At 41.5% G+C, this 138,053-nt stretch overlaps 15 protein-coding genes and 1 non-coding gene across 20 annotated transcripts; 13 read left to right on the forward strand and 3 right to left on the reverse strand.

Moving 5' to 3' along the window:
• The first annotated feature begins 6,787 nt into the window (after positions 1–6,787).
• On the forward strand, positions 6,788–15,219 carry LOC120952138 (uncharacterized). The gene is made up of 4 exons (XM_040371307.2): positions 6,788–7,035; positions 10,273–10,366; positions 14,351–14,643; positions 14,738–15,219. The coding sequence occupies exons 2-4, from the start codon at positions 10,294–10,296 to the stop codon at positions 14,855–14,857; spliced, it is 486 nt and encodes a 161-aa protein (XP_040227241.1). The 5' UTR covers positions 6,788–7,035; positions 10,273–10,293; the 3' UTR covers positions 14,858–15,219.
• A 5,646-nt stretch (positions 15,220–20,865) lies between these two features.
• LOC120961143 (uncharacterized) lies at positions 20,866–41,975 on the forward strand. The gene is made up of 13 exons (XM_049605105.1): positions 20,866–21,753; positions 27,066–28,080; positions 28,332–28,674; positions 28,804–28,927; positions 29,106–29,184; positions 30,568–30,707; positions 30,802–30,893; positions 30,987–31,100; positions 33,515–33,843; positions 38,239–38,374; positions 38,461–38,669; positions 38,872–40,037; positions 40,114–41,975. Exons 2-13 carry the CDS (start codon positions 27,071–27,073, stop codon positions 40,332–40,334), a joined length of 3,963 nt encoding a protein of 1,320 aa, XP_049461062.1. The 5' UTR covers positions 20,866–21,753; positions 27,066–27,070; the 3' UTR covers positions 40,335–41,975.
• Positions 41,976–43,722: 1,747 nt separating this feature from the next.
• LOC120953858 (protein Peter pan) lies at positions 43,723–45,399 on the forward strand. Its single transcript, XM_040374173.2, has 2 exons — positions 43,723–44,512; positions 44,575–45,399. Exons 1-2 carry the CDS (start codon positions 43,806–43,808, stop codon positions 45,353–45,355), a joined length of 1,488 nt encoding a protein of 495 aa, XP_040230107.2. The 5' UTR covers positions 43,723–43,805; the 3' UTR covers positions 45,356–45,399.
• Positions 45,364–48,445, reverse strand: LOC120953856 (WD repeat-containing protein 36). The gene is made up of 2 exons (XM_040374170.2): positions 47,163–48,445; positions 45,364–47,082 (listed from the first exon to the last, which is right to left on the reverse strand). Exons 1-2 carry the CDS (start codon positions 48,265–48,267, stop codon positions 45,413–45,415), a joined length of 2,775 nt encoding a protein of 924 aa, XP_040230104.2. The 5' UTR covers positions 48,268–48,445; the 3' UTR covers positions 45,364–45,412.
• Positions 48,446–48,947: 502 nt separating this feature from the next.
• On the forward strand, positions 48,948–51,332 carry LOC120953857 (nucleoporin Ndc1). The gene is made up of 2 exons (XM_040374172.2): positions 48,948–49,181; positions 49,261–51,332. Exon 2 carries the CDS (start codon positions 49,283–49,285, stop codon positions 51,023–51,025), a length of 1,743 nt encoding a protein of 580 aa, XP_040230106.2. The 5' UTR covers positions 48,948–49,181; positions 49,261–49,282; the 3' UTR covers positions 51,026–51,332.
• Positions 51,333–51,789: 457 nt separating this feature from the next.
• LOC120953859 (ras-related protein Rab-11A) lies at positions 51,790–56,293 on the forward strand. 5 transcript variants are annotated; one of them, XM_040374174.2, is made up of 5 exons: positions 51,790–51,916; positions 53,298–53,472; positions 54,527–54,648; positions 54,715–55,063; positions 55,151–56,293. In XM_040374174.2, the coding sequence occupies exons 2-5, from the start codon at positions 53,433–53,435 to the stop codon at positions 55,285–55,287; spliced, it is 648 nt and encodes a 215-aa protein (XP_040230108.1). In that variant the 5' UTR covers positions 51,790–51,916; positions 53,298–53,432; the 3' UTR covers positions 55,288–56,293. The 5 variants fall into 5 exon arrangements, with proteins under 5 accessions (XP_040230108.1, XP_049461026.1, XP_040230110.1 ...); XM_049605069.1 differs by lacking the exon at positions 51,790–51,916 and adding an exon at positions 51,932–52,007; XM_040374176.2 differs by lacking the exon at positions 51,790–51,916 and adding an exon at positions 52,074–52,190.
• A 1,548-nt stretch (positions 56,294–57,841) lies between these two features.
• Positions 57,842–64,764, forward strand: LOC120953579 (double-strand-break repair protein rad21 homolog). The gene is made up of 6 exons (XM_040373652.2): positions 57,842–58,970; positions 59,035–59,322; positions 60,999–61,152; positions 61,232–62,655; positions 62,747–62,911; positions 63,001–64,764. The coding sequence occupies exons 1-6, from the start codon at positions 58,713–58,715 to the stop codon at positions 63,124–63,126; spliced, it is 2,415 nt and encodes an 804-aa protein (XP_040229586.2). The 5' UTR covers positions 57,842–58,712; the 3' UTR covers positions 63,127–64,764.
• A 2,664-nt stretch (positions 64,765–67,428) lies between these two features.
• Positions 67,429–67,499, forward strand: Trnag-gcc (transfer RNA glycine (anticodon GCC)). The gene has a single exon. It is a non-coding gene; the product is annotated as a tRNA-Gly (tRNA).
• Positions 67,500–69,472: 1,973 nt separating this feature from the next.
• Positions 69,473–73,111, forward strand: LOC120953580 (solute carrier family 46 member 3-like). The gene is made up of 6 exons (XM_049607575.1): positions 69,473–69,781; positions 69,874–70,275; positions 70,340–70,608; positions 70,901–71,140; positions 71,597–71,837; positions 71,923–73,111. Exons 1-6 carry the CDS (start codon positions 69,507–69,509, stop codon positions 72,167–72,169), a joined length of 1,674 nt encoding a protein of 557 aa, XP_049463532.1. The 5' UTR covers positions 69,473–69,506; the 3' UTR covers positions 72,170–73,111.
• On the forward strand, positions 73,048–78,123 carry LOC120953578 (angiotensin-converting enzyme-like). Its single transcript, XM_040373651.2, has 4 exons — positions 73,048–73,159; positions 73,873–74,088; positions 74,150–76,066; positions 76,132–78,123. The coding sequence occupies exons 1-4, from the start codon at positions 73,154–73,156 to the stop codon at positions 77,668–77,670; spliced, it is 3,678 nt and encodes a 1,225-aa protein (XP_040229585.2). The 5' UTR covers positions 73,048–73,153; the 3' UTR covers positions 77,671–78,123.
• A 1,435-nt stretch (positions 78,124–79,558) lies between these two features.
• LOC120961144 (transmembrane protease serine 9-like) lies at positions 79,559–108,763 on the forward strand. Its single transcript, XM_049610982.1, has 19 exons — positions 79,559–79,834; positions 84,367–84,532; positions 86,343–86,420; positions 86,500–86,982; positions 87,060–87,317; positions 87,402–87,661; positions 87,738–88,509; positions 88,573–88,626; positions 99,087–99,197; positions 99,280–99,487; positions 99,557–100,113; positions 100,181–100,362; positions 101,804–101,847; positions 101,942–102,336; positions 102,416–102,771; positions 106,519–106,694; positions 107,637–107,821; positions 107,898–108,075; positions 108,150–108,763. The coding sequence occupies exons 2-19, from the start codon at positions 84,491–84,493 to the stop codon at positions 108,554–108,556; spliced, it is 4,746 nt and encodes a 1,581-aa protein (XP_049466939.1). The 5' UTR covers positions 79,559–79,834; positions 84,367–84,490; the 3' UTR covers positions 108,557–108,763.
• On the reverse strand, positions 92,040–94,610 carry LOC120948534 (proclotting enzyme-like). Its single transcript, XM_040364972.2, has 3 exons — positions 93,668–94,610; positions 93,006–93,604; positions 92,040–92,936 (listed from the first exon to the last, which is right to left on the reverse strand). Exons 1-3 carry the CDS (start codon positions 94,359–94,361, stop codon positions 92,748–92,750), a joined length of 1,482 nt encoding a protein of 493 aa, XP_040220906.2. The 5' UTR covers positions 94,362–94,610; the 3' UTR covers positions 92,040–92,747.
• LOC120948537 (trypsin-1-like) lies at positions 94,715–97,275 on the reverse strand. The gene is made up of 4 exons (XM_040364975.2): positions 96,622–97,275; positions 95,744–95,894; positions 95,261–95,655; positions 94,715–95,179 (listed from the first exon to the last, which is right to left on the reverse strand). The coding sequence occupies exons 1-4, from the start codon at positions 96,685–96,687 to the stop codon at positions 94,808–94,810; spliced, it is 984 nt and encodes a 327-aa protein (XP_040220909.2). The 5' UTR covers positions 96,688–97,275; the 3' UTR covers positions 94,715–94,807.
• On the forward strand, positions 101,271–103,476 carry LOC120948535 (trypsin-1-like). Its single transcript, XM_040364973.2, has 3 exons — positions 101,271–101,847; positions 101,942–102,336; positions 102,416–103,476. The coding sequence occupies exons 1-3, from the start codon at positions 101,547–101,549 to the stop codon at positions 102,773–102,775; spliced, it is 1,056 nt and encodes a 351-aa protein (XP_040220907.2). The 5' UTR covers positions 101,271–101,546; the 3' UTR covers positions 102,776–103,476.
• A 1,127-nt stretch (positions 108,764–109,890) lies between the features above and the next one.
• On the forward strand, positions 109,891–121,334 carry LOC120961145 (uncharacterized). The gene is made up of 9 exons (XM_049610983.1): positions 109,891–110,031; positions 112,045–112,871; positions 113,457–113,619; positions 113,693–114,062; positions 114,148–114,357; positions 116,672–117,113; positions 119,157–119,319; positions 119,423–119,628; positions 119,896–121,334. The coding sequence occupies exons 2-9, from the start codon at positions 112,631–112,633 to the stop codon at positions 120,282–120,284; spliced, it is 2,184 nt and encodes a 727-aa protein (XP_049466940.1). The 5' UTR covers positions 109,891–110,031; positions 112,045–112,630; the 3' UTR covers positions 120,285–121,334.
• Positions 121,335–122,857: 1,523 nt separating this feature from the next.
• Positions 122,858–124,140, forward strand: LOC120948536 (uncharacterized). The gene is made up of 2 exons (XM_040364974.2): positions 122,858–122,993; positions 123,071–124,140. The coding sequence occupies exons 1-2, from the start codon at positions 122,968–122,970 to the stop codon at positions 124,014–124,016; spliced, it is 972 nt and encodes a 323-aa protein (XP_040220908.2). The 5' UTR covers positions 122,858–122,967; the 3' UTR covers positions 124,017–124,140.
• Positions 124,141–138,053: the final 13,913 nt, after the last annotated feature.

Consider the following 138,053-nt stretch of genomic DNA (forward strand, 5'->3'; position numbering starts at 1 on the left):
GGACTGTGCAAATCAACATAATCTGGTCAGCTACTGTTGTTGAACAGCTACAAAGAAACCTTGTTTTATGCAGTATGGTCGTTTGGTTTAAGATCTAAGATGTCTTTATTTGTTAGTAATATTGATTCCTTTATCCGAACAGATGTGTTCGAATATTGTTTGTTATTATATTATGCCTGAGATTGAATGCTCTTTTGCATGGTTGGATTTTTAATTTTGCTAACGTTTGTTTATGTTGATTAGGGTTTGATCGTGAATTTTGCGCTGCGCTATTTATGCTACTTAGTTTCAACTATCTATACTTACCCTTTATCGCGTTGATACTGCCGCGTTGTCAGTAATTATGCTGAAAAATCGAGAAATGCTACTTAGTTTCAGATATTTACTTGTATCATGCTTGATCTTCGCGCTACATCGGGTGATATATAGTTATGGATAAAGCGATAGCAAATTTTATTATTTGTTTGATCTGAACACAAGCACCTCTTATTTGAAACTGACCCACCGTCAGCTTTTTTTTGTTTATTTTTATAGAGACTTTGAGCCAATTTGTCTCATTCGCCACTTTAAATTGGTTGATTAATTCTAAGCTTAAAATCTAACATTCTTCTTTGCAAGTCATTTGTCATTTGTCAGCTTGCAGTTACATTATACCGGGTAGTCTCGGTTTACTTAAAGCTATTATCTGTTGATTTTATTAAAAAGTGTCTGTTACAAATGTGGTTTTGGTGAGAGTTCTTTATAAAGGTTAGTAAAACGAAGGAATTTTAACAGTTTACGTTAGCAATCGCTGTCTGGTGAGAGGATGGTGTCGATGCTATGGTCCAATTTGCAGGTGATGCCTTTTCGCAGTATATCCATGGCATTTGGTTAAGACGGACGGTGATGTCGACGTTATTACGTCCTGCGTTGGCTAGTCGGTCTGCTATTTCGTTTCCCTGGATACATGTGTGACCAGGAATCCAGCAGAATGTGACTCGAGGTGAATTAGATATATTGCAGAGTTGTTGGATGTTCGGGTCGCGGGTGATTCCAGATTCAAGTGCTTGAAGGACACGTGCACTGTCTGTAAAGATCACGTTGGGTTTGTCTCTACAGAGGCCTACATCAGCAGCAATATCCAGGGCTATTGCTTCTGCAGTGAAGATTGAGGTATGGTCTGCTAGCCGGATGGCGCTATTGTCGATGCTGGAGTAGATTCCACAGCCAGTGGAATCGTTTTGTACTGATCCGTCAGTGAAGATCAGATGGTGGATATGATATTTGAAGTTCATCAAAATGACGGTTTGCAATGAGACTATTGAAACCAGCTTGTAGCTGATTTTTATGGTCCAGTCTATTTGTGGTGGGCAGTCTATTTGTGGTGGGGATTTGGATGAGTTTGGTGACTGAGGGGAGTGTTTGTCCTGTTGTGGAGTGTGGTGATTTCGGAGTGAATTCGCCCTTTGAATAAGCGCATCGGCCTTGATGTTTTTCTCCATCATTCGTCCAGCAGTTGCTACTGTCTTTCGGTGATGATGTGGTCCAAGGAATGAAGTTCGCTTTCACACAGAAGTGATGCTATGGGGCTCGTGACGAAAGCCCCAGTAGCACAGCTGATGGCGATATGGTAGAGTGGTGCGATTTGTTTTTGGAAATTTTCCCGTTGCCAGGTGACTATTTCGATGCCGTAGAGTAGTTTTGGTAGAAGCCAGCTATTGATGATTTAAAGTTGTGTTTGGCGGGCGGCGCGATGTTGACCGGTACCAAGCATTCTGAAAAGATTAATACGGATTTTCGATCAAAAGACGCTCGCCGTCTGCGTAGTAGGAACAGCCTAGAAGGCATCTAATGATGTCCACATCCACTATCACATTCCTGACGTGTCGCTCGACGAGGATGGCAACTGTACACGCATACATGTATGTTTGAATGCTACAGTGCACCGTCGTGATGAACATAGGCAATTCCCCAGCCAAGGACAGGAGTGCCTCATGTACATATCTATATATGTTTATGGTTCGCATCGGATGGAAGTAAACATATATTATTTCATAATTTTCCTTGTGCTGCGATATAGTGGCCACGCACGTGCTCGCTAGCTCAAATTAGCAATGAAACAATAAAAAATAAAAAGACGTTTTTAATCCAAAACAAAAAAATTGCCTTAAAAACGTGAGTTTTATATCACTGCTCATTTCATTCAAACTTCAATTTTAATGTTACAAGAGAGTAATGTTGTTATTAAACCATGCTAGTAACGTTTACAGTTTAACCTTCGTTTTTAAACCATTTGCTACTTAAAATGCGGTCTCATAAAATAATTAAATCATAAGATACTAGTTGTGGTAAAGCATTCAAAATCTCTAATGTACCGAACCCTATATAGACAAATTTTACTATCCTGTAATAAGTGAAATAGTCATGTCACACACAGCCAATTCAATAGTGGCAAAAGGTGACCCAAACTAATAATGGTTTGAACAATATTGTCTCAATATAAATCATTGATTCGCTTTTTACACAGAAACTCCTCCTTCAGCAAAGATTGTTTTCGAATATTTGAAATGTTACATGTGTTCGAAGTTAAAATGATGATTGTTACAATACAGCATTTGTTTATTGTTTCTTTAGAAAACAAAAAGTTTGTTGGCAATTGAGCTATAGGAATCTATTATTTATTTTGTACCGTAATAAGTTTAAATTATAAATAATAAATATTTGTAATGCTTCATACACATCATATACAAATCATGTACATGGGTATATGGTGATCTGATTTTTGCGAGCGTGTCACTCTGTTTTGTTCTTTTCTTTCTAAAATATATATTTTTTTAATTTATTGTTTAAAGATATTCGTATGAAATGAAATGGTACAAACTAAACGCATGATTAAGGTACAGGGGTCTCTTATGTATCTTATTGTAAAACAATTTATCCTCTATAGTTTGTATTTTGTTATAAAACAATCACTTCACAAACATTCACAAGTAAACGTGTTAATTGCATTGTTAGTGTTAGAATGTGTATTTTAGAAACTTAACATGTTTTAAACTTTAAACATCATTTATATTGCTGTAGATGAATCATTTTCATGTGCAAAATTGTTTTGAAAAGGCTTGAAAACTAGTTGGTTACGATAATTTATGCAAAAAAGCGTAGAAAAGGCAGATTGGACAAAAACAATAATCAATTATTTATTTTGCCTCCAAAACAAAAGAAGATTATGATTCTAAAACAGAATTGAATGGTGAATTGATAAGAAAATAATTTTATCATTATCAAATTAATATAAAATAATAGTAACTACTACTTAAAGGAAAGCAAAAAAAAACATAATTGTTGTTGTGGGTGCAAAGCTTCCTTTTAAAAAAGCTCTTTACAAAGGACAAAAGTTCTGCACAGGGAAATTGAGTGGGTGTTTATTGATTGTACCACACATTCCATTGAATGTGTTTTCCCTTCCTTCAAGCTGAAATTTAATTGAATTGTTTTAAATGTGTTTTTTTTCTCTTTTGAGAAGATATGCTTACGGGGCGGGCATTAACAGTTCGTTATGAATAGGTTCATTGTGTACCAGTTTCTAAGAAAATACTGGGAACGTCTTATGCATCTTTCGCTGTACATATGGAGCTATTGAGAATCATAACCGCGGAACAGACAATTCACTTGCTGTGCAATGGCAAGGAGTTTAGAAATGCGAGTATAATGTTTTACTATACCGCAGCGGTACAGAGCAATCATTTGAACCGAGACCAATCTCAGGCAATTCGTTTTACTCGGTGCGTTTCGTTGCACACAATCAGTAGCGCCAAGCTGTGCCTACACTTTCGTTTAGAGTTTCCGCTAAAACTCGCGGTATACAATATTGTCAATTTGCAACCCATCCTTAACCTGTGGAGGAAACTATAAGGACTTTCCCTATTTCTTCTGATTTTGTGGAGCTTGCTTGCAAGGATCAGTGTGTGCCATTCGTCAATTCAATTCCGTATCATGTGTATGTTGGGGCTAAAAACACCGTGGATGGTGGTTCGGTTCGTTTATCTAACCAATCAAAACCATCGATCATACGTCGGCGCTATCTATAGTTTACGTTTCCTAGCAACTACAACCACGCTAACGCACGCGGCTCTTGACTACACCGGTCGAACATCACGTTCCACAGTTTAATAATGCTTGACCACGTGCAGCGCGTCGATTATGCGCTACAACCAAAAAACCCGAGCTGCCGAAATAATAATGTAGGAAAAAAGTTAATCAAAAAGCTGGCCCCAAAAACATATCAAAACCCCATAAGTCATCGCACTGCTACCGTCTCTCATCCTCGTACTATTGCGTGCTATTGTCGCAATATGCGATGGCACCTACACCGAGACACCTTCCGAGATGCTTCACAATTAAGTGATTCTATGCGCGAACGATTTTCGCTCACACTCGAACAATCTGTTAGCAACAGGGTGGTGCTGTTGTATGCTGGACGGCTGACGTAGACCATTTTCGGGAGAAACGACAACACAAACGAGTAGGGCAGTTCAAGTGGTTTGTTGTTTTGTTGCTGTTGGGTGGGCGATGAAGGGGACTTTTCTATTCCGGAAGTTAAATAGCTTGCTGAGGAGGAGTGTGATAACAAATTACGAACGAGTACAACGCTATATTTATTATTATGCGTTCTGTATAGGTGGGGTAGGTGCAATCAGCTGCAATACAAGTATATTTTTTAATATAATTTATACATTTTTTTAATAATTTGCTGTTTAAATATTTAAACGCTGATACTTGCAATCGCTATCCTTTAATGTAAAATTTGGCTCTGCATGTTAATGTAACTATCCAGTAAAATTTTAACCACCACACATGCTTTAGTCCTTGAATGAGTTCGTTTCACGCCCGTGAAACTTTATCTTCAGAGTTAACCATAGTTTCATAAAGCGCTTGGTTTGTTGTGTATACATGCAAAGAAACTTCAAAATTACATGACGCATGCTTGCAGTTTAGTGTTTATCTTCATTATTAACACAGCCTAATAATACGCGTGGTAGAAAGCTCCCATTTTTCTTTTGTTCTTCTTTGCCAGCCAAGATCATGAAGCTTTTGCATGCAGCCTATCCAGTAAGTTAATGCACAGTTTAAACCAGTGCAGAAAGTGTTGAGGTTTTTAGAGCAGCTTTAATTTGCTCTAGAAATTGTCTATTTCGTGGCAATGATTTTTACCTTATAAAAGCTTTGGAATGTTTGTATTTTTAACAGCTAATTACTATTATTTTCTATCGCCGTCTTGCTATCAACTACCTATAAAGTAAAAATACGATAAATGATATCGCAGATCAGTGTGATGCTGAGTAGTTCTGGCTGCATGGATCGTTTACTAGACACAACCAAGTATTACGGGAGGCAGGAAGTAATCACGGCTATCGACTCACGGACTCGCTGCTGTTGGTTTCAATGGTTGCGAAAAATGGTTATAAATTTATCATAATTGCCCTGCGAACGTTTTATCGCTGGGGCGATTTAACGGTTCTGATGGTCTATTTGCACTTCCCGATTTTAAACGTGCGAGGCAAGTTGCAACCAAAGTGCAGAACTGTGTGTACTGCAACAGTCATAAACGTATGAGGATGTGATGCAGTGAAGGCTATCGTTCTCGTATAGCACCATCCCAACCAAGCTGAGTCATTGAAGAATGACAATTGATTCGAGCCATCGATGGATACTTTATCCAAGATATAACTTTTCAAATAAAAGCTTAAATCAACACAATATATGTGAATTCGTTTTTATTATTTCTAATAATAATTCAATTATGGAAAATAAAAGATATTTTAGGTATGGTAAGTATTTTTATTAAACAACATCTACTGTATTTGTTTTATAGTAATCATAATTATGTTACAGAACGAACGTAGAATTTTCTTATCAAAACCGGCTACGACTGGAAAGATATCCAGTTTTTTTTAATGAAAAATGTTCAAAAATGATGCAAAAAATGCAAACGTTAATAAAGTACAAATTGAAAAGAAGAATCAACTTTAAATAAATTCAAAAAGTACTTTAAATTATCCACAAAATAAGCAAATCATTGGTAGGAGGTGAATTATGAAAGAATGAATGAAATTTTTCATGAATTACAGTATGCAGCAAAACATCAAAATTTATAAAATAATTAGAACAAATCGTTAAGGTAACAATTGTTTAAACCATAGTGAATTTTAGCATTTTTGATCACTAAAACTTCTAAACCCATTCCGACAGTCATTTGTAATTCATATAGAAATGACTGCAAAATTGTTCTGCAGATTCATTGCTCTCATGATATTTGTTTATCACTGTCTCTTGATACTTCTTTGCTCACTTTTTAAGCTATTTAATGTGCCAAAGGGACTATTTTTACACTCTTATGCATCACCTTACACACCTTTTCAAGCTTTCACGGCGTACTATCGCACCAGCAGAGCAATGACGAGCATCAGCTACAACCAACTCATTACAACGAAGCGTGGTGTTGTACAGTGCACTATTTGTTGCTCCCGATCCGACGGTTGGCTCCCATTTGGATTTACTCTGCAGGTCGCACTGATAAGGAAGCCAGCAAGCGCACTACCATCCCGGCCAGTGGATCCTTCTGTCGCGGTCTGATGTCGTCTCATTCTAGTCCACGAACGGAAGCTGACGGTGAGGAAGCGAAACCGCCAGCACCATCGCCACCATCATCACCACCTCCAAGAGATGAATGGTACAACGTCGTGGCAGACTGGTGGAGCTAGAAGGGTTGCCGGTATTTTCGGCCGTATAAAAGGTAACCCGTTGTCTTTGGCATCAACCATTTGTTGCTCTAGCGTGCTCGTGTGCAGTGTGCAAGAAGAACCGATCTCCGATCCCGTGGTGAATGTCCTCGTGTACAAAGTGCTGTTTGGCAAAAGGTGCCGAAAGGGCAAGTGTGTACTAAAATAAGTCTGCCGTTAAGTTTGGTTCCGTGCTGCAGTGTGGTGACCGTCGGGGGGTATTCGTTGACTTGGTGTAAACACCGCCACCGCACGCCAGTAGGACCAGAAATATTCAGTGAGTAAAAGCACACAGGAAAGATTCCAAAATCGTTTCCATCGAAAGCAGAAACGGTGGCAATTAAATTATGTATGTAAGTTCGATTATGATCCGATGATGAGCATCCGGATGTGTTAAGCTGCTTGCTTTCTTCTTGGATTGGGTTCTGTTCGTTCGCATCTACGATGATGCAGTGCCATTAACTGTGTAGTATCCTTCCTGTCCTTTGATGAAGACGAGTTGCATCTTTTATACCAGATTCGTCAAATATTTAAATTGACTCTCGAAAATGGCTCCCCATTGAGCGACCCATTGGTGAAACGTGTATGGCGTATGGCGTAACGGACAGGACGGGCGACTGTTATCTAGAACGGCACTTGGCGTGTAAACTTTTGAGTGCAACAAAATAAAAAACGACTAGCCAGGCTTCTTGTCCAGGCAAGCACTGGGGGCTGTTCCTGCTCAACGAGAACACCGTTGGGTTTGCGGTGGTCAAAATTAAGTTAGCCCTCCTCATCTCATGCTCATAATTGGAATAGCACGCTTTTGGATACAATTTGCAAACCCCAGGTCAGGACCGATCGTGCTAAGGTGCTTCAGAGGGATTGCGGTAGCCGTACACATGTGCCAGAAGCGTCCTATTTGGTTTGGTGAATTCAGGGGACAGTTTGCATATTTGATAGTTTCGTAATTTTAGACTGCGCTTGAAGCCCAATATTTGCCCAGCAGGCGTCACACTGCACAGGTTAGTTAATGTAAACTAGCACGTTGCTCTTTACCGTTTATCGTACGGAGCCCTGCTAGTTAAACGTTGGTCAAAGGTCAAAGGGAGCAGTAAAAGCCAAGCAAAAATGCTCGGCCCATGTTGGTATTTTACTGTCCAAATCAAAGTTGTGTAAATGCTCATCAAACTAAAAACCACCGTCGGTCACCGGGTTAGTGTTTTGGAATCTTAAGGCCTTTTGCTAACACCTTTCTAGGTGCCGCAAACACCACCAAGGATCATGCACCTAAATATGACCAAAACCTTTTTGGATTTTAAATGGAAACGGATGATTAGGACTGGCTACCGTGCAAGATACGCATGCAGCGCGATTCTCTTGTTTTTTTTTATCATCCATCCTTAAAACGAAACTTTGGACTAGCGCTGGGAAGTGTGTATCAAATAATGTTGTCATTAATAATTAAACAGGCTTTTAGCACATTCATCTCAAAGGTGCGTGGTAATGTGTGATGAGAGCAACAGGCAGCAGCTCGTATTATATCCTGCTCGCAGTGAATGGTTTCGGTTTCGGGTGTGTGTGTGTGTGTGTGTTCCTTTGCTTGAGTTTGATTTCTAGGCTCTAACCAACCGTGCGGCAGTGAGTGTTACGTTTTATCAAGCACTTTGACAAACTCACTAAATCTGTTATTCTTGCTAGAGAGGATGAATATCAGTATGTCTCGGATCCTATGTGAAAGCAGAAAATAATTACCATTAATGCTTTGACGCACTACGACTTAGCCGTTTCCCTTGAAATGAAAAAGAAATCGAAATAAACGATGCACATGATATACATATAACTTTTCTTAATCCGTTCTTTTTAACTGCAAAAAGCTTACTAAGAAAATGTAAATGTGTTAGTTAATCATTAATTTGTAGCCCATCAATTCCTTCCATTAATACCAAACAGATACATAACATTAATTATAAAAAGAGTTTGTGCAGCTGTATGTTTCTTTTATGTAAATGAGTCATATAAATAAGAACTGTTTAGACAGTTGGCAAAATTAAACAAATTTCCCACTGTAACCAACAATGTAATATAAGTAAGCTAGGGCATTGAATTTATATTCGTTAAAAGACATGATTATCTCAACATTATTTGTACAGCAAGAATGATCTAACATATTGTATTTTAATCATAATTTCTCATAGAGTCCTTAGCATAGCATAACAATATACTTACATTTCATCCATTTTTCCATCTTGAAGCGACCATGTCGTTGTTTATAAAACAATAAACTGCACGAACCTGGAGTGAAGAGAGTAGATGTCCTTCATTTACATAAACATAAAATGTAAACCAGTAATGTATACAAAAGATTGCTGAAAAGGTTTAATTTATAAAAATGAAGACAAAATTTTGATTGACTTTGGGGATTTATCAAGCACACATCATTGCTATAAATGTAGACATTTATTTTAATCAGAAAACTGACGCCGAAAGCTATTTTGTGTATCTTCTTCTTGTATTTGACGTAACGTCCTTAAGGCTTTCAAGACTTAATTCATTGCCACGCAGACGGATAGTCAGTCATTGCTACAAGGGGACGATCCATTGTAGGATTGAACCCATGACGGGCATGTTATTGAGTTGTTCAAGTTGACGACTGTACCAGAGGAACGCTTTTTTGTATATTTTTGTTTAATTAAAACTGGAAATGAATAACCTTTCCGTATTTTCACATGATCTGTCTGTGGCGCTGAGAAGAAGTTCTTTTTTCATAGATTCTCAATTTCTAGTTACGGGAGATTTTGACGTTTATTTTGGCTAATAGTACTGAAACTTACATCCAAACCAAAGCTAAAAACAAAAAAAAACCTTACTGTACAAATTCATCTAAAACATGTTTCGTCTTTATCTGACTAATGTCGAATTACTTTCTGCTTGGTCAGTATTTAGGAAACAATCTCTTACGCTTGTTGTTATTTTGCTTTTCAGGGGTGAGGGTCAAGTTGGTTTAATTTGAAGCAAGCATTTCCTTTGTTAGTTTTATATTCTTCACAGAAGCATCTGGTCTTGCTATTGTGTCTAATGCTTCTCAAGGGGACAATGGTAAGGAGAATAACGTGAGCATTCCGCTCAATTTTCATCGTTTGACTTATGGTTTTCGTTAGTAAGGAGCACGTTTCCGTGTTTAATGTTGCAACCACTGAATTTAATTTACGTACCCACTGGTAGTGTTGAATGTTAACTTTTGACAGAAACAGAATGGATTATCTCATACCGTAGATAAACCCAACGTTCAATTCCCAATGGCAGGGAAACCGATTCCCTTCGCACAGCTAGGGTGTTGTTGATTAGCCTGTGATTATTTATTGGCTTGCGTTCGCTGATATTAATTATTCTTGCGAGAAGTGGCAATGAATGTGAAGTGGCGATATTGAAATAATTTTGAGTACCGTGTCCTACATAAAATGGTCGACACCAACGTGTTTAAAGATAATAAAACCCCATTCTAATAATTGTAAATCGTTATCTATCATTGCAGAGTTTAAATAACCACTCAAAGATGCATCAGCTATCCACAATCTGTTTCACCCTGGTCATAGTTTCTGTACTGGTACAGAGTACAAACGGAAAAAGTAAGTTATCTGTATACCATTCATTGATACTTAATACAAGATTATTGATTTTCGAAATGGTACTGTTGGCGTGGGGCATAACAAATCAACAAATTGTAGATTTAGTCCAAGCCGCTCATGCATGTTTGACCGAAAGGAAATTGAACTGTCCACTAGTCCCAACAGAGCACCATATCCTTTATTTTTGTAGTCTGAAGTGAAATTTGGAGCCGTCGTACGTTCCAAAGTTCTCTTTGAATGACTGCAAACGATAGAAACAGGTCACGAGCAACGAAGGTACAAATGAACTGTTTTCATACATCCACATCGCTCCATGGATGGCGGAGTGAAGAAGCCAAGACGGAAACGAACAGTCAACATTGGCTCTCATTACTATCTATAATATTATTATCATATTCTTCTCGATGTGCCATTGTGCGTTCAGCCACCAAGCTGCGACATGATGCAACATTCGTCTTGTGCACTATTTCTTTGCGCAGTTTTGTAACGCGGAAGCGTTTGTAGGACACTAAATTGTGTAGCAGTGGTGAGTGTGCACCATCACATGCACTGTTTTCATCTTGAAAACGTCGGTACCTGCTTAGGTACCGTCTGCTTCATTCAACCTGATGGCAGGAATCGCGCACAATTTTCCACTTAATAATGCTATCAACCTCGTTCGTTTGGTAACCCAACATAAATAAACGACACACACTTTGTCTTGGGCGAGCTTCCCTGCGCTACACCTCAGCGTACTGTGTACATCGGTTGAAAGAAGTGCTGTGGACGCTAGTAAGGTGACCCGTGACAAATATGTATTTTTACTTTCTTTAATTCTGCTCAACTCTACCTTTGGAGAATGAATACATTAGCTTACCTAGTACGTGTTGAGGAACCTTTGATGAAAGCTATGAGTTATTTGCTACTCAAGAAGTAATGTGTGGCAATGTCTAAAATGTTTACTCTGATTAAATATTTGTTTGAAATTGGTAATTTATTTTGACTCTGTTAAATATTGCATGAGAAGCCTAAATTACAGTTTAAATATTATTGTATTCAGGATGAACGCCTTAGGAGACGAAGGTCAAAACAATAAAGATTAACGCATATAGCGTTTACAGAATTTAAATATATTCATTTTAATTCAGAAATATATTTATTTTAGATACTCATGCGAAATTCTTATTTATTTACGAATAATAAACAACCATGCGCCTCCATGAAGTAAATTCTGAACAATTTTAGACAAGAAGAGAAAACATCCTAATGGATTCCATTCCAAACCGCTTTCACATATGGTTCACATTCAGAATATATTATACTACTATTGCAGACATTATCAACTGAGTAAATACCAGGTTTTTTATTAAATTTACGCAAAACCTCATTTTTGTGATATTTTACTATTAATTAAATGAATGATTCAACTGTTATCATGGTTTATTTATTTTTATTTCTTTAATTTAATCACGTTTTTATTTCTTTAGTCATTAATTAATGAATTAATGAAATTATTTATTTATTTTTTTATATTGTTATTTATTTATTTATTTTGTTATTCATTTAGGGGAAACTTACCTATAGTGGTGGTAGTACCAATAGTGGTGGTATTGCACTAAACTGCGGTGCCTACGATAAATTAAAAGTAATTAAGTTATTTATGTTAGTGTGAAATGTTTTCTGGCCTTTATCAAAGGGCGTAAAGGTTAAATGGGGCCATTCCGTTACTTAATGACCTAAAAATCCATTATTTTGTGGAATGTGTCAACATTTTTCTAAAATCCTTAGGATTTCATAACGAAACTCATATATCTGTTAACGTTCTAAATGACCACATAACCACGGAATTACTAGTTTTTCGACATAATTGTTATGAAATGTTATTGTTTTACTAGAATTATTTGCCTTTTGACCATATTTATGCATTTTTAAGTGTTTTTAACGATAGTGGCATTATAGGTACACCAAACAGGCATGTTCCTATAGTGGTCTAAGTTCTAAAATCAATAAAAGCAGGTAATTTTACATTTTTTCGACGACATTTTTGACATTTCGTACTGTTTTCATTAAAATGAGCAACATAAATGAGTTTTCTGTAAGTAATTTACCAAACTAAGGTCAAAATTCGCTTATCTAGTTGAGTGAAAAATCGACCTCTAATCAAGCTTTCTCTTCCGGGTGTGGTAGGTTGACGACAGGTGTGATGCTTTAGTCAATATTTTCATCAACCAAATTCATACATTTTTTACGATCAAATTATGTAAGAATTATGGCAGTAATCCTTGCTATTCACACGAAAACAGCTTCAAAACTAAGTTCCATATATATTATACACAGTTTTTGAGGCATCTTTGTTTACCACCACTATAGTAACACAATACGACGACTACAGGAACCATACCACCATTATAGGTACAACGAAGCAGTCACAAAAATATGCATTTTTTCGTAAATTTGATATGTTTTGCGGTAAAAATGGTTGTGATTACGAAGATAAAACATATTCCAATTGCTATGTGTTCAAATATTCATGAATTTACCTTCCTGACACTTTAAATCCATTAAAACACATTTGTACCACTACAAATTGCACCACTATTGATACATTTACCCTATGTATTCTTATTTATATGTTTTTTATTTATTTTTTTAGGTTTATTTATTTATTCATTTATTTTATTTATACTTAACATTAGTAGTGAGACATTTAAAGTTCATAAAATGCGAAGACGATGACTTAAAGATGGATTTTTCCTAGTCACATTCCAATAAAATATGTCTGCTCTAAGATTGTTGATCTTTCAGTCGGCGACATTGGGGCCCTTCACGATTCTAGTCAGTTTTTTGTAAGGAGTTTGACAGTTGGAGGCTGAAATCATGTAAACACTCCATACAAAACCACACATAAAACTAGCCTGTGATTTTCAGTCTAGATTATTGTAGCCTCAAAGCTAGAATTAGTTTCGAGTACCTGCTCGAAAACACGGTGTTGTTTACATTTACCCCAATGTGCATTAAAGAGCTCACGTGGTGGAATCTAGAATCAAAGTGTATGTAGTTCAGGTGGTCTCATAGTATGTTTTTTAAAACCAAATTTGAATATCACTTTTTGACAGGATGGGTGAAAACTTTTGTTCAAACAAGCTTTCTGGAGGCTTGACGAATACTCAAAACACTCTTAAAATCTTCATTCAGAAACAAAAGCGATAAAAATCAGTCTTCTAAATTCATACACCTTGGGATAAACCCACCTGTATATTATACCGACTTAGATAGCTGCTGCTATACAATCCAAACAGCTGACAGGCTGAAATTTCAGCCTACGAACTTAAAACGGAATGGGCCCCATTATTTGATTTAGTTTATTTTTTATTTATGAAAGTTAACTTTTCTATTTCATTGGAAAGTATATGAAAGAATTTCATCATTTACTTCTTCTTGGCATAATGACCTACGCGATCATACTTCTTCTTTGGCACAACAAACGTATCTTATGGGGTTCGTATCAATAGGCATCTTATGGGGTCCAATTAAGTCATCCCAACAAAATGTAATTGTTTTTCTATTGTTTCATTTAAACAAACTCTTTGGTTTATGTTTTGTCTTGTTTTTTTTATCATATTTTAATTGGTTTGAAATATTGATATGAAATTCGTTCCGAGCCAACTAGGTACGTTCTGTTCCTTCGATCTACCGTTTGAATAAAACAGTATCTTTCGAAACGTACGGTAAGCATAGTTTGCAATGTGAAAATCGTTTTCTCGTTGACGATTGAGCACAAATAATACAAATAGTGAGTTAAAAACCTAAGTTTATTATTCAATGAGTTATCATAATTATTTATTAAACACATTATGCACTACACTTATATGAAAGAAGATTCAATAAACTTATATTATTTATTCCATTCCTTTCCAGTAAGAAACTTATATCTTACTTCTTTTAGTTAGTTGAATCTCTTAACATTTCTTATCATTAACAATTCTACCTCTTGATATTCTCCAGGAGGATGCGCCGCTTTTGGCCATGCATGTTACGGAGGACATGGCAAACGATCAGGATCGTCCGCATCAACCCTTTATCCGGATGGTCTTGATCCCTCCATGGTTGGGCTGGAAGTTCTACCAATCCCATACTCGAAGCTGGCCTTGGACAAATCTAGATCGATGGATTCTGCACCAGAAGGCATGCGTTTGACAAATGTATATGGATTTGATGTGCCTGCTGCTTCAACCCACCGCACAGAAACGCGACCAGGAGAACTAAAATATGCAATCTACGCAATGCTAAGACAGCTGGTAAGCTGACTATAAAGTCAGATTTGGGAGTCCGACGATTGTATTTTTTACAGCAAGAAATTAACACATTTCAATCTTTCGCTTTCCTATTCAGATGGATGAAGCAGCAATCAATCGACAGGAACAATCGCATCAACAACAACAGGCACAAACCCTGAATCAACCTCCATTTCCACACGAGGCTGCGAGTGTAAGCGATATTGAGCGCAAGTAAAACTATGTCGAGTCAAATTTTTTTGACCAAATGGATCTACTGCTCATCTTGTCAAGAAATTGTATCCTGAATTTAATGAGTTTATATTTGCGTGAAGAAAGAAATAAAAAGCACACACGCAATTTAGTTAATTATCGGCACCAATTTAGAGACTAAAAAATAATATGCTCCAGCAGTTAACCTTTAGCGTTGAGCAATGTAAATATAACCAGAAAAAAATACGCAGCATGGTGAAAAAATGTGTTAAATAGTTACATAAGCAATGATTGCCAAACGCAAATGAGGATGTAATAAAACAAATAGTTAGACGGAACTCGTCATGGCTGGGACAGTTTCGTTTAATTATTCCCCAAAAAAAATCATATTCGTTTAGTTGTGTATCTTTTTTTATATGTTTAAAGCTACGATACAAGGAAAGATGATTCTACATTATACCTAAAGCGCTTAACAGATATCCGACATGCTTTATCACCGTTTATTATAAGATCACTGGACTTATTCTTCTTCTTATTTTATTTTATGTAATTCATACGCGAACATGTTGGCCTATACAGGCTTTCGAAAGTTGTTCAGTACCACAGCATCCGGGTAATCAGTCCTTGCTTCGGGAGGACCATTCCAGGCCCACGACGGGCATGTTGTTAAGTCGTGCGAGTTGACGACTGTACCATGGGATTCTTATAAGGCGCCACAACCTAATCATTCTAGGCCAGTCCGCCACTAACTGGCTTGACTATTAATTGGTAAAACCATAACTTGTTGGATTAATCAGAGCAGTCCATCGTTTGGAGAGCTCGCCACATTTAAGATTTGATACCATCGCGGGCATATTGTTAAGTCGTATGGCTTGTAACATGAAACCATTTTTGAAAGATGATGTAAATTAGCGCGTGGCCACCAAGGTGGATTTAAAAATATCAGGTGGTGGACTCTAGTGCATTTTGACAATTCGTCATTTGACGTAAGGTCCCCAGGATTCAAACTTTGTTTACATTAATTAAATTTGTTCATTTAATTTATCTACCCCATTTTTTCGATCAAATATTCTTTAAAAATATATTTTGGACTTTGCGAGTTCTTATTTAACATTAAATCATGGATGAAAGTGTGTTATTTTGTGTTATTTCGTGAATTTATTCTATAATTCTTTGTGTTTTCGACATTTTTGATGATAAAAATTAAGAAACCCTTAATTTTTTTTTTTCAATTTTTACATTAATTCCTCATTATCTACGAGCCACATGGACAATTTACTCATGCTAGCATGATTTTAAATTTCGTGCATAAACAAGTCATCAAATCTTTTGTTAATATATTACATTTTTTCGATAAAATCAATAGACACACTAAAATGCACATAATAACAAAGAAATCTGTTATATTTGCTAAGCTTTGTGTGCAGAAACCAATGGTTAACGGTTCTAAAATGACGTGAAGTCCCTCAACTATGGCGACCCCCCAAAGGCCCTAATCCACCACCTGATATTTTTAATCCTCCTTGGTGGCCACGAAGGTGACAAAATGTTGAACAAAATTTCAACTTTGTCAAAATTGCTTGTCAACTGCAAAAATGAGCTTTTCTCGTGGCTACACCAAAAATATACACAAGAAGGACAAAAAGCTCCAATATCTGAGTATCATCGATATTTTGTATAAGGCTACTAAGTAGAAGACTACTGGTTAGAATCGTACCTTGTCAATCGATCGTATGCTGTATCTTTCTCACGGTGCCATTCAAGGTCTTTCATTGCATCATCTGGTGTGCCACAAGGTTGCAACCTGGGTTCTGCAACTACTGTTCGTACTGTTCATCAACGACCTATCGTATGTAGTACCTGTTGTGGGCAGCCGTGCCGACCCCTGGACTTGCCGTGGTAGTTGTGCTACCACTGGTCAATGTCCAGGGGACGACAGTGTGTCACGCACACTGTCGTACGCACACTAAGCGCGGGCCGCTTAGTGTGTGTTGTGCGCCGGGACAAGCAAGTGTTGCGAGCAGCCGGTCGAGCAGGGCTCCCGGCAGGGCACGGTACGGCTGGCGCGCGGCCGAGTATTTTATTGTGTATTGTGCTTGTTGTTATTATTTATATTGTGTACTGTTATATTAGTGTTTAATAAAGTACCTGAGTTCAAGCCAAAGACACAACAGTACCAGCAGCGAATCATTTAATGTATGCAGATGACATTAAAATCTACATGACGATAAAAAATGACACAGACCACTCCGAGCTACAACAATACCTTCTCGATTTTCACCAATGGTGCAATCGAAACCGCCTGAGCCTCTGCATTGAAAAATGCCGAGTCATTTCATTCACACGAGCACGAGAAATTAAGAACACCAGCTACACAGTTAACGGTTTACCAATAGAACGCACTAATGCTATGAAGGATCTCGGAGTCATACTTGATTCAAAGCTGTCATTTGACCAGCAAACAGAGGAGGTGATTACCCGAGGTAATCAATTGCTTGGCATGTTGTTTCGGATAACAAGAGATTTCAAAGACCCAGTCTGCATCAAAGCGTTATACTGTGGTATTATCCGCCCGGTACTCGAATACGCCTGTGTCGTCTGGAAGCCCTCAACCCAAAGACTTTCTGAGAGAATGGAATCGATACAGCGTCGCTTATCCCGATACGCAACACGCTTGTTACCTTGGCCACCTGGCAGTCAGTTACCACCTTATGAAACGCGACTTCTGCTCCTCGGACTGCAACCGCTCCACATCCGACGCCGTACCGCACAATAACTATTTGTGGCTGGTTTACTGCAAAGTAACATCGACTGTCCTTCCCTACTCCAGCAGTTAAACTTTTACGCGCCTGCTGTTCAGCTTCGCTCTCGTCCGTTACTTGCCCTGAACCGTAGTCGAACTGGATATGGATCTAGAGACCCCCTCAACTCCATGATTAGGGTGTTTAACGAAGTTCGTCATTTGTTTGATTTTGGAACCTCAGTGCAATCCTTTAAAAACAGCCTTAGAAGCGAATTATTAAGATGATCTTACTACTTATTTTAAACTAATATTAGTCTTAAGAACATTCACACGGATCCATTGTTATCCATTGAACGAGTAATAAACAATTAAACAATTAAACAATTAAATAGGTACATAAATCAATAAGAAACATGCATTTTAGCACTATTATCATAGCAATGGGCCACAACTGCGCCAAATAGCTGTTTGTTTACGCTTTTTCGCGAACGTTAAACATGGTCACTTTTTGTCAACTTTTGTCAACTTCATTTCTAGGATACAAAATTTTGACAAAAGCTCAAAAAAGTGACAAAAGCTCACGTTTTGAAATTTTTTTAGGCATTTTGTCATCCCATCGCCTTTCGCCTTATGATACCAAACAAGGTAAAATTTATATGTCAAGCTTTTCTAAATGTACTCAGAATTTTAGTAACATATACTATTAATCCATTACATAAGAATCTATATAACTGATTCATATGATATAAATATCATAATAGTTTCTAATGCAAGAAATGTCCATTTAATTGTATTTGTTTTCCTTTCTTCACCTTTCTGATTTTCCTGTACAGATGGCGCTGTGTAGACTTTGTGCTGCGGAGCTTTTCCAAAAGCTTTAGGTTCAGTACTGTGCCTGGTCTCAGCTAAAGTCTATCAAAACAATCAACCCGAAGCTTTACTACAGTCTTTCAGTGCACCGCAAATATTTGTTGGTGTGCACGAGCATCTACTTCCTGGGCGTGCAGCCGTGCCCGGTTATGGATTCCTAGAATTGTTTTAATAGGGAAACGGAGTGTCCATTGCTACGGTAGGTCAATTTGGTTGAGAATTAATCGCATCCGATGTAGTCCTGCGCGTATATCGAATTGACCACCAATTGCTCAAGCTCGTGAGTAAACATTTCAAATTGCAATAAAAACAGCTATACCCATGCTACGAGAATGGCTGTGGGCTTTTAGCAAGTGCAATCAAACATGAGCTAACGCTCTCGCTTTCTGGTTGTTCTATTGCGGATGATTCCACTTGTTGATCGCGTAAATAATGCTCTTGCGAAGGGCCTCCTTGCTCATCTTCCCGCGTGCACGCTGCGCTAGCATTAGCGGAAGATACACGTGGGCTTACGAAAAGTGTCATCAATCAAAACTGTTTATGCGTGTCCTGCTTCGCGTTTCCCGTTCACCCATCCACTGATCACCCGTTAATGAATGACAGTTAGGCGTGCCAGGACACAGCGATTGAGATAACAAGTTTTGCGAACTGTGAAATATTCGTCCTGATGGGACTGGTGGACACTTTAGCGAGCACAAGCATCGGACAGGATTCGTTCGTCCTCTCCTAACACACTGACAATTGGATGCTTCATTCAATCTGTTTGATGAGGAACAAGATAAATGAGCTTAATATAACTTGTTTAGTTTTAAAATAGCCTGTCTCATTTCGCTCATATTTTTATTCACAGTCAGAAGCAATACGACCAAATTCCACTTGACCAATATAAGGAAAGTATAATTCCACCTGTTGAATGTATAGTTGTAGTCTGAGTCACACGAAAAAATATCAAATAATCCAAACAAGTACAATCAGTCCTTGCGTGAATTCAACCACATGTATCAACGAGGGATCTAGTGGTAAATAACGCTACAAGTATTGACGAAAAAACCGACATAAACAACGGTTACCACACTCGAACCAATTGTAGTGTATGGCTATGAGTTGAATATACAAATAAAAACATCTTCGTTTCACCCACCACATCAACCAGACAAGCGGCACGCATTTTTTAACCAAGAACCCCGTTTAGTGATTTGCATTGGCAAGGATTCTCGCCAGCGTTTCACTCCGTAACGCAATCGCTTGGACGAGTCTTTCCTTTGGCGGAAACGGAGAAGAGCGATGGACGATAAATCATCACCCGGGGGCCAAACGGATTACCGAAGGGTATGGTAATACGCGTGGTGTCATGATTTATGGTTTTCTTCTCGAATGATATGAGTAGTGATCTGTTTCCGCGATTTTTCCACGGAGTGTTTTTGTGTGCATGCCTTTACCGCCGGCACCGAAATAGGTGACGTAATACAAAAACCACAAATACATGGGCAAAAACACATACGGCCGCCTGGGCAACATGTTCACCGATGAAATGGTATGCTCGGTTGGGTCAATTATTTCCTTTCTTGCAGCAGGGCGTGCAATATTACCAGACACACAGCAGCGTGTGTCAATTATGGATGTATGGTTTCACCGCACAGCCAAGCATGCACGAAGACACATCAGCTCAAATTTATTTACATCGACAGCTACACTTTAGTGAAGCAAGTGAACCGTAAACCGTATACGATAAATTGCCGGACGACCAGGGCGCTATTTTAGTTTTTTCTCCATGTAGCAAATAGTTTGCAGGCAAACCAAACAACACAATAGCTCTATTGTTTATCATTTCATGCACAGAGCAATTGAAGTATCATTGTGTCATTTATTAAATGTAAAATTACAACTACGACAACGATCCTTTACGCACTTTTATCACAGTTAATCTGTGATTTGCGAATCGGCCTGATGAAAGATGCCCACACTTTTCCCATCCCGCAAAATTGGCCTTTTACAGACAAAAGAATAAATTGTCCCAAGAAGAAGTGTAGTGGCGTTTCGTGCAAACATACAAACATAACCGCTTCCATGCTGTTTCCCAAAGCTTTTCAGTAAGGCGATAAAAATAGCTTTACTGCGATAGCAGAATCGCTGAATGGTTACACCACCACCTCATACCAGTACCAGTATCGACCCCTCTCCACAGACATGTGGACAGTATACCGCAAGGAGGAAGCCCAAAACGCATTGCGAAAGGCTCCAGCAGCGGTGATGAAATAGCAAGATAAAATAAAAATATTCCAACTACTGCTTCACACCAGAACAACCACTCACTGCTGCCGAATGCAGTCGTTGTCCTCTGGCTCGTTGATGAATTTGTTTTTCCGTATTCGTAACCGCGTCCCTGTCATCTCCCTACCGTGCGTCGGACAACACACACACACACACACACACACACACACACACACACACACACACACACAATGGCTCCTCAAATAACGAAAAGTACCGTGGGGTGGTAGTACATCGATGGTCCTATCCGCGACAGTGTCTACACTAGTCGCCGTCGTCGGCGTGTTCGTTATCCTGTCGTCCTAGGTCGGGAGAAACGCGCGCGCCGCACGCTGTCACACAGTCTAACGGACGATTTGTGCCGACCAATGTGGGTGTTTGTGTGTGAGTATTTATGTATTTGTGTGTTTGTGTGTGTGTGTTAGTCCGCGTAGTCCTATGAACCGCCTATACCGGTTCGAACGGTGGTACTGTGATCAACTGGTGGCGCACTCTGTAGTGTTTCGGTGGGCACATTTACTATCCTCGTCACCTCGGTTTGAGATGAAGATGTCTTTACTACGCAACGAGTCCGCTGGCATAGTCAGTCGTCCGCACGCGTCCAGTGAGTTCGGATCGGTTGGTCCTAACGCTATGGTTAGCCAGCGGGATCGCTTCCATATCAGTTGCTATCTCATCTCAAGGCAGCCGGCACCAGTGTCGTTTCATCTAATCTAATTTCATAGTCATTCAAATTCTATATTCAAGCAAGTGCACGAACGCAAACGGGACGGTGAGTGATCAGTGTGACGGTACGATAGGTACACGTCGACGTGCTACCTAGATGCCGGTGCCGTTGTGCTTTACCGCGTGGCGTGAAATATGTAATACGTTTCAACAAAACTGTCCCCGGAGAATACGGTGGTGAGAAGCGGCAGGCGAAGGATTACAGTTTGGTTTCTACACGTTCCAACCACATTCGGCACGCAAGACACGGTCTCAAAATAGGAAACCGTTATCGTTACCATAACGGTGATTCTTCGGTAAATCTACTTTAGGTGGGTGGTAGGATGCATTTGTGTCTTTTACATTTTTTTCTTCTTCTCGAGATAATTTTGTTCATGAATTCTTCGTTTGATAGAAGAACTATTTCGACATTTATTGTTCAATGTGCAACAAAAAACTACGTAACATCGTTTCTTGAACTTTGTACAAAAACTAAAACTGAAAGTGTTACAATAGACAAGATTAACTGAAAACTGAAAATTAATCAAAGGGCGGGACCAGCTTCAAGTGTAAATATCGCATGGCTTGATTGTTGTAGACAATTTCGGCAATATATACGATAAAGTGTATATAGAGAAGAGTGTTTACAGAATGTTGAACATTTCTACAAAGTAATTTATGATTCATTCACAAGTCTCTGATAAGAAGTTATGTTGAATATAATAATTGGAAGACATGGCTTTGGCCAAATGATTGTTCAGTGTTATTTAATCTGTACCAAAACGGCTATCAAGCTATCAAAACGGAAGAAGTTTTTTAAAAGAAGAGATCTTCTAATATCATTCTGATTACAGTACTATTTTTTTCTTCAAGAATGGATGAAATGTTCAATACGTTCGTAAAATTGCGCATTTGAAACACTTTTTTGAAAGAATATATTAAAAATTCAGATATGTGGTACCGATTGACGTTTACAATCCAAACATCTTAGTCATCAAAATCAAAACCAAAACTATCATCTACATCAATCAGTTGGCATGCAACACTAAATATGTCAGTAGAATTGAAATATGTGGTATTATTTTCGCTGGAAACAAAAACAAACAAATAAAAATACTTTATGCTTATGTTATGTGTTACAAAGAAATTTTGATGCATATTTTAAATTAATCCGTTTTCTATATTGATTTGAATAAAAATTTGGATAAAAACTCGATAAATATTTATAGCATAAATTGGTGTGTAAAATAAAAATTCTATTGTTACATTAGGTGCATTGCTTTGATTTTTTTATCAGAAAAAAAATCGTTTCAATAGTTCCTTCGATATCTCGGATCCACTTCGATCAGCAATCCAGCGATAAATAGGATCATCCTATTCTGAGATGAACCCTCCATCCCCTAATTTTTTAGATTTTACGTTTATTCGTGGAATTCAATATCAATACTGACTGACACAGAGATTGACATCAATCAACTATTCTTAAATGCAAACACGAGAATATGTTTTGGCTATTGACCATAGGTTTTCTACGTTATTGCGTATTTCAATAAAGCTTCTTGCAAACGTTATATTTATTTATATTCCAGTAAATTTTGATACTTTAAATATTCAACAAATTCCTCACACGAATTAGTTACAACAATCCACACCATTTTTATATTGGACGTTGGATGAAACTGTAGCCCAAAGTTTTATTTTTTTAATTACTTCGATAATTATCGCACTCGGTCACTTTAAAAGCAGCTATTTACAACCTGTTGCTCTTTAGCTTACTAAAAAAATATCGAACACGTACCGGACACTATCTATGGGCTCCTGGGTACGCTAATACGATAGGATAATTTATCGCGTGTTTGCAATGTTTTATGCACCAATCTATCCAGCAGTGTCCGTGCTTCATAGTGGACTCTTCCCCAACCATGCATCATCCATTCATTTCTTTTTCATCAAACTGTCGATGATGATTATTTGCGCCTTGGCAAATATTACACTATTGCTATCCGCTTCACTATTTTCCACGATTAGTGCTGCAAATGTGCATTGAACCAGTAGGCACGTCTTGGCCAACGCAACAGTTTACATCTACCACTGCACCACTGACGGAGCAATATTACTCATCATCATGGACGTTTGAACGGGGACCGAGTGAATGTTGGGCTAGTCGTTGGTGTGGTGTACTTTCTTTACGCGGTCCATCAATGTTTATTACCTGTGGAGCATAAAATGAATCGAGTCTCGCCCAGTATACCATCTTCGACGTCGGAATAACGACCACCACCTTGGTTTAGATCGGAAAGCGTGTTAGCTTAGAAGACAAAACTCGTGCCTGCTCTGTGTGCTCTGTGGATATGGGCGCAACACTGGGCAAATCCCACAAAGTGGTAACGGAGATAAAGAAGAATCAGCTAGACAACGAATTAATTAAATTTATCTCTTCCTCCGGCTTTCTTTACGGTGACACTTTGCGATTAGCTTTCCGACCCTTGCGATCTTTTCTTTGCAATTCTCCATCGGGATGCTTCCATGGGATGGTTTAATTCTGGTGAAGGCTGATTTTTTTTGCATGCTACACATAAACGCATTGAGAGGAGAGGTTAGGCATGGTTCTGAGTTGTTCTTTCAGCTCATGTTTTGAAATGCTAGGGATTACGATTTTCAAGTGAGATTGATGGAGGTCTTAGACATAACTGTGGAAGGTGGTTGTTGCCAAGGTTTTTTTTACTCATAGATGACCCGAGATAGTACGATCTTTGACCTTTGGTCAAATAGGCTCGAATGTACGTTAATGTTAGGGATGTAGAACAGCTTGATGTGCAACTTAGGGATATAATTGTTCGACAAAATTTCCACTGTATCTGTATTGTTAAATGCAATATAACCCAAGCTAGGTATATATAATTTGCCTTTTCCTGCAATAACCCTGCCATGAACAAATGAAGGAGTTTGCGGGAAGCACTACAACTGTAATATAAATTAATCGAACAACACGCCCTAGATTGCGGAAGCTTATTCATGCGAATGTTCGTGATTTTCTAGACTTTTGCGGACAGCGCTTGTAATTAGATTTTGCCATCCCAGTCGTGGCATTGAACAAACAGCATCGTGTTGACATCTTTGGAAACTGAAAATACATTTTATGTTGTTGACATTTTCCATGACAAGAGAATCCTTTATGAACGAGCACGCCAAAGCGCGCCTTCCTACAAGCAACGAGCGATAAACATCCATCATGAACCAATTCATGCTGACCAATCGTTTTCGAAGGCTACCACCCTTTGTACGGAATGGATACGCCGCGTATAGGGTAGATCATGGAAAGGTGATAAACTTTTTTTCCATGGGCCTACGTTGTGGTGCCGTATGTTTTTGAACCACATGTGTCGTAGGAAGGAAAGGAGTAAAATTTGGCGGTATTAACGTTTTTTTCATACTGCGTTATTTTATGACTAGACAAAGCGGCGCTGTTTGTAGGATAATACTGTTTTCCTCTTAAAAGAACCTCATATCAGAACCAGCTAAGATATGATGCAAAGAGCCAACAAAAGTCATTTAAAACAAAGTACTTTTTCTTATATAAACGCTGTAAATAATGCATATTTCGTGTCAATTGTAGCACACATGTTTAATAGTTAGTATCCTAACAGATTTAGTAAGTATATCACTATAGTAAGTTAACACTTTGAACAGTATATCAAAGATTTCATTAGATTACATGGCGAAGTATCTTGCAGTATAAACCTTTCTTAATCCATAAATAACCTGAAAATTGAGCACAGGATTGAAGCAATAGCATCAATTTAACAAAAAACACAATTCGGGAATCTGATACCGTTTGATATCAGTAGATAAAACTCCAGAAGATCTTTCTACCAATCTCACTTGCTGCGCTGCGCTCAGCTGGGCGTATGGAATATATTTTGGGCATTGTTGTGCCGCGAGAAAATTGAAACCAAATCGCTTCATTAACCCTGGAAAAAAGTCACGGAATGGTAGGGGGATGGTACACGATAAAATTTCCACATTGGCATCACAGGCTTTTTTGACACCGACCTCGAGGCCTATGCTCATCCTTGCGTTCCCGCGCTGGCCCTCGATTATCTCTTGCGGACGGTAGCTTCTGTCATATTGTGTAGCTCAACTAACGCAGCGACTCTTATGTATATATACTATGGTGAGGAGATTTTTTTAAATCCTATATCCTGCGAACATGCATTCATTTTTTCCCCCTATTTCAAGGACGTGATGTGTTTACTGATGGAGAACGAAAAAAAAAAATACGAAAATTAAAGCATTTCATATCCGTGGTGCGAATCAGGATAACAATAAACAAATGGTGCATTTTTAAAAGTTCTACATTTAACATAGAACACATATTTTTAAATGCTAATGTTATAAAACGTGTTTACATTTTAGTTAAACACATTTCAATGGATTAGATGGTCATAAAAAAATATTAAACTCAACTTATATAATTTACACTAAAGGAACCATTATTTTTTTTTCATTTTTTCATTATTCATTTATCATTCATCATTTTCATCATTTTTTATAAATAATAATAATATCCTTATGTAATCTTTTTTTTTTTCATTTGATTCATTTTTATTTTTCATTACATCTTTATATTTCTATGCGGTGAATAAAATTAGAATGTTTTTTATTCCAAGTAATAAAAATGGCTAATTGTGTAGTCATTCAAAAAAAGTTCTTAAAAATATAACTTAATTATAACTAATAATAACTCATCACACGCAATTTTAAATCATCTTAAAAACTAAAAACATTTAGTGATAACATATAACACTTTAATTAATAAATTAAATACATTTCCTTGTGATTCTCCGTCTTGTTCACGGTGAAAAAATCCAGCGAGGAGTCGCAAGGAAATGTATTTAATTCTATATTTCAATATAATTAACGAGCCTAATAGTTGGAGAATTGAATATCCTTTCTTTTGGTGTAGATAAGCCATATTATGATACATATTTAATGAAGTATTGCAAAAAAAAACAAAATTTCACGTTCACTTTCACACAAGATATAAAACCTTTAAGTGTAAAACAATTGACAAAGTACCCTAGTTACTAAAGATGATAAACAGTAAATCCTGTGCTTGTGCTTGTACTTTCGTTACATAGGCACATCTTGAGAGTTTAGAAGTAATATTTAGAGTAATATTACCATTTGTCAAATGTATGATGATCCAAATGATAGTTATCTAATATTTAAAGTTTGGGGCAATAATACTTGTTGAAAAAAAAGATACATTTTCTGGTATCTTATCTGAAATCAAGATCACGATCGGTTGAAATAAGTGTGTGATATATTTATGAGCGTTTCTTGCGTTTCATTACTAACATTTGATAGACGCATGTTCTACCAGTTGCTGGTATTCTAAAGACATTTTTCAGTATTCAGATGCATACATACATTTTTACCAGAATTGTTTGTGTCTTGGAACCGATTATCTCACTTTTTAAACAAATTATCTGGAAAAAATTATCCTCCAGCATAACATAGTTTTTCGCTTAACCAGTGAGTCACTGGAACGGTATAAACTCATTGTGCGGGATTCCAATGTGCTTATTTGGAAACAACATTAAAAACAATGTTACTCATAAAAACTATCTTTCTATTTCAGAAAAAATGAAACCTCGAGCACATCACACCGACAGCTCTTCGATCAAATCGATCAGCTCTGAAGACGTCAGCACACAGCAGCACTATCATGGAAACATGTGCTGCAGTGCGGAAGCGAAGAATCCGGCCTTCAAACGGGGTCGCCAACTGCAGCAAATGCAGATGATCATTCTTCCATTTATACCAATCCTAGCACTGATTGTGCAAACTTCCTACGAGATGATCGAGATCGTTAGCTACCGCATGGAGGTGACAGAGATCGAAAACCAGGTTACCATGGCGACGGACCTGGGAAAGGTCGTGACGCGCTTGCAGCAAGAACGTTCCGACGTGGCATTTTACATCTATACCAACGGGATGACATTGCGAAGGAATCTGAACGACACGTTTCTCGAAACAGATCTGGCACTGGACAACATGTCGTCCTGGCCTGACATTTCGATACGCACTATTCAACCAAACAACGGTGAGGTAACGTGGCTTAACATGAGCGAATTCCGCGAGACACTGCAGGAGTTTCGCGCCAACATCAGCACCGAGGACAGTACAGTACCGCAGATTTTGCGATGGTACACGACCGCTAACGCAGCACTGTTGGAGCATCTTACCAACCAGATAAAGGATGCGAACAAAAGCGGGGTGTGGCGGTTTCTGTTGAGCTTCAAGAATTTGCTTCGTAGCATCGAAAGCTTGGACATATCTTCGGTGTACGGTATCAATTACTATGGTCGTGGATATCTCAAGCCCGATTCATACATCAAGTACGTGCAGCATGATATCCTCGGGCGGGACCTGTTGAATGGATCGCTTCATTTTGTTCCATCGCTGAAAGTGATCTATCGGAACATCACACTCACGATGCGAAGCTACGGCAACATAACCCAGTGGAGCAAAACCATCCAGAAGAATTTGCGACGAGAAGGAAACGTGGCTGATGCACGTTCGTACTACGAGTCTATGGCGTATTACATTGACGAACTGCGGAAGCTGCAGAGAGCGTTGCGGTCGATCATACGGTTCGTGGTGGAGGTCGTTTCGTATCGTTGTATTGGTGTTTGTATGTTTCTTTTTTTTCCGTCACTACTGTAGGCATGATACAAATCTTTAAGTTGATTTTTAAAATTGCATACTGTTTTTAAACATTGCGGGAGATTCGTCGCAAGTTCCGCTCTTCTTTGTGGCTTATACATGCAGTCAGTGATTTCCCTCGGTACTACTAACATGTTTTGCTTTGCTCTGTCTTTTGATGCCGGTCGGCGATCTCTAGCAATGAGGTTCAGAAAGTACTCCAGTCGGCAGACAACATGGAAACCTTCGGCATTGCCATCCTGGTGGTCGTTCTTATTGTTTCTCCAATCATCATCATACTGGTGCGAAATGCGGCCGCAACCATACAACTGTACGCTATTAATCTGGCTCACAAAGCGAAAGAACTGAAACGAGAGAAGCGTAAATCCGATTCACTGCTGTTCCAGATGCTACCACCAACGGTGGCCACACAACTGAAGCAGGCCCAAACTGTCCCCGCGGAGTACTACTCGGCAGTGACGATATTTTTCAGCGACATCGTTGGCTTCACCGAAATTGCTGCGGAATGCACGCCATTGGAGGTACGCAACCGCAGTGACAGGATAGCTTGGATGCCCTTCTCGTGTGGCCATTGCGGCGTCCCTGATATTAACCCAAAAATTTCTCTTGCTGTTTTTCTCGGACAATCTTTTTTTTTTTGTTGACGACAGGTGGTCTCCTTCCTGAATGCCATCTACCGGATGTTCGACGAGCGCATTGAGTGTTACGATGTGTACAAAATCGAAACCATTGGCGACTCGTACATGGTGGCTTCCGGATTGCCGGTGAAAAACGGTGGTAGTACCCAACACTTCATTGCTAGCTTTGCTTTCCGAAACAGATACTCAAATTGTGATTCGTTAACGAAAATGTGTCCTGTTTTGTACCTGTATTTTTTCTTACTTGATTGTTATTTTCTCTTTATCGCCTCACATCCGCCTTCTTGCTGGCAACGTTTAATGGAATACGGCAGGCAACAAACATGTGGCGGAAATAGCAACAATGGCTCTGGATCTATTGGATGCTTCCGGCTACTTCAGCATACCGCATAAGTAAGAGCATTTCACACACACACACGCGCACACACACACACACACACCTGGGAATAGCAGGATCAGGAAGGGGCACTTAACGAACGGCGGTATAAACTGCTTTTTCTTGTTTGGCATTACGCTAACGTGGGCTCTAGCATTCGATGGACTATCTATCTGTGCCGTAATGATTGACCTATAGCTAATGATTGTTAATTGTGAACAGGCTGATTGGTTCCAATTTTGAATATGGGGGCTATATGCTATTGTTAAGCCTTGTATTAGATATATATGTAAAATGGTTAATCTTTTTGAAACTGTTTCCAACTGTGTACTGAAATGTTCAAGTACTCTTGAACGTACTAACGAAAAAATAATATAATTAACTTCTGCTTAGTTTTTTGTGCAGCTCGGATATCAATCTGTACAGGTATTCCCCAATATACGCCATACTCGATATACGCGATTTCGCTACACGCTACATTCTAAATTTGACAGTTCTTTGAGCAAATTGTACTAATTTGACACATTAAAAATCAAATTCAAAATAAATTCCCTTTTTGTCGAATGTTTTAAACCCATTTTAAAAGGAACAAAATTGTAATCTTCAGTTGAAATCCAATTGAATAACTAATTTAGTGGCTAAAAACTTACCATTTCAAGCTAAATTAAACGAAAATTAGTCATAATTTGACTGAAAGCCTTGAAATTCGACTTACGCTAATATACGAAATACGCTATTGATTTCGGTCCGCATTAATAGCGTATATCGGGGAATACCTGTAGTTGAAAAAACATCCAAAAAGTCTTCTAATGCCGAACCGGCATTGCTGTAGCGAGTCTGTAAAAAGTAAATGATTGTAAGGCAGTGTAACGTTCTCACCGCAAAGTACATCGTTTTGTTTTTTTTTTTTTACAACGCAGGAGGAGTGACTACAATTTTGCACTTTAAGTATTGATTATATATTTGCTGGTATTACAAAACTCTTGATTTTGCTGACAACAAATGCATTATAAATTGTCTTAAAAATAAATTGTCATTTGTCTTAATTTCATTCGACAACCGTGTATTCTAACAGGAGACTGCCGGATTGCCATGGTTCAATAGCCATCCGTCTTGCATCGTCTTGCAGTAGCTAAAAGCTAAAAGACACATTAAAGGCTTTACATATTACTTATTTTGTATTTTTATCCTCTCTACACTACCCTACCCCTGAAAAGGTAGTCATTAAAAAAAAAAGATAGATATTACGACACATTTGCCAAAGATATGGATTGAATTTATTTTTGAACATTAGTGCAAAGCTCTCATAATTTAACGATGGAGGCGCCTGGCACCTCACAAAGTAGCAACACTACTAGTTACAAAACAAAAACAAAGTACTCTCGCTCTTATTCTTGCAGGGCCAATGAACCGGTACAAATACGCTGCGGCATACATACAGGACCTGTGGTAGCTGGTATTGTTGGTACAAAAATGCCAAGATATTGCCTTTTTGGCGATACGGTTAATACTGCATCCCGCATGGAGTCTACGGGCGAAGGTTGGGATTGTCGCTACGCTTCTTTTACAATATCTACCTCCCACGTTATTCCAACCTTTTGTGTGTCCAATTTGTTCTTTGTTTCTTTTCACAGCTCTAAAAATTCACATTTCTGCCGAAATGAACGAAGCGCTGGTTAAGGTGGGAGGATTCAAAACGGAACACCGTGGATTGATCGATGTAAAGGTAAGCGAATGGTGCGACTAACGAACGGAAAAGAAAACTCGATATTATCAACCATTGATACATATCTACCATTTGCGTCTCTTTGCTTTCCAGGGCAAGGGCCTGATGGACACATACTGGCTAACGTGCAAGGAGGGTGCAACCCCGAACAATAGTCATGGAGAGGTAGCTTGGTTTGCGGATATGAAGCCGGTGTATTTAAAAATAGTTTAATGAAACACCAAACGACTGGCGACTGGCCTATATGAATCAAGAGAACTAGCAGCAGCAGCAGCAGCAGCAGCAGCAACAGCTGCTCTTGATATGATGAAATTACCGACTGCAGCAAAGCTTCGGAAGCATGGTTTATTTTATGAGTTGTGTAATAGCCAATAGAGAAAGGTTTAGAACGAGCATGCAAAGCACATGGATCAGCTTGAAAGGGTAGAAGTTTTGTTTATTAACAACGATACAAAATGGTGCAGTTAATGTATTGGTGTAACTTTTGTAACAATTGGTGTACGAAATCAAATATTGCGTTTGCTATTTGGCTTGCTATAAACAATTCGGTACATGCCTCGTATTTAAGCAAATAACATTACTAACCGATCAATTTTAACCGCCAGAGAGTGTCCCACATGTTCAATGTAAGGTTTCAAAAACCCATACAAAAATAAAGAAAAATAGAACTACATTGTAAAAACAAATGCAGTCATATAAGCTTTATCTCTTTCTAAATAGGCTTTCGGTGTTGTATTTCGTCCCACAAGTGTCCTTGCCCAACTACTACTTCAACTATTGCTACTTCCAGTATCGCCTATACTGGAGAGTACAAAATAGCCTGATCGCACGAAACAACGTTGGCGATACGTGCTTTCATGTCAAAACAGTGTGACGATAAACGATCTGATAAATGTTGCTGGGATGCAGCTAATCGACCATTAATGCAACCCTCTACCGAAGTGTCAGGGTCGTGCCGAAGAGGGGTGCAACGTGTAAAGCCCACTTTAGTAGCCAGGTGACAGAGGTGATGAGAACAATTATGTTCGTGGCCGACCACCATCCAAGCACCGACCTGCGTTGCGTTGAATCAGGCGGGCGTATAACTGTCCGAGAAGGGAAGGTATGCGTATGTTAATATTATTATCTTTTCACGACAAAACACTTCATTAACCAAATGACAATGTTATGGTTTATGGTTTGGCGGGTTTACCTATTTTTGGTGCCTGCAGCTGATACATGACCGGCACGGATTTGTTTTCCACCGGTAGCGCAATAATGAAAGCGCAAGAACGAATGCGTTTGCGGTTTGTCGTTTCCCGTTCTTATCAAACAGCATCCGGCTCAGGCATCCGGCTCTTTCTCCTTCACCTCCTGCCTCCCCCTTGTGACCCATACTGCTGACCGTTAATTGCGCGTAAAGGACCAATTATGTGGCTGTATTCAGTTACCTGTTTGCTAATGTAGCCAATTTATTCTGTACCGGTTCGGGTTGGGTTCGGCGAAAACAATAGAACAGCGACAAGCTTACCCCGTGTCCGTGCCGGTTGGTATGATTCACGTGCACAAAACCATCAGCCCTTCCCTTCCATTTCCCCAGCTCAGTAATCCGATATTCGGTTGTGCCATTCTGTCTCTTAAGGCGGGAAAAATCATCGTTGGGGATGATGCCGTTTTACAGGCACCAAAGAGCGGAAACGCCGCAGAGACAGGGGGCAGGGCAGCACGGCTGACGGTGACTCTGCACGAGCTCAAATGATAACATTATCTACTCCGCTACCGACTGCGATCGGCATCGGTAGTGCATCCTGTCGTGCCTGCCGGTTCCCGGTTTGGCAGTCTAATTAGTGACATCGGGTATCAAGCCGCGGCATGCCGGCACTGAAACCATTGCTCTCGGGCCTCTATCGGCTCCATCGGCGACGACGACGACGACGATGACGAACGGAACGAGAGCAAAGCTCCATGGCTCACGAATATGTATAAAAGCACGCGGTCGTGTCCTGCAGTGGTGTAGTTTCCATTCGTACGCCGCATAGTGAACGCCGCACGCTCGGATTCGTTGGCAGCATCCGGCCGACCGGCACTAGGAATTGATTATTTTCCGCCGGTTAATCTAACAGTGTGCAGCATTGTTTGTGTACGGATGTGATTGTGTGCGTCAGTGTTGGTGTGTGGGCACGGAGGGGTTGTCAGGCTTGTTTGTGACTGATCATTTATACATGTGTATGTAGAGAGTGGTACGGCCTTTATTTGTCTCTATTATTCTTCTCCAGTTCCGGTGAGTGGATTTCGTTTGCCCACGTGGATGCATCGCAATTTCTGAACAATTTATAGATGCTAACAATCAAACAGAAGGCAAACCCCACGTGTCTAGTGTTGTTAAAGCACACACAAAAGCTTTGGGAACACAGCAAAGCTAATGTTGTTTCTAGCGAATCGACCGAACGGTAAAACAAATGTTCACCAAGGACTCCACCATGGAAACAGTTGCCGGTTAGGCTAGCTGCTTTTAAATTCGCCCCGCGCCTGCCCCGGTACGCTGAGGCTGTGAAAATCGATTGATCCAGAATCAACCCCGGGCGGTGGTGGTATTACAATCATCTAGCACCACAAATCTCATACCATACCGCTGCACGAAGCTGGAGAGAACACAGGTGACCGTCCATCCCCCACCGGACGAACCGGTCCTGACCGAGAAGCCAATTGTTGGCCTCTACCCAACCGGCGGCGGTGGCGTTGCGGCAGGGCTCAAATCGAAAAGCCCGAGATGTCCCTTCGAGCTGGATCGTCTTGTCACTGGGACGGTGGGCGGTGCTCCCGGCGAGCTGTCCCGGGCCCGGGACTTATCGCTAAAATCTTCTCCCTCCGTCGCGACCTCCACTTCGCGCCAGTCGACGTCCTGCTCGGACGTGGCCCTCGAACGGGAGGTGACGATGTACGGGTGCTTCAAATTCAACCCCAGTTCAAGGTGAGCCAGCATATTACGATTGGTAAACGTGTCACCACGCGTAAAATTCGGGTTAAATCGTGCTGGATAGAATACCGCCGACAAGTTATGCAGGCCCATGAGGTGGGTGGAGACACCACTCTTCCACCCAACAACGCACGTTTGACGTTGAATGCAATTTTCCCGCGTTTTTTTTTTTCATCTTCATGGGAACTTGCACTACATATTGCACATATGCTCTCTTACACTCATATCTAATTATGTGTTCGAATTGGCGTTTGCGTCACGCACACACACTCATACCGAGCAAAGCATCGCCAAATTCAGAACAAATCAATTTTGTGATGCCTTGTTTCGGACAGAATATTTAATGAAGATAGCGAAAATCACAAAGCGATTTAATTGCAGAATTTGTACACGTGTTTTTTAAATATGAATAAAGATGAAATATTGCATTTCGTGGTTCCGTATGCTCAATATTGTACAAGTTTAACAGCTTTTGTACGTTATCATAAGTGATTACTACAATAAAAAATACACAATTATTTTGCTTAATAACCTACGAGGTCATGCCAAGTCTGTACTGGCTAATAGGGAATGGTTCGAATAAGAATTCGACCTCGAGCACATCTATAGAATGATGTTGTTACGACGGCGAACGGATCTGTGGGCCACGCGAAGGATGCGGCCTTGTAAGTCAAACCCGCTCGGGTAACAGCGATCTTCTCAACCGTTCGACACCAATAATTAACCTTCCCGCTAGTTGCTCTCTCAAGTAATTTGAGGAGCCTATGCCGCAGAAGGGGGTGAAGAGGGATGAGAGATTTCTTTCTTGATCCGAATATGCAAAATTAAAAAAGACGAGGTTTCTTAGAGTTGCAAAATCCGAATGGTTTGTTTATTAAAAGTTCGGTCCCTTTTATACCCCCGGAAGCCCATACATTTTTAGGGTGTTAGTGTATCTTTTCCGAGGATAATTAGCACATAAGTGTACGTACGCGTGAGTGCCGCATGTTAGTCTTTGTGACGCATTTTTATTCCGCTTTTACACGTAGCGTACCCGGTTTCTAGATTAAGGTGATCGCGCACCACGCGAATTTACAATTTGACACGTCCGTTACGAATTTAATAATCGCGAACGTAACATCCTTCCCCTCGTAATTCATTCTCGTGAATTACGAAAATAAAAAAAGTGAGCGATTATTTCACTGGCTGCCTGCGTTGCTCGCTAGCCCAATCGCAGGCCGCAGCAAAGCCCTCCGTCGGTGGGGCCTCCCCCTGTGTCGAAGAGTCTTTGTAGTCAGGGAGCCAATTCCTCGTCTCGACAGGATCTCGTCCTCCTCGTTGGTAAGCGGTGGATGTACATATGGTTGTGGGTTGATCCTCATCTCCATCAGAACCGCTGCCGATTCGCCTGGGCAGGGTTGTCGCACTTCCCTCTCGACAATTCGTTGCGTGGTGATGTCAGGGGGCTCAAGATGATCTACACCGGTGTGTAGTGGTGAGGGGTTGTGGGGATGTGTTCCACACAATGGCAAGGGTGCCATAGAAGAATCTGGAACCACAGCTTCATGATGGTGAAGTACGGGGATCGATATACCGCGATCTTCTTCATCTGGTTCCGCGATACGCTGGTCCTCGGACCAAGCTCGATTCGGTACCGTTTCCACGAACGGTTTCTGGATTATTTCCTTTCCACGATCGATCTCTTTTGATATCATCGTACTATCTGCATCATAGTGGATCATCGGCTGATTATGAGGCGCTTCGTGTCCTTTCACGTTCATCCCGAAGACAGTCCAACCCAGCTTGGTCTTGATTGCCATTGGCTCGTCGCTTCGGCCCATTTTGCGCCCTAGTGGTATTAGTAGATGGCTATGATCGAGACCAATTAGTATAGTTGGCCTTGCGCTCTCGTAATCGCTGATGTCAATTCCTCTCAGATGAGGACATTTCTCTCTGAGAACGTTGCAATTGATTGATTGCCTCGGGAGCTGGAGATTCTTCACGGTTCTCATTTTTTCCAAGACCCGTTCCTTTTTCTCCTTCTCTCCTTTCACTAGGCAACTTACTCTCCTACTTTCTTTCTCTCGTATGGACAAATTCTGCGTCCACGTCATCGTAATCGGCTCAGTCGGCCCTTCTAACTGAAGCTGATTAGCTGTTTCTTCCTCGATCAACGTAAATGATGACCCTGAATCTAACAATGCAAATGTTTTCAGCGTTTTATCTTCGTTGCGTAACACGACCGGAACAATTTGGTAAAGTATTTTTTGTTCTTGATGACAATTCTCCTCCGCATCGGCTGTGAAGTGCAAATGGTGATGCGTTTCTTCGCATGGATGTGGGCCGCGTTCTCGTGCGGCTGTGCAATTCTGTGTGGTGTAATCTATTGCATTTCTTGCGTATGTGTTAGTGGCCGGTGAATTGTTTTGTGCGTTACCAAAGTGGTTGTGATTGAACGGTCTTTTTGTGTTGTGCGCTGAAGACTGGTGAACGTTCATCGAGTGTTTTGGCCTTTCTGGCCGTTTTGGCAATTCTTTAAGTACCTTTGCTTGAGGCAGCAACCATTTGCCAAAATCTTCCAGCGATGGAAGAACACCCGGTTTGATATTGGTGGATTTATATTCGATCCATTTTAGATGCCTATCAGTAGGCAGTTTACAAGCCAACTCATTTACGAGGCGATGGTCTTGTAAATACATAGGCATATTTATTGCCTTTATGTTAGTGATCATGTCCTGAATCGCGTCGGACAAATCAGGTATTTTGTGCTGATTTTCAACACGTATGTTTTGCACGTCTTTAAGCAGCTCGTCGTACACGAGTTCTGCTCTGCCGAATTGCTCTTCGAGCTTCGTAATTATTTCCGGCGCGTTATCTGGCTCGAGAAATAGACGGTGCACGCATTTATACGCCTCTCCCTTAAGGGCTTGTTGAAGCCGGGTCATGTTTTCAACATTTGTATATTTAGCCTGCTTAGTCGTTTCCTCATACGCACGCTTGAATTTCAACCATTCTTTGGCCTTGCCATCGAAATCAGGTAGCTGATCAAAGGTCAAGCGTTTGAGATATGTGTTTGTATCTAAGCTGCTACCTTTAAGCGCTTCGATTAGGGCTGCGATGGCCGTTTCTTGGCCAGAGCCGGTCGGCGCTGGAGCCTTAATCTTTGCATAATCTTTTGTGCATTTAATACACAAGAATGGTTCGTCCGCTTTAGGCAGCCGGCTCAGTTTGGCGCATGCCATGTGGAACCAGCGATCGCATTCGTCGCATTGGACCATATTGGGATCATCAATCCGGCTGCATAAGCGGCAGCTACCATTGTCGTTATCGACGAACGGGGTAAGGTTTCTTTTCGTAGTCATGACGTAGCTAATGTGTCGATGAGTTCGTGTGCGTGTATAGTGCACAGATTTTTATCAGTGGTGTGGGTGTGCGATGTCGCACAGGTTCAACGGTGCGCAAAGGGCTCTCCCTTGGAGCTCTCTCGTAGTGCTCTCTCACGTATCGCATACGCAGCTCGCTGGAGCTGCACACGTGTTAGTGGAGTCGTATGCGTGAGTGCGTAGGTGGAGAGCGGAAGCAATCCTATCGGAAGCGATACTGTCTTCCTCCTAGTGTGAGTGCTTCCTCTGGAGCGAGGATAGGTTCGTCTAGGAGCGAAGAAATTTCTCTTCGGTGAGAATGTGGAGGGCTAGAGAATTTGCGGAAGCTTTCATACCACGGGCAAATCTCTCTACCATACAAATATGAGGAAGATTCCTCTCTGGAGCCACCAAATGTTACGACGGCGAACGGATCTGTGGGCCACGCGAAGGATGCGGCCTTGTAAGTCAAACCCGCTCGGGTAACAGCGATCTTCTCAACCGTTCGACACCAATAATTAACCTTCCCGCTAGTTGCTCTCTCAAGTAATTTGAGGAGCCTATGCCGCAGAAGGGGGTGAAGAGGGATGAGAGATTTCTTTCTTGATCCGAATATGCAAAATTAAAAAAGACGAGGTTTCTTAGAGTTGCAAAATCCGAATGGTTTGTTTATTAAAAGTTCGGTCCCTTTTATACCCCCGGAAGCCCATACATTTTTAGGGTGTTAGTGTATCTTTTCCGAGGATAATTAGCACATAAGTGTACGTACGCGTGAGTGCCGCATGTTAGTCTTTGTGACGCATTTTTATTCCGCTTTTACACGTAGCGTACCCGGTTTCTAGATTAAGGTGATCGCGCACCACGCGAATTTACAATTTGACACGTCCGTTACGAATTTAATAATCGCGAACGTAACAGATGTAGTAAAGGTTACAAAGATGAAAACACAAAAACAACCCAACTTATGACATTAGAAACAGTACAAAACTCCTTACATGTTACAATCCTCCGTAATATTAACACACTAATTAACGTTCTCGTTGCACAGAAATGCGCGGAAGCTGTTCATGACACACATGTTAATTGTGCTGCTCATACCGATAGCATCGGTCGTAATGCAGAATATGCTGCTGCTACAGCAACACGTGAAATCCTACAGCGAAACAATATCGGCCAACGAAGAGGTACGTGATTAATCTATCAGCATAGTAACGTGGCCCCACGAACTCTGACCGACACCGCGCACCATTGTTTCGTAACCGTTTCACAGATGGCACTAACGATTAACATTACGCGCCTGCTGAACGTTATCCAGAACGAACGGATGAGTTTGGTGTTTTACATGCTGACAGGCAAGAATCGAACCCAGGTCGAACTTTCCATCGAGCACACGAACGATGCGCTGAACCATCTTGGCGAAGATCTTAATTATCTGCTACCGGCGGGCACTGCAAACCACACGCTGATAGCCGACATGAGGTGAATATGCTGCAATTGGCACGCGCCACACTCAATTCGCTTCAGGACCGTTTCACTAAAATTGTGTTTCGAAAAATTTTCAAGCAAAGCAAGGAATGTTATGCTTGGGTAATTTTTTGGCATAATTTTTGCGCTCACTCGAGCCATACCAAAGCTTGATGTTACTGTCCGTTTGTTTTGTTTATTTGTTCCTCTGTTTTAGAATCAAAACGCCCGAAAATGAAACCTTTACCGGGCTGGAATACTTCGAGCCGTACAATGCGCTTAACCGGTACGTAATCAATCAGATCGTACGCAGTACCGGTACCTCGATTAGCTCAACCGTCTGGCGCCAGTTTGTGGTGTACAAAAATCTGATTGAAGCCATCGAAAGCATCAACATTGCTGCGATCTTAGTGCTGCAGTTCATTTGCAACGGTTATCTGGGATTGTCCGATTACGCTCAATTCATACGCCGCGATGCGGCCGCACTGGACTACATCGCTTCAGCGCAGAATTTCATGACCTCGCTCAGCATCATATCGGAGGCCGAGTTTAGTGTGATGCAGTACTGGCGCACGCAGGTGCTGATCAACATTTCCACCGGCTATCGCCGGGATGCGCTCGTAGAGTACTATCATTCGGTAACAACCGTGCTGAAGAATCTGCAAATGGTGCAGGACCAGATTCAGACCGACGTGAAGGAAACGATCCTGGAGGAGATCCAAAGTGCGCGAAGGCATCAGTCGATCTCGATCGGACTGGTGGTGGTTATCCTTATTATAAGTCCGATACTGGTGCTTATGATACAAGCAGCCACCAGCACGATACAGAACTATTCGACGAAGCTGATGGCCCGCACGATGGAGCTGCGCATGGAGAAGGGCAAGTCGGACCGTCTGCTCTACCAGATGTTGCCACCGGCCGTAGTGAAGCAGCTGAAGCAACAGCGCCAAGTGCCGGCAGAAACGTTCGATGCAGTGACTATATTTTTCAGCGATATCGTAGGCTTCACCGACATCTCGGCTAGCAGCAGCGCGATGGAGGTGGTTATCATGCTCAATACACTGTACCGTTTGTTTGACTCGATCATACTGAAGTACGATGTGTACAAGGTGGAAACCATCGGAGACGCGTACATGGTTGTATCGGGACTGCCACAACGGAATGGGAATAGGCATGCCGGCGAAATTGCCATGATGTCGTTGGATTTGGTTTGTGGCATTTCGGGATTCACCATACCACATATGAAGAACAGAACCTTGGAAATTCGCGTCGGTATTAACACGGGACCGTGTGTGGCAGGGGTAGTCGGAACTACGATGCCAAGATATTGCCTGTTTGGGGACACCATAAACACTGCGTCCAGAATGGAGTCGACAGGGGAGCGTAAGTGTGCTAGCGTCGTTATACACTTTAATTCTACAAAAAAATGCAATTCATCCTCTTAATTCTCTTCCTTCAGCTATGAAGATTCATATCTCAGAGAGCACCAAAGAGGTTTTAGACAAACTCGGAGGATTCAAGATCAAACTGCGAGGAACAGTTGACGTCAAGGGCAAGGGCACAATGCAGACTTTCTGGCTGACTGGCCACTCGATGTACGAACATCTTACGCCGGAAATGCTTATACCAATGTATAAGCAAAACGTAGTCACAGAACCTGATTTTCTTCAGATAATCTAGAATTTGATGGACAAACTGCACACTACTAAGCAATCCAGTTCGTTAATGTGATTAGCGAAACGATAGTTTAATAATTCATGATAAATTATTGTTCAATTCGAGCAAAATATGTTTGCATAGAAGTGCGAGCACCTAATATAGATCAAATCAATAAAGCGTATAAGAATAAATTTTGGCTAGTAGGATAAAATGGTAGAAAATGAGTGTTATAAAGAAAACATCATTTTATTCGTTGTTTTTTGAATAACATGTCAGCACTCTTTATTTAAGTCGAAACCACTAACACAACGCTCTGTGTAGAAATGCAAAACGCTACTTACTGTAAAAATAAATTCAACGAAAAATGTAAGATTGTTATTCCTCGTAGATTCATGTAGATATCAAAGCAGATTTTGACATTAGGCCGTTAAATGATTTAAAAAACTTTGTCGCACACAAAAATACACACCATCATACAACAAACATTCAAACACACTTTGACAATTTTTTGTTATATGTTGAAAAGCATGTGTAAAAACTGAAATTTTATTTTGAAGCAAATACACTATTTGACAACTGTAGAAAAATATCTTGGATGCGGTGAATAATGATGTACACATTCGAGAGAGACTTGGAAAACCCTGTATGTTGCCAACATGCGTACTTATCCGCAACATCTGAAACCCCTGGGGAAGTATTCCCCAAAGAGTTAATGAACTAAAGCTCTAATTGGCAAGCCGATTGATCATCCAGATCAAAGATGGCGAATTCATTTGATCATATGGAACAATGTGCTACGTAAAACTTCTTCTTCTTCTACTTGGTGTAACGTTCTACACGGACATGCCGGCCTTTACAGGCTTTCGAGACTTATTCAGTATCACAGCATCCCGGTAGTCAGTTCTTGCTATGGGGGTATGGTCCATTCTAGACTTAAACCCATTTACACGCACACGTGTCATCCACACTGTCGCACATACTAAGGCGGAGTGTGTTAGCGCGCCGATCGAGCAAGAGCTCTCGGCAGGGGCGCTCGGTGCGGCTGGTGTGCGTAACGGGAGTACGGGCCTTGTAATGTTTTAAAGTGTATTGTTAGTTGTGTCTTTTTAGTTATTATCGTGTAATGTTATTATCAGTGTGAATAAAGAAGTATCGCCAAAGACAAGTACAGGCGGTCCCCGAGATACACGGTACCTCTTATACGCGGATTCGGAGATACGCGGTTTTCTAAATTTGACAATTCTTTGAGCAAATTGTACTGATTTGACACATCAATTGCAAATTGCCAAATAATTTCCGTTTTGATCGAATGTTCAAAACTATTTCAAAAGGTTTAAAACAGTTATATTCAGTCAGAATCATATCAAATAATTCATACAGTGACTAAAACCGCCCCCTACTTGCAAAATTACACGAAAATTTATGATATTTTAGCTGGAAATCACGAGATTCGACTTACGCGGAAATTCGAGATACGCGGTATTTTGGGGCCGTTTTCGGTCCCCATTAACCGTGTATCTCGGGGACCGCCTGTACAGTAGAGCGTCGATTATCCGGGCAGCTCGGGACCGGACGGTTGCCGGTTAATCGATTTGCACGGATAATGGTCTAAGAAATGTCAAACGCATATAAAAAATATGAAATTCACTAGTTTTATCATTAATTCACCTAGAATCAATCGATTAATCGTTAGAAGAATATTATTTTAATCAATAACAGTAAGTTTAACAACTGTTCATGAACAAAAATGAATTTCGAAAATACCCATAGACACTACAGAGCTGCACAAGAAACTGGTTACCCAATTGATTATCGCTGCAAACTTTCGCCGTACGTATGAACAGCTGTCAGATTTATGCGCACGGTTAAGCCGCCCGCCGGTTAATCCGTCCCCGGATAATCGACGTTCTACTGTAGCTCTGTTTGCAAAATTTAGCTACTTTTCCTCGCGCGAGACATTGGCGCTCTATGTGCATTTGAACGATAAGTCAATAACTGCGTAAGTCGGAAGCAAGCTGTAATACATTTAATCGAAAAGCTGCATTACCGAGGACAACAACCGTACTCTTCGAATGCTTAATTGAACAATGCTTGTTTGGCTCAAACAACCAAAACACATTTTCCGTTCATCTTCAAAAGGTCATCTTCAACGCTAATATTTAAATTGACTTTCATTCTCATTCATGCAAATTATTAGTTTTTAATTGGAATTACAAAGCATTTATTGCAGCAAACAAAAAATCAGTAGGGTAACTGTACCAGTTTTCGGCAGTGTACCTATTTTCGACAGGGTAGCTAAAAACGTGAAATTCTGCACAAATGCGGTAAAAAATTTCACAAAATACAATTTTGCAGTGAAAGTGTACTTATTTGATATTCATATACGAAGTTTCACACCATTTCATTACGTATTTTCCAAAATATCAAATAAATTGTGCTTTTTTTCGGCAGCTTTGCTGTCAGCCAATCGTTCGGCAGGTTTTGTGATTAAGAGAATCAGAACAGTAAAACAATGAAAAAGTGGTGTATATCAAAGATTTTATGCTATTTAGAATAAATTAAATATTCTAACTTGTTCGGAATTTTAAAATCACGATAAACAAGTTATTTTTCACTTTAAATGCTGCCGAAAATAGGTACACAGTAAATGTTCATTTTTGACAGCTCAATGTTGTGGGCTCCTGCCGAAACTCGGAACAATAACATACTTTGAATTTGGCTGAATATTCCTTTTAAAATTGATCAGAACACTACATTGCGTATGTCGACACATAATATGACCTTTCTTGTACCAAATATCACCAATTTTACGACAAACAATGCACTAACTTAAGAGAAAAATAAATATTTGTAAGATAGTTCGCACCGTACGCTATAACCATCAAACTGCCAATGGCTGCTCTGTTTAAACGTCGCATCAAAATGGCTGTCAAAACGGGCCAAAATAAGCAACATAAAATTAATAATTAAAGTGCTTTTTAACACCAATCTTAGGAAAGTAAGAGTGTTAAATTGCTTTAAACATTTTTTTGTACATATTCACATTGACACAAACATTTTCTGACCCGTATTCGCGCTGCCGAAAATAGGAACACAGCCTGCCGAAAATAGGAACAAACTGCCGAAAATAGGAGCAAAATCAATGTTTGCATTTTCACGAATATTTATGAAAAGGGGATTTGAACCGGCAAATAAAAAATATTGTAACATACTATGATAGTTTATCAACCAGAATAACAACACTTTCAAGAAAAATTATGAAAAATATTGATGTGTGAGCAATTTTTGTGAAACTGCTACACTAGCCTGCCGAAAACTGGTACAGCTACCCTAAAATGTTTTTTTTTCCTAACAAAACTGTCATCCTTCTGTCAATTGTCTTGCCCTTGAGGCGTCCGTAGTGTGCGATGTCAAATGAGCGTAGAAAACAATTCACACGTGTTTTGCCGGTAGAAGAGTTGTGTCGGAAAAGTTGTTAGTGAAAGCCCACTCATGAAAAAGAAAAGCCGAAAGCCTCAACACAAACGGAACCGCGCAAAGTTGGAAGCACCGGTTGAAGATGAACCTGCTGCGATTAAAAATGCCCCACACTCGTTCGTCATACGACGCGGAGAACGATGCTCATCGATTAGCAGACTGTCTCGTGATTTCCGCCGCATGATGGAACCGTTCACAGCATCGAACCTTCGTGAGAGACGCATCAACAAGGTGAAAGATTTTGTTCATTTGTCCGGATTCTTCCACGTTTCGCACATGTGCGTATTTTCGCTATCGTCGCAAACACTGTCGCTCAAGATAATACGCATGCCGAAGGGCCCCACCCTGACGTTCAAGGTGTACCAGTACACTTTGGCAAAGGATGTTATTAGCAACTCGCGCAAGCAGTTTGTAGATGAAGAGTGCTTCAAAACGGCCCCACTGGTCATATTGAACAGCTTCAGTGGAGAAGGGAAACATTTGAAGCTAATGGCTAGCACGTTTCAAAACATGTTCCCTCCGATTAATCTCTCCACGATAAAACTCTCGTCTCTGAAACGATGCGTACTGCTATCATACAACCCGGTAAGCAAATTGATCGATCTTCGACACTACTCTGTCACAGTAGTTCCGGTAAATTTGAATCGAGGAGTGAAGAAGCTTGTAACGCGCAACATACCAAACTTGGGAAAGTTTGAGGATATAGCTGATTTTGTCGAGAAGTAAGTTCAAAGAGTGCAGTTTGCGAATAAGCAAGTTAAACAATTTTTTTTATACTTCACAGAGGACATCTTCTTTCGGAATCCGAAGCCGATGACGAAGAAGCACACGTTGTGCTAGCGCAGAATCTAAAGTGTGGAAATTTGGCCGAAAATCAATCATCTTTACGATTGCACGAGATTGGTCCTCGTATTACGATGCGGTTAATGAAGATAGAGGACGATCTTATGACGGGCGAAGTACTCTATCACGACTATATCGAAAAGGACGCGATCGAAGTGGAAGCTCTCCGCAAGAAGCGTGCTCAGCAGCGCCGACTAAAGGAGCAGCGCAAGCACAAGCAGGAAGAAAATTTGAAAAAGAAAGAAAACGACAAAAAGGAGCACCGTGCTAAAACGTCCAAGCAAGGCAAGAGCGGCGAAATAACGGAACAGGACAAGTTGCTGTTGAAAGATGCGGAGGAAGCTGTGGGCGATATATCGGATGAGGATGACCGCGAATACTATCGCAAGGAAATTGGCGACAATCCGGATGAAGAGTTGTTCGAATCGGCTGGAAGTGGCAACCGTAAACGACCGTTCATTCCGAAGGGATCAAACTATTCGCTTAAACCGAAAAAGCCTCGTATGGATAAGCGTAAACAGTACGAAGAAGACGACCGACTTGCCCGTCAGGACGGCAAGCGAAGAGGAAACGAAGGGAAGGATAAGAAAGGCAAGGCAGGGAAGTTTGCTAAAAAAGGGATGGGTGATGATTTTAGAGGGAAATCAAAGTATAATGGTGGCAAGAAAAACAATACTGGAGGAAAAAAGTCTGGTGGTAAGAAATCTTCGAAAAGAAAGTGAGACCTAAATAAAGCTATATACCTTATGACACGGGGTAATCTAGAGTTGGTTTATTGTTCATCCGCTGAAATTTCGCAAATTACTTACAACACCCAACCCGTAAAGAAGTTTATCTTCCAATGCGGACCATTCCGCTTTCTGTGCATCCTCAATAGCGGGAAGCAGTTTGCTGAGCTGCTCGTTCTCGACAATCGTTCGGCCGTGCAATTTAAGGAAGAGGCTAAGGTAGCTTTGCGCCAGCTCAAACTCCTTTCTCTGCCCTAACATGTAGACGATCATATGCATGAAAGCGCCCATCACCGGAAGGCTGCCACTCCCACTATTGAACGGTGTCAGATTGCGTATCTCATAGTCAATCATGGACGGGCCAAGCTTCATTAGATGGTCTATCGCTTTACCGTACTCCTCCGTAGTGAGTGCCGCGTTTAGCAGCCTTCCGAACGGGGTCAAATGATCTACCTGGTTAGATTCGATGATGCGCGATCCTCCTTCCGCGATTTTGCCACCAGCTGTCGTCGTGTTATCGCCGATTGTCGCTTGTAGATCGAATTCGAAATCCAGACCAGCCACGGTCGGCAGGAAGAATGGGGCTGATTTAGGTTTTTTCAGAGCTTGTCTTGGGCGGTTGCGCTTTTTAATGATATCCAAATTCAACAAATTCTGCCACCGAGATGCTGCCACATTGGACATGGTTATCAACTCACTAGATAGCTGGGGCGGTGAATTGTACTCGAGATTAATCTCTTCAAACACATCCTCCAGTTCATCAACTTCCATCTGCTTCGTGTTATACAGTGGGAAGCCAATTCCATCCTGCTGCTCATCGCATAAGGCGGTTGGCAAATCCAGCAATGGAGCATCGGACTCGGGCTTCAGTCCGCGCAGCGTGACATTCGTGAAAAGACTCTTGTTCGCCCAAAGGTTAATGCCTCGGTAGTCTACATGTGCTGTTGCCAGAAAATCGCCTGTCGGTGACATTGTGAGCGATGTGCACATGTGTGATACTCGGAAGTGATCGATCAGATAAGAAGAAGGAATATCCCACACTTTTACGACACAATCCTGAGCGGTTGTAATTAGCCAGCGGCTGTCGGGTGAAAAACAGGCGTCCGTTATGGTGCCACGATGTCCGTCGAACCGACGCACAATTACGCGAGTATCCAGATCCACTAGACGCAACGTGAAATCATCCAGTGCGACACAAAGGATAGCACTTTCCCGGTGCGTGCGAATAAGTGTTATGGGATCGCCCAAGTCCAACGTTTCGATCGGGGTTTTTACAACCGTCGTGTACGGTTGTTTGAAGCTCCAGAACTTTAACAGCCCGTCGGCTGCACCCGAAACAACCAACTGATTCAGATTGTCGCTCGACAAGCCCCGAATGTAGTCGTTATGAGCTGTTGGTGCACCATAACTAGCGCGATGAATGCCACTCTGTATATTGAAACGTTCCACGTGGCCGCTGGAGTAGCCGATGACGACAAAATTGCCACAATGACTCAAGCACAAACAGGTGGCCATTACACTGAAGTCCTTTTTGTGCTGTTTGTTTTGGAAAGCCTCCGGTACGAGATGAAGGTCGCCCATACGTCGTTTATCATATGACCATGTAGTCACTTGAACTAGACCTTGATGAAGAGCGGCGATGCTATCCCACTCTTTATCCCGCGTCACTTCCGATGTAAAGTAGCTGATGGGTGGCATACGGAAGGGATCTTCGGATTTCTCTGCAATCAGATAACGATAGCAACTTAATACTAGGCTGTTTTTCTCCTTTTCCATTCAATGGGCAACAAACAATACTTACTCTTTTGCTTTTTAGAAGCTTTTCTGTTATAGCTAGCCTTCCCTAAGCTGCAGTTTAACGTTTCAGCTACAGTGCTGAAAATTCTCAACGAAGAATCTTCACCCGCTGATACTATATTCCGACCGGATGCACCATGATATCGGATGCACGTGGGCGGTGCGGCATGACCTTCGCGGAAACGCAACAAACGTGCCCCACCATCGGACAGATCAAAAATCCACATTTTCAAAGAGTTGTCTGGCGAGCTCGTTACCAACAACGGTTCGTTAGGTAGAAAGTGAAGCCCGGTCACCGAATCATCGTGTGCCATCAGTGTCGATACGATGGTTTTTTCTTCCAAATCCCAAAACACAACCTGCCCGTTTGAACTGGCACTGGCCATGATGGCGGTACCATCGGTACGGAAGCTTATCGCTGTCACTGGTCCCCAGTCCTGGTGAACTTCCATCACCGGTTGATCGTACTGGATGTTGAGCAACACGATCCTTCCACTATGCAATCCTACGGCGATAACGTCCAGAGCGGGGGCTTGCTCCAGCTGCATTACTTTGCTATCGAAATCCGTAAATTTGTGCACCAATTTGCACGACTTCAAATTCCACAACTGCAGTCCCCCCTGGGCGCTACCAAGCAAAATTTTGTTTTTATACGACGCTGGATGCACGATGGCCGATATTTCAAACGTGTACGCCGCAAATGGGATCTCCAAGTACAGCTCCTGCGTGGACACGATCCATATCTTCAGCAGACTACTCTCATCCACTGATATGAGATGTTTGGCGAACGGCAACAGCAGACGTACCGGCTTCTCATGCCCGCGATACACTTTGCGCAGTTCCACGCTCGATCGCCATCCGTAGATGAGGTTGCCGGCGGCAACATACGTTAAGAACCCATCCGCGGCGATGGCAGTGATGTTGGCCGGATGAATTCGGCCAGTACGAATCAGACGAAAGCTGTTGCAGCCGTAAACGTGGAACGAACGTCCAACACAAGTGATCACAACATTCTCGCGCCTCTGGTCAATGTAGCGTACGTTGGGAGGTATATGATTGCTAACGTAGCCAAGGGCTCGGTTTGGTTGAAATAGATGGCTGCTATTCATGGTTCTATCTTACTTTTTTCGAAACAAATCGCACGCACGCCGATTCAATACATTCCGCAGCACAATAGCACGTGCACGACTGATTACAAAAACATTGTTGTCAGCTGTCAATTCAACGTGCCTAAGCAACAGTGGGACTTCTACGATCACGGAAAAATGAACGTTATTGTTTGGCAAACGTAACCATTATCAAAAGCGCTAGTAAGGCAGCGGTCTAATCTTGTTGCGCGCAACATTGTTGCTCGGCAACATATCGCTGAGGTGGTCTATAAATGTTGCTGGCAACATTTCGCTTTGACATTGTTTAGCGTAAAAAAATTGCCAATTAACAGCTCAGAGTTTATTTTTTATCATTCACTTGTTGAATGAAGTGTTGAAAATTTTGTTTTTACACCAAAAAATGTGTTATAAATGCTTAAAATCCAAATTTAGCGGATGTCAACAAAACGCAGACTGCTGCTGTGTCATTTCATACACCCGATTACCATGGCCAAGGTAAATAGAAAATGTTGCCAGACAAAAATCAAATTGGTTTGATTTTGGCCGGCAACAAAGTTGCGCTAGCTGTCAAAATCCATACATTTTGCCAGCAACAATGTTGCGCGCAACAAGATTAGACCAGTGCCTAATTAGAATAAAACTGAATAAAAACAATCCCTAAATCTGGAATGAGTCAAGCCAAACTCATAAAATTTCAAGTATTTCTCCCGATAGGATGTCAATTCCGGAAAAATTAGAAACGTTTCATGTGTCTAAAATGTCATGTGTTCACAATCATGACCAGATAGTCGACCTTTGTTCCTTCCAAGCTAGCTTTCAATTCCTCGCGCCCTTTGTTGTTTTGCCCGGCGAAAAAGTATTCGAGTTTGGTTCTGGTATTTTTGTGCATTTACCCTAGAAATTAGGAAATAAAGGTAAATTAACAGTGAACGAAATGGTTACGGTTAACCAGAAGCTTGAAGTAATGTGCTCACACTCTTATTTGCTTCGTAGGTTAGATCGTTGCTGTCCGGAAATGGATCCGGTCGGTTCGAAGGACTTGGCATTTCGTAAGATATGCACAGAACGCTTCGTAACATCGATATACTACTGCTTGTTGCAGCAGTATTTGCTGGTGACGATCTTTCTGCTGTTCATCAACTTTAGTATCCTGCATCCGATAAACTGGATCGTCGGAACCGTGCGACTGCTGGTATCGTTTTACCCATGGATCGCATCGGTTCCTTTGGCGATTGCGGTCGTCGTTCATGGAATAGTGCTTGCCAAGTCGTGTCTACTAGAGACTCGGTATCATTCAACGTACTGCCAGCAATTGTACCGGAATCTCATACAACGTTCGATACTTTTGCTTACCAATGGAACAATCGGTTGCTTGACGGCATGGCTATACACACGATTTCTGCGAGACGAGTACCGGCTTCTGTTCCTGCCCAGCGTACAAGACGATACTGTGTTCCTCAATGACCGTTTCGTATATCTGGTAATGAGTGGCGTGTTTGGTGGCTGTTACTTCTTCCTGCGGGAACAGCAAAACCCGGATGCCGTAGACTTCCCGATCATTCTGCTACCAAAAGTTGCTCAATACTGGAACAACCTTAGCAGTGTGTTAACCAAATCGATGCGAAAATCAGTGATTGGCATGTTTATCTACTTTAGCTTCTACTACACCTTTTCTTGTCTTTTCCGGCATAAGCTAGCTTCTGTTTTGGGAGGCGCGCGACTGCAGGAAGAATCGACGCTGTACAGCTTCTGCAGTATCGTGATGGATATTCGCTTGTTGGTGTATACTTGGTTGTTTTCGGCGCTCATATTAAGCAACATAAATTTGATGCACGTGTTGTTCGGTATTTTTCTTGCCGAGCCTCAAAACTTCCGCATTGAAACAAGCGCATTTCAGGCGAATGATGAGCCATTGCTTGCGGACGCACTAGCATATAAGCAAATTCCGATAGTACAGCAACTAGCGGTCGAGGATTTGTTTGCCATCGCCGAGGCACAGTGTTTGAATCGCCGAAAACAGCTGTTCTCATTAACAGTACCTGGTGGTCACCCAAACAACTGGCGAAAATTGTACGATGTGTGCATGAAATTGATCGGCGATTTTACCCAGGAGCTAGACCAATCAATCGGCGGTATTGAACTGAAGCCTGCACCACCAATGGTCCTAATGGGAGGCGTTTTGCGACCAACGGCATCGATGGATAAGGATCGGTTTCTAAAGAAACAATACAATCAAAACTTTGGCATCCGGAGCTTATCAACGCCAACGTTACCTGGCACGCCGTCCAGCGAAAGTAATAAACAGGAAGCGAAATCTGAAGGAAAGCGTGAGAGTAAGGCCATGCTTTTTGCATCGATGTTAAAGCGTATACCAGGCTACGATTTCTTGTTTACGGAGTCAAAATCAGCCAAAAGCCATTATCTGCTCTCTGTTCAATCGCAGCTGATAGTGAAAGTCGTTCAAAGTTTGGTAGCCATTGCAAGCCGTTCTCTCTACGAGGACTCGTACGGTGTCTTACAAAACGACTTGCCATGCATCGTTCATGCTTTACTGGAGCTGAAAAAGGTTGTCGATAAGATCGGTTCCATTAATCTGGATGTGAAGAAAGTCGATCGGAACTATATTGCTTTAAAAGGGGCCGTTAAGAAGAGCTTATATCGGTTTACCACGGCATTCGGACCGTATATCAAGCATCTTGTAATAGAACCAGAGGACATAAAAGCCCTGCAGGGGTTTGTAAACTTCCGTGAAGTTTGATTTAGCATAGGAATCTTCTTTCAGATGTATAACAAAATGTCCCTGCTTGATCGAAGAATATGTCAAATGAAGTGTTGAACATAAAATGTATCATTTGTATGAAAAACTACAACATTGCATTGTATTTCTAAGCGTTTTAGAGAATTAGCACGGTGTGTAATGTGTATTGCATACTCGTAAAGATGGTTCATTACTTCGGCAGCAACTGAAAATTTATGATGTTATTATAATTGACAGTAAGAATTTGAACTTTTGCACATTTAAAATTAATAAAATTATATCCATCTTCGTAAAAGATGGAAATCAATACGTAGAAGTCTTTAAAACAAACATTATACTGAAATTTACGTTAAAACCATTAACATTGTTTAATATATACTATGAGTGAAAAGTTTGGAAATGCATATGATTATAAATAAAATTAAAAAAGAAATCTATGTTATTTCACTGCTTCGGTGATGTAGAGATGTTTTTGTATGTCGTTTGCGACCGATATACGGATAATCTTTCAAATTTGAATCATAATAAAAGTTTCCTGTCCTACCCCTATTGACAGTGCATCGTAGTTTTTTCTGTAATTTTTACAATCGTCAGATTAGAAATTAATAGATTTTTTTGCAGTTACTTCGTATTATTGAATGGTTGAAATTATATTCAGTACTTGTAGTGCGAATATAATCTGATGATTATAAATAAAAAAAACTCCTTTTTAGTCGTGAAAACCTATTGTTTTCCTGTGCTGTGTTGTAGGAAGCATACGTCAATGCAAACATGTCAAAAATGCGTATATTATGCGACCCGGTTTCCTCTGAACTTAAACGTACGAGCAAGAGTGCCCAACACTACAAAAATTTGCGGGAGGAGAAAACGATACGTCGTTCATAAAAATCGGTAATATACAGAGCAAATTTGTGATAAATTATTTGACTGACCCATATCGTGCAATGAAAAAAGTTCATCTAGAACTGTGACAAGCAGTTAGGTTGTGTATTTTGAGTAACCTGCGTTGTACAGTATATCTCGTAATTGCTTTCTCTTCTCTGTGCGAAGTGGCTGCTTAAATGGGCAGACATTTTGTTTTTCGATGACCGTATTCTTTCCATCAGTGCGGTGAATGATGTTTCCTACGATGTCGTGAAATTTCCCCTAGAAGAACTAACCCACGGTAGAAAAATCTGTACGGGACAATCTCGTTGAACTTGTAATCGTCCCATACGAATGGAAAACTACGATCTAAGCGTGTAAATTGATGGGCGTAGGGTTCATCGTCATAGGTTTGATTCGATCTTTGTCCCCTTTGCAGCAGATTGATGGCGTCAAATGGGCAGAAATGAGCTTATTATCAATGGCCGGAGGAAGTGCGTTCTCTGTAGTGTGTGATTCAAGATTAGATCATTTGTATGAATTATTCCTAGCCCTCATCGCCTTGACTGTGGTGAACTATATGCAAGTCAGTGGCGAAAGTTTACTTGACGTCCACGAATTCGAACACGTCCACTGCTGCTGCTACTGCTGCTGCAGTTGCCACGGCAAATTTTTTGCGACATCAAAAACTACTTGTACCAGAGTGTACCCCACGTCGCAGCCAAAACGAGAGTAAAGAGTGGAAGAAATTTCGTCTGCGTGAAACTCGCGGCTAATGGAAATCTATGTGTAAAAAGAGGAAATGGTTCACCACTAGGAGAAACAAGATATAATATTTTTTGTAGTTTCGATGTGAGTAAGGAATTTTGTCGAGAGCCACCATTGAAAAGGAACGAAATCGTCGGCAAATTGTATTTATATTTAATGTGCCTATGATGAACTTGAATTGAAGCAAATAATTAAATGTGGCAGAGTCGCTGTGCACTTACCCGTGATTAGCAGTTCGTACGGAAAGAAACAAAATCGTAACTTTTTAGGCCCTTTTGTGGAAACGCAGATGCACAAAAACAAAGTACCAGAAGGAGGAAGTGTTTCTTTGTGGTAGTGTAGGATAGCAATGATTCGGTATGTGTAGTGGTGGTGTTCATGTGCAAGGAGATGCAGTTCCTTTTCGGTTGTGTCCGTAGGGCTTTGTTATTAATTTTTGCTTCGTATATTCTCTTCAGTTCTGCTTTCCACTCGAGATTAACCTTCTGGAAGGTGCAACAGAATTTGGGGAGGTTTTCTTGTGTAGTAGTTTTGTTCAAAGGCAGAATGGATGCGTGTTTTCTGTTCTGGTTTCATTTGCGAATGGTTCTTCAAAGTGCGTTCAAGTTCCTTCTTCTAATATCTACATTCTCCTTGATAGGAAGAAGCAATTAAAGCAATAAAGAGGCAGACCGGTTAAAGCGCAGCTTGCTACGAGAGCTCTGTGTGAAAACAGTGCTTATACAAAGAAGATATCTAATATAGTGAAGAAAACATAAACCACAGCGGCGGCAGGATGGGCAATCGTGATGATGAATATGATTATTTATTCAAAGGTAAGCATGACTTCAGTCGTTTGTACATTTAGAATGTAAACCATTTCCATATTATTGTGAGTGATGATGATGATGATAATGATTACAAATCTAAAGGGCTAGTTTGTTTTGAATCCTTAAATTGTATGGTGTTCATGTATTCATTGTCTTTGGGTGCGCACAGTGACCTTATTATACATTGCGAGTAAAATCGGAGCAAGTTGAGCAATGAAAGTGTCCATTTGAAGCTAGAGGTTTTTGGAATCGGTCGTTATGGGCGAGACAAAGGCCTGAACGGTTTGCAGCGATGTAGCGTAAAGCAGGATGGAAGAATGAAGTGGATGATTTTTTTCTTCGTGTGCGCTTATCAACTGCTAATACATATGTGTGTATGAAAGAATGTTGAAACATGACATTTGACCAGCCAATGAACAATTATATCAAGGTCATTAGGGTCTCAGGCTTGTTAAATTTGGTCAACTTTGTTCGGGTTTCTTTAAAACGCTACTCACAACAAAGATGAGAGTAGTCAGTATGGTGGTAGAGCAATGGTTTCTATTTCACTATCGACTGTGTCATTCGGTAAACGTGGATGAATCATGATGATTCACCCAGCTCGGTTCGATAACAGGCCAGACACTGTAATGGCAAGTGTAACCAGTGGAATTGTAAAGGGGCGTCTACGTGGAATGACGCAAAGTGTAAAAAGGCCACACACCCGTAAAAATTTAGCCAAACGTGTGATAGCATTTGAAGTACAAATGAAAATTATGGTTGGTTTCGACAAAAGGTATTAGAAACATTTTCATGATCAAGTATATTGTATCTAAAACTTGTGAAAACAATTGAATATTATACAAAGAATCTTCTTATTCATGTGGAGCCATGTTGAAGGACAATTTAATAAGTTAGAAGGTATTAGACAGTGTTTTAATGCCTATTTTTTTAATATTAAGTAATTTTTTTTAGATGTGGCTATTAGGAATAAATGTGGAATCGATGTAATATTTTTGTTCATGAATATTACACTTACTTTTTGAATAATAATTTATTGCTCTTTTTCGTCACTTACTAGTTGTACTGATCGGAGACTCGGGAGTCGGAAAAAGTAACCTGCTATCGAGATTTACTAGGAATGAGTTTAATCTTGAATCTAAATCAACCATAGGTGTGGAATTTGCTACTAGAAGTATAGAGGTATGTTAAACGTAAAGGTAAAATGTTAAACTATGTTGCTAATATGCTTTTTGTGATGTCTCGCAGGTCGATGGTAAAACTATTAAGGCCCAGATCTGGGATACTGCTGGACAGGAGCGCTATCGTGCGATAACTTCAGCGTACTATCGTGGTGCTGTGGGGGCTTTGCTCGTGTACGACATTGCGAAGCATTTGACCTACGAGAACGTCGAACGATGGCTTCGGGAGCTGCGTGATCATGCTGATCAAAATATTGTCATCATGCTTGTTGGAAACAAGAGTGATTTACGGCATCTGCGTGCCGTACCTACGGATGAGGCGAAGGGTTTCGCAGAACGCAACGGGCTCAGCTTCATTGAAACGTCAGCGTTGGACTCGACTAATGTCGAAACAGCATTCCAAAACATACTCACAGGTATGTGCAGTCAGTTCAACACTTTAGCCAGGTTGTTGTGATGGTATTGGGTAGGGATTAACGTAATTATGTCTTTTGCTTCTTCAGAGATCTACCGAATTGTGTCGCAAAAGCAAATCCGAGATCCGCCAGAAGGCAGCGTAATTAGACCGAACTTGGAAAACATCGACGTGAAGCCGACCAATCCGACGACTGATTCCGTGCGAAAACAATGCTGCCAGTGACCGCCGCAATCCGAAGAGACGTCCGTTCATGATGCTGTGTATTCAGTAATAACATCATCCAGCACTACTATTTCTACTACAACTACAGATAGTACTGCAAGCACTACTACTGCTACCGCCACCACGGTTACTACTGCATCTAATATTACAGAAAAAGCTAAAATTAATTACAATATTGCTCCAAATGAACCTATTACTACTACCACTACTACTACAACTACCACCACCGCCACGGCAAAGAAGGCATCAAACATCGGCACCATCCACAATGGCGTTAATTCTAATATAGGTGATTGCTTCAACATTGAGATTTCCAGCTTCCATAGAAAGAAGCCACCGACAGTTGATGGTAACAATTACGCTGGAATGCTTTTAATTTGAAGCATAATTGTGCGTGTGTGCCAATATGCTGGAGCATTCCTTTCCTTTTTGGCTACATCATTACCCGGTGCATGATGGAAGTGTGTCACACTGTAGTGCATTTTTATAGAGACAAAATTAAGCAACAGTAAAGAAGAAGAGTTGATTATGTGTGCTTGTTTTTTCTACTTATTCCATTGTTTTTTTTATTAATGCAACGTTTGATTGTCTTAGAGCATGGAGATTCTGGAAATAAAAAAAATATATAGCGCTTTTTATTCCATAGATGCGACAAAGTGAACTGTAAAGCTATGCCAAAACACTGTGGACACTTTGTTTACTGTTACACACATGAGTGTGTTTCACACATTTCAGAATGCATGAATGATAAAAATCTGCCTACGACATTAGAGCGGTGTTGTAAGAACAAACAAGAATATGCATAACATAAAAAATATGTGATGAGTTTTAATCTCTCTTTTGCAAACGGAGAGGAGAGTTATGAAAGTGAACAACAATTAACAATAGAACAATGTTTTCTCTAAAATATTGATGAAGTGTATCAAACCATGTATATGACATATAAGGGAATCAAATACATGTTTCAACAGAATACCAGAAAAATATATAATATTATATAATTCTAGTGATGAGTGTCAGTCCCTTCGTGCTGCGAGCAAATCCATCTCGTAGTTGGTAGAGAGGTGAACAAATGCGCGCTACTTTCTTGGAGGGCCGAATCTCTTCTCACATGCTGCTGAGGAAGGATCTGTGTTCCATTGTAATAATAGCGCGCGTGCATTTGGTAGCAACCGTAACCGAGAATATCGTTTCGATGCGTTGATCATTGCTGATGTTATGAACATTGGATTACACCCATCTTGGCTTCGCAAGCGGTTAGTCGTGCAACGTACATCTTTATGCTTTTGTGTTATTTAACAAGCACATTTGATAGAGAAGATCCAGTTCAATAAAAAAATGAAACACCCAGCGGTAAATATGCGGACGATAGTTGATGTCAAAACAGGAAGCTTTGTTGTGTGATGGCTTAAAAAATCAAAACAGAAAAGGAACAGAAGTGTTTTAATATAAGAGAAATATCACTAGATAATGTTTTGTTTTCATTCAAAGTTCAAAATAAAGATGACGGATTAAGGATGAAAATGAAAAAAAAAACTTTGGTATTATTACACTTTCTGAATGTGGGCTGGTAATGGGCTATGTTCTGAAATATATAAGCGATGGCGTGTACTGCAGCGGCCGTCGATTTTTTTGTTCGAGATGTAGTAAGTAGTAAATATCCATCTCTATCAGTACAAATATAGAAAGAAAGAAGGGGATGGAAGGGCTGATGATGATGTTAAGGGCGGGTGAAGAAATGAATAGAGTTACATAGGTACCGTAATTTTCCAAATTCTAATATTGTATATTCATATGAAATAGATCAGAACCAAAAATACCAACTTCCGAAAAAGGATGATTACGGGGCCCTTCTAACTGTAGTATTATACAATTTTTTTGCTAAAGTTTTAGGAAAATCAGTCAATTCTTGAAAAAAGATACTACACGGGGTTTAATGCAATGAACTATATTAGAAATATTAGAAATGTTGAATGAGATCTTCTTCATCAGACCAGGTAGAGAGTAAACAGGAAGGAATTGACGGTTCAACATTCTGATATATGCCGGCTTAAGATATCTATTCCGGGATTTTATTTTATTTGAAACGAAATTTGTAGACTTTGCCTTCTATTTTGGCGTGTCCTATGTCTCACCAAATCATATGTAAAAAGAATATTCATTAAAGTTGTAAGATATCACAAAGCTTTCCATTTAAAAGGACAACAGCATGGTAACATATTCACTCACATTACTTATATGAACTTAAATTTTAGGACTGATTAATTTTGTTTTCTGCTCTCAGCTAATTTTGATGTAACACAAATATGTCCCAAACAACCGCGACAGATATTCAAATAATTTCTTGCCGTTTGTTTTGTTTAGATTCATGGCAGTTTTCATTTAATAAACTGTAAAATAATTAACAAATTAATAATTTTGCTGAAATCAATTAAGCCAGGCAGTTCATCCAATCGAGAGTCTCGATCTATAACGACAATGCTTAGCATAAAACAGAACGGATTTGAAAAGTGAGAATGTGTGAGTGACGTTAATTTTCTCCACCGCGGCGCTACTATCGCCACAGAGGAGTGTGTCGATGGCTTGCTGACGAAGAATTGTTTGCTGTGGGTGTTGTGTGTTGAAAAAATCGAAAAAGGCTCTGTAATATCTACACAATATTGGAGAAATACGATTATTACGGTGCGTGAATGCGAAAAGTTTATCGGGAAAGTGTTGGTTGTCGAATGCAATTCTAGATTGTCGCGGAATAATACGTGCAAAGTCTGGCGCCTTGCATGGAGGCGCCAATTGGCCTAATTAAGGTGTATTTGCGGGAAAGTGAACCATAACGCATCGCGATTGCCGATTCTAACCAGAACGAGTGGTTTTTGTAGAATATGTGCTGAATGCGGTGTGTTGTGATCGTTATTGCGCCAAAAGAAGTGATATGAAGCAGGCGTCATCACCGCTCAAGAAAGTTGCTGGATGCTCAAAGGCTGCGGTTTTTTGAGCGATAGATCGAAGTGCAGTAGTGTGCGTGTGATGTTTGATGCGTAACGGCTTCGTGTCGTAGATGAAAGTGCAAAAGTGTGCGTGACGAAAAAGTCCCTGTGTCTGGCGAGATACCGTTGTGTATGCGCATCGTGCACGACATTGTTAAATGTCATTTTATTATTAAGGCAGAAACGAAAACAACTTTCTCAAGTCGATAGCGGGGTCTAAGCTGGTGCTAAGTTGCTACTAGAACGGTAGTTTGTTTACTTACCTTCCTGGAGGAGCTTCCCGCCCGACAGGACCGATGTGGTCGGCGACGATTGCAATTCTCTCTGTTTTATACGATCTCTTGTACAACACTGGAGGACGATTACGATTGGTAGTGACAGTGGACCATTAATCCAACGGTGATATATTAGTGGCGGAACGGCAATTATCAAAGCTGCATCATGTTTTATGCACACATCGTGCTGGCCAAGAAGGGCCCTTTGGCCCGAATCTGGCTGGCAGCTCATTGGGATAAAAAGATCACGAAGGCCCACGTTTTTGAAACGAACATCGAGCAGAGTGTTGACGGTATCATGCAACCAAAAGTAAAGTTGGCTCTACGTACCTCCGGACATCTGCTGCTGGGAGTCGTGCGCATCTACGCGCGGAAAGCCAAATATCTGCTGGCGGATTGTAACGAAGCATTCGTCAAAATCAAGGTAAGGGAGTGGCGTTCATACTCATGAAAATGATATTGAATTAACACTATGTTCCCTTTTTTAGATGGCTTTTCGACCGGGCATGGTAGATCTGCCCGAAGAGCATCGAGAGGCAGCAGTGAACGCGATTACGCTTCCGGAGGTGTTCCATGACTTCGATACACCGCTGCCGGAATTGAACGATGTCGATATCGAGGCACATTTCTCTATAAATCAATCTCGGGCAGATGAGATTACCATGCGCGAAGATTATGGCACCCTGCCCCTAAACATACACGATGATGGTTTTGGTGATATGGGCTTCGATGATGCTCCGGATATGGTTCGTGATCGTATGGACGATCAGATGGAGGTAGTTATCATTTTTTTTTAGATTACTTATAAGCAAATGCTACATACTAGGCCATATTATAGAAATAGCCCTAGACATGGAAAATATTTTATGTTTTCCCAGTGAGTGTAAATTTATTTGATTTTCTAAATTATACCGATTATTAGGAAATGATGAAGTTGTACTTTTTGTTTGATATTATAATTTTTGTATTTTCCGATATATGTATGGATTAAGGCAATAGCTATAACATGCATATGGTGAGGTATTTCAAAACTATCAGTCTACTATGCACTATGAATGTAACTCTGAATGTGTATGAAAGTTTTGGACTCCTTCAACACTGTTGGAATTGTTTGGTACAACTCAGCTCTATGAAAGGGATATGTTATTCTGCATAGAAATGGTAAGGGGCTCTACATCTACATTAATAGGGTCTGCTTCTTCGTTCGTTCATCAGAAACATGAATCGTTCATTATTTGAACGTAATTTTATGAGACAGCTTTAAATTTGGCGAGATTTTTGTGTGAAAAACTTTAACGCCCTAGACATAAACTGTGGAAGTTAGTGTAACGGCATAGGCATATAAATTATTGTATGATTTGCTAAGTACTTCTTAGTTTATCGGTACATTTCGGCATATTCTATTAATTTAGCTTTGTTATCTCATCCTGAGTTGTCCAAATACTCTTTTTTTTCTTTTTCAACAATCAACAATTGATTGATGTTTGCCGTTCGTCCAAAATACGCGTTATTTGCCTTGATATACAGATATTTATTTTGCGCAAACAAAATGCGACACACACACACAAACACATTTTTGTGTTTTCTTTGCAATCCCGGTGGCATGCTAACCAGACGCCTGAACCGGACGATTCACAGCAGGAAGAGCAACACGATCGACGAAGGCATCGGCAGTGCGTTGGCCCGGAATCAACCGAGACGGTCGATGCCGGGCAACATGAAATGCACCCAAGCCCGCCCGAGTCTCCTTCGCATGCCTCTCATGTTGGTGCTGTCGGTTGGGGCGGCTCTACCACTGCCTCACAAAATGGTACCGAAGGCCGCTGGAACGATTATCTAGTAAGTAAGCGATACCTGTTCGAAGCAGATGGAACGTTGGCCCATAGTTGACAAAAGATCCAGAAACTAACGTCGCTACAAATGCTATTTTTTTACAAAACATTAGATATAAACAATTCGTATCATTTTTCATTGAAGCATTTGTTTTAACATTGGATTTGTGTTGGTCTCTGTTTGTAATATTTTGATCTTTACGCTTGGCCCGTTTAACACGTTGCCTGTAAATTAAATCAATGGTGACTGACACAGACCTGAATTCAGATGGGTGATCTGTATTGGATAGTTGATGTTTGCAATTAATTGGTAATGTGCAACACATTATTGTTATAGTAGGATCGATTAGAACGAACCATGAACATTTTTACTGTGGTCGTAAAATGATGAAAATGATGCATATGAAGGTCAACATGAGAGTAGAGTGGAAGCCAATTTGACAACGATATTTTATTACCTTCCTAAATAATGTAATTAAGTTTTAGCGTAAGCAAATAGTTTGTTACAAAAGGAGCCTTGTAATTTAAAGATAAGGAGCATCATCTGTTTTTTTTTATGAAAATAGGTTTTTTTTTTTTTACAAAATGATACAAACATTGATCCCGCCTTGTTGTTCTAGGACGATTTGTTTACAGATACAGTAACACGGCCACCCGATTTGGAACAGGATAAAGAACCAATGCCGGGCACTTCGCGATCTCTTCTAGATTCTATCGACCCACACCATCCTCATGGAGACGATGATAACTTTGGAGATGAGGATTTTGGTGGTCGTAAGTATTGCTGGCTTCACGAATAAACCAAGCAATTTAGAAAAAGAGCCAATGCAAATATTATTTATTTTTTTTATAGAGCCCGCTGCTGGATTGTTCGAAGGTGACATTTTTGCAGATGCTCCCCTGGCTCCTGAACCGGAACTGCCTACCGCTGAAACTCAACGGCGAGCAGATGATTCGGATGATGATGATGATGACCACTTTGACATGGGTGGTGCGCCATCGCCAGCTCCGAGCACAGATAATTCCCGTCCCGCATCTCCTATGATTAACAATGCGTTGGTTGACGGTGAACCGCAACCTGGCACAAGCAAGGATGCAATGAGTGTGGAGGGTCAGCAATTACATCCAGAAACAGGCCTTCCTATTTCTCAGAATAGAGAAGACGGTGACGACGGTGTGGGCGGAAATGAAGGGCATCCAGATCAAACGACGCTATTGAACAACGAGGAAGAAAGCTTTGCTCTCGCACCAGTAGACGCAACAGCCCTTAAAGGAACTACAAAGTCAAAACGGAAACGAAAATTGATCGTTGACGAGGTGAAGAACATATCCGGAGAAGAGATGAAAAGCCAACTCGCCAACACGTCTGACATTGTAACGACACTGGACTTGGCGCCGCCCACGAAGCGATTAATGTTCTGGAAAGAAACCGGTGGAGTGGAAAAGCTGTTTGCTCTGCCCTCGCGCGACATTCCAGCGCGATGTTTGTTTAAAAATTACCAGCGTCACCTTACGTCCCGATCGATTGGTATCGAAGACTTTGCGGTCCTCGCTCCGCTGGACGTTCTTGGGGTAGAGTTGCCGGTAGAACGTGCTGAATCTCCGACCCCCGTGGCATCGAAGCGTGGCAGAAAGAGGAAACAACAACCGGAGGCAGCATCAACGCAAGGCTTTTTGGAGCAATCGGCGAGCGACCAGCTACGGAATGCTGCTGGTGAGATGCCACCTCCGACTCCGGTTTCGATAGAGATGCGCGAGGACGGATTGGCAGCAGACGCAACACAATCTTCCTCCTTCATGCCGCCCCCTGCTACACCAGGACTAAGTCATTTGACGAGTCCAAATCACCAGAGTCACTTAATGCCACCCACCCCAGGTATACCTAACATTCCAATGACCCCGGGGCAGCTTGATCACGGTGGTTTGACACCGGCCGGGCTGAGTCATGGCGGTGAGCTAACGCCAGTGGGTCTTTCCCACGGGGGTCTTACACCGAGCGATCTCCATCACGGTGGTCTCACGCCGGCTGGATTACAGCATGGTGATCTTGGTGGTGGTATGACACCCCATGGCTTGGATCACGGCGGTATGACTCCTCACCATGCCTCGTTGGAGAATATTGACCAAATTCCTAACCTACCTGCCGATCAAGTTTCCTCCATTCTCAACGAACCCGGAATGGAAGGTTTTTCGAATATGGGATTCGATGGCAACACCTCCGAGGAAATAGCTAATGATTGGAATGGTGACTATGAGTTCCCACCTTCTGTCGGTGCTGTAAGTAGAGATATTTAATTTGACTGCAATGTAATGAGATATTTTGTACAAAGCATCCTTGACGAACAATTTATTGGTTTATTCTCAACAGACCCATCCTAACGAGGAGCAGCAAGTGGATGAAACGATCGAGCAGTTTGAGGAACGTGTGCTAAATAAACGTGCAGCGCAAATGTTCCTCTCCGTAAAGTCGAGATTACTGAAGGCGGATCACATGATGTTGTCTGAGATGACGCATCGAAATAACAAAAAACAGGTGAGTTTTTTAGAGGCACTATGCAGGATTCTTGCTTTTCGAGTTGTCGATGGATATATAACCATGGCTTTATCTAAATTAATTCACAGGCTGCTCAAAAGTTTTACTCGCTTCTTGTGCTGAAAAAGTTCAAGGCATTGGAAATCTCGCAGAAGCAACCTTACGATGACATCACCGTTACGAGAGGCCCGTTGTTCGATAATCCTAAGCTGTAAGCAGGGCTACCGAGTGTAGCCTACGTTGCTCTGGTAGTAACTTTCTTGTAAAGTAGATTTTATACAGCGTGCAAATGGTAGGGATGTTAATGTGTGCTGCATCAGGGCTGGGAGGGTAATGTACTGTTGCAATAAGCGAGCACGTACGTGTGGCTTCTTAGCACGGGACCAGCGTTGCGGTTCGTCAGTTTGCGATATCGATTGACGGCGTGTCTAGAATCGTTTGTACTGTTAGGACGGCAAAGTATCCTTGCTAAAATTAAGGTCACTTAGCTGCTACGAACCAGAAAGAGATATTGTTTTCTGTATCATCCCGGCTGCTCGTGCAGCTGAAGAGAAGTAAGAGTTTCCCCTACCAAACGTATGCACGCCGTTAATTAATCTGTGCAATCTAACCTATCACAACTGTTGCTTCTTAGCCCTGGCGACGTACTCATTTGCTGACGTTAAAGTATAGGAAATTATTGTTGAGTTTATTTTACTTTTTAGATCATAGTACATAAGTGGAAAGAAACTTTGTCAGATTTTAGTGCTTGATCATATATTTTACACATTTTGCTGAGGTCTAGCCATCTAAGAATTATGCATCACGCATTATTTGTACGCTGTAAATTGGATTGGAATGCGATAGAATGCGAAAAAAGATAATTTGTATGCTGGAGTCTTCTTTTTGTAGTGTCCCGAAAGGCGTAGTAAATTTGATTTTATTTTAATTTTAACATGTGTGTAATTAGATGCGGTCACGTGAAAAAGAACAAAACGGGTAAATGTTATCCGAGTTTCAAAACGGTTTGAAAATTAGCAGAATCCTCTTACTTAAACGTTCCAATATTACATGTTTTAAATGTTCCTTGTCCTCTGGTTGAAATAGAAATAGAAAGATCAAATCAAAACTTCAAGATCAAATATCTGCTGTACCAGAGGCAACACCTTTTTTGTTTAGCTACGCAAAACAGTTTTTCTATTGAGTTAAATGCAAACGCAGTGGACGGAACCAGACTTAAAATGTACAGAAGATATTTCACAATAACTCAATGATTGGTGTTTTTACTTTTCTTCAAATGGGTAGACAGAAACATACGCGCCACGTTCGCCTATCATCTTAAACAAACTATGCTTAATTTTTGTTTTAAATGTAACTATTTTGTGTTTTTGTCTAAAGTGTTGTAGATGTGTTTGGTTTGTAGCGGTTGCATACTTCACTGGTGGTACAATATCAGAGCCAGATATAAAAAGTGCTTTATATCTGTCTGTGATATAACGGTGTACCGTTGATTGCAATTTAAGGGTATGCCACCGCCACAAACCAAACGATCCCAACTGATGTACTATAAAACAGTGTACAGGTTTGCTATCGTCTCGCGTTGGTCGTACTGATAATTCAGGAAAGCTATTCGAGAAAGAAAGGAAATATAAAAACCCAGTATATGAGGTAAAGCATCATTGTGCAACAAATAAAACCAAACGTGGGAGGCATGTTAGATGCTGTGAAGATACTTCGGAAGATTAAGTGGATCTTGTTGAGTGGGACGTTCAAGATACATATGAAACAAAACGGAACAAAACGAACAAAACGATAATTATAACAAAAGAAAATGAAATGCAGAAGTTGCTAAATAAAGAATACTTAAAATGGCACGGACGCTTGAATTGTATTCAAAATAACGAGTAATGTCTACAAATTGAGATTTTGCATCACGGAATGACCATGCAAGACATCTGGAATATACATAGAACCGCGGGTAGAATGGAGGGTAATTTATCGTAAAATATGCTATGTGTAGTTTGTACAGTTTCTTAGATTTCGGTAAAATCTACGTCATTAGTACTACCGGATCGTTAGAACACGTGGCTATGTCAATTGTGTGGGAGAAAATTGGATGGCAACGATTGTATACTGTTAAGAACGCTTATTGCAAAGATTTGGATGGGAGCAGCATCGTTAAATGATCCGACGCAGACCCGGCCTAGCTAGACCGAAAAATCCCACGAGCCAGGTGTTTCAGCGGGTGAAGCGCGATAATGTAATAACTGCAATTCCTATTGTCTACGCTTGATCGCTGCACTTTGTCGTGCGGAATTGGGGAGATGATATGGCTGGGGAGCACATGTTCTCGAGGTTGGTTTGGAGGGAAAGGGTGGCAAGGTCTAATAGTAAGCTTAAATTATGTGATAACAAAGCCAGCTGGAATAGTAGGTGCAAGCTAAAACAAACGCCCAGGGCAACCGAACGCGCTTCCGTACACAACGGTACGTACACATACACGTATGTCTCCATGAGCTAGCGAACGATGAAGCCACATGTTACCAGCAAACAATTCTGGCGTACGCGCTAGTGATGCGACTACTAACTACCGCTACCGTTCGTATGGCGAGCTTAGCGCGAGAGTGCGCCAGTGATCGTCGATCTGGGAAGGGGCTAGCTAGTGTTTATGCTCCAGTGGGGGTAGCGTTCTGGTGACGTGCGATGACAATAACGGTCACGACAACGGCAATGCTACACGGGGCGCAAGCTAAACCTTCCCGCGCTGGATTCGTTACTGTGTGGAAGTGCGCGAGTATTGTGCTTTTTATCATTCACCGTAGCGAGTCAGTTTTTCCAATTGATAAATTCTCTAATGCGACAATCTGCTCTGGTGGTGGGCTGCATGAATTTAGTCGTATTACGACAGCGACACCGTGCAGTAGTAAGTGATCGCGTTGTTCTTAACTTAAACCAACCGAATAGAGATCGCTGTGTCCGGTATTACCGTGAAGCAATCATCATCACCACATACGATCAATGAATGATCGAATATGTTTCATGTATTCTTGCGAATATTGTTTGTGTAATAAGAAACTGTTACTGATTATTCATTTACCTTTCGTGTGCAGTGGTGTAAACTTATTGCGTAAAGGATAGAGCAAGTGTTGAGATCGTCGCATGGTTTGTGAAAGTGTAGACGAAAAAGAAGGGAGAGATTCAGTTAATCCACACATCGCGCGCATCAACCTGCACTTACTTACTACTAAAGGATCCTGAAGAAAAACTAAAAGTAAGTGTCAATTGGTTTCATATCGCATAGGGCCAGTTCAATTAGGGTAATTCAATTTTGCTCCAAAATTGGCTGTCATACTTGTGTCAGAGGAGGAGGAGGAGTGAGTATTATGAGCGCGATCCGCGAGTAAGCTGCATGCAAACAGAACAGATCAAACAGAATAGTGCGCTGTCCTAAGCTGGTCAGTTTGCACAAATGGTGGATCAGGTTATCGACGATCAATGATCGTTCTCTTCCGTCCTGCAGAATATGAACAAGTGACTGATGATTGTCACATTTATCCAGTTCGTGTTTATTCAACCGGAAGTGACCATCCATTTCTGAACGGTATGCGAAAGGAAACGAAGCCAAACGATGAGCTTGTCGCTGTGGCACGTGATGTTGTGATTGATATAATGGCTTTCAAACGAATGCGAAAAAAAAGACAATTCTAAATTAGCCCTATTTGAATATTTGGACAATTGACTTGAGAGAGAAGAACATTGCCGCGCTTGCCTACCGTTTGTTTGGTGTGTGGCGAAGTGTAAGAAAAAAACGATGACAAATTGAGACGATTACATATTGCTTGTTTTGGTAATAATATGCAATTGAATTTACGGTCGCATCAGAGGCTTTGTCGGAGCTTTATTTTTGGTAACGTTGAATGGAACACCATTGTCGTATGATGTACATTAGTTTCGTGCTTGTGCTTGTTCGTGTCGAAACGTCTGGGTGTTGTTCATTGTTGGTTTTTTTTACCTCTGATAAACACCATAGTAAAAGTAGTAATTAGTTTGTATTGACATAAAAAAGACGTACAATATTTATGTCCCATAAATAGTATGGTACTTGTTAACAGTAATTTATGGCATAGAACCAATTTTAATGATTATTAGGGTTTCTTTGTAGAAGTACATGTCATGAAGTATACGATGGGTGATAGAAACCCAGCGGAGTGTAGACGACCGTTTACTAAAATGGTTTTCTTACAGTATATTTAGTTATTAATAACATACAACAAATAATAAAGAGTTTGTTAGGGAAGTAAATGAAAATTTTAATCATTCATTTAAACAATACAAACTCACTCTCGTTTAGCAATACATGTCTGTACGTTCTTAATGCATTAAAAATGCGAATTGAATTAGATAGGAACAAGTGGATTGTATTGCTTATTCTTACTAACGAAATGATTAGAAAATGTGGAACATGAACATTAAGGTGATAAGCTTCAGTGATAAACACAATGCACCGTGTTTATTAATAAGACACGGAAAAGCATGAAGCATCGGTGGTTCAGTGGTAGAATGCTCGCCTGCCACGCGGGCGGCCCGGGTTCGATTCCCGGCCGATGCAGTTGAGTTATTTTTGATTATTTAAAAAAAATTTAATCTATGTAATTGATAGTAGACTATGAGCGAGAGGGGGAGGGGGAGGGGGGGGGGGGTTGCGTGCGTTCTATCCTCGTCTCATTTGTAAATTAAACATTTAGTACTAAAACCATAATTACATTATTTATTTTTAAGCATTCTAAAAGAGTGTTTTGTTTAGGTTGGCTCTCATGTTAATAAACACATTTTATATTTATTTTATTGTTATATTTTTATAACAATCGATATCAGTGTTCCAAGTTACAATAAATCAATGGACCATTTTTACGTGTTTAGCATTCTAGCTAATAAACGTGTAAAAAATAATTTTTGATGGATAAAAAAAAAGTTCGTACATATCGACGCTGTTGTCAAAATATTGTTTTTATACGTGATGAAATATGCTGCTCACAGCGTACTATGATTCGCTAAGCCCAGCAACACAACAACCCTTTGTAACACAACTATAGGTATAGACTGATACTATTACAAACAAAACAAGGCTAAAGTTCTTGTTAAGTACAGTTGAAACTTTTGAAAACATAAAATGTGCATTTTTCGGACGAAAAGCACTTAAAATTGATTACCAAAGCCAACTTGTACACAAGTGATGCTTTCCAAATATAAATAGTGCTGGTCTATTTCCAGCGATCAGCTTTACTCAAGTTTTACTGAACTGTTTTAAATTATTTAAATTTTTTAATACTTATATTTATAGACAACATGAGAGCGTATTAAGTTTGTTTTGATAGTTTAGCAAAAAAAAAACCTCACGTGCTTTTTGCAACTCACAACCGCTTTTCGAGTAATTTTGATCTCATTTGGTGATTTTGAACTAAATTGAATTGAACTAAAATGTTCTGTTGTACAAAAAGCGCAAATGTAGGTTAAAGTGAAGTAATTTGCATACAGTTTGCCTTCGTGCAATGGGGAGAACAAGGACAGATACATTTGGAGGATAACAACGTAATTTGTGCAAGCTTTAATAACAGATTTACAATGACGGAAGCGTTGCTGTACGTACATTGCTGGAAAAGGGGTTGGTGGTTGGGAACAAAGCATGGCGTGGGAAACCAAAATGTCACCGACGAAATTCAACAGAAAGCTAATAGTATTAAGCCGCATACTGGCAGACAAAAAACAGGTGATGATTGCGATTTATCAGACGCGAAGCTCATCCGTACCGCGGTACCATCCATCCGTAGAGAACGTGACTTCAATGCATTCTTTGGTGTGATTCGATCAACATCGGTGAAGGACAGCGATGCTAAAAACGTGGAGATTATCTCCGTTACTACAGGTACGGTACATTAATGTTGGTTCCAGCGTCGTCGTCGTGCAGTTTGGAAGGTGCAATAATTGTGCACAAAATAGTGCGCGATCTTCGATGAAGCGCGACGGTTTTCCTGTGTCGAGCTGCGGTTGAATGGATGTCAAGGAGATTTTCTATTCTCAATCACTCGGCCTCCAATTGTTGCTGCAGATTTGACTCATGTGCATCGTACGGCACCGGGTATCCCATTCATAGGTGCCCACACCCTGGGCAAAATTACACGAAAGTGGACCGAAGTCATAGCGAAGCAAAATTAGGTTTAGGGGGATTCACGCAGAGTCAAAACCAGCGAGGATCAGACGTTAACGAGAGTAGGATCTTGTAGGAAAAACTGCACACCCGATGGTGTCTGCAAGGGGACTTGGTTACTCTCACTACATTCGGATATGGAATGGACAACAAAAATCCAAAGATTTCGTTTCTCCCAGTACGGCTGAGCGAAGCCCATCTCTACTATCGGCTGGAGTGAAAAGTACAGAAGATAGATACATATACGCTGTTCCTCTCGGGCTTACTGGATCGATTGGAAAGGCTTTTTGTCTGCAGATATGCAAAAAAAACCTGTGGGCGACCGGTTGTGTGATAGAGGGGGAACGGAACTTTCGCTGCTGGTTGTGCTAATGCAGTTTAAACATTCATTTTCATAGATTTCTTTCCAGAATGAGGAACCTACAGCCTCCGAAAGGTAGCGAAAAAGTTGCTGATGAGTTGAAGGTGAAAGAAAAGAAAAGTCCGTCCTCATTGCGAGAAAAGTATCTGTACTTTAAACGCAACATAACCGTCGAACCGATGCTGGCCTGCTACATCATGCCGAGCGTTTTGGCTGGATTGGCGACGCAGAACCTCAACCTGGAGAAAGCTTGTCGGGTGAATCTCGGCTACGGAGACGTAATCTGCGATGCATTGACCCGCCGTGACACAGCAAACTACACGCAGTAAGTAGCAAAATCGCATCCCGCCACGATCACCGAGATGTGTGGCTTAAGCTTAATTTCATTACCTCTCATTATCACCTAACCGATTCCAGCGAGGAAGAGATGGTGCAGCATCTGGTGGCACGAATGGCGGGGTGGAAGACGGTGCTGCAGAGCGCATTGCCCTGCATGTTGATACTGTTTTGGGGTTCATGGAGCGATCGCCATGGTCGGCGGAAGCCGTGCATGTTGATACCGATCATTGGTGAGTTTATGACGGCGATCGGGTTGATTCTGTGCACGTACTTCAAGTCTGTTCCGATGGAGGTGGCCGGTATAACGGAAGCTCTGTTCCCTGCCCTAACGGGCGGCTGGTTTACGATGTTCATGGGCGTCTTCAGCTACATTGCTGACGTGACCACGACCGAGGAGCGCACGCTGCGTATTGGAATTGTGAACTTGTGCTTTTCGTTGGGCGTCCCTATTGGAATGGCCTTCAGCGGAATCCTTTTGAAGTGAGTCACAACAAAACGCCGGAAGCGGAAGTGGAAATAATGATAGCAATGATTTCGCTTACAGACAAATTGGGTTCTACGGAGTGTTTTCGATATCGGCCTCACTCTACCTGGTAGCGTTCTTCTACGGCGTGTTCGTGGTAAAAGAGGTGGACATACTGAACGAGAAGCAGCGGCTGCGAGCCCAGGAGAAGGGACTGCTGGCCGATTTCTTTGATCGGGAGCACGTGATGGAAACATTCCGGGTAGCATTTAAAATTGGCGAACGGCAGCGTCGTCTCCGTGTGATCATGCTGATGATAGTGGTCATGGTCGTGATTGGGCCCCTGCACGGTAAGTACAAGCTGGCATATTCGGTACCCGTTTCATCTCGCGGACGGAGAGAGAGAGAGTGAGAGAGTGCCATAGAGCTTGCGACCACGGAAGTAAGAAATTAGCCTTGATTAGGCAACACACATCTTGGAGAGCCTGGAACAACTGGCTTTGCGTAGAACGGCTGTACGGGTTCAAGGTCTATCGGAAGATGGGTGGGCGGGGGTGGGGGGAGGTGGAGTGGATAATGCTTGCCATGGCCTTTGCATACTAAACGCTAGAACACCAACTGACGCCGTGTCTCTGTTTACAGGAGAGATGGCGGTAATTTATCTATTCACACGCTACCGGTTCAACTGGAGTGAGGTCGAGTTTAGCTTCTTCTCTACGTACGGCATGCTGACCGGGCTGATTGGGACGTTATTTTCTGTAGGTGTTTTTTCCCATTTGCTCAAAATAGACGACGCACTGATAGGCGTTATGTCATGCATGTCAAAGATACTATCTAGCTTCGTGTATGCATTCGCTGTTACCACCTGGCAGCTGTATCTGGGTAAGTGAAACATAACGTATTACCTGTATAGTTTATGCAGAAGCTAGCATAGGTGAATGGAAGGACACGGAAGCAGGTTTAATATCCGCATGTATAATATGTTGGTTAGAGAGTCAACACAATTTTCAAGATGCTAATTGGAGTCTAATTTACTTAACGACACTTATCCTATAGTATTTTTTTGAATAGAGTCCGTAGCCTTAGGCAAATAACTGGCGCATGCTACAGTAGTATCAGTAGCATGCAATGTAACATAAAATTGTTGAGCTTTCTTTGCAAAGTATTGCAACTTCCTTTTCGACCAGTGTTTTAACGTTGTTTCGTAATTGGTAAAAATTTGTTTGAATATTATACCATTTTTATATTTCATATGCATAAAGAAAATACCGTAAATAAGGCTTAAAGCGATAGACTGGACAATGCATTAATAACAATATAACAATCGTATCACAACAGGCCCCATTGTTGAAATGCTTAACGGCACGTCCTTCATTTCAATGCGTTCGATCGCTTCTAAACTCGTCGCCAGCGATGAACTGGGCAAAGTGAATTCATTGTTCGGTGTGGCCGAAGCGTTGATGCCGCTAGTGTACGCGCCCCTCTACACTACAGTCTACACACTGTCGATAAATGTTCTGCCGGGAGCATTTTTCCTGCTAGGTGGCGCTCTCACCTCGCCGGCAGTAGTGATTTTCCTGTGAGTAATGCACGTGGCAGTGTGAAACACACACACAGCACGCGGAAACTGACCTCCTCTTTTTTTTCGCGTGATTTTATCACAGCTGGATGTATCGCGTGCATAGGCGTGAAGCTCGTGAGCTTGCCGAGGAGAAACGCATCGAGGATAAGTATCGGCAACTGGGCGATAGTGGCGAAAGCAACGGGTGCCGCACGATCGTGACGGAGCAAGCGGATCGCAGGCAAAAAATACCAGATTATGGCACGGGGATCGCTAATGCTGCCTTTGAGGAGGAGAATATCGGAGCAGGAAAGGTCCCAACGGCGACAGTCGACCAATCGAAGCTGTGATATTCCATCGATACAAAACGAAACAGATGTAGATGTAGATAGTATGTGTGTAAATACAATCAAAGAGTAATGTACTAAAAACGCTGCCGCTGTAGTAAGTGTGTGTGTGTGTTTGTGTGCGTGTTTTTATTTGGGTTTTTGACGGGGGTTTGGTAACACGCGTACTGAAGGGAGTACTAATATTTAGCGGCACGTTAACAACAACAGCACAAGTGCAGAATAAAATTGGCCTTTTTATTGCAATCTGAATAGGTAGAGTGAATGCAAGCGATTAATACGCGATTATGGATGGCACTGCACCGTAATGTGCGTTTCAAGTGGCACCCTTCTAGCATGAGTAGTGGTATTAGCAGTGAAGATAACATACCTCGATAAGTGATGCGTACTACTGGAGAGAAGCAGTGATAAGCCGGATGAATGCGTGAGTGTGTACAATGGCAGAACCGAACGAAACTGAGAGTGTGAGTGTAGCGCGCTTAGGGGAGCGTGTAATCCTCGCCCGATCGTTTCGAGCACCAACTTCAAACCACACACCATTTGGATTCGCCCGTCCAAGCGGTACAAAAAGTGATCAACCGCATTGCGCGAACGGGTAACAACAAAAGCATATTAGCGGCAATGCATGGAAAGTTCTCCGACAGTTGATCCAGCAGAGTTGAACAGAGCGGAGCAAACGCCTAAGCCGCACTACAGTGTCGATAGGTACGATTGTAATAGCACGGCCAGTTTCTGGTGGTCAAGCTAATAACCAGCCACGCGACGGTGCGAAGGTGTGTGAGCACGCTTCTGCCGGCGAAATAATATGTGATTTTAATACCGAACGAAGCGTTTGCGTTTGCCGTGCCTGTTTTCGTGGTAACCATTACACAACGGAAGGTTTGCAGTGTGTCGGAACCGTTCGCATACCGACGATCGTTTGGCGGCACTGGAGAGGCGTACATTGCTCGCTGGTAGCATAACGAGTATCCGCACACGTATCGGAAAATGAAGGTAAGTGTACGGAGTTAAACGAAAGGGAAAAGGGTGCTGGGCGTTGAAGCTTTCGTGACTTGAATATCCGGATGGGTTGGCAGTGTATTGGCAGAGCAGCAGCACGTGGTTACCTGCGTATTGCAGTAGGTTGATCGATTTCTGCAAATTCATTGGTATTAAGAGGAAGCATTTTTGACGGAGGCACCGGATCGACCTTCAGGCTGGAATGACGCAAACTACGAAGAGGTTTATTTGAATTTTATCATGGATTGATGTACAATAGATGTACAGATTATTTAGTACATTTGTGTTAAGACAATTTAAACTATCCAGGATTGAGAATGCGATTAAGTACCACAGTATAACGAAGGGTAAAATCTTATTTTTGCGTTGAAATATCTTTACGACTGTACCAAGCGGGTATTGTAAATGACAAGTGAGTTAATTATTTGTCGTCATTGTTTGACTGTAAACCATCTAATCTAATCGGCCATTTTGGGCGGCCAGTAGTGTTCTTTTAAGCAGATGCTTCTTCTGGTTCAGCGTTATCTGTAAGTACTAACTGTCTGCTGTATTGCCAGTAATAAAATGTAGCCATTCAATAAGGCTATTAATTTCGTTGCGAGTTAATAAACTGTTGATGTGCAAAAATTAGCTATCGATCAAAATACACAAGATTCGTGACTACAATTGCCACTATTTGCGTTGTAATGTATTCTCATGGTTTGCAGGTATTTGTGTACCTTGTTTTCCTGTGCGTCTGGTACGGGAGGACTTCTCAATCTCTACCACAGGTGGTAGTGCAGCGAGAAGCGCTTACTGAAGAACAGATGGCAGCCACTTTGGAACAATACGATCAGGACGTTCGGGTTCTATGTAACCGTAATGCGATAGCGAACTGGAATGTAGCGACCGACACGGAGAATGAATATTTGCAGGAAGTGCAGGTAGGTACAATTTCCCCGATGCAATGAAGCAAATGATTAACTAACTCACTTTCAACCACAGAACAACGTGTCGCTGGAGTATGCCAAGTTTCGGAACGATTACTACGAGCAGCACTTCAAGAGCGCCAATGTGGAGGATTATCGTAGCGAAAAGATTCGAAAGCAGCTCCGATTGCTGAAAGATCTCGGGACGGCAGCACTGCCTGCAGAAAAGCTGGCCTCGTTGAATCGTGTGTTGCGCAAAATGGATACAGCCTATCAGCTAGCTGAAGTGTGTCCTTATGAAAATCAGCAGTGTGATGCTGCCGATTCCAAGTGGACGCTCGATCCCGAGCTGGAGAAAGTGATGGCTGAATCGGATAATTACGACGAGCTAGAGTATGTGTGGCGTCGCTGGCGCGAGGAATCTGGCAATAAGATGCGCTCCGACTATAAAGAGTATGTGGCGCTGGTAAACGAGGCAGCGAGGTTGAATGGGTACGAGGATTACGGCGCCTTGTGGCGATCCAAGTACGATGATCCAAAGCTACGAGAGACGCTGGAACGACTCTGGAGCGAGGTGGAGCCTCTGTACGATGAGCTGCACAGCTACGTGCGCTATCGTCTTTTTGAGCTTTATGGCGATCGCATGGATAAGATGAACCCTATGATCCCGGCCCATCTGCTGGGTAACATGTGGGCTCAATCGTGGGCTAACATGTATGATCGTTTGAAACCATTCCCAAATGCAAGCTTGGTGGACGTGACAGCCAAAATGAAGGAACTGGGTTTCAATGCGACCAGAATGTTTGAGATGTCAGACGAATTTTACCAGAGTCTTGGGTTGCCCAGCAGTGCTATGAGCTACGGGGCGAAAGCCGTGATTGAAAAACCACCACAAAAGATCGTTTGTCATGCGTCTGCGTGGGATTTCTGCGATGGAGAAGATTTCCGGATAAAAATGTGCACCAACATCAATATGGGGGACTTTATCACGGTTCACCATGAGATGGGACACATTATGTACTACATACTGTATAAGGATCAGCCGAACCTGTTTCGTACTGGTGCTACGCCAGCCTTCCATGAAGCGGTTGGCGATACCATTGCCCTGTCGGTGGCCACACCGAACCACCTGCGTAAAGTAGGATTGCTGGACGAGTACGAAGACAGCCAGGCGGACAACGTGAATGCACTGTTCGAGATGGCGTTAGAACGGGTGGCCTTCCTACCGTTCGGATACTTGATCGACATGTGGCGATGGGACGTTTTCAGCGGAGCGGTCAACGAGAGCGAGTGGAATGCACACTGGTGGAAGTTACGCGAGAAGTACCAAAAGGTTTATGCTCCGGTATCGCGGTCGGAGGAAGATTTCGACCCGGGAGCAAAGTATCACATCCCGGCCAGCTCTCAGTATATAGCATATTTTTTGGCACACATTCTAGAGTTTCAGTTCTATCGTGCCCTGTGCATTGAAGCGGGACAGTACGATCCATCGCAAACATCTGGCCAACCACTTCACAAATGTGATTTCTACCGGAGCAAAGCTGCTGGAGATAAGTTACGCGATGGTCTTTCGCTTGGATACAGTGAGGATTGGGAGGATGCACTTGAGAGGCTAACTGGAGAGCGAGAGATTAGCGGCAAAGCTTTGCTAGAGTACTTCGAGCCTCTGTACCAGTTTCTGAAGGAGGAAAACCGCAAATTTAAGGCGGCACAAATGCCAAACATTGTTGAACGATACAGTGAACAATACTCAACCGCATGTACTAAGCAAGTGAGGGCCCAGTATGCCACACAGGTCGACGTAGGCAATCCTCAGCTGCAGCAACAGCTTACGGACGTGTTAGCGGAAAATACTCAATTCGTGCTGGAAAACTACAATCGATATTTTGCCGATGTAGATCCGAAGGATGTTTCGGACCCTATTGTAAGTCGCCAGCTCGAATTTTTAACGCAAATATCAATCAACAAGCTGCCCGCCCAAGATCTAACTAAGGTGAGTAAATGCTACATGGAACGATTGTAGGAAATTTGGGAAAATAAATTTACTTTGCATTGCAGTTACAACATGCCTTGGGCAGAATGCAAAACATCTACAGCAGTGCTACGATTTGTCCGTATCGTGATCGGAAGTGTTCTGAAGGAAGGCTCTCGCTAGATCCTGAGCTGTACGAAATAATGGCCAAGTCGGAGGACTTCGAAGAGCTGCAGTACGTGTGGAATGAGTGGCGGCGCGTTACGGGTCGCAACATGAAACCCGACTTTAAGACCTATGTAGACATGATGAACCGTGCCGCCAAGCTGGGAGGATTCCAAGACATGGGAGAGCTATGGAGATCCTCGTTCGAACAGGATGATTTCGTCAATGGCATGAAGCGTCTGTGGGGTGAGTTGAAGCCATTTTACGACGAATTGCACAAATACGTCCACCGTAAACTGAAGGCCATCTATGGTGAGCGGATAAAGGATGACAACATTCCGGCACATCTGCTCGGTAATATGTGGGCTCAGTCGTGGTTGAACCTGTACGAGCGAACAAAGCCATTCGAAAATACGGTCGATTTGGACATAACGGAAGCATTGAAAGCGAAGAACTACACCGTTCGGCAGTTGTTTGAAATTGCGAACGATTTCTACGTGGGGCTCGGTCTACCCGATAACAGCATGAGCTACGATACGGCTCGCGGAGCAATGATAGAGAAGCCTTCGGACGGCCGGGTGGTAACGTGCCATGCGTCTGCGTGGGACTTTTGCGATCGACAGGATTTTCGCATTAAAATGTGCACGCGCATGAATATGGAAGACTTTGTGACGATTCACCACGAGATGGGCCACATCAACTATTACATTCTGTACAAGGACCAGCCGGTAACGCTGCGCAGTGGTGCAAATCCGGGCTTCCACGAAGCGGTCGGTGACACGATTTCACTGTCCGTAGCTACACCGAAGCACTTTGAAAAGATTGGCTTACTGCAGGGGTACAATGACACGTATGAGGAGAACATTAATGCACTATATCAAAAGGCTCTGGATCGGGTGGCGTTTCTTCCGTTCGGGTTGCTGATCGATATGTGGCGCTGGGAAGTTTTCGCCGGCAAGGTAGACTATTCGCGCTGGAACGAGCGGTGGTGGGAGCTTCGCGAAGAGTATCAAAAGGTGTCTGCTCCGGTCGAGCGGGATGGTGATGACTTTGATCCGGGCGCAAAGTACCATATCCCATACGATAGCCAGTATGTGTCGTATTTCATAGCGCACATCCTGGACCTGCAGTTGCACAAGGCACTCTGTACGGCAGCAAATCAGTACGATCCAAACGATCCGGCAAAACCGCTGCACAAGTGCGACATCGATGGATCGCGAGCTGCTGGTGATCTGTTACGCGCGGGACTTTCGCTTGGTCGATCGGTGCACTGGTCGGAAGCACTGAAAGCGATGACGGGCGAAACGGAACTACGGAGTGATGCTTTGCTCGAGTACTACAAACCGCTGTACGAGTTTTTGAAGGAAGAAAATGCCAAAGCAGGAAGCGCTAGATTTGTGCCAGTATCGATCAGTTTAATATTAATACCATGTATAGTGTTTCTGTTCCGATATTATTAGGGACTTCGCTTGTTCGGAAATTGTTATTTGTGTATCATTGTGATTGTTTGGTAACAAATTGTTGATGTAAATTATTATTTTTGTACCATAAATCCACTGCAAAAGGGAAGCTCGGTGGTACAAACAAACTTTCTTATCGCGGGTGCGATAAGTCTTGGTGCCAATGCCCGAGAAAGGCGCGCCCAAGCCGCAATACGTTGTAGTGATCGCGTATTGTGCTGGTCAGTGAACGCCAATTGATAGTTAACGAAGTTAAATTACTTGAAACAGTTGAGTGGGGAGACGTTTATTTGCGATCATGCGAAACGCTTTTGTTGTTGTTGTTTTTTTAACTGATATTTAGAAGAAGCATGCTAAGAAGGAGTTGAACATGATGATAATTTCGATTCAGCCCGACACTATGATAAAATAAACGGAAACGAACAACATTGAAAGTGACTGGAAAACTCCGAATTAGATGAAATTAGATTTATTCTCTGTGCTGTGGAGGGTGATCCGAAATAACAACACGACTTGAAACCATTTTTTTTTTATTTCTCCCTCCATTTTTATCGATGAATGAAGGACGTTTTCAAAAGAGATTCCGTGATCTACAGAGATTGATCATAATTGTCTTCATTAACAAAATGCATAGTCGATGATGGGGGACTGCTTCGCCTTAGTCAGGCTATCTGCAATGTATTGATGTATTTCCATAATATGAAGAGTTAATTCTGCGACTGGAGGGATCGGTCGATACGGAAATAGAGGCGGTGATGGTTATATTGTTAAATTGTGCGATTCAATGACTGTACCACGGTACCGACCCAAATCTATTCGGATTGACAATCTAGGCTCAGGAAGAAAAGAATTACAAACACTCAGTATTATAACAAAAACCGGAAATCTGTTTCAAATATTGTGAAGTAGGAAAAAAATTACCTCTAAATACTTATTAACCTTTTTTTTGTATGCTCTGAAAAACGATACTTCAGTAAATGCGGAATGTAAAACTACCGGACACCTAATCGTCGGAACGTGGCACAGACATATTATTAGCACGTGTTGAATTTCGAACTACAGTGCGACATACAGAGCGAGCGAGCGAGCGAGAAACGTTAAATAAAGAGAGAAATTGTTTATACGGAGAATTTTCCTTGCAATCCGCTCTTAGTGTAGCTGTCGGAAAATCGTAGAGCAAGTGAGTTTAAATGAAGAAAAATATATTACAAAAAAGTTTGCTTCGAGGAAAGGCAATTGATTGTCCGACGAGAACAGCAATCATCTTCATGATTAATGGCGGCGGTTAGTTTGTCAAAGGCCGCTAGTTTCCGATCAATTGAGCAATTAATCTTGACACCATCTTAAGACTGGACTGCGCCAACGGTGTTTGGCGATACTAATCAATCGAATTCATTTACGCTGTAGGGCGTAAGGTACACTTCTATCTGGGCCTGTAGAGCTATAGAACACTACTTAAGTTTGTTGAGTAAGACGATGTATACAATACGTCAACATTTCAAGGGAGTAACGGTATGGAAATCTTGTAACTCATGTTGAAAATTAATTTACCATTTGTAAATATGGAAGATTGCTTCATTGGTTGATTGGTTGATTGAATCTTCATAAATCCTATCGAGGGTAATTTTTTATTCATTTATTGAATCAAGAGCTGATGATTACTTTACTTAGTTAAACATGTTTATTAATCTTGTATAAAGCCTTACATAGGTTGAGCAAGGTTCTTCAAAATCTAAAGTGTTAATAAAATTAGTGCTAATAGCAAGTAAATATTTTTTTTAAATATTTCTAGTTTATGGAAGATGAGTAAAAACCACCCTTAAGTAAGAAGCACTAATTATAAAAAAAACGATTGTTCAATTAACGAATTTTCCCCGACACACGCAATTCCGCCTCTAAGGAGAGCATCTGATACCATCTCTTGCACGACATGCTCTTGAGTCGGTCCCGAAGATTCTCTCGACCGAACGCGTCTCTATAAAACAGCAGCATGTAACGATTGTGTCCGTCAGTCGTGTCCGCTACCTCGAGCGGGTGAAGGCGTTTGTGATTTTGGTGATTTTGCTCTGTATCGAACAGTTGGCTAGAATGATGCAGCGACCGTAACAGGGTGAAATCCGTTTTTTTATTTGGTTCGCACAGCTACAAAGTGTGTCTGTGTAAGGTGTGTATTGTGCCATTCAAGTAATCTTAGCTACAGATTGTGATTGAATGGTATTCAAAAGAGTTGAAGGACCCAATTCCTTCGCAGTGAATGGTGTGTTGGTTAAAGTTAGAGGAAGAAAATCTGACCAACGAAAGCATGTCTTAGAGTGGTGGCGCCAACAGATGACAGTATGTTAATTTTCGTCCGGCAAAGTGTGTGTGACTTGTGCTGCGTTTGATAACGTATTCAACGGGTTTGAATGATGAGTTGACAGTGTGGATAACCTAGCAGTGCTTGGCAGTGATAGTGTTTTAGTTGGTCGCAGATGGCGCGAAATGGTTTAGCATGATTGACAGCGATAATGAAAGTGGCAGCGAAAATCTGGGCTATAGTGGTGCTTGTTTGCTAAAGCAGCTACAGTTTGTTTTGTGGCCGGTGTTGGTGTTTGCTGGGAGTTGTGCCCGGGAGCGTACGTCGGTATGCAATGGGACATAAAAAATGAATCGATTTACTTTTACGACTGGCACAGAAAGATTGTGATTCGCATTTTTGTACGGTTGATTAGCTTGGGCCGAACAGAAGAAGAATGATGCATGCCTTACGGCAATGTAATGCTTTGTATATTAATAACTTTATCGCAATTGTTAAGCCAACGTTAACAACGACAAAAACAGATATTTGATCAATGCTTACAGTTTTCTGCAATTTCTCTTGTACTCTGAAAACTGTAAGCATTGGCTATTCTCGGTTCCATTGTTTTATAAAAGCTTAAAACTAAAAAATGTTCCAATATGCACAAAAAAAAACAATATCGTGCAAATCTCAGTTGATTGGATACGTGATAGGGCATACATGACTGTGAAGAAAATACTGAAATTGTTTGACAACAAGAACAAGTCTACCGTGAAACTCCTTTGATAAAGGAATATATATTTATTTGGATTTCGTTCGGGCATGATGCGTGGTACCCAAGCTATTTCGGTACAAGCCGTTAAGGCCACTGTTATCTTCCTACGTTCGCACTAAAAGCAGGGTATTGTGCTTGATACCTTTGGGCAAAATTTAATTTGTACTGCAGTTCCCCTGAATCATTAATTGGTTAAAGTGTACGAATGGAATGTATCTATTGATTAAAGGTTTTGCAAGACCTTTTTGGAGTGTCAATTTTAGATACATTTGAGCTGAGACAAAAATCAATATTGAAGAAGTGAAGACTTAGCGAGCTGAATTGAATTATGTTGCTCTACCATTTTACTTACCTCTACCTCCTTTAAATAAAAAAAAAAACTATAAACTTTGTACTGCATACAAATTTTTCAATTCGGATTCCAAGAATTCGGGTTTCCTTATCTAACATAGAAAAGCATATGTAAGAATATATTCCAATAAAGACATATCCGTTTTGAGAGCGAACTTCATAGAACCTTCCATAAGTTTCATGAAAAACTTGTAATAATGATGGCAATTCAAGATAACTTTAACACCAAGATACAAGATTACCGAGAAACTCAATCATTTTTCCATTGACGTTTTCCCGAAGTGCTTTGAAACCATACAAAAAATCTGCACAACCTTCAGGCATTTACGGGTAAATCTTCAGTGGCAGATTGCCCCCAGTTTTTAGATAACATTTTTCTGTATTGTCCGTTGGAGTGGTGAAATATGCATCAAAATTTTTTAGTTCCGTAGTGTTTCTATTTCGCAATGCGGTTGTTGAGCGGTTTATCCTCAGGGATTCGGGGAAGGCATATATTATGTTGCTGTGAAAAAGAAGGACAACAATTTTGTCGCCTAAAGTAGCGATTGGGTGGGAAGAACTAATGTACGAATACTATACAATACCGGTGGAAGATGTGGATGAAACGGCAACGAAATGAAAGTTTAATTTTGTATTGCTCTAGAGAGAATAGAAAAAAGTGACGAGAAGAAACGTATTTTCCTTGATTGGTGTAAGATGATTGGTCCCCAGGAACAAAAAGTTAAGAAAAGTTAATGGTATTGTATTGAAATCGTTTCTAAAGCACTTTTGAACAGCATTCTTTAACATAATGTCATAAAAAGAACAAAACTTTTCATTTTACGGAGCGTGTGGAGTTGTTTTTGAGTTTTTTTTTGTTGTGTTCAGTTTGGTCCGATTTTAAGGAATATCAATAGAAATGTAAAAAAAAAGAGCCTTGAACAAGTTAGGATATAGTCTTAACAATAATCCAACGAATCACACCACTGCTAAGAAAATCTCTGTTCGGGTTCAAAAATCAACGATGTGCTGTGTATGTAGAGATAGTAAACCAGTAAACAGGTAAATCCATTTGTTGGAAATTCAACGTAACTGATTTTACATCCCTTACCTTTCATTGCTCAACGTAAGACCTATAAAATCGGGTCACGTAAAAGCGATTTGTTTGTAGTGCGTTATTCAGTTGGTAGGCCAATTTACTCGATTATTACAGACCATATCGAATGTGGATATGATGTCGATTTGCATGAGACATTAAGCTGCTCTAGGTGACACCAGTTGAGTGCGCAAATGTTCCCCCAAGTACTGAGAACACTTGCAGTGTCCTTGAATTCTTTGAGCAGAAGAAACGGATGCCAATGTTTTTGAATGGGCTATATATGGGTGCATACAGTACTATTGTTTTAATATTGACATTATTATTACCATTATACTAAATATAATGTCAATTGCTTCATAACGCAGGTGCACTAAAAAGTATTTAGCCGCACATGAAGCAATAGTTTTTTCAGTTGAATTTTGCACAACGTAATTTCATGATTTGTCATGTCTTTCAGCAAATTTAAGACATTAATTGTAAAAACCATTTTTAACAACTCAAGACATAAAGTACAATTAAAAAATGCTTAAAAATTCAGAGTTGTAACTTGTTATTTTTCTTAGCTTAAAACAATCTACACGGTTAATCTTGATTTTAATAGTCTAGATGGGGTTTACCAGACTTATTAGACTTACATATTTCCTTGCTAGGAATAATTAGTTGGGCCACGAAAGGGAATACATCATGACTACCCTTGAAACAGTCAATGAACAAAATCTCTCTTGCTAAAAACGGAAAATTGAAATAATAGAGCAAATCGACACTTACTTACTTACTTATCCGGCGCTACAAAAAAGCGACATATAGCATAATGTTGTTTTTTTTTTTTACTTACAGCTTGTTTAATAAACTACCAGGCTGCTCCATTTTGTGCTGATCCTATGGATAGCGAGGTCACCACATGTTGTTCAAGTTCTTGCTTAAATTACGCCGAGTAATCCATTAATCATCTTCGACACCTATCTACTATCTAACCAGGAGCTTGAGTAAAATCAATTTGTTACACATTTCAATGATCCCTTCTCGTTGGCTTATTGAGAACCGTTGAGCTCCCTTTACGCACGGAGGAAGCGATACTTTATCCGCTTTGAACCCACTGGACGACAGTGAACTTCCTCAAAGCATAATAAATCATCCTTCTTTGAAAGGTTTTCATTAGATGTTTATATCACTGGATGAAAAAAGAGCGAGATGTAATACTCTTATATATGTTTCGTATTGATACTTATCCCAAAATAAGAGAAGGCTAAAGTTATAGCAATAAAGCTCAAAGTTATAATTAAATTCAAGCAATCAAAGAATTTTCCGTGTTGCAAACCTACCAAAAACTACTCCAGGAAACACAACTGATGCTAAATAATACTAAGAAGAAATGTAGAGGAACATCGACATTCTTTCCCATTAACATAACGGAGTTGCCATGTTGCGCACCGAGAAGTTATTTAAAATATAAACGGTTTCTGCCCGAAGGCAAGGGAAGCTTTATGACTACCAGCAGTGGAATCATGAGGTACGATGATGCCGGTGCCTTGTTTTCCGCGAAACGAACTTATGTGAGAAATTCACACCCATGTGCGGACGCCTTTCCATTATCAGAACTTGCTTTTATCCACCGTTCCGATTGAATGGTGCATTGAGCGCCTAAATTCAAAGCAGAATCTCCATCTAACTAAAGATCGGACGAGATATGCGTTCCATTTGTGGATAAAATTTATGCTAATTTGGGAACCACCCAGCTATCTTGCCGGCAATCAGAACCTGTGCCGCACGAATGAATGTACCTGGGAAAAGAAGTTAAATACAAACATAAGCAAAATGGTTCAAGAGTTTCCTCGTCGCTTGTCACGAATGATACGGGGTAAACAGAGAAATAAAAATAACCACTCCCGAGTGAAGAAATCTGTTTGTGAAAATATTGTCTGTGCGACATTGACCTAGAACATGGCGACACGTTTTTTTTTGGTGAATAAAATACTGTTTGCTGAATTGTGTGTTGGAGAGGATGTTAGAGGTGTAATTGAGTATAATATGTGCATTGTGTACGTATTAGGAAAGAAGAATATTATCGCGTTCATCCGGCTGGTAGAATGATTTGTCTTTTAATATTCGTTCTTCAGCTTATCGTAGCTTAGATAGGATTTTGCCAAAAGGGAGAGTTCAATTGTTTGTAATGTAAATAATGTATGCTTTTCTCGTAAAACAACAATGGTCTAGCCGAATGTCCTACGCTAAAGGAAATGTATTGTTGAAAACCTTTCATTTGTGCGGGTGAATACGGAACCCATCTTTCTATAGATTTTCTCGGAACGTGCGCTGAAAGATCTGCAACGGTGGAACCATGTACGGAATGCTACTAGAGAGTGTTCAACATTTTGTACAGGTATGTACTCAAATGTTTCTGTTTTATTATCATCCTCATTGCTGTCAAACATATAATATTTCATCTTTAATACTGTGAGAATAAGTAGACAGCACTGAAGAAGGTTTGATCAAGGGAAGGATGGTGTAGAATGCGGTAGTGAAGAAACAGAACGGTACAAAATACTTGTGTGCTAAGGCGCGTTTAAATGGAAGGTAATTTGTTTTAAAAGTACCACCTTGAAACCTTCGCCGGTCGGCTGCTGTTAATTTTATGTGGCTTGGGGTGGCGGCCTAAAAACTGAGTTTATTACTGTGCCACTCTTAAAGGTTTAGGTTCAACAGTCCATTACACCAAACATTGGGTAATATTTAACATCTCATGCTTAGCCAAGGATAATCGTAAGGATATAAAAGTGCTGGATAAAAGGTGTCAGATTTAAAACAAGTAGTTAGATGTATTGTTGAAGTAAAGGTGTATATTATAGTTATGGTAGTACACCAGTACAAAACGGATGCAATATATCTAACTTACTTGTTGTTGGAATGTGTGATGTTGGAATTTCAATTGACTATAGAGTCAGCACGAAACTTATTGTATGTATTGAAATTAACAATCCAATGATACTATGTACTACCCCGATAACGGTTTATTGAACTAATAAATACAGTCACCACAACGAAGAACAAAAATGCTTTGTCCATTTCTTTAGCTATAGCCGATCTCAAGCTGTTACCAGAGAAGTTGGGAAGTGTCATTAGTGACATGTGTCTAGAAGAAGCAGTCAACTTGTTGTTGTATTACTATAGAAGTTTAGGACCTTATGAGTCTCTTTCGTCTGTTAAGTAGTCAAGTGGTTTGATCTTATCGTGCTATCATACAAGTCGACCTTTTTAACCTCAAAAAAGGTCCTGAAACATCGTTTGCCATTCATTGTTTGGCTGCATTGTAAGAAAGAAGGTTCTTACTAGTTACTTTTCCGTGTCAAAAGAAAATCGACGAAGCTTAGAATGTAATAACCACTTCTTGCCACAATGCGAGGGTTTCCTCGCTAGCTAAAAGGAGTGCACTATTTAATAGTTTGCATATTGTTACATACCCTTTGGGCGAGCAGCGATGCCGTGTTAATTACATCCGGTGTCCACATCGGAAGAGTCTATTTTGACAGGTAAATATTACGTTCAGTGCGCTTCCGTTTGGTGGTAAATATCATTTAATTGTATCGATTTTTGATACAAGCCAGTGGGGTGACTACCGAATGCGACAGTAATAGTAGCGGCTTATCACGAAAATTGGATCTTATTTGTTCAGGTGTCTCAGGTTATGGGTTCAGTAATCCGTGGGGTTTAAGGCTCCTAAGCAGGCTATCGGTACTTTACTGCTTTAACATTAAGCGGCATTGCGATGAAATTTGTACATCAAGTTTATCTGTTTGATGATAAAATTTCCAGTGCTTTAAAATTTCAACGAATTATTATGAAATTTTTGGTCAGAATGTGCTGATAATACGTGCACACTCTTGAGGAACATGTTTTTACGATTATTCACATAAATATGGACGAGCTAAATAGATAGCTTATGAATACAAATCGCGCTGTTTCTCCCCGGGAGTTGATTTTATGAGTGTTTAAGCAGTAACAAGACTGGCTGTTCGTGTCCTGACTGAGTAAAAAAGCTACGACGACACAGTCATAAAATTGCGCATTTTTAAAGCAGATGCAAGCGCCGAACGCCCGACAACAGCTAGGATAGCAGAAGCAGTAGATTCACTGAACTCTACCCAAATTATTTGATTTTGCGTTTGATTGTTTTTTTTTTTATTAATCAACAGTTAGAGTATGGAGAATTCGTTTGGCGTCAGGCCCTACTCACAACGGGATGCAAAAATACAGTATTCAACACACACCAGGTATGGATTATGAGAGAGTTTGAAACAACATAAAAGTTTCAATAAGCTACATTTTTTGCTTTTACGTCCTTATTTTCAGCTTTACCCGGATAATTTGATACCTGACCTTGCAGCAGCACTTTCGGCTATAACAGGAAAACCGTTCGATGAGTTTATGATATTTTTCGGACGTTGTTTCGTTCGATTCTTTAGTAATTTCGGTTACGATGAGTTGATCAAGGCAACAGGTCGCTATTTCTGCGATTTTCTACATTCAGTGGATAACATTCACCTGCAGATGCGCTTCACTTATCGCAAGATGAAAAGCCCATCTATGCAGCTGACGGAAGTAGATGAAAATGGTGCCGTACTGGTGTACAGAAGCACACGGACCGGATTCTCGAAGTATCTTCGTGGGCAGCTTTTGGAAATAGCCAAGCAGTTGTACGGGATGGACGTCAGCATCAAGGTACTGGAAAGCCAGAACGATACTCCTGGTGGTACATCGGGACCAATTGCACCACAAGGCGGCTTGAAGACGGTTATCGTGAAGTATCGGTTGGATTTTGACAATCGTGAATATGTACGTGTTTTGTTCATGAAACCCGAGGTGAAATAAAATTAAATAATACCATCTATGTGCTGATAACTCTCCCACAGATGCAGCGGCGTGTTCATATCAAAGCACATCCATCACAGCTACAGTTGACACCGGTGAACAGTAAACTGTTGCTGAATTTATTCCCATTCGCTCTAATCCTGAACGAAGAAATGAAAATTACTGCCGTGGGCGAGAAACTCATCGAGTCATGGATGCTGAACAATGTGAATCGATCACCTACGGAACTGCTCGGGGCAAAAGTAACTGATCATTTCAAACTTCGTCGTCCGAGCGGTATAACGTTCACCTGGGAAAATGTAGGAACCATGTCTTGACTGTAATGCACATTAGCTTTAACTCAATACGTATATTTGCTCGTTTTTTTTATTTTTTTTTACTAGATTAAACGGCTGCAAACTGTTTTATTTGAGATACAGCTCCTAAAAGGCTCTTCTGCAAAAGGCACAAAAGACGAGTCGAAAATAGTCGATACTAAAACATCATTATCGCAGGTGGATACGAGCTCCTCGACAGAAGATGCGGCAAAGATAATGACCTCCATTCCACGGCGGGGCTCTCAAGGGCTTCGCAGCATTTTGTTGAAAGGTGAAATGCGTTACATCAAAGACATAAATTCCCTTGTATTTCTATGCAGTCCCCTGTAAGTTTTTAATATCGATATACAGAAAAATGCAAATTGAAAGAAGTGATTTAAATCCTTTTAAAACATTGCACAGCATCAACAACTTGGAAGAGTTACGTGAAATGGGACTGTACCTAAACGATCTCAACCCTCACGGGCTTAGCCGCGAGATGGTGTTTTCTGGATTTTCACACTATTCCCGGCTCGATTTGATGTGTGAACGCGAGGAACAACGGGCTGAGGAACTAGAAACATCGCTTGCCCTCGCTGACTCCTGGAAACGGCAAGGTGATGAGCTGCTGTACTCAATGATTCCTCGCTCGATAGCGGAACGGTTGCGTGAGGGTCAGAATCCTCACGAGACCTGTCAGAGCTTCGAGGAGGTGACAGTACTGTTCGCCGAGGTACAGGAAACGATCACTGGTGATGATTCGATCAAGTACGCCATGACCACGGTAAACACATTGAACGCTGCTTTCAGTGCGTTTGATGAGTTGATCCATTCACCGATGGCCTATAAAGTGGAGACCGTTGGAAAGGTGTACATGGCGGTGAGTGGAGCTCCGGACATAAATCCATTTCATGCGCAGCACATGGCTGATCTGGCATTAGATATGCTACACAGTATACGGCAGCTTAATCTACCTGGAGTAGGAGTCAAAATAGGCTTTCACTCTGGGCCAATAGTGGCCGGAATCGTGGGATTGAAGGTACCGAGGTATTGTCTTTTCGGTGACACGGTAAATACGGCTTCGCGGATGGAAAGTAGTGGAGAGACGGATTGCATCCAGGTATCTGGATACACTGCACAAAAGCTCAAAAAGCTTGGATATGTACTGGCGTATCGTGGAAAGGTAGCCGTCAAGGTAAGTACAGCAAAGCAATCCAGACTGTTTAGCGTTTTGACGATTTGATACGTTTCCAAACAGGGTAAAGGAGACATGGAGACGTTCTGGCTACAAGGACCGCCGCAAAAAAAGAAATAAGAATGTAGTGTGGACCAGGTCGTGCCTTTTGCAGCGAGTATTGTAGAATGTTCTTCAAAAGAAACTGTGGATTGTTTTAACGAAGCGTCTTAGTATAGTGGTATATTTATTGTTACGTGTAATTTCACCAAGACACTTTAGAGTTTAACAGGCTATATGCGACCACACAAATAAATGCAACGATTTATGATCTTCAAATTTAAGGATATCATGTGAAAGGATAACATCATAATATCACCGATACTTTTTTAATTTGCTTATGTAGTCTTAATACTGTTATGCTTCAAATTACGAACATTCGACATGTGTTTATTGAACATTTTCATATACACCGCTTTTTATTTTTAAATAATTGTCATAATATACTACAATACATTAAAAATTTGTCTGACCCCACAGTAAATACATATTTTCTGTCGGTCAGTTCATCACCAGAGGCTTTCTTAGCAGTTTTGCTTCAAACCCACGTCAGTGTTATTTCTTCCATAATTCCCATTAATCGCGCTCACGTACATTAAAATCTAATGGAATCCATTGTCGAAGTAGTTATCAACGCGAAAACAACAGTTAAAACACATGTCCGGAATGCGAAGCAAGATTTTTTATCTTGTTCTACATTCCGAACAGCCGAATAAAATTGTGATTTTTTGCATAAAAATATGTTTTTACGCAGCGATAATAACAAGAAAACAACCACATAGCCGTACGGGAAAGACCATAATTTTGCGTAGCAGTTCGTGGGTTCTATTCATCTACGAGTACAAGAAAAAAAACAGCACCCAAACCCCGTTATATTTAAGATCGTTCTGTCGTTCTGTGGGTCTAGGACAGTGGTTTTCAACCTTTTTGCAGCTTTTCTCGCCATGTAAGGTGCATGTAGGATTTCATTCCCCACTCACAAGTTCATACGCGGGGCGAGAGTGTGGTGAATCATGGTATTTAGTGAAATTGTGATAAAAAATTCTCCTGTGATGTGATTCTCCTAAAAACTCAAAATTCCCCATCAACATACAGAATCAAGTGTCCAGACTTAAAACAAATTAAACATTAAATAGGTGCATATGTAAATTTGAAGATTAGAAAAGGAATTTTGAGGCTGTCCAGAATATGAATCAACATATCGTAGCAGTTTGATGATATTTTGCAATGTTTCGAGCAAAATTATTGGAAATCTTTATTTTTTTTCTCAAATGTTACTTAATTCAGCCGCTTCTTAATAAGAGCTGGCACAAGTAGTATTATCGTTTGTTTAATAAAAAACAATTTTTGCGTAAACAATACTCTCGACTACACGATAAAGTTATCCTTTATGGCACAAACAACCGGGTCCATATGTAGCTATCCATTCCAGGTAATGTGCAACGCTAGTAAACATAGCGGGCTGGCGAGATTTGCCACATTCGAATTCGGCAATATCAAGAGCGACACCGATCAATTCCCAAGCTGAACCATTCTTCAATACTAATGCATCACCGCCATCGCCCTGCAGAAGGTGTAGAAAGATACAGTTATTCTTTTTCGTATAAATTTCCAGCATTGTGATCTTACCGTGCATGTATTGGCAGCGTTCGGGATTAACTGTGATGACTCTCCGCATAGATTGTTTGAAGATACTTGCGATGAAACTGTTTGGCATATTGAAGGGGCATGCATTTGAAGCTCGGTTTCCTGGAGAACTTCGGCTAACGGTCCATTTGGATAACTAGCACCCCATCCAACGACGGTAGCTTTATGGTCGGGGAAAGATTCTGGGATTGCAACGGGCAAGCAAATGGGTTGGAAACTGGTTAATGGATCCTTTAGAACCAGTAGCCCAATGTTGTCAGCGAATTGATTCGTGGTTTTGTAGTCGGGATGAGCAAGGGCAGTGCTTATTTCGTTAGAAGTAATTGATTCGCTTGCATCAGTACGATTGTATACTCCCAGCAGTGCGCGTATATGCACGATGACCGGCATGCTCTCCACGATGGTAGCGGTTGTTACAATAGTACGATCGTTGATCAAAGACCCCTGACCGGAGGGGCTATCCAGGTAAGTTAGCAACGCAATCCAGGGGTATTTGTTGTGAGGTGACACATTTGAACCTGCAACAATACGTTGTCCATGGGATGGTTTAAACGCACATGCACCTGAACAAATAAAAATAATCTTTAGTCAGGATACTTAAAGGAAGAACCCTGAGAGCTTCGGAAAACTACTTAATACTTACTGGTGCACGTCGGACAAGCTGGTGGCACTGGAGGAGGAACATTTTGTGTAGATGCGTTTACTAGTTGCGCATCATTCACGTCGCGTAACTCATTTACGTTTGATTCGGTTTTAAGGGCAGGCCGGGGAATGAAAAGTGTTGGGAATGCAGACTGAACATTTGTGCCCAGTTGGCCAGTAACAGTTTGGACCAATGTAGAACTATTGAACAACGATTGAGTTTTGTTTACAAGGTTTACCAGTGGGAAATATATGGCGGGTACACGTGCTGTGGTGGATGTAGTTTTAGGACTTTCTGTAGTGGTTGTTTCAGTGGAGGACGTGGTCTCTGACGTACCGGTCGATGTCTCACTGCTAGCTGTGGTGGAAGTAGCTTCCTCAGTTGTAGCGCCAGGCTCTGTCGATTGAACCACTGGTTCGTCGTTACTGGGTCGATTGAGATTGATGCCAAAAATGTTTGAAATTCCGTTTTGTACGTTAGCACCGAACTGTCCAGCAAGATTCTGTGCCGCTCCCGTGACATTGTTCCACGATGCCTGAGTATTATCGATGAGACTTTGTATAGGATTTGACGAACCGTTGGCGGAAGAGCCGGATGTAGGCTCGTCATTGCTTGGCCGATTTCCTAACGATCCGAACAATCCATTCTGAATGTTCACGCCTAACTGATTAGTGATTTGCTGCGCTGCATTAGTGGCGTTGCTGAAAGTGTTCTGGGAGGCAGTTACAAGTTCTGCCACCGGGTTTGGCGGTGGATCGTTCATCACAGAACTGCTGTTTGTTTGTGGCGCAGGTTCAGTAGTGGTACTCGACGGTATTTGAAAGAAAGATGCAATAGTGCTGTTACTTCCCTGAAAATTACTCAAAACCTGCTGTATTATTGACAGTTGGTTGGGTTTGGTTGGTACCACAGATTGCCCACTTTGAGGATCACTGAGTGAGAGGGACGGAAACGTAAGAGTGGCTAGCGAACTCTGGACAGGCTTTGTGATATTGTTGGCTGTTTGGTTCAGGTAATTTTGGACGTCAATAGCGGCCTGAGGAATTGGCCATTTCGTGTTTGGAGGGAAATTGTTTGGACTGTCATCGCGCAAACTTGTGGCGACCGTGATGGGACTTGCACCCGATTCTTTGACTGCAAGCAAATTGGGCGAAACATCTACAAAGTGATGTACTCCACTGCCTAACGGAGACACGCGTGGATTTTCCACCACTTTTCTGTTCACTGCTGGTTCTTTATGCTCCTGCTAAAGAAAATGTTTTTTAGTAGAAAACGCAATGCACAAGTCAGTATAGTCAACATACTTCACCATGGTGTGCATGGGTAAACACTAAACAACTTAACAAACAAAACTGCACAGATATCACTTGCATGGTTTCTACAAACCAATTTCACTTCTGTTCTGTTCGAGTGGCACCGCCAAACTGAACGGAATTGCGGGCAAATCAAACGTTTTGTGCACGCCCTGATCGACGGTTAAATCCAGTTTTAAATGAACCTGCGGGGAGGAAGGAAGACACTTTTATGCCACGATTCGTTTTGTTTGGCGAGTACTTTTGATTTTTCGGTGGTGGAAGAAAAGAAAATCACGAAAGATCGCTATCGCAGCATCCCAAATGCGTTGCACAAAATTCTTGCAAAACAGGTTTGCAGTTCCAACCCCACAGAGGTCATTGGCTTCAGGTGCAACTTTTAAAAGAAATGCTATCGTAAGCCCAATTTCTTTGGGGTTAACAACCGAAAAAAAAAACAATTTGCCATAACAAATCCATTTTATTCATAAAAGTGCAATGTAAAATATGAAGCTTATTAAGCTCAATAACCTTTGTGTTATTTATTTACGAAACAAATGATCAGGCCGTAATGAGTGAAGCGGAGTATATTCAATATCTAAGCCATAGTCCATGTTCTAAGCTTTACAGTAGCATCCGGCAGATTGTCTCTGCACCCAAGGAATATATGGATAAAGCTTAGTAAATACTGCAGGTTCGTTCGTTTGTCCACAACCAACGCCCGGAATTTGGATAGTTATACCGATGAGCGTCAAGAATGATGGGTCGTTTGGCCAGGGATACATAAGTCCAGTTCCTTCGTCGCCCTTTGTTGAAAAAGTAAACCGTTATGTTTTAAATACACGCAATGGTAGCACTCTTTCTCTTTTACTTACATCGCAAGAAGTCTTATGCTTGTCTTTCGGTGCAGGGCCAAACACACCACCGCATATATTATTCTCTGTTGAATTAGGGTAGGCCAGGCGACACTCATCGAATGAGTACAGAGGAATAGTCGCTTCTTGTAGTTTGTTCCACGATTCTCCACCAAACTCACGAGCACCCCAGCCCACCAGTTTTGCCTCTGTGTTGGAAAATGTGTTAATTCTGCTGGGCAAACAAATGGGCATGAAGTTGTCGGTGATGGTTACTGGCACTGCCAACTGGAGAAGCCCTATATTGTAACTTAGCAAATTGGATGCACTGTACTGTGGATGAAGTTTCGTTCTGGTGACGGCGAACACACTCCTGGATGTACTTTCAGTGGTAGAATTAGGCTCAAAAACTCCAAATATAACTTTAATTTGATTGAAAATGATCATAGAAGAAACGATTCTACCGGTTGTAAGCACCACGCGATCATTGATCAGCGTCCCAGTGCCTACGTTTTGATCGTAGTACTGCAATACAGCTATCCACGGATATTTGTTGTATGGTGTAACCTCAGCGCCACCTAAAACACGAAACGAGGCAGTTTTCTGGGCAACACCACAGGCTGTGAAATGTTCATAGGCATTAAATTATTAGTACATTGCCTAAAACTTACGTGTATTTTTACCCATGGTGCAATCTGATGGACAGAACACGGGCTGAGAGGTCACAACAGCGCTTGAGATGGGACGTGCAGGATTCCAACTGGCCGATAAAGATGCTTGATTCGCCTGATTTGTGCCAAACACGGAATTAATCCCATTTTGAATTGTACTACCAACCTGAGAAAATGTCTCCTGAACAGTGGATATGCCTTGACTGATCACACCACCAGAGCTGGAAGCGGCAGATTGATCACTCAGCGGTCGATTAGAGAGATTGGATAGCACCAGCAGAAAATTACTGAGACCAAGCTGGACTGGTCCAGCGTTCGAAGGCTGTTGTTCATCATGAGCTGCTGTGTCTGTGGGTTGTTTAGCTACGAAAGGTTTGTATAATTCTGATGTGCGATTCGAGTTGTGCAGATGTTGGACGAAACTAGTGAGTGCTGAAACACGCGACAATGGTGGTTTGCTGTAATTAGGCGCACGCTGTGTAGCAAGCTTTTGCTGAATAGACATATGATGTTCGATGAGCCTCGTTAGTGGTGCTTCGGTCGTAATGGGATCCAATTCGCGAGAGGAACCATTTATCTGAGATGTGTAAAAAACCAGGTACAATGTAAATCCACTAGTGGCATTTGAATAAAAACGATTTAAATCAACAGCTAGCATACCTTTTGTCCGTAGATGAAACCCAGCGATAAAATGATAAGAATACATGTAATATTCGCCATATCTTTAGCACCGTCGTGTGTGTATTTCACAAGATGTATTGCAAGAATGTTAAGCAATTTGATTTTACGGGTGCTTTTATCCGGAAACTGTTAAAAATAAAATAAAAAATGCAGAGGAGCACCATTCGAATGGAACGCCATGCATCAAGCATGGCACCATTCTGTCAATTACACACGAATATTGTGTGTTTCGAAACTCACAAAAAGTGATGGAAAAAGAAGACAAACAGGTTATTTCGCCCCCCCCCCCCCCACTTCCCTAATCTTTCGACGTTGGTCAATATCGGTCGTTGGTTATGGCGAGAATCCGCCATACGAATGGGTACGAAAGACTTATGCTCAGTTTCTTATTTTTATTTTATTTAAATGTTCAGTGAAAAAATGATTAAATTAGGAAATAAAACAGCACAATCAAATTGTAGCAGGTGTATCTCAATCCTCACTGCAGTAACAACCATCAGCCGTGTTCGACCGAATCCACGTACCGAACCGGTTCACTCTGGTATACACGCCGGGGTAATTCGGTTTGGCACAACCCTCGCCCCACGACACAATCCCCGCGATCTGGTGCACATTGTCCGTGCTATTCTGCTTAATCACGTGCAATGGACCTCCGCTATCGCCTTGGCAGGAGTCTTTCTTTCCCTCGTCGTACCCTGCGCACAGCATGTTGTCTGTGATACGAGATGCCCCGTATCCCGTCTTTCGACAGTCGGCGTTTGACATGATTGGAACCGTTACCTCCTGCAGATTTGTAGAGATGGCTCCGTTTTCTGATGTCGCACCCCATCCCGTCACAATGCCCTAGTAGAAGGTTGGAAGAGAAAAGATGAGCGTATTTCAAAAGAAGCATCATGACAAGGGAGTATTTGTTTGTTAACGTACATCGTATCCAGTGAAAGGTTTCTTGGGCGTTGGCAGACAAACTGGTCGAAGTTTATCTTCAATGGTCATAACGGTCGCTAGCCGTAGGATTGCAATATCGCTATTATAGTTGTTTGAGTTGTAGCCATTATGTTCGATGACACGCAGTACTTTCGAAACCATTGTCATCGATTCGCTGGTGGACACTCGATCATGTTCCATCAGCACAACGCTGATCTTGTTTCGGTTGAAACCGTGCACGCAGTGAGCCGCCGTCAGGACGTGGCGATCGCTGATCAGTGATCCTCCACAGTAAAATGTGCCCGAGTACTGCAACATTGCCATCCATGGGTACTGATTAACTTGCGTTTCTTGTCCTCCCACGATGCGCGTTAGTCGGTTGGTTCTGCCGCATTCTGGTCGACAAGAAGAATACAAAATGCATGTTGGAAAGAGTTATTTGAATCATCAATCATTTGAACGATTCATGTACTAGTCGCTTACTGCACATCGGACATGAATCTGGCGGTGTTAGGGTTTCTGGCGCTGGAGTAGACGTAGATCCTATCAATCCTGCCAGCCATTCAATAAAGGGATTGTTTTTCTCTGTTTGTCCTTGAGCGGGAATCTCTAGAGCCTGCCTGTCTTCGGGGATCTGGGAATCGAATAGATTGAAATATGCAGAGATGGTAAATTAAATTAATAATGATTAATATATATTGATTCATATACTAATAAGAATAGAAGTAGAATATTGTTAAGATCATAAATGTAACAAAACGTTTACTTATCTCTAGCACATAACGATATGTTTGGTAAACGACATAGTCGGTTTTCTTTTATTTATAAGAACAATATTTATTAAATTCAATATAAAACAATATTTCGTATATAAAACTATTTTAAGAAAAGCTCATAATCATTAAAGGTAAACTCAGATAATTTAAAAATGTAAAAAAACGACTGTATTCGTTAAGAAATCAAAACATAACCGGTTATTTGTGTATTATATTTTTCAATTATCTTATCTGGAACGTTCCAAACAAGAAGGCATAAAGCGTTGTAAAGTTTCCAGGTCGCATTTTGTGTTCGTTTCGAAAACCAGTCATTTCAGGAGCAGATTCACTCTTCTATTGATTTTAATCCCTCCATTCCGATTAGCGTGAATTTCTCGTTTCTTTTTCCAGTTTGAGAGTTTGTTGACCTCTTGAAACATTCTTTTGGTTAAGCACTCATCTTCTCACACACTCACAGAGACGCCAAAAACGAGATTTTTTTAATTAGCTGAATGCTTGCAAATAACAACTTTCTGAAGTCGAGTCATTTACGATCATTCGCTTTCATCCAGGAGTAAAGCGATTCTGGCAGCGTCGGAAACTTACACGTCCACCGGTAGTGAGGTCACTGAGAAATAACAGGCCGGCCATACACAGGATTAACAGCCGCATGGTGCTACAACGAACTGCGTGGACGCACTGTATCAAACGTGTGCACTGGTTTTGCGAAAATCGCTGCTTAAGACTGTGAACTTTCTTTTCGTTGTCCAACGTTCGTGTTGGACAGGCAGTAGGCGACACTCTATCCACAACTTACTGTAATGTGGATAAGACTCTCACTGGATTGAATTGAGGTGTGCACTGGTAGGGTGTACTTTGCATATAAATTGAGCGGCACTGGGTATTCGAGCGTGAGTTCATGCGTGAATGTTCGTCGAATTGTCACTCCAACCGTTTGCGCCGGTCGTCGATTTCGTGCAGAAAACTCCAGGTTTCTTCAAGACGGTGTTGATTTTGAACAAATGGAAGAGTTTCAACCGGCCACCATTGGCTTTCGCTCTAGTCGCGACGCGAGATCGTACACAACTAAACGTTGCCGAGTGAATCTCGCCACACCTGACCACATCTCTGCGCCTGTTGGCACGACCACATCGCGAGGCTGGTGAGATAGAAGAGCCATTCTGGCACACACTGGCACAGCTGTTGATGGCTTCAACCCATTTGATCTAGATGGCAGCAGGTTCCCGTATTTCTCGGGGGAGTTTTGTAGTTTAAAGTTAAGACTTTTCAAAACTACTCTACCTGCCTGGTGTAACATTCCATGTTAGTAACTAGGCCAGGGAACTGTAGGTGTACGTATTTTGTAGGAAGTGTTTGGGACGCCGGGGGGTGCGTTTGGCAAAGAAAGCCCATCTACCACAGTCAGACCAAAGCCGTGGTCTTGAACTTGTCACATCCACAGTAGCGCTGGACGGTAAAGTTTACCGATCCTTCTTTTCTAGTCTTATTTTATTGTTATTTTCGTTGCTTCCTCTTTTGTGTATGTTTACGGTCGGGTCTTTACTTTCCTCGACCAATACGCTTACTTTACTGTTCGCAAGCTGATGATCAGTCGCTCGATCGTCTGCATTGGTCAATGTACAGTAATATTCTTCACGGTCAGGGTTGGACATTTCTTGGCGGTCGAAGCTCTAGGGGTTTGGAATGGACCAGCCACCCGACCGGTTCTGTTGGTGAAGAAATGTACCGCTAGTTGGTGCATAAATTATCGCTTTCCGCTCGTAACATTTCGCGGATTAAGGTTTCCGAGCTTGGCAGCATTGCACTAACTACACGAATGGTTGTTCGCAGTTCGAAGAGTGGTAACCATAAAATCAACATGAAGCTAAATGAGCAGTAACGAGATGTAACAACGTTAGTGATCAATATTTACATAGCTCAGTGGGTTTATAATGTTTTTAGTAAACATAAAATATAATACTGTCACGAATCGGATTCAATCTATATCGCATTGTTCTAAGCTAACCAGCGTTTATGTAAACATGCCTATTAAGGTCAACGTGGACTTACTTTCTGTGATTATTGTACTAGTATAATTAAATGTTGTACATTCATAAGTAGGGGAAAGTATTGTTAATGTACACACTGTTGAAGAAGGAAATTTAGAAAAATACAAAAATGTATTAATACGAAGTTTTATCCCATTTGTGTAGGTGTTGTATGTGTTTTGTGCACAAACTTATTTCAATTCGTTCCTGTGAGTCCATTCCGATTGGTTGTAAAAGTTTACCATTTACCTTTGGCTGTATTTATAAGCCTATCCTGGCTTGTAAGATTTCATACGTCTTATTCGTTGCTTGATTCTTTTGAATTGTACATACATCTAATTGCATATACTTGAGCGAGTGTAATTGGATTTACGACGGCTACTCTTCGTTTCTTTCATTCCTACTGTTATCCCGTTTATGAAATTGTCTCCTCCCTGTCTGACTACTGCAAGCCGTTCATTCTGATACGCTTTCACTTGATATACTATTGCTCGTGTTCACTATTGTTCACTGGTTTGTGCGAGGGCGCGTCGCTGCGGTTCAATGGTGTTTGAGCTGTCATCAAAAGGACGTGAGTGGACGTTCATTGGACATAGCAAGCCAATGGCACACGGACACCATATGAGGTGCTTTCTTTAATTAATTTTGTCAGCTCATATGTTTTTTGTTCGGCTACACCCGTTCCCGTTTATTTGCTGTTGGTGCTGTTTTACACCTCGTGCGACTGCTCGGCCAGGTACGTTGCAGAGGACTTTGGGGTATTTTTTCGACCGCTGTCGACTCGCGGCTGCCCAAACACGTCGGCTTGATAATCTCAATGTGATTGTGGTCGGTCGGTCCCACCCCCGCACTTGGAATAGTTTGCGTGCGGCACGGGACGGGAGATCAGCACAGAGTGTTCGATGTACGCGCACGGTCACAGTCAAAAACGCAAGCAGTGAGCGATAGTGTTGCGTTGCGCGAGGATGCGGAAGTATCGTGCTGCTGGTGTGCTCATTTTTGGATGATCACCAGCTTTGCTAGGGAAGCACAGTTTTGGTGATTATTTCTTTGGTCTCTATTCCAAGGAGGAAGATGAAGCTGTTCACGGTAGTGTTATGGGTGGAGCTGTGCGTGTTGTATGTGGTGTTTGCTGTAAGTGTCACCGGTCAGCTGGTTACCGGGCTTGGTAGTCAAATTCTGAATTCATCTATTTTCGAACGATTCCTTCAACAAGCGAGAAGATGAGGAACACAACCGGATCAATTACGACATCTACGTGACGCCAATCATGGTGAGCACTATCGCTGACAACCGGTTTCGTGCAAAAAACCCACTTATAGCGTGGCTTTCGACTGTGCTGAGCTACAAACCTCCGAGCTTCGGCGTGGAGACACCGATCAGTTCAACAATGAAGCCTCCACCACGTGACTGCTCACAGTGTTGTATGTATACGAGGTGTATGCTCTTGGGTCATGTGATTAAGGTTCCTACCTACTTTCTCTATCTTACAGCTTGTGGTCGAGGTAAGACAAGCTCAAGAATTGTTGGCGGGGACGCGGCCGATGTGAAAGAATATCCTTGGATAGTGATGCTGCTGTATCGGGGTGCTTTCTACTGCGGCGGTTCGTTGATCAATGATCGGTACATAGTGACAGCGGCACATTGTGTGCTAAGCTTCACGCCCCAGCAGCTGTTGGCGAAGTTGTACGATGTAGAGCACGGGGAAATGGTTACTCGCGCGATCGTTAAACTGTACGGTCACGAGCGATTTAGCCTGGATACGTTCAACAATGACATCGCGTTGGTCAAACTGCAGCAGCCGGTAGAGGCAGGCGGTAGCTTTATTCCAATATGTCTTCCCGTTGCTGGCAGAAGCTTTGCGGGTCAAAATGGAACTGTTATCGGTTGGGGAAAGCTAGCGAATGGGAGTTTGTCGCAAGGATTGCAGAAAGCGATAGTGCCAATAATTTCCAACATGCAGTGTCGAAAGTCAAGTTACCGTGCTTCACGCATCACGGACAACATGCTCTGCGCAGGATATACTGAAGGAGGTAGAGATGCCTGTCAGGTACGTCGTTGCAATGTACTAGTAATCCGCCACAGTGTAATAATATTATGATTCGTTATGCTTTCAGGGTGATAGTGGAGGTCCGTTAAATGTTGGCGATAGTAATTTCCGCGAGCTCGTCGGCATAGTGTCATGGGGAGAGGGATGCGCCCGGCCCAACTATCCCGGAGTCTACACACGAGTGACGCGTTACTTGAACTGGATTAAGTCCAACACCAGAGATGCGTGCGTCTGTGAGCATTCCATAGCGTAATTCTACACGAGCGTCATGGAGAGCAGATAACAATAAAAAAATAACCAAACGTAACTAAGTAGTAAATGTGCACTATGCATGATTGAACTAATTAGGTAAACCGGCGGAAATCGGAGGAAACAGGCATTGAGCAAATGACATAGTATGAAAAGAGCAGAGATGATGACAATTTGCATGTTTTTTTACCCAATCCCATAAATCATACGGCGCACCGTCGGGTATGGAAATCTTTTGCACAATGTATGTGAGCCACATGAAAATGAGGTACAGTTAAATGAACATTAAATTTGAACGATTGTTCATTTGCGCTGTGTAGAAGCTTTGTGGAGCTATTTTCCATTTAACTATTGTCTTATAGTTGAGTGCCGATTGGTACTAACGTATGTGAGTACACAGTCTATTGAAAAATATAATGGTAATAATTGTTTGAAACAGAAACAGAAACCGTTTCAATTGACTATATTTCATATTGGGATTGAATCAAGTTATTTTTTTTTTTCTAAATATCGATAGCAACATTTTTAGCTACAACAGTTATTCAGTAAGAAAATCAAAACAACAGTTGTTCAAATTTACGGTCTAACTCAGCAGCATGTCAAATCTGAGCAAATGAAACTTTCACTCAAGGTGGTTCTTACGTTTTTCAATGTTTTCCTAAGAAAGTAAAGCCCATGTGGTATACGCTTCCTTCTCTCTCAGCACAGCACATTACCATTTTTGCATATATTTCAAACTACCGAACGGCTTTATGTGATCGATTATCACCGTTTGCTTAATGATTTGCCCATTTTCATGCGGATGTGCTAATTGATAAGACGATAATACCTGTTCGAGTGTAAATGTATGGAAGCAAGCATGATTGTGACGCCACGATAGAAAATTTTAAATATGATCCGTTTTTTTATAATTTTATTCCGAAGCCAAACGCCCAAAGTCGTCCACGTAGCGTTCGCGTTTGAATAAAGTCATAAAAATGCATCATGGTGTAGTAAAAACAGTAAACAACTCACGACAGTGTGAGAAGAAAGCTATGAAGCGTGCGACAAGGCAGGCGACTACATTATGCTGAAAGATGGGAGAGAAAGTACTGAAGACGAAACCTGACCAACGGCACTTGCAGACGTCGATCGCTACTTGGATGCGTGAGGACTTTTAGTTCAAGTTCAAATTCGTCGCGCTGATGGCGTTTCGTTCGGTGTGGTGTCTAGCCTTATCGTGTTTAGTGCTGGAAGGCGTAGTTTCTCGCACGATGGCCAACGAAAGCAATAGTACAGTGCAGTATTGGGACCTGACTAGCGAGAACCTTACTATTCCGGGACGCTTTGCTTGGAATGATAGTTTAATGATTGATCCAAATGGTTTTATAGGAAAGGCACCGTTGCTTAACAGTGGCGTATGGACATGGATCACGACTGTGTTTGGAATGCCTATTTTTAGTGTATTTGCGTACAGGGCAGCCCCTCGTAATTGTGCACCTTGCTGTGAGTAGTAACACAAAGGTGCTCGCACCTATGTGCGTTGAAAAGTTGCAGAAGGAAATTGTAAAATCTGATTATAATCCTCAATGTTTCGCAGCATGTGGGACAAATGCAAATAATTCAAAAATTGTCGGTGGTCACGAAGCTGAGATCGGGCGTTACCCGTGGATGGTGGCACTGTACTACAACAACCGGTTTATTTGCGGAGGATCCTTGATCAACGATCGGTACGTCCTGACGGCAGCGCACTGTGTGTTTGGTAGCGATCGGTCGCGTTTTAGCGTGAAATTTTTGATGCACGACCGCACAGTTCCCAAGGAGGATTCATTCGAGCGTAAGGTGTCCTACATAATGACGAACTGGTTCTTGAACGTGCTCGTCTTCATTACGAACGACGTAGCTCTTTTGAAACTGAGCGAACCAGTACCACTGGGCGAAACAATTATCCCAGTGTGCTTACCACCGGAAGGCAACACATACGCTGGACAGGAGGTCAGACCGCAAACTTTCTCTCCCAGCAGCCCTGAGCAATGCGATTAACCTAGCTCTCGTATCCTCGTTTCGTTCCCAGGGAATCGTGACCGGCTGGGGTAAGTTGGGTGATGGTACGTTTCCCATGAAACTGCAGGAAGTACACGTGCCGATACTGTCGAACGAGCAGTGTCACAACCAGACGCAGTACTTCCGGTTCCAGATCAACGATCGTATGATGTGTGCTGGGATTCCCGAGGGTGGTAAGGACTCCTGCCAAGGTGACAGTGGAGGACCGATGCACGTGTTCGATACCGAAGCAAATCGGTTCGTGATTGCGGGCGTCGTATCGTGGGGCTTCGGCTGTGCCCAACCACGGTTTCCGGGCATATACGCCCGAGTGAACCGATTCATTTCGTGGATTAACTTCAATACTCGAGATGCGTGTACGTGCAAGTAAAGCGATGCTTTGTTCTGGACACACGCCGAATAAACAACGTACCTGAAATGGAAACAAGGAGCAATTCGAAGAGGGTCGAAAGGAGGAGGATCGAAAGAAAAGGTTTGTGGAAGTACAGTGCAGCTTGCTGTAACGCCGAGCAACGTGTCCATTAGCCGTGTCCACTTGACCGGTGAATGCCTTGTGTTTGAGATTGTTTAAATAAAGCTTTTACTTGCACTTGATCGCGATCACGGTGATGATTTATCTTGGTCGAAAGGTGAAAGCTCTTGATGGAGGACTTTTTCTCACCTTCGTACGAGGTTCTGGTGAGTAATTTTGCCGGTTGAAATCCAATGAACATTGCACAAGATGTTAAAAAATGCCAAGCTGTTAAAGTTCAGCGCACCCGCATTCTACAGCAACAGCAACAGGAAGAGTTACGATCGTATGTGAGGCATCCATTTTATCTCTGTGTTATTTTTGGGAGAAAGAAACACTCTAGCCCAGTGACTCATTCTGTGAAGGTAATGTTACCCACGTTTTCTTTAGTCGAGATATGGCAGTTCAATGTTCAAATGATCTTGAACTTGTCGTTCGGCGAAGTTACCTTTGCGTCACTTATCTTGCATCCGGTGCTATTGAATATTGGCTGACCGATAATTGTTTGACAAAACAATTTGAACTTCCTTGTAAGTAGTAAATTGAAAATAAAACTGAAAATAACTGTGTATTGTACTGTACTGAAACTAGAAAACGGTTGAATAACTGTGTCTAAAAATCGTTTTAGAATATGTAATAAGCACCTATTAACAGTAAAACCCATTAACAATCGATTGCAATTTTACTATCATTTACTGAGCCTAGTGATTATCTGTTGAAACGGTATTTGATGAAACACTTGACAAATTATGCTAATTACTCATTACTTTCAACTTGCTCTACTGATCTAGTTCTATTGCCCTACTGCCCATCAAAGAATGAGTGTGTCGCGTGAGGAACGGTTGGCCACGAATCTGTGGGCTGTATCATTAGCGCTCGGAAGTTTGGCTCCACAATGGCTCCACTGTCCTCGCTACCACCGTGCTTTGTCAAGGACCATTCACCCACAGGTTAGCTTCTTGAGGTTGCGGGATGGCTGTCGGAAGGAATGAATCAGCCCACTCGCGACCATTAACATTCAAATATCATGATGTACACGCTATCATGCCTTGAACTTCGCGTACGATCGCACCCACAATGTTGTCCTCTACCACTACAGAGGTGTGCGGTAGAAGGCTGGGTGCAATATGGATGCGTTTTCAAGGTTTTTGTCCCCCTAAACCAGTTGAATGTCAGCATCATCTGCATTTCCTAATGCGCGAAATGCGCGTGATCACCAGAAAGGTGAGCAGTTCGTTGAGCAGCGGGGTTCGTTGTTCAAGTTCAGGTTAAAAAGTAGTCACGCGGGTGTATCGGCGGTGGGGGCTCAACATGAGGGCTAATGATGCCTTTTACGGGTAACATTCTTGTATCACGCAAGTGTATGGTTGTATGATGAAATGAAAGAAAGTTATTGTATGCAATAACAAATAAGGCAAAGTATGACCTGATGTAGAATTGCTTTAGAAATAGCGCTCAGATACCTTACCGATTCGGATAATATTATCACATAACAGCACATAATGAAAAAGCTCAATCCAACATACGATCGTAAAAGAGAGCAAAATTAAAATGGCTTATTATTGTGGTAGCTTTAAATATACGACCCTGAAATTCAAAAATATTTCCTTAACATTTTATAGGTTCAAGGCTGTGGCTGTACGTTGCGACACCGAAGGTTACGTAGCAATACAATGCATTACGTTTTCAGCTGCACTTGCTCCAAGGTAGAAGTACAGTATGAGCGTTTCAGGTTGTCTCATTCCACTTGTTTAAGTTTTGTTCCTGTAGGCAATGAAGAGCAGGCTGGAAAATTAACGAAAGCGATTGATCGAGTTTGGTCAAAGTCAAGTTTTCGGCTTCCAGATAGGTCAGGGTCACGAGTTGACATGGTCGTCGATAATTTCCAATTTCAAAACTATGGAACACATTGTGTAACAAACCAACCGAGACAACGATTACGAAATTTTAAAAAATTGGTATATAGAAAAATTGAACAAACGTAATTCAGGTTAAAGGTTTACAGCAAATGAATGAATAAACTGTATTTTTGAAACTTGTATTGTGCAGGGCATGCAATTTATTGATATTCTAGACGTAGATTTGTTTTTAAGATTATAATTGGCTACAATATGTATAATACCGATGTTTGATTATAGTCAATTGCTGGTCCGTAGGTAATTAGTATAAAAATGTGATTTTCAAATTGCTAAACTCCTTGAAGTGTGCTCAAGGATCTGAAATGCGCCCTTCGAGAAAAACGATCACCAGATCTGATAAATAAACTAATTGATCATGACGGTAGGTTATATACAAATAGCGGGGAAAAAAGACAAAAAGTATGAGCCCTTCAAAACCGAGCAACGATGCAGCGATGCACAAGTGCAACGTGATTTGCATGCTCGAAGGGTTATTGCTTCGGTACCTCTATTTGCTTCTCCACATCAACAGAAAAAAATCTGTATGCAAGTTAGCGCTGCCTTGAGAGCAAGTGAGCAAGAGAAGAGAGGGAAGAGAGAGAGACAGAAAATGAAAGAAAGAGAGAGAGTTAGAAAGAGAAAGAGAGAGAAAGAGAGCGAGAGAGAGCGAGAGAGGCAGATAGAGAAAGACGAAAAGTTGTTTTGTATCGAAGAAGAGATGATGGAAAATAAACAAACAAACGAAGCCACAAACGCTAAACCGCTGGCCATGGCGGGGGCAATGGTGGTTTACAGTCAAATTGTTGAACTATTGTCGTTACTACTACATCGAAAAGAAAGATGTCCAATGCCTACATTGCTCTCACTGTGACACCTCCCTCCCTGGCATGGCACTCCCACCCTTATCGATCACTGACACTGGCCTTCTCCCTCGCACGTGGGTTCCAGCGCGCACATGATGCGGTCTTATCGACGATGTAAGCGACGCAAGCACGAACTACCACGAGTAAGGAAGCCATCGGTCCGATGTGTGTTAGTAGAACCAAGGGCACGCACTCTCACTTTCCGCTCGCACTATGAGGTAATTGTCCACCGTAATCATCCCGGGGCGGTCTCGGAGAGATGTGGTGGTTATGTCGCGAGCATCACGACACGCTGACACAGAGACAGGTGTACTGGCGAAAATGGGCGCTTTGGATGTGTGTGTAAGCAGACGGCACTGCATAGTTCGCATACCCGCAGACGCAGTACAAGCGCATCCGCACCCTTATCGCATGCGGCCTCTACTACTCTCGTTACAGAAGAAGACGGCAACGCGAGCACGAGATCAGAGAAGCCGCACGGAAGGGAACAACTGCAGGAACGCACCCGTCGCAAAACAAAGAGGGCACACACCACACATTGACACGGGTTCGATCACTCGAGTCGAAGCGCGCCAAGGTAGTCGACAACGTCCCGCGCGCGTCGTCATTGTCTGTTGAGCCTTCTGAATCCGATTCGGAAAGTGTGTATATAAAAGCTACGCCGACTACCACTGTCAGTCACAGAACATTGCGTAAAGGGGCACAAGAAGCTTCACAGCGCAAAAGGCTCCATCATAGTTGTAAACCATAAAAGCAGAACACACTGTGAGTTCCGGTACGGATTCGCCGCTCCATTCTATAGATCCGTTCAGCGTCTGATCGGCCGTACAAGTCTTTCCTGAAGTGTGTGTGTGTGTGTGCTTCGGTGCTGTGTCGTGGCCATTTCTAACCTAACCATGATAATGAATCGTTCCTCATCCGTTCACTTGATGGCAATCTGGGTTCTGATGCTGACAACGCTAGCTGTCCCATTGCTAGCAGCTCCCGTTTACAACTCCAGCGAATCCTGTGATTGTGGTGAGTTGCAGTCGTGTGGTGGGATAGGCGGTGCATAATCGCGTGTGAATGAAAGTGAAAGGTTAAGTTGAAATTTGTAAACACCTTGCGCATCTGCTGGGGTAGAAAAGTGCATTCAGGCGGGATCCAGGACACTGAAACGCAGAAGTGCATCGTTTCCCTGATCATTCATGCGTCGGAGACGAGTTGCATAACAAATCATTCCAATGGAGCGTGATTTTGCAAAGAAAAAGTGCATGTGACTGTAGGTATGGACATGGTCCGTAGCCAAGCGACATCTCAAACTACGCCGCATACACAGATTTCACTTTCGTTGGTGAATAATATGAAGAAGTTCCATTGAATTGATACTGTTCGTACACGACACTATGTGCAGAAGTGTGGTGTGAAAAATCTGGCGTGTGAATGGGTGGCTTTTTCCAGGCACGATGATGGGCGTGTTTCGACTGTGTAACTGTGAAACCCCGAGAGACGAGCGAATGAGGCCAGCAGCAAATTAGGTTAAGCGTACGCATAAACGGAACATCAATGATACCGGCTATACATAACGAATGCAGTGGCATCAGGACGGTTGCATTTGTGTTTCAATTGTTTGGTTGAATTTTTGTGCCAGCTATAGACATCGCGTGATCTAATTCCTCAAGAAAATAATTCAAATCAAAATGTGTGCAAGGGGTGTCATTGAATTAACGCTTCGACCTGTAACAAGGATCTGGTTGCGTCTAGTGCGCCTGCAGGACTGCACAGGTCAATATGTGAACATTATAAACAAATACTTTATCAGGCAGGACAAAACATAACACAAAAAATGTTGCGGTGATCTTGTTACATCTAAATTACAATTAAGCAACGTTTAGGGGGTGTGCAGAAAATAATTTGAAGAAATACTAAACACTCCAGTTCGGTGTATGGTGTTAATATTTTAATGTGTTTATTTTCCAGTTTGTGGAGTTGGAGGACGCACCAATCGCATTGTCGGAGGCTCCGAAGCCGCTGCACATCAATTCCCCTGGTTGGCTGGCCTTTTCCGCCAGGGCAAACTATACTGCGGAGCATCGGTCGTTTCGCGCAATTTTCTGGTCACGGCAGCACACTGTGTAAACTCGTTCGAAGCGAGTGAGATTAGGGTTAGTGTTGAATCGCAGAACAGCTGAAAGATATTTCACTCTTTTTGTTCACTCAATTCCATTACCCTTCGTATAGGTTTATCTCGGAGGGCATAATATTGCCAAGGATTACACCGAGCTTCGGAGAGTGAAACGAATCATCGACCACGAGGATTTTGATATCTTCACGTTCAACAACGATATTGCTCTCCTGGAGCTAGATAAACCATTGCGCTATGGACCCACCATTCAGCCAGCTTGCCTCCCGGACGGAAGTAAATAAGTTTTGCTTTGGCTTTTCGGCCCGGTGGCTCGATCGAGAACTATAACGTTGAACTATATTTTGCAGGTGTAATGGACTTTACTGGAACGATCGGTGTGGTTGCTGGATGGGGAAGGGTGGAGGAGAAGCGTGCTCCATCCAAGACGCTGCGATCCGTTGAAGTTCCCATCTGGTCACAGGAGCAGTGCCTTGACGCTGGGTATGGCAGTAAGAAGATCTCTGCCAACATGATGTGCGCCGGGTACCACGATGGGCAGAAAGATGCTTGCCAGGGTGATAGTGGTGGTCCGATGCATAAGATGGGACTGTTTGGCAGCATGGAAGTGATTGGAGTCGTTTCGTGGGGTCGGGGATGCGCCCGCCCAAATTTGCCCGGTATCTACACGCGCATCGTCAATTACTTGCCTTGGATTCACGAGAAGCTTGCCAACGAATGTCTCTGCCCGCCTAAGGATGTTGCTCGAAGGATTTGATGTGACTGTGAAGTTACACGACCTAGAGACGCAGAAGTGTGCTGTTGATAATTTATTCGTTTTCTAGTCACAACATACCATAGGATGTAGAGGCTGACGATTCGGCTGTAACTATTAGCATGTAAGATATGGCTACATTCGCGTATTGTTATGAAACGTTTATTATGCGGCAGAAAGTAAATAAAACCAGAAACACATACGACATTACATGTTCCGTGAATGAGTCATCAGCTCTCAGTAGACTGGTTTGATTTCAGCTTGGAATTAACAGGAAAATGTGATGTTCGCTGATGTAAGTTGACGACGGCACAGACTGCTGCCATCGATCATATGTCATTTCCGAACGACGGTGACCAAATGCAGACCTGAAGGTAGAAAGCTAGTAAGTGGTCGAACGTCTCCCACCCAACATACGAAGCTTCCATTGATTAGGAGAGAAATGGAAAGTGAATCTCCCTCCGAGCTTTCTGACGGACCAGTTCTCTTGAACCTATCTCCGTTTTTACCTGTCTCTCTCTATCTTGTACTGATGCATGCAGCACATGGGTTATCGTCTCTTGCTTTAGTTGCTTCTCCAATGTTGTGTAGTTTACAGGGTTCGCCATGCTTCTTGATGAATGGGTGTCTTGATGCTGCTTTTCTTTTTAATAATTATATTATAATTTTACTGCTGTAATGTTTAGTTCCAAACTTTTTTTAGATATTAAATTTAAAAACAACATATTATATCTCAACAATCATTCCTCGTTATTGGTTAGATAATCCTTCACCCCATTCGTAGGATTCATTATTCTGCTATCAATCAGCCCAGCGTTCGGCAAAAATTGCAACCAAAAGAGCCAAATTCTACAAAAGAATTCGTAGAGTTATGTATGTTTGATAGTTCTAAAAAATATACCAACGGCAAAGAGCTGCGTTTCGCGAGCCGTACTTTGTCGCTTGCTGAGTTAACCAATCAGACTCAGACAGCCAAGCTCATTAGACGTTCAGTAACAAGGCAAACGTTATTTTGACCGAATGTGGTTATTGCGATTAAAAAGAAAAACAAGATGAAGCTGCTTTGGAGAAGAAGAAGAAGAAGAAGAAGAAGAAGAAGAAAAGAAGGATAATATAGGGAACATAATTATATTTTCCCGCTCTTTATGTAACACCACTTTTATATAGCTAAAACACATTTATTTGAACGATCGTACCGGTGCAGTAACCCTGCAAGATGCTTTTCTACTCTCGCGCAATGCTTTCGAGCAGGGTGCCCTCTCGCGATGTCCATATGATGATGGTGAAAAATGAAAGTAGTTTCTTTCGTCTGTGATCCTTCGCCATTGTAGCGAAGGAAGTCATACAGTCAAGGCCACACTACTGCTGCTGCACATCGCACGAGATCTTGATGGTTATATTTTATATTCGGTTTAGTTTAAATGTAGTTCAGTGCATAGAAGTGAGTGCGACGAATGTTGGCAACTGAAATATGCATGGTAGTTGAATAATGTTAGAAAATTGATCAGTTAGGATGGGCTAGCCAATCGATCGAGCATTGAATGAGTCAGTTGCAGTTGCATAGCATTGCTTAAGTGAAAATCAAACCGAGCCCTGTCTTTCGATCGGATTATGTGCAATTTAGTTAAACATTCGTCACGTTCCGTGAAACTTCGGTGGGGTGATTGTGTTGAATTGTGGACAATATAAGCGTAACCAATCAGCTTGCAGTGCGCAGACATTTACATAACCTTTTTGGGTGATCGGCGGTAGGTGACGAATTTCCTCGCAAGTTCCATGAAGCGCTTTTTTGCGTACCGCAAGCAGCACTAGTAGTGCTTGTACAACCGGTTGTGAAATTGTAATTTCATTGATCACTAATCCGTAACTGTCTTTCCAAACATTGGAGATATTAAGTAGGGTTGGAAATAATCGATCTTCAGTTCTGCAAGTGCGGCAACTTCCTCGTGAGTTTGATTGATACACGCTGATCCGACAGCCTCCCTCGAAACAGTTTGAAGGTAACGTGAGTGTTCGGGTCGTGTGTGTCCGGGTTCGATTCATTTCTCTTTCAACCACTCGCCTGATTGTGCGCATTTACACCAAAAGCGATAGTTTGTTCTACTAATTTACGGTGTTTTTAGAGCACCAGATCGATTCGGAAAAAGTGTTGACTGAGTATTTAAACAAGGTGAGTTTAGATATATGATCTGTCAAAAAACTCTTAAAACAAGCTTAAAAATTGCATTAGATTAGTGCATTTGTAGTGTTAGTGTAGTTATCAGTGAGCACGAAATCTCGCGAATGTTATAAGTTTGGTTTGAACTGGTTCGATCGCGTCAGTGTGCCCCGAACTGAAAGCGGTCACATAAACTTTCTTTATAATTTTCATAAACATTGACCGATACTGTGTTGGAGTGAGATTTGAGGCCATGGAAAGGAGGTGCTGTGGATGTAGGTTTTTGCTGTGGTTTGACCAAACTCGATACATATGTGAGTGGAAAAGTGTGTCACGACAACAAAATCATTTCAATTTGCGAATCGTTTGAACATGTGTGTATTCATGATGGTGGATGTAATAATTTGAGTGTGAATTAATCAATACTTTTCATATAAAATGTGAAAAGCTCCAAGACTATAAGACACATATAAAAAAACATGAACCGATTATACCTCCACCATTAACGCGATATTGCTTAATTGCTTTGCTGAAGTGGAGGTAGTTTACTTTGAGCTTCACTTCCTTTTGTAAAGTGTACAAAATATTTACAATATTTTACATTGAATTTGATTTAATGTTTTGTTTAGAAATTCACCAATTAGTGGTCGGAACCGCGTGAGATTGTTTTTAATAACCTGTTATGCGTTTTTAATGAGACCGCTGAAGCTTTCTACGTTCACACATGTCCACGCAATCACTGCTGACACCAGATAAGCGAGAAAGCCTTTCACTGCAATGCACTTTTCAAGCGGATATGCCCATTTAGCATAAGAAACGTCTGGCGTTAATATAAACAGGCTGCCTAGGGCACTGTATGCGCCACTGTCAGGGTTAAACACAAGTTCGTATCATTGCTCTTTTCCGTTGCCCCTGGTGGGACATACTGGCCGATTCGAACAGTACATCCTGTGGCACTGCTAGTGGGTACCGCTATTCCCAACAGGTTGGATTTGAATAATGCAGCTGGAAAGCGCTCCGATCGGCTCCATTTATCTAATGAAGCTTATCAAAAACAGAGTCACGAAGTAGGCAAAGCAAAGTGTTAGAAATCGTGGCCCTAAAATATGTGCTATCCAGCATGGCTAGGAGCGTTAGATCCGGCCTGTCACTCGAGTCCTCCTATTCACACGTTAGCAAGACGCAAAGGGTCCCCAATTAGAGATATCACTCTTTGGTGTTCCTTTCGTTATATCATAAGCGGCTGTTAAAGGGAGTGAAGCTTGTCTATAGGCCCCTGATGCGCTATTCTTGGTATACTGTTGTTTTTTCACTCTCGTTTTTCTACAAAAAGATAGTTGTAAGCTGCTACTGTACACTGATTCATGTATCTTAGGGAGAAAACATTGAGGCAAGCACCGGTGTAGTGCGAATGTGAAGATAGCGAAGACGATCGAGCAAAACAGTGAACGGTCGAATGAAAGTGAAAAAGAAGAAACCAAACGTTTATCCGTCCATCATACGCAGCAAATGCTAGGAGCTTAGGTGGCTGGTGTCGCTGAGCCGGACCGTGTGCGGTTCATCCGTCGTGTTGCAGTGTGGTGAAGGCGGATGCGGACCAAACTGATGTTAAATAATGTTCCCCGAGCTAACGTCGTGCCTTGCCGAGAGCAGAAGAAAGTGAAATGAGATTATGAATCGTGTAAACATGGACCAGGGCAATAACGCGTAAGTGAAACGTTGAGTGAAAGATAAAGAAGTAAAAAAAAGCACACTCATTCAGTTTGCAAAGGCGCAGATTACTACAGCTGGTGAACTGTTTGCAGGTGTTGTTGAATATAAATACACGCATGTTTTAGACGAACGGTGCTCCGAGAAAACATTAAAGAGGAGTAAACAGCGTGTGAACTGAAGTGGAACGTGATTTTATTCTCTCAACAATGTACACCAAAATGATTGCTCCTGCGAGAAGCAGATTTCTCGTTGGATCTATAGTAACCGCATTAGTTCTTGCTGGATATGTAGCCGAAGCAAAGGGAAGCACACACTGGAATGATACGGAAATTATTAGCCGACAAGGACGGTTTCTGTTTGACACATTGTTTGGACTAAACACGGCTGCATTTTCACTTGACGATGATGACGACCTGACCAACAATCAGGTGAAGAGCTGTGACTGTGGTAAGTATCGTCGAAACAGTTTCCCAGCAGGTCCATAAAAAGACAATCTTTTGTGAAATCTCGACAATATTAGCACAACATTTATATTCTAGTTCTTCGACAATATTAACACAAAATTGATATTCTAATTACCTAATATTTTTGTTTTATTTTTATATTTTTATTTATTTTTATAAAATACATATATAATATTTATCATATGGTATCTACGAATATTTCATGTTAAATTCGGTTTGTTGATTCGGTGTTACTAATTGAAGAGTTAGTTAGAATTTGGCCGGACAGGTAAAAAAAAATTAACAATGTAATAAAAACATGGTTAAATTAATGTGTTGAAATGTTTATGAATGTGTGGTTTTTCGTATTCTATTTCATTTATATAACATTTTTCGATATTTGTGATAAACACGCACACCTCATTTCAATTAATTGAACCTCAATTTAAATTCAAATACGTTCGGTTTAAATTCGTTTCTTTCTCGTGCTTTGCGGATTGCATACCTGTCGGGCTGAAACAATTGACAGCATGTACTAAATTTCAAAGCAACTGACATGCTAACTGCTAACTTATTTCTCTTTTTTCAGAATGTGGAGCAGCTAATCAAGAAATTCGAATTGTAGGAGGACGGCCCACTGGAGTGAATCAATATCCTTGGCTGGCACGCCTAGTTTACGACGGTCAGTTTCATTGTGGAGCATCACTTCTCACAAAAGATTACGTTTTAACTGCGGCACATTGTGTTCGAAGGTGGGTATATCTGTTCATAGTGGTGCATGTATGTGACTGTTAAACAACTTTGATATTCGAATTTTCGTTTCAGACTCAAGCGCAACAAGATCCGTGTTATTCTGGGTGATTACGATCAATTCGTAGCTTCTGAGACTCCTGCAATAATGCGGGCAGTCACCGCAATCATCAGGCACCGGAGCTTCGATCAAAACTCCTACAATCACGACATCGCGCTTCTGAAGCTGCGCAAGCCTGTGGAGTTCACCAAAACCATACGTCCGGTTTGTTTACCCAAGGAACGCAGTGAGCCGGCTGGTCAGTTGGGCACAGTTGTGGGCTGGGGACGAACTTCGGAAGGTGGCACACTTCCAGCGTTGGTCCAACACGTGGATGTACCGATCTTGACACTCGACCAGTGTCGAAGCATGAAATATCGTGCATCTCGTATAACGTCGAATATGGTTAGTACGAACGAAGGTTTGCAAATCCGCAAAATAAGAGTAATGTAAAATTTGTTTATGTCTTTTCGTATGGTTCTGGTTACAGTTATGCGCCGGTAAAGGCAAACAGGACTCATGCCAAGGTGACTCCGGTGGGCCTCTGCTAGTACGAAATGGTGATAAGCACGAAATTGTTGGGATTGTGTCATGGGGCGTTGGATGCGGCCGGGCCGGCTACCCTGGAGTGTACACCCGTGTGGCGCGTTACTTGCCCTGGCTGCGTGCAAATCTGGACGATACTTGTCTCTGCTCGAAGTGATATTAGAAGAGAAAGATAAACAATGTAAATAAAGCGCGAATACTACTATTCAACTGACAATGCCACCGACAACAGACATTGAAATCAAGTGTACCGAATGGGGCTATTACTTCCCAGCGTTGGAAGAGATGTAAACAAATGAGAAGAAAGGTTGTCCCATTTTCCTCCCCGCATTGCATGCAGAGGGTGATAATTTGATCGATTTACCAAGCGACACAGAATGTTAGCACAAATTGGGACAAGTGCGTGGTTCCAACAATTTTCCTGCGTGAACTGTTTTATGTTCGTGCGAAACAAAGCAACGTAAACATAGCAAAAAGGCACCTGCCACTGATGTCGGCACACTGAGTGACGGAAAAACAAAGCAACGATTAAATGAAATGAGAGCATAAACTGTGTGGCACTGAGAGAGATCCACTGGGTCGGTATGAAAGGTATGAAAGAAATTTTCTCACGAATCACATGCAGAAACCTGCGAGGAATGTTTTACACGTACAGCGCAGTGAAACATGGAGGAGGATCCGAAACGATCGCATCAGGCTCATTATCGCACATAAACCATCATAATTGAATCATTGTCGCTGAGAATGGATTGGAGAGTATCAACTAGAGAGTCTTTTGCCAGAAAACTTTCTTCAAGATTTATAGATATTAGAATAGTTAGTGGTATTTATCACAGAAGATGAAACTGTATCAATTCCAGTAGCATATGCAGAGCTGCTTGTACCGGTGATATTGGTTAAATTGGTTTATGATATAATTTTCATTCTTTAAAAAAAATCACCCAACAAAGGGCCGAAAGCACGTACAGATATATGAGTTTCCGGATACAACTTCGGACCATTGTAAATGTTTAATTATTTGAATCTTAATAAAGTGCGCATGTAACTTGATTGATCTGAATTGACCACAAAACCGTGGAGTAATAAATCAAGTGTTAAAAGCTATCATCACGATAACTGTACCATCGTATCAGTCTATTTGGTCTTCTCTATACATATAGTACCAAAGCAGCAATAGTGTCGTATCATTATTAGAGTGTTTTCGTATAATTCGTATAATTAGAACATTTAAAAAACATATATATAGTTCTTGCTACATCAGGACTATCCAGATGGGAACTTAATGTGGCCTTTACTGACAGATCACAAATTACCTTTTACTTAATGCTCTAAACTACTTCCTCTGCACTTATATGACAATTTCATAATCATTTGTATGTGATTATTGTTACCATACTATCTGTTTTACTATTTTACACATAAAAGTAACAATCTTGAAATCATAGAACAGAAAGAACGTCTTTTTATGTTGCTCTTTACTTTATTTATTTTTTTTATAATTATAGCTTTAATATTTATAATTTGTTTACATAATAACTGTCTAACTTAAATAAGTAAAGTTTGTATATTTTTCGTACATTTAATCGTATGTCCCCCCTTCTATGCCGTGAAGGGATGAGCTTTCACTCGACACTCCAACGGTTGGTCAAAGATCAAATTGTCTTATAAGGTCTTGAGGTATCGTTCTCAAGATAGAACGTCTGTCTCGAAAAAAAGAGAGAGAAAGAGAGAGAGAGAGAGAGAGAGAGAGAGAGAGGAGAAGAAGAGACGCGTTGTGCATTTGTTTACCTTTGCCTGTGCGTCTGGTGGGGAATTATGGCAAGATCAGGTTGCTTGTGTCTTTCTACTCTTCTGTAGATGTGTTCGCTCCTTGCTTCGTTCTCCCAAAGGTTGTAAAGACGAACGAGATGCTGAATGTGTTGTAGGATCATCCAAAGCCCCCGCTATTACTGCCCCGTCCGCTCGCGATTTCCGCCCACTTTGGAGGGACCGAGAAGAAGCTCAAAAAGAAGCGAACAAGTGTCGGAGAAAGCCGACCCGATGCGTCGTGGAAGCATATCCCAAAAGCACAACCCGAACGCTGATCATTTCAGTCAGTGACCGCGGGCAAAGCAGACGTTGCTTGCAGAGAGTTTGGCGTTTCCCGGTTCTGTTCGCTTCCTCAGCAGCGACTTACCAGCACCGTTTTTTTCATAAACGACCGTCACCCGTCAGTGAGTGCTCGGGAGAGTAAACGCAACGGAGTTGCTGTTTGAATAATTACAGCAGAAGCCATACATTAGTGAACCAATTTCCAGTGCAGATGATCTAAGATCTCTAAGCTAAATTTGTGTGTGAGTCGATGTGAAAATATCCAACGCAAAACAATTAGCCAACAAGTGGGGAATGCATTAGTGCGGGTGAAAATGTGCAGCTTTAGCGTATCGGTGGTAAATTCGGTTCGTCTGCAGAGCTAATCTGCGCGCTAATGCTGTAGTGTTGGCGAAGCTTTGCGGAAGCCGGAACAAAAGAAACCCAACCAAAGTTTAAGTGAACTTCTGCCGGCAGTGGAAAGAATTGACGTGAGAACAAGCGTGCGAAGAAAATTGTTAAAATTAGAACGAATAGCGAGCTGTGAGTTGCGGATAACGCTGAATACGAAGAGAATGGAAGTGAGCAATTTAGCACGGAGCATAATCAATTTGCGCATTAACATGATGCTGGAGGTTCCGCTGTTGATGCTGCTGATGGTGGGGCTCTTGGCAGGTGATGCGTCCGGGAAGCTGCAAGCTCAGGGCAAATATGAGATGCTAGCGACACCGAACAAGAATACGGACGAGCGGAGCATTGTCGACAATATGAAGATGATATTTGGTGGGGGCAGTAACCGTGCTCCAATCCATGATACACCCTCCAGTGCTTGTAGCTGCCGTAAGTAGTGCAATTTGTAGGAATAACACGTGAAAATACAATTTATATGCTTCGTGGGAACTATACACTCGAGTTACATTTGTCCTTCATAATAACGTTTTGAAGGAATTATTTTATATCAGACACTGTTCATCATAAAAAACGCAATTCTTTTCATAAATTACCGGAATATTATTACTCAAAGATAGTTAAAAATTTCGATACTTTTTATTAATTGATTAGCTGCAGAAATGAACTCAATTCATTTTATGTTAGGCTTTAGGTTTTGATTTTATGTTTCAAATCAACGACCATCATTTAATCATCTTTAAAATATGTAAGAAATACACTTCAAATAAAAATGCTGTTTAACATCAAAGGGCACACGGTGATAGCTTTGACATTCTCTCAGCTCTCAGTAAAATGCAGCTTTGCATTTTGGAAGCGCTAATGAAATGTGTATACAACGTCTGGACCAGCACAAGACTGCTCACATTTATACAATGATGAGGTATCCACTTCCTTCCGATGATCTCAATATTGCGAATCCACTGCAGGTCCACCATGAGAAGAAACAGGGTTGAAGCAGAAACGACTCATTCACGTATGCACCCATTAGCAACCGAAAACAAAGCAGTGTGTGGTGGCAGTAAATGTGACCATTGATATTTGCATTTTGTGTGGTTTCGGCTGTTTTTTTGTTGTTGCAAAATATTCCGTATGTTTCCGATGAAAAGCTTACGGTGCTTATCCGAAAACAGAAACTTTAATCCTATGGACAGATTCAAATTTCCGGCACAGCGAAAAGGAAATATAAGGTGTGAGGGTGAAAGTGTTTCCTTGGCCCCGACTTGGCGCCTGCCTTTGCATGGAACATCCTGCCAATGGGATGAAGATTAACTTTACGACTGGATCGCGGGGGATTTTTTGAGTTCGATGAACGTTTGGAATGTGTACGATACAGTGCCACCCAAACATGGAAGTCTTTGGAGGTGTTTGGGCGTGCTTGACCGGTGTGGGAGGTGAAATAAGATTTTGGATCTCGTTTAAAGTGGATGACCGTTTTATTAGCTCACGGCAGAACGATGAACGAAAAACGCAATCGAACCGCTGGTGTTGAGTATAGTTATTATTACTGGAGGAAATCTGTAATCTGTCCACAGCCTCAAACTGATGAAATTAAAATTTTGATTGATTCATGGTAGGAAATCATTTCACTCACCATCTGGCGCTGCTGCCGCACCCCCAGTTAGAAAGGTTAATTCGAGCCGGACGGACCATAGACGGGAAGTGGTCACGAATGAGGGTAAAAATTACCGTGTCCTCACGCTCACGTGTTCCCAATTCGAGGGTTTCCTGGGCCACCCATGGAACGACAACGCAGCATTGCACTCGCGTTTCGAAATATTGATAGAAAGCTGATCGATGATCGAATCGATTGGTTACAGACCATTCAGCAGCATCCTCCTAGTGTGTAAGTGTAACGGAAAGAAAAGGTTCGAAATACAAAAAAAAGGAAACGACTCAACACATGACCTACCAACATACCCTACGGTGGTCTGAAGTGTTGATGGTGGACCACAGTTAGGTGGAGTGGCTCGATTGAAGGTTGCGTGTATTTTGTTTTGATGAAGAGTTTTACCCTCCGTCGACTGCACAGCCACGGTATCGCGGTCGAAGGTTTGATACGATCTTGTAAGAAAATGTAACGAGCCAAGCGGGAACGAAGCGGGTGTCGGAATGCTCAAGTGAGCCATCCGCTGACAACCATCAAACCGGCTATGCCGCCACATATCGCGGCCTCGATCGACAACTGTTGCGGGGCTAGTCGATTAAATCGCGTTTCCTTGCATTTACGGTAACGGTTACGGTAATTCCTGGTCCAACGGTTCAAATCAGCGAGCTGGAGCGTTCTTTTTTACTGACGGTGGCGTGCCGATAGTGAATGATTGTGTGACACGCACGCCCGCCAGTGAATGCAATTATAGCAAACAGACGTGCTTGCAAGTGTTTGATGCACACTAACGCTTTTCACCTTTTCCCCTTTTCGTTTGCGCTGTACAGGATGTGGCGAGCGGAACGATGCCTCGAGGATCGTTGGCGGCCAGGCGACCGGCGTGAACGAGTTTCCCTGGATGGCGCGATTAAGTTACTTCAATCGGTTCTACTGTGGCGGCATGCTCATCAACGACCGATACGTTCTTACGGCGGCGCATTGCGTTAAAGGGTAAGCGAGAAGGTGTCTCCACGCTGGCTGGTCACATCGCCATTGCCGCCTATGCTTGTTGCAATTGATTGATGCGTGATCGTGTTGCCTTTCCTCGTTGCAGCTTTATGTGGTTCATGATCAAGGTAACGTTCGGTGAGCATAACCGGTGCGACGACTCTGTGCGCCCGGAAACACGCTTCGTGCTGAGAGCGATCGCGCAGAAGTTCAGCTTCTTAAACTTCGACAACGACATCGCACTGTTACGGCTGAACGACCGCGTGCCCATAACGGACTTCATTCGCCCGATCTGCCTGCCATCCGATCCAAGTAAGCTCGAATTGAATGTGGCACACACACACACACACACACACACACACATACCGTCGTTGTGCCATGAAGATACACGCAAAGTACGCTGATCTTGAAACATTGGCGAACCAAACTGGCTAATGGGAAGCGCAAATACGTTGCTCCCCAAATGTGACCTCCTTTTGGGCGGGCCTTCCTTGCCTTGCCCAGAGGCTTTCTTCTCGTGGTGCTTTCGTTCACTTTTATGTTTTTTTGTTTTTCTCTGTTTGCGATCCGATCGGGCAGGTAACGCGTACGTCGGCACAAATGGAACGGCCACCGGCTGGGGCACGCTGAAGGAGGACGGCAAACCGTCCTGCATCCTGCAGGAGGTGGAAGTGCCCGTCCTCTCGAACGAGGTGTGCAGTACACAAACCAACTACACGGCATCCATGATCACGGACAACATGCTGTGCGCCGGCTATCTGGGTGTGGGCGAGAAAGACTCGTGCCAGGGAGATTCCGGTGGTCCGCTGATCGCGGAACGAGAGGACAAACGCTACGAGCTGATCGGGGTGGTGTCGTGGGGCAATGGTTGCGCCCGGCCCTACTATCCCGGCGTGTACACGCGGGTGACACGCTACCTCGACTGGATACGCGAGAACTCCAAGGACGGATGCTTCTGCAGCGAGTGAGCCAAACCTGCCTGCACCAGGGATGCAAAGTCGGTCGTAACGGTGTGTGATGTGATGGAATCGAGCCGGTTGGCGAAAAGTGGTAGAAAATAAGATCAAGCTCTAGGAAGTATAACGCGATAATTAATCTATCTAGCATGTAGGACAGTCCGAACCACGGCGAACGGTGCTGGACAATGCATACTGCAGTCGACCGGTCGCCGTTTCTTTCCCTTCTGCCCTACAGCAAAGTCACCTACACACGGGGGCCGGCGGAGCGCCCTAGAGAAACCGTAACGTAACCCGCACTGCCATGGTTTCCTCGTTGGCCGATTTAGTTTCTCCACTGCGTCACTGAAGATACCGTTAAACTGGCCGTGGCCGGAATTTTAAAACGGTAGACATTAATAAACAATGTGAAGATAAGCGGCGAAAAAAACAAGATGCCTCGAAAACGTTACAAAAAGCCTCATCCGCGACGGCGCGATGTACGTTCACCATATTCCGCTTTCGTTGATGTCGGAGCTTTGGCGCGTACAAGAAGCCATCATCACAGCTTTTTTTGTGCATTCTAGTGCAAGAGTTCGCACATAAGCGCTCATTTTCCCACCGCTGGCCATTCGAAAGTGGGGGACAAACTTATTTTATGAATAGAACCGGCGCTAGCTCAGCGATGATTGGTGGTAGTCGGTCTTGCGTAGATAGCGTGATACATTCATTCATTGGCACTTTCTTTAATTCGATTTAAATTAAGATTCAGCTCGCGTTTCCATCCCTTGTGTGAGTGGCTAATGGCAACATGGGCAACAATATACTGTGAATATACTGAAATTCTTTTCCTTAGCTGAGCTGAATTACTTCGCTCCGTTACACATTTTCTACTACTTCAGAATGACGTACATCACAAAGGTGGCTTCTGATGAATATATGCCGTTACGATATCGGTGGCACAACGGTGTACGGTGTATTTTTAAAGTTAACTATAATATAAATTAATGTTATTGAAGGTATGAAACAATCTTCGACAAATAAGTGTAAAGTAATAAAATATAATATTTTATCTCGATGTAACTACACGCATTGGCCTTATTTGGCATAGTTTGAGTAGATGCTATTTATAGAAAAGAGTAGTTGTTTCAACGTAGTGTCATTTATTGAACGAAATTAGTGAGCATCTCAAGGTATGCTAATAATACTGATGATTGCATGGCCTCCGGGAGGAAATTAAAGTTATCATGCTTCTTTTCTTCCCAAACTTTCAACGTCATCTAAAAATGTCAGCTCGATACTATGGAATGTTCCCGACTGTGCGATAAAGCTCAAAGCACTCAATTTTGCTTTCTGGAATCCTTGGTGAGTATTACAATATCGAACATAATAAAAATAAGTGTGACTAGTTTCACTTCCAGAGATGGTCGTTCAAAGTCACTACGACTCAGAGCCATAAAGTAACCATCATCTAGGAATATGCGAAATAAAGACGACAGCAGTGTTCGTCTTTCTTTATCATAATGAATTTGTATTTTTATATTTCATAGAAGATGTTGTTCAATTTAGATATTTTTGTAGTTGCATAACGTTACATTATGCAGTTACATTATTTACGCAGTATGTAAAAATTACTCACAGACAGTAGTTAAAAGCTATAAATGATATGATCATACGCATAACACAAAATTTAACCCAAAAGTAGCTTCAAGATCGTTAAACTGTTCAATGCGGAAATTTTGTTTGTTTCGTTACTTGTAGTAATAAACTGATATAAAAAAAAAACATTTTTTATGCCTTTCTTCAGGTACGAGTCGTTGAAAAGCGAGGATCAATTGGGAGTAACATTACCGGTAACCGGATTCGGTAAGAATGTTACATTATGGGATCGGAAGACGACCGGTTTTGTGTTGGTCATTGATTGGAACATTAGAGCAGTGACGGAAAAATGTAGAGAAAGAATATTATTCCCCAATGCCAGGCGGGCTACGATGCTAAACGGCAACTGGGTCAACGGCATCGACACACTTCAGCGGGTACTGTTTGCTAACAACGCGTTTTGCGCGTGAGAGGTTAACGTGGTGCTGAACCACATCGTGTGTACTCCTCCGCTGTGTTCTACATTTATCTGTTCTGCTTTAAATCTTTTCATTGGTGGCTTGTTTATTACAATTTATTCCTATCTACTCACCAACAGCGTATGACCATTGGTCGTTCATCGCAGTGGCATTATACAGATAGTTAGAGTAGTTAAGCTATTAACTATGACAAAATGAAAATAAGTGCATGCTAACCCATAGCATTATGAATTTAATCACAAATCTTCCTGTCGTAATCAATAAAGTATGCGTACTTTGTGTGAATTGCCAAAAGCACAAATCAAAACCTGGAACAGTTTCAGGTATTACAAGAGGTATTAAGTGTGCGTAACGGATACCAATTGCCGAAAACATTTCTTTTTTTTCGAATAGGACCGACTCATAATGGTAGCGTATTTTACGACATTAAACCCAATTTCAACCTAGTTGAAAACAAATTAAGCTCATGCTCGGGACTCTATTCATTGGAATCGAGGTAAGCAAGAGCAGTTCAAACTCGCTAGACACATTATTCGTACTATTAGCTTCCGTGTAGCGAGTGGTGATATAAATATAAAGTATTGCGAACAGAACATAATCCCAATTATTTGTCCCTATTGGTATAAGGTGGTTATGATATGTGTTTGTTGGTGTTTTTTAAAAGGTGTTTTTGTGCGCTACATAGTTTAGCAATCAAGTGTAAATAATAAAAACGCTTATCCAGCCGTGTTTTCTTTTCAGTTGTGCATTGCTTGCAATCCTGGCTGCCCGAGCAATGTGCTTTAAGTTCCACTGCCAAGTTACGGAATGCTACGTGTCCAGTCTGATCCCTGAACTAGAGGGAATATACGTGCTTAGTTACATACCGCAAACAATAAAAAAATTAACATTTGACAACCTACGCATGGACAGCGTTGGTCCTTATGTACTGTACAAAGTTCCCGCAACAGTGCAAACGTTAACCATAATAAGTTCTCCGGCAATGAAACATCTCCACATACCGAGCAACTTGTCGTCTTCTGAGATGTACATAACACGTACTGGTATCAATTCGATTCACTTTGAAGAAAATATCTCATTAAATACGGTAATAATTTCACCTTGTGGATTAGAACAACTACCATTCACTTTAGGGAATTTAAAAAAACTAGCCTTTTTCCGAATCAGCAACTCCCAAATACAGGTACTGTATATCCAACAGTTGCGACTTGCTAAGAATGTAGAAAGGCTGATGGTAGTAAGAAGCCGCATACACTCCATCATAATTGATTCCCCTGAAAGATGTTGCGATCGATTAGATGAGCTAGATTTGCAAAAAAATTTACTTACAAGTATCGATTTTGCGACATTTGATCCTCTCCACCGGTTGCGAGTGCTTATTTTAGCGGACAACAGCATAGAGATGCTTGTGGGAAGTCCAAGCAACTCCGCGTTAGAATACCTGGTTTTGACAAACAATCACATAAAGCATATAGCTTTTTGCGGTTGGAATCCACTACCGAGCCTTATTTCAGTTAATCTTAAAAATAATAGATTGGCAAAGGAACCTAGCTGTTTGGAAAATCTGAGTACCAATGCCACCGTATATGTAACACTTTATGGAGGGACGATGGAAAAGTTTGTTGAGCTGAAAAATCGCTCTCAGTCAAAACTAAGGTTTTGTTTGACTTTTTTCCCTTGTGAGTGACCAAGCAGTGATCATAAAAATATGTTTTTTCTTAATTGAGGAAAATTATTACAAGTTATTGGAATTATGTTTTCATACACATAAATTGTTGATCAGGAAACTATTATGAATACTGAATGGTTTAAATTTGTGGTATTCAGGCAGACCGTAGAAATACAAATGAAATAAATGAATTAAATGAAATGATTTGGATGGTAATTCACTCATCACTCATTCACACCTGGAGAATATAAATTACACAACTCTGAACATTCCCATCATACTCCACACATACTCATGCAATAGAGTGGACTGATCTCACGCCTGTTGTAAGTCACACTTGGAGAAGTTAGAAGTTTAATAGTTATATCACATGGTGTTTATGTAATTTCCCCACGAATATCACTATATCATAAGAAAGCCGTATTAACATATTCGAGAAGCTCTTCAAAATAATGTCAAGAGTAACATAACAAAAACCTTAAAGCCATTTTTTAAAATAGGCCTTATGCAATGCTGAATGGAAAGGTAAAATATGCGATGGAACAGATACATCAGGCTTGCACTATTCTTCCGATGCCCTAATGAAGTACCAGCAGCTCAAACGAAACGAAGGTAAAGAAAACTAGAAATGTTTAGCTAAGACTCTGTTTTTTAAGCAATAAAGACACCACTGCCGATGCAGGGTGTATCATTAAACGCACAATCACTATCTTCTCAAGTACCGCTGTTGCATCGGCAGAGCCAAGAGGAAGCAATAGTAAACCGGTATGACTAGAGCTGCATTATCATTGGTGGCTGGATGGACGGAGAGTGGTAATGAACTTGAAGAAATGGTTCCAAGTAGCACTCCCATTTACATAAATAGTGATTTATATCTCTGTCGTGGCAACCGGTGCTCCTAGCTCATCCACATCAGTTAACAACGAGTCAATACATTCCCATGTGCTGGACTGTAGAAAGGGATCAACAACATTTCTTATGTCACTGGAATGTCGTGTTACGACTTGTCTTCGTTTTGACGCAATGATGAAGCGGTTCCTACGGAATACATCCGGCAGTACAGCGCACAATGTCCCATCTTTGCGACGTCTTTACTGCTGGTGAGTTTCACGCCAAAGGATGGCTCGTACGCTCGGCGAGGTTATGGGTGCAAAGCACTTGCGGAACGATGTGGCAATGCTAACACCATCCACAAGGGATAGCAAGCGCTAATTATTATACAAACTAAAACGCACCCAATTAGTCATTTTCGAAACGGTAATCAAGCTACAGGCCTATGTAGTCAAAAGCTCCAAGAGCCGAATCTAAGTGCTTTGCTGTCCTGTCTGTAGACGCGTCCTTTCATTCGTTCATATTTATTTGTACTATTTTTAAAGTGATATACGAGTTTAGTGTAGGAAAAATACTGTTGAAATTATTTCTGACTACCAAACAGGCTAGGTGCGTGGTTTTGGCTAGCTTTGGTGCGAAATATCATTTGTTTATGATCATATGAAAAGAACAGTTTATGAAATGAAAAATATTATCTAGAATTAAGATTTAGAAACATTATATAGAACGGTCCGTATAGACCAGGGGCCTCCAAACTTTTCAGCCCGCGGGCCGCATTGCTTCAAAAATCACTATGTTGAGGGTTGGGGTGATGTTACCTATAATTGTTGAGTGAACGTTTAAATCTCATTTTTATAACAAAATACTAACGATACTTGAACAGATTCATGTTACTAAAGCTTGATTTTTGTCTAAGAAATGTAAAAAAAAATAAAATTTCTTTTGAAAAAGTCAAAATAACCTAATATTTATCCTAAATCTGGCAAAGTCATCGGGGCCGCATTTTAAGCTCTTGAGGGCCGCATGCGGCCCGCGGGCCGTAGTTTGGAGACCTCTGGTATATACTGATAGTCGGCCAACTGTATGGTTGAAAGAGCAAAATACTATATAAAAACACACTTGTAGGGTTCTACGTGGAAAGCCAAATTGAGTAACTAGCTTACAAACTTGTGCCAATTCTTCGAAACGTTAAAATATAAAGTAGGCGTATCCAGCTCGCGTCAAAATTTTCCGAACACTTTCTCGAGCGATCGAGTTTGAACCCCTTTCCAAATAGAGTGTTAAAAGTAAGGCAAATAAATTACGTATTAATTAATGTTAAATTTTGTGCAGGTTCAATAAAACTGCCATATCTTCTGACTGACAAGATTTGCAACTAATATTTAATCCCGGTGACAATAAATATGTGCAGCCAATATAAAACTACGAAGGGAAGGGATATTAATAATGCAATATATGTTATAGCAGTAGGTTAGCATGTTCTAGCGAAGAACGAGCATGAGCAACGTCAACGTAGAACAGCATCGTAGGGTTTTGAAATTGTCAAGCTCCTGATGGTATGCAATTTGCAATACATTTATGTTGGAGCACGTCCACAAAGTATACGAGCATGCATTTAAAAATTGGAGCACGCTCGCAGATGTTGCATCGACCTAGTATTAAGGGGTCATTCATATACTACGTAACGCTCACAGGATAAGCATCGACGAAGAGGAGGGGGGTGGGGTGAGGGGAGATCTTTAGCTTTAAGATCGTTGATAAGGAGGCTAAGAAGATTTTAAACTTTACAACATAACGAAAGAACATACAGTAGTGCAGGTCGGTCCATGCAGTTTACTAAAACAAATATTCAAATGACACTAAGAACACTAAGGAGAATTTAGGTTCATAAAAAGTCCACAGCAATCATTTATGCGCTTTTGCCAATCTGAATAGAAAAGCTTATCCATCATGGTGATCAAATTAGAGACGTATGGTAAAGTCATGTTTAAAGGTAAGATTAAACAATATGTAAATTATAAATATGTAATATGTACATATACGAGGCCGGTCTCGTAGTACAGTCGTCAACTCGTACGACTTAACAACATGCCCGTCATGGGTTCAAGCCCCAAATAGACCGTGCCGCCATACGTAGGATTGACTATCCTGCTATGGGGGGAAATCAATTAGTCACTGAAAGCCAAACCCACTAGAGGTAAAGGCAGGCCTTGACCGACAACGGTTGTTGAGCCAAAGAAGAAGAAGAAGAATATGTACAATATGTATGAACTCCATACTACCGTATGTCGAAGTATGTTATAGATATGCCACTAAACATCACTTAAATCGTCTATCTTTCTTAGACCAGTTTTAGAAATTTAGTTGCGCTCCATATTTTTAATATAAAAGCAACTAGTTCCTATTTTATTACAACATTCACTTAAATGTAACCTACTGATTCATTTTAACCTAAACGTAACATCTGCTTGATTTTTTGTTTCTGCCTGCGGGTGAATTTCACCTTTCATTATACCTTGTTGAATAATTTCATAAATTTTCCCCCCTTCATTGTAATTCATTCTATGTTCTGGTTTGATTAGTTGCAGATAGTCTGTCCTTGCTACGGGGAAATGATACGACGGGCATGTAGTTTAGTCGTGCCAGTTGACAACTTTACCAAGGGACTGCCCTGCACATGTAAAAAAGAGATAAAACTGTGAATGACGGTCGGGTCGATATTAGGTTTTACTCGAGCCAGAACATGGGAAAAGCTTCACTTACTTATTCCTTTACTTACGTAAATAACAACAACAAACAAATCAACAAACTAGAAAATCATTTATTTTGTTACGCTCGGGGACTATGTTGAGGTTATGAGATTATGTTGGTATTATAACTGGAATGAAATTCAAAGACATGAAAGTAGAATCCCAACATAGTTATAGTGTAACCCAAATCCTAACAAATTGGTGACAAGTGAAACCATGTAAACCTACACTTTTGTAATAGAAATTGCACAATTTCTACCAAGATATGTAAGGTAATGCAAAGTAAATATTCTTGTGTTTTGCTCGAATGAGCTATTTTAGTGATAAGGTCGCTATTTCTCCTCCAAAGCTGTTTTTTCTCATTCAGATTGTCCTAGCTTCTTCTTCTAAATTTAGGCATTTATTAACGTCATATTTTGCACCGACCATTTCGCTGCATAGTATGTTTAAAATATAAATCCAACAGATCTCTTGATAGCTTGTGTTATGTCTTCTTCTATAACATAACAACCTAAGCGATTATGCCAGTCTGTACAGTAACCAAGGACTTATTTTTCTACGCAACCGGTTAGTGAGTCTTTGCATAGCAAGAAGGATCCCGTTCGACGCCACAAGGGGGGTTTTACGATTCTAGCCAGGTGTTTTATATGGAGTTTGACACTTGGCGGCGGAAATCATGACAACACTGCATACAAAACCACACGCCAAGCTAGTGCTTGAATTTTAGCCTGAAAAATATGTGTACAAAAGCCAATTCGAGACACGGTCATGAAGGATTGATTTTTTTATGAATCATACTTATTTTGTCAAGAAAGGTAAAAATGTTTACATCGATGTTTTAAATTGATTAAAAGTACTAGGGTAAATGTACCTATAGTGGTGGTAGTACCAATAGTGGTGGTATTGCACTAAAATGCGGTTCATAGGGCAAATTAAAAGTAATTAAGTTATTTACGTAAGTGTGAAATGTTCTTTAGCCTTTTACAAAAGGTTTAAAAGTTAAATGGGGACATTCCGTTAGTTAGTGACCGAAAAATCCATTATTTTGTTAAATGTGTCAACATTTTTCCAAAATCTTTAGGATTTCATAACGAAACTCATTTTTCTGTTAACGTTCTAAATGACCACATAACCACCCAATTACTAGTTTTTCTACATAACTGTTCTGAAATGTTATTGTTTTACTAAAATTATTTGCATTTTGACCATATTTATGCATTTTTAAGTGTTTTTTACCATAGTGACATTATAGGTACACAAAACAGGCATGTTCCTATAGTGGTTATAGTTATAAAATCAATAAAAACAGGTCGTTTTAGATTTTTTCGAGGATATTTTTGACATGTCGTACTGATTTCACTAAAATAAGCAACAGAAATGAGTTTTCTGTAAGTAATTTACCAAAATCAGGCCAAAATTCGCTTATATGGCTGAATGAAAAATTGACTTCAACCTACACCCGGAAGAGTGTGCTTGATTTGACGACAGATGTGATGCAGTACTTTAGTCAATAGTTTCATCGATCAAATTTATACATTTTTTTACGATCAAATTACGTAAGAAACCAATATTATGGCAGTAATCTATGCTATTCATACGAAAACAGCTTCGAAACTAAGTTTCATTGATATTATACACCGTTTTTTAAACATCTTTGTTTACCACCACTATAGTAACACAATACGACGACTACAGGAACCATACCACCATTATAGGTACAACGAAGCAGTCACAAAAATATGCATTTTTTCGTAAATTTGATGTGTTTTGCGGTAAAAAGGGTTGTGATTACGAAGATAAAACATATTCCAATTGCTATGTGTTAAAATATTCAGAAATTGTCCTTCCTGACACTTTAAATCCATTGGTACATTTACCCTATAACCCATTTCAAATTGAAAAAGCAAACAAAACGATTTTATAATGCTTCTTTGTTAAAATTGTTCAAATCCAATATGACGGAACGTAATTGTCAAATGGTTTCAGTTCGGATAGTGAAATTTTTTCCACTGACAGGTAGACATTTTAGCTGATTGGATAGAATTGGATTAGCTGATCAGATAGGAAACGATCCAATGCTTGTTAATTTGTTTATTTCATCTGGTTTGAAAAACATATCAGGATATGCCCTTTTTCGCAAAACAGAAGAAATAGAAGTTTATTTCATCTAGTAAAACAAATTTTAATTACATTCACATCAATTATGATGCTAGAACCCTTGCATAATACAATAAGCCCTATAAAATGTAATTACGCGGACCAATATAAGTTACCCAAAGTGCCCATCAAATCTTTAGCTGTCCAAAATAATGCCATCTTTATTTGGTTCATATTGTACTATTTTCCTATTGGAAGGCGGTGCCATGGTACAGTCGTCAACTCGTACGACTCAATAACATGATCGTCATGACTTCAAATCTAGATGGACTGCTCAAACCACCCCCCCCCCCCCCCTTCCATAGCAAGGGCCGATTATATGACTGTGTGATAGTGAATAAATCTCGAAAGCCTTATAGGCCGGCATGTCCGCGCAGGACGTTACACCAAATAAAAGATAATTTTCCACACATTGTATAACATATCCTATGAGCAGCTATAACCAATGAAATTAAAATTACTAAGTTTATTGACCTTGACCTTCCCTCTCAACAAACCTTGATAATTTCGAATGTCATTCTGTTACATAAATTAAAGTTACATAAATTAGTACCTAGATTGAAAATAGTTAATAAACAAAACGTATAAATACGTAAAAAAGTGTCTTCTATTTACACTAGTAGAAGCCAAACCAAAGGGTTTTCATGTTCGTTGAAGGTCACATCCAACTTTAAAGGCTAGATTTGCTTGCCTGTATATTTGCCGAGGGTCGGTCTTCAATGAACAGTTCAATAAAAGGTAATCTTTTGCATCGAAAATACGCAATGAAGATATAATGATACTTGATCTGCGTCCGAGTAGGTATGGTTCGTAATGGAATAATTGATCAAGACCATGTGATGGCCTCCATCGCAGTAAAAACTACCAATTTTTCATCTCTTACTCCACACCACGATGATTTGCGGTGCTCGAGAATCGGACGAGGGAGAAACGAGCGGGTGCGTAACGTGGCAAACGCTTTTTTTTATTACAATTGCTTCGAAATTATGATTGGGTTAGCGTGGTGGTGTTGAAGTTCACGATCAACGTTCGCCGAGTTAGAAAAATCGGTTGTTGTGTTGTTTTATTGCGTGTTTGAAAACATGATAAATAAACTGGATTTCAAATACATCTCAAAGTAAAACATACAAATTTCAAAAATATAGAATATTGAGATATATTGATATATGTTACGTTTTCCAAAACGTTAATGTTGTGTAAACGCTGTTTCATTACTTTGAAACGCTCATGCACATTATTTGCATACAAAGTAATCGTTCTTTCACTGTAAAGAAAAAAAAATATGGATATTGAACTTTATTTCACCATAAGAATTAATCTAATTGTTTATAGAATATAGACTACATGTGACCAAGAAATGTGGAAGTAATAAAATGCATTTTTCACTCGTTTGACACTCGTTCGAAAGGAGAGCGCTGCTAAAATACTACTCCACTCTGTAATGCTCCAAAAGCATTCCTCTCGATCGCTGACGTGCAATGCCAAAACAATTACCATCTGGTCGACTTAAAGTTTTGATCTGTGCCAACGCTTTCGCCGCGTGCCAATCCTCTCGTTGGCAGGGACGCATTGTTGACTCCCTGCCACCCCACCGCTGTAGTTGCAGACAGTCAGTGAACCGTTCTATTGGTAAAAGTACTCCAGACCACAAACATCGTCTATGACAAACTGTGCATCTGTGCCGTGGCTTGCTGTTGCGATTGCAGCATCGTCATCTTGAGTACGGCGGCGAAGGTTAGCCGACGAGTTTGCCTCGAGTGGTTTCATGGCATCGATTGGTGAGGATCACGACGCTGGAACGAGCGGACGAACACGTAACCGCAAGAAGAAATGCTAACCATTGAGCGTAAATTTGCATCGTAAAATCTATGAATGACTGCCACAGGTTCACCGCAACACACATTGGACCAGCCGTCGACGTCGCGAACCTGCTCTGATAAGATGTACATCCCGTTCGGCCAGCGTAGACGGACTGGCCATTGTGGCAACGGCACTTTCCACCCGTAAAACCGTAGCTTCCACCACACCACGCAGTGTGTCGTATAATCTGTTCGATAATCAGGATTTGTGTGTTAACCAACGTTGCTGCGGTCGATCACTTTCTTTTCGTGTTCGTCAACCGTAGGCCGTTTTCGGAGAATCGATAAAAAAGCAATAGATCTCCTATGCTGCAACGATGAGCAAAACCGGTTTATTAGCGAAACTTAACCATATTACCGAGTGCACACATTAACAAAGCAGGATTTCCGCGAAACAACGGCATTGTTTTGCAACTAGATTGTTTCAACATAGTAACAAACTTAACTATTACAACCGAACTATTGTGCTACCAAACCTAATTTTATTGCGATATTTTTGAATAGTGCATTATTTTATGTGTATTGCGTAGCTAACTAAAGGAGCATGTAGTCAATCTGATTAAATATTACATCCATATCATCTTACGTACATCGCATAGGCTATGTACCATATGTATGTACAACAAAACCATTCTATAAATATGCATCATACTTATTCACCGAGCCAGCCATTTCGTTAACATGCCCTTTTACACGCACCTAGCCAAAGGGTCGGCGTGGTCACCATAGTCGCTGACATTGGTTCAATGATGCTTGGGGCAAACCAAATAATAATACCAACAACTGCAACAGCAGTACGAGTTCCAAGCAGCACTCGCAATGACCTTCGATGTTCAGCAGTACCGTGCTTGCCCTTAGCCTGCCCAACACACAGCCTGATGTTGCCGGTGCTTCAAGTGCAGTTGGCTAATTACCATGCAACTTTAACCTGCACGAGCGTACACACACCTCTGACCATTGCGATCGCGCTGCTGCAGGGTCCTGCAAAACTCTGCAACTGTACTTCAACAACGTGGTCAAAGCCAACGGGACACGTTTTGGGGTGATTTTGATTCTTTTTACGCTCATGATGCTCGATCGATCTGGTGCACGCAAAATCAATCGCCGGGCAGAGTCTCGGTAATGTGCAAGATAAGAACTATATTTAGCTCATCACAATTATCGCAGCAATAGCATGCCATTGAGTTTAATTATTTTATCAATTGCAGAGACCACAGAGTAGACGAAAGCAGGCAGAGTGCAAATCGATACCTTTGCTGACCACGTTACAAAATGAAACCGTTGTAAGGTTGTCTATCAGGTTTTGTGCCTCGGTGGGTCAAAGGGGAGAGCACGATGTACATGAAACAACAAGCAATTGCTGAGGACGGAGGCGTAAAAAGTTTAAGGTTAATTGAAGATTTATAGGTCATGGTGTCGGTGCAGGTTTTCCTTAAGAATCCTCTTTCGTCTCGATCACACTCATAAAGTCGGTCGGTTTCGCTTTTGTGCGGGATTTTTTCTTCTTCGCATGATAAAGAAAGCAAAAGAAACACTTTCATTCGCGTCGCCATACTAAGGAATGCTTACTGTTGCCCTTTTGCTATGGTTGTAAGCGTTAAAAATGGTAATAATGCATTAACAAATTTTCAAGGGATAAACTGTTCAAGCTTAAAGGTTCAATATATGATTCATGTTAAATATTTGATATAAAGCACAATAGATAAATGGTACGGAAATGCTAGCTGTTGTAGTGTAGGGCTCAAATTATAAATAAAAAAATTAATATAAATATGGTTTCTATCTTCGTTCCATTCCATGGGTGGTAAAAGTTTCGCAATCATTTTCCTTATGTAACATTTTGCCATACTGCCACACGTCCACTGCTGGTTAGTAGTCAACGGTGTCCACATTTAGAGTATCTACTAAGCTACCTTTTTCTTTCAATTCAGATGAAAAAAAAAATGTGCGTATTCATCAATCAATCTTGGCGGCGTGGTTTTGTTTATTCAACTGACCCTGTTTCGATTGCTTTCTAACACCAAACGTGTGGGTCTGAGCAGTGGCGCAAACTATTCCATTGTAGGGGCTAGGGCAAGATCGTTCGGAACTACTACGATGGTAGGGCATCATCCCTCCCGGAGTTCAGGCACGATCACCGAGCGCTCGTATAACGGAGCCCGAGAGCAGCATGAGCGTGTTGCAGCATCCATCCCTCGGATGTATAGCGCAGGGTACAGCAACAAAAAAACCGGTTCGTTGCCGGCTTAGTGCAAGCGGTGGCGGTTACCCGCGATCTGTCTACCCGAAGGCCAGCGAAATTGTTCATTACCAAGTGCAAGTGCTGGTAATGAGCAGGCCAGATGCTGCGTCTCCACCCTTTTTCAGCCGCGCATGCTGTGCGCTGCTTAATCACGCAAACGAAGGTTCCCCACCCCCTTTGGAAGGTGTTCGGGAGGCGAAATGTTTGCAAGACACGTTCCATCACTTGAACAGTTTTCATGGCCTTGATGCTCAAGGTCAGCCTAATACTCTCGGCCGGTACTAGCTCAAAGCAATCGATTTGGTGTATTTCATCGATACCGCAGCTGCCTTCGGCATTTACACCGTCGCTGGTTTATTTGCGCGCGCAAAGAGTGTTTTAAAGTTCCAGTAATGGATCGTTCAGCTGACTGGAATGGTAAACAATCCACAGACAATCTGGTCAATGTGTACCTTCCGCAAGTGGCAAAGGTTTTGGGAGGCGTCAAATGTTGATTAACTGTAGTTGGTTTAGGGTGAGTGTCAAGGATGCTGATGACGCGATTCACTTAAAGCGAACAGAAACCCGTTGTGATAACAGGTTGAGAAATATCGGCGTCCGTGATGTAATAATGTATGGAGAATGATAACGCAAACCACCGTTGGCTGCGAGAACGATCTGAGGAGGTAGCATAGATAAGCCGAAATAAAATCACAATGCCACAATGTGTTGAGAGTGAATATATTTAACCATGCTTGAATCGACCAACTCGATCAGATGTCACGAGCTTTGGGTATAGATTTCAGTGCGAGGTTACGCCTTTCATGGGCACGTTGGCGATCTTGTTCGAATTGTGTGTAGGTCACCTTTTGTCAACTTCATTGGATACCAAACTACCCGGAAATGTTTGACGTGCATGCGATAAAAATCATACCGAAAAATCCATCTGTCAGCGTGTGTTAATTGCCGAAAGCCCTACCCAAGAAGACAAAAACACACCAACGTGGACGACCGTTCATCTTCTACTGTGTCGCCCAAGTCTTTCGCACTGGCGTTTACAAGCTGCATGGGAAGTGTGTCGTAGTGTCGGGAAATGGAGCGCAATCGAAACTGGCTAGCTGCCGGTGTCCTACTGTTGGCGGGTCAGAATCGATTGGTAAAAGAGTATGGAACTCGAACGCGCTGCTTTTCGCTTGCCGGTAGTGCAGGGAGTAATGAAAATCAGCGTCAGCGAAAAGTTGTTCCCGTTTAGTTCTGCAATTTGGCTCCTGGTGTACGCCGTTCGATAGGTATCAAAAATGCTGCACAATACACACTTTTTTGTGTAAAGTTCAGTGCGGTGTGTAAAGTTGCCTGCGGTGTGTAAATTTGCTGGATTAGTGGAAAAGTATTGATATTTGTAATTACACCTAAATCCACATCGTAGGCAAACAGGGTTGTTCAAAAATGAATTTATTACAGCACGTTACATTCTCGTCAATAACATTTCCCCCTGATTTGATTGTTTTGGACATCGTTTGCACATCTTATTTTGCCTGCCGCACAAGATCCACCGATGTTCAATAGACTAACAAGTAAATTAAATATTGACCGGCAAGGTGGATCGATGTTCTTCACTAGTCTGATGCCGCCGGTTTGTCGATACTGAACCGTCTTTTGTTTTGCTTTCGAATGTTTTGATTCCAACCACAATCAAACCGGGACTGAGGATGGGGTAATGTTTTGATGGGCAATGCATTATGTTGCCTCGATACATTAGTTCGCAGTTAAACGCGAAGCAGTGCAAAATTTGTCCAAGCACTGGGGCAGGGCGGTTTTGGTGCCAAGCGGGTTGGGTTTAGCTTGCAGTAAGTAACTGAAGTGAGCACATTAGCCAAAACCGACAACGACGACATCGACGGTCCCCAAGGAGGACCCCCAGTGTTGTGTGATCTATTTACCCTTTGGCAAAGCAAATGTGTCCGTCTGTTTGATGTGTGTTAAAAGAACGTGTTAAGGTTTCGCCAACGGGATCGCCAACGCCCGCTAACGCCCTCTTGCCTGTGAATCAACACGAAGGTGAGTTGCTCGGAGAGTGCATTGATGCGTTGTATCGTTTTTCCGTTTGGCGGTCACATGTAGAGCCCCGGCCGACGTTTCTATCACGGTAGATATTAGCGGATGCCGCCAGCACATTAGTGACGTGAGCGTGTCGCCAGCTCCGCAAGACGCAATGTCAATTCGGAGATGCGTACGATAAAATATCATTAGTGTCGGCTGACTGACGCTCCCACCACAGAATGACGTCGGCGGCGGTATGATCGGGGACGCGATTTTAATCAAAAAGCGATGCCTCGCTTCTTGGAAATGATTCAGAAATTGATGAAATTGCAAGTTGAGGTTGAGCTGCGTTCCGTACGTAGTCGCTTGCAGCATATGGAGCAACGGAATGGTTTCTTTTCACAGGAGGGTTGCTCTATTCATTCGCTAACGAATGCGTGCACTCGAAAGGTGTCGCACACCTGGTCCGTGCTTGAGGCTCGAGTCCAATTTATTCACCTGGCGGAGTGTGAGTAATTATTTCTTCCGCAATCGCACATCGCTCAACAAGCGCACTATTAATGTGACACATGGAAATTAACGACGAGCTAACGTGGAGGATAGTGTTGCGCGAGCCACGACACTGCATTGTTCCCTCAACAACCACCACCAACAGCCAACAACGATTCGATCCCCATTCTAAAGCTGCGTTAGATGGGCGCAAAGCATAAACAAAAACGAGCCTCGGCTGCGTAGTGTCATGTAAGACAATACTACCTCTTATGGGCGTTTTCATTCCAACTGCTCGCAGGTACGTCACATCTAACTCGTGTGATCTATCGTGCATATGGGCCTGTGAGATTTATTATTCTTCTCTACGCAGGATGGTTCTTGGCTGACGATTGGGCAATGATACAATAATTAAATTCGATTAACTTAATTGCGCCTCGCACAGCACCCGACCCGGGAGACTGCAAAACAGAATGATGAATCGAGAGTTTCCTGATCCCTTGCCTACTTGCGCGCAATTCTTACCGCGTCGGCAACAGATTGGATGAGTGATGAACCAAATTTCCAAAAGAAGAAGTAATTTCCGCCCATACTTACACCTGTACTGGTTTGGTTCGTATGGTTTTGATTTTTTTTTGTGTGTAATATTCAAGCGAGCAACCTCCCTTGGCTGAGAGATGTTTTTCCCTAGTCATTACGGGAGGCGGATTCAAGCGCCCATCGTCTAATGGAAGCCGATTGAACATGCTGTTGTTGTTTTTTCTCTCCATTACTATCGCAGTTCTAACAACTCTCTCGGTACGATCTTTTTGCACAAATGTAAGCATGATTTTGCAATGATTTTCATCTTTTTACATACAATCGTAATCACACTTTTCAAACAGTACTTGGACAATGGTAATGAGTGAAGAAATTAAACATGGCTTCACTAATAACGCTAGCTTTAACTGTTAGGGTGGGTTTTTTAATGGCCTCATTGGACAAAGGTCTGCTCATTTTGGCCATGTGATGACATTTGACAGCTACCGGATTTCTTATCACACGCATTGTAATACAAGCTCTTTTTAAAAACTTTAACTCATGCTTTACATTTTTATACCTACACGCACGTTCAATCGACATCAATGACAACAAAGCAAATGCTAGTCATGTGTGCAATTTAATTTGACCAACTTAGTCCCCAAAAATGCTTTTCATTTTTATTGAATAACAGCAATCACGATCGGGAAGGAAGAAGATAATTGACTCATCACATTGGGTTTAGATATGTAAATTTTCTTTATACATTCAATTAAAGGAGTATAGATCGAAAATATTGACGGAAGTAGGGAGTTGCTTGAAAAGCTTTCCTTATTTCGGTCCCGGCATTTCTAGTAGAAGTATTAGTTAAAACTACGCCATTGCAAACGATCGTGTGCATTGTATGCACATTCAAAGCATCCATTCCAACACGCCCCTCTATAAATGGTCCGTTAGCTCCATTTCGCCACGTTACGTTCGCGGCTGGCCAATCTGTCTACGAAATCATCCGGTTTTTTCGGCCACCTCAGCATCCTACCACCTGACCCCTTCTTTTCGGCCTACCCATCAACAGGCCTTGATCAGTTATGCTGGGCCTCAGCCACTCAAGGTGCACCAGTCATCTGTAACAGGGGGGCTGTGCAAGCTCCCCTTGATCTAATGCGTCCGCCCGAACGGCCAATCGCTT

Source organism: Anopheles coluzzii, chromosome 2, assembly GCF_943734685.1.
Source record: "Anopheles coluzzii chromosome 2, AcolN3, whole genome shotgun sequence".
Taxonomy (NCBI): Eukaryota; Metazoa; Arthropoda; class Insecta; order Diptera; family Culicidae; genus Anopheles; species Anopheles coluzzii.

Excerpts from the sequence above, each read along its gene's own strand:
- LOC120952138 (XM_040371307.2), top strand. The coding sequence starts at position 10,294 with ATGCATCAGCTATCCACAATCTGTTTCACCCTGGTCATAGTTTCTGTA. Across the intron at positions 10,367-14,350 it reads ACAGAGTACAAACGGAAAAA|GAGGATGCGCCGCTTTTGGC; the intron begins GTAAGTTATCTG and ends GATATTCTCCAG. Across the intron at positions 14,644-14,737 it reads ACGCAATGCTAAGACAGCTG|ATGGATGAAGCAGCAATCAA; the intron begins GTAAGCTGACTA and ends TTTCCTATTCAG.
- LOC120961143 (XM_049605105.1), top strand. The coding sequence starts at position 27,071 with ATGAAACCTCGAGCACATCACACCGACAGCTCTTCGATCAAATCGATC. Across the intron at positions 38,375-38,460 it reads CAATATCGGCCAACGAAGAG|ATGGCACTAACGATTAACAT; the intron begins GTACGTGATTAA and ends ACCGTTTCACAG. Across the intron at positions 38,670-38,871 it reads ACGCTGATAGCCGACATGAG|AATCAAAACGCCCGAAAATG; the intron begins GTGAATATGCTG and ends CCTCTGTTTTAG.
- LOC120953858 (XM_040374173.2), top strand. The coding sequence starts at position 43,806 with ATGAAAAAGAAAAGCCGAAAGCCTCAACACAAACGGAACCGCGCAAAG. Across the intron at positions 44,513-44,574 it reads ATAGCTGATTTTGTCGAGAA|AGGACATCTTCTTTCGGAAT; the intron begins GTAAGTTCAAAG and ends TATACTTCACAG.
- LOC120953856 (XM_040374170.2), bottom strand. The coding sequence starts at position 48,267 with ATGAATAGCAGCCATCTATTTCAACCAAACCGAGCCCTTGGCTACGTT. Across the intron at positions 47,083-47,162 it reads AGCTTCTAAAAAGCAAAAGA|AGAAATCCGAAGATCCCTTC; the intron begins GTAAGTATTGTT and ends ATCTGATTGCAG.
- LOC120953857 (XM_040374172.2), top strand. The coding sequence starts at position 49,283 with ATGGATCCGGTCGGTTCGAAGGACTTGGCATTTCGTAAGATATGCACA.
- LOC120953859 (XM_040374174.2), top strand. The coding sequence starts at position 53,433 with ATGGGCAATCGTGATGATGAATATGATTATTTATTCAAAG. Across the intron at positions 54,649-54,714 it reads TTGCTACTAGAAGTATAGAG|GTCGATGGTAAAACTATTAA; the intron begins GTATGTTAAACG and ends GATGTCTCGCAG. Across the intron at positions 55,064-55,150 it reads ATTCCAAAACATACTCACAG|AGATCTACCGAATTGTGTCG; the intron begins GTATGTGCAGTC and ends TTGCTTCTTCAG.
- LOC120953579 (XM_040373652.2), top strand. The coding sequence starts at position 58,713 with ATGTTTTATGCACACATCGTGCTGGCCAAGAAGGGCCCTTTGGCCCGA. Across the intron at positions 59,323-60,998 it reads GTATGGACGATCAGATGGAG|GACGATTTGTTTACAGATAC; the intron begins GTAGTTATCATT and ends TTGTTGTTCTAG. Across the intron at positions 62,912-63,000 it reads ATCGAAATAACAAAAAACAG|GCTGCTCAAAAGTTTTACTC; the intron begins GTGAGTTTTTTA and ends ATTAATTCACAG.
- LOC120953580 (XM_049607575.1), top strand. The coding sequence starts at position 69,507 with ATGAGGAACCTACAGCCTCCGAAAGGTAGCGAAAAAGTTGCTGATGAG. Across the intron at positions 71,141-71,596 it reads CACCTGGCAGCTGTATCTGG|GCCCCATTGTTGAAATGCTT; the intron begins GTAAGTGAAACA and ends GTATCACAACAG. Across the intron at positions 71,838-71,922 it reads CCGGCAGTAGTGATTTTCCT|CTGGATGTATCGCGTGCATA; the intron begins GTGAGTAATGCA and ends ATTTTATCACAG.
- LOC120953578 (XM_040373651.2), top strand. Across the intron at positions 74,089-74,149 it reads AATATTTGCAGGAAGTGCAG|AACAACGTGTCGCTGGAGTA; the intron begins GTAGGTACAATT and ends TTTCAACCACAG. Across the intron at positions 76,067-76,131 it reads CCGCCCAAGATCTAACTAAG|TTACAACATGCCTTGGGCAG; the intron begins GTGAGTAAATGC and ends TTTGCATTGCAG.
- LOC120961144 (XM_049610982.1), top strand. The coding sequence starts at position 84,491 with ATGTACGGAATGCTACTAGAGAGTGTTCAACATTTTGTACAG. Across the intron at positions 86,983-87,059 it reads ATTTTGACAATCGTGAATAT|ATGCAGCGGCGTGTTCATAT; the intron begins GTACGTGTTTTG and ends ACTCTCCCACAG. Across the intron at positions 100,363-101,803 it reads GTCTGTGAGCATTCCATAGC|TGTATTTGCGTACAGGGCAG; the intron begins GTAATTCTACAC and ends GCCTATTTTTAG.
- LOC120948534 (XM_040364972.2), bottom strand. The coding sequence starts at position 94,361 with ATGTATTCTTATCATTTTATCGCTGGGTTTCATCTACGGACAAAAGGT. Across the intron at positions 93,605-93,667 it reads TCCATCAGATTGCACCATGG|CCTGTGGTGTTGCCCAGAAA; the intron begins GTAAAAATACAC and ends AACATTTCACAG. Across the intron at positions 92,937-93,005 it reads AGCATAAGACTTCTTGCGAT|GGCGACGAAGGAACTGGACT; the intron begins GTAAGTAAAAGA and ends TTTTCAACAAAG.
- LOC120948537 (XM_040364975.2), bottom strand. The coding sequence starts at position 96,687 with ATGCGGCTGTTAATCCTGTGTATGGCCGGCCTGTTATTTCTCAGTGAC. Across the intron at positions 95,895-96,621 it reads ACCTCACTACCGGTGGACGT|ATCCCCGAAGACAGGCAGGC; the intron begins GTAAGTTTCCGA and ends TTCGATTCCCAG. Across the intron at positions 95,656-95,743 it reads AGATTCATGTCCGATGTGCA|AATGCGGCAGAACCAACCGA; the intron begins GTAAGCGACTAG and ends CTTGTCGACCAG.
- LOC120948535 (XM_040364973.2), top strand. The coding sequence starts at position 101,547 with ATGGCGTTTCGTTCGGTGTGGTGTCTAGCCTTATCGTGTTTAGTGCTG. Across the intron at positions 101,848-101,941 it reads TCGTAATTGTGCACCTTGCT|CATGTGGGACAAATGCAAAT; the intron begins GTGAGTAGTAAC and ends AATGTTTCGCAG. Across the intron at positions 102,337-102,415 it reads ACACATACGCTGGACAGGAG|GGAATCGTGACCGGCTGGGG; the intron begins GTCAGACCGCAA and ends TTTCGTTCCCAG.
- LOC120961145 (XM_049610983.1), top strand. The coding sequence starts at position 112,631 with ATGTACACCAAAATGATTGCTCCTGCGAGAAGCAGATTTCTCGTTGGA. Across the intron at positions 117,114-119,156 it reads CTCCAGTGCTTGTAGCTGCC|GATGTGGCGAGCGGAACGAT; the intron begins GTAAGTAGTGCA and ends TGCGCTGTACAG. Across the intron at positions 119,320-119,422 it reads GCGGCGCATTGCGTTAAAGG|CTTTATGTGGTTCATGATCA; the intron begins GTAAGCGAGAAG and ends TCCTCGTTGCAG.
- LOC120948536 (XM_040364974.2), top strand. The coding sequence starts at position 122,968 with ATGTGTTTGTTGGTGTTTTTTAAAAG. Across the intron at positions 122,994-123,070 it reads TTGTTGGTGTTTTTTAAAAG|TTGTGCATTGCTTGCAATCC; the intron begins GTGTTTTTGTGC and ends TTTTCTTTTCAG.